The sequence below is a fragment of the Zingiber officinale genome, chromosome 2B, assembly GCF_018446385.1.
Source record: "Zingiber officinale cultivar Zhangliang chromosome 2B, Zo_v1.1, whole genome shotgun sequence".
Classification (NCBI taxonomy): Eukaryota; Viridiplantae; Streptophyta; class Magnoliopsida; order Zingiberales; family Zingiberaceae; genus Zingiber; species Zingiber officinale.
This window is the reverse complement of record NC_055989.1, coordinates 24,660,848-24,805,026: the sequence shown is the minus strand read 5'-3', so window position 1 is coordinate 24,805,026 and position 144,179 is coordinate 24,660,848. Positions and strand designations below refer to the sequence as shown.

Below are 144,179 nucleotides of genomic sequence, written 5' to 3'. Positions count from 1 at the left end.
GATGCTCTGAATGCTGAGGCCAGAAATAGCACTTAACGTGAGTAGTGGAACTCACCGACCACAGACTGGTGAAGAGCTGGTCAGCAGAGCATTAGTCGCTGAGCACTATCTGAATAGCATCAAGACACAACAAACGTAACTCAAGCCAGTCAATATAGAGGACATGACAGCAGGGAGTCAGAAACCCCAGGCAAGCAAGCAGAACTGGAAGGGCAAAGATAACAAAAGGAAACGATGGAATACGGGAGGCAACCAAAAGGGAGGTTCAACAAACAAGCAGGCCAAGTTCCCTCCCTGTCATAAATGTGGAAGAGTACATCCAGGAGCCTGTCTTTTGGGTATGACTGGATGTTATTCGTGTGGTCAAGAAAGACATCTGGCTAAGGCATGTCCTAACAAGCTCAAAGCACCTCAGCAATAGACAGCGCAATATGGGAACAAGCCTCAGTTACGCTACATGCCTACAACTCTGGACGAACCTCAGCTCAGTCAAGGAATGTTGGAGGCTCCACCAGTTTCAGCTAGTGCTAGAGTATTCTCCCTCACTAAAAAGGAAGCTGCTAGTGCCTCCACGGTCGTAACAAGTCAAGTAGTTATTTTTTAGCATGTAGCTACTGTACTATTTGATACTAGGGCGACCCATTCTTTTGTATCAGTACCCTTTGCCAAGGAATTTCAGGTGCCTACAGAGAGCATGAACTCCAAGTTCTTGACAACCCTACCTTCCGGGGAAGTCATGGAGTCCAACCAGTGGCTTCGGGCTGTGCCAGTCAAAATTTCAGGCCGAAAGCTATATGTTAATTTAGTAGTCCTTGCGATGCAAGATTTCGATGTTATTCTGGGTATGGATTTCCTCAGTAAGTACAGCGCTTCGGTGGACTACCGCAGAAGGAAAGTGATTTTCAGCCCAGAAGGTGAACCATCCTTTGAGTTTACGGGAGTGCCGAAGAGGAAGACCCAGAAATTCCTCTCTTCCCTAATAGCTCAACAAATGTTAGCTAAATGGTGTGCTGGTTTTCTTGCGTACATTGTGAATACAGAAGAACAAAAAGGACCCAAGCAGGAAGACGTTCGGGTAGTCTGTGAGTATCCAGAGGTATTTCCAGAAGAGCTACCTAGACTACCTCCCAACCGAGAAGTGGAGTTTGAAATTGAGTTGGTTCCTGGCACCAATCCAATTTCCAAAGCTCTGTACCGGATGCCTCCAGCAGAGCTGAAAGAGCTACAAGAACAACTCCAGGAGCTGCTTGACAAAGATTTCATTCACCCTAGTCATTCACAATGGGGAGCTCCAGTGTTGTTTGTTAAGAAGAAAGATGGATCTATGCGGATGTGCATAGATTATAGAGCGCTGAACAAAGTGACAATTAAGAACAAGTACCCTCTTCCCAGAATAGATGATCTATTTGATCAGTTAAAGGGGGCAACAATGTTGTCTAAGATAGACCTGCGCTCTGGGTACCATCAGTTGAAAGTGAAAGAAAGTGATATACCCAGAACAGCTTTCAAGACCAGATATGGACACTACGAGTTTATAGTCATGCCTTTTGGAGTGACTAATGCACCTGCGGTCTTCATGGACTTAATGAACAGAGTGTTCAGAGAATACCTTGACAAGTTTGTCATCATGTTCATCGATGACATTCTGATCTATTCAAAAACCCCAGAGGAGCATGACACGCACTTGAGAATAGTACTGTAGACCCTTCAGCAAAAGCAGCTTTATGCCAAATTCTCAAAGTGCGAGTTCTGGTTAGAGCAGGTGGAGTTTCTAAGTCACATCATCTCTAAAGAAGATATCCAGGTGGATCCTGCCAAAATAGAAGTTGTCAACAACTGGTGTAGACCCAAGAATGCCAGGGAGATCAGAAGCTTCCTTGGTTTAGCTGGGTATTATAGGAAATTCGTGGAAGACTTTTCCAAGATAGCCTCTCCACTAACAGCCCTAACTAGGAAGAATAAGAAGTTTGAATGGTCAGACAAATATGAGCAAAGTTTCCAGGCATTGAAGAAAAGACTGATCAGTGCTCCCGTTCTGACTGTTCCAGAGAGTGACAAAAGTTTTGACATCTACAGTGATGCTTCCAAGATGGGTCTTGGAGCTGTTCTTATGCAAGAGGAGAAGGTTATAGCTTATGCTTCCAGACAACTCAAAGACTATGAGAAAAATTACCCCACTCATGATCTTGAGTTGGCAGCTGTGGTCTTTGCACTAAAACTCTGGCGACATTATTTGTATGGAGTCGAGTGCCGAATCTTCACAGACCATCACAGCTTAAAGTATTTCTTTACCTAGAAAGATTTAAACATGAGACAACGCAGGTGGCTAAAGTTGGTTAAAGATTATGACTGTGAAATCCTCTACCACTCAGGTAAAGCTAACAAAGTGGCGGATGCACTGAGCCGAAAGTCCAGTGCAACTCTGATGCACTTGTCATCATTAGCACTGCCACTGCAGAAGGAATTGTCAGACTTTGGAGTTGAAATTATTTATGGGTAACTCTCTGCATTGACCTTAGAGTCAACCCTGCTTGAGGATATACAGAGAAAGCAAAGTGAAGATCCAGATGTCCAGAAGATCAAGCAAGGGATGCAAAAAGAAGAAAATTCAGAGTTTCGGGTGTTAGACAGTGGAATTCTCTATCAGGGGAGCCGCCTTTGTGTCCCCAATGATAAGGAACTGAGAAAGAAGATTCTGGAAGAAGCTCATAGTACACCATACTCCATGGATCCTGGTTCCACCAAGATGTATCAAGATTTGAAACAAAGATTCTGGTGGTCTGGACTCAAAAGAGATGTTGCAAAATATGTCAGTACCTGCCTGATATGTCAGAGAGTCAAAGCAGAGCACCAGAGACTAGGAGGAGTTCTACAGCCTCTCCCAATACCAGAGTGGAAGTGGGAAGAAATATCCATGGACTTTATAACATGTCTTCCAAGAACTACTAATGGATATGATGCGATATGGGTGATAGTGGACAGATTGACTAAGTCTGCCCATTTTCTAGCCATCAAGGTGTCCCACTCAATAGAGCAGTTGACACAGCTATATGTTAAGGAAGTGATCAGACTTCATGGAGTCCCAAAGTCTATCGTTTCTGACAGAGATGGGTGCTTCACCTCTCATTTTTGGGGGTGTGTTCAGAATGCACTAGGCACCAAACTCAAGTTCAGCACAACCTTTCATTCCCAGACTGATGGACAGACAGAACGAGTAAATCAGATTTTGGAAGACATGCTCAGGGCTTGTGCATTGGATTTTAAGGGTAGTTGGTGCAAGTATCTGTATTTAGCAGAATTCGCCTACAACAATAGCTACCAGGCCACTATCAAGATGGCACCTTACGAGGCATTGCATGGTCGGAAGTGCAGATCACCCATATGTTGGCTGGAGACTGGAGAAAGAAAAGAGATGGAAGCAGAACTAGGCAGACAGACTGAAATGATAGATGAAACCACTCAGACTATTCAGAAGATCAGACAGAGAATTGAGACTGCCTAGAGTAGGCAGAAAAGTAATGCTGACACACATCGTAGGCCACTTGAATTCCAAGTGGGGGATTCAGTCTTTCTCAAAGTTGCACCTATGAAGGGAGAGATGAGATTTGGCAAAAAGGGTAAGTTAAGTCCTCGCTACGTAGGACCCTACCCGATCACAGAGAGGATTGGGAAAGTAGCTTACAAGCTGGACTTACCACAAGACATGTCAGCAATACATAATGTATTTCATGTCTCCATGCTAAAGAAGTGCCTCCACGACCCTAGCCAATTAATTCAGCCTCAATCAGTGCAGATCTAGGAGGATCTTAGCTATGAGAGCAAACCTATACGAATAGTGGACAGAGAAGTTAAGAGACTAAGGAACAAAGAAGTACCACTAGTGAAGGTCATCTGGCAGAACCAGAAGCAAGAGGAAGTTACTTGGGAGCGTGAGGACAACATGAGACAGAAATATTCAGAATTATTCTAAGTTCGAGGATGAACTTTTTATAAGGTATGGGGAATTGTAACAACCTAAATTTCCTCATTCGAGTCCTAATAGTAATTAAAAATATTTAGAAATGTTTTAGAAATATTCTAGAGTTTTTAGGAATTTTTAGAGTATTTTTATGTAATTTTCGGAGTTCGTTTGATATTTTTACCAAAAGAAACAAGTTAGAGGCAAAAAGAGGTCGGGCCGAGGTTCGAATCCGAGACCCTTGGTTAAGCAAAGCCTTAAGTTGTTTCGGATGACCAGGAACCCAGCAGGGTCGTGCTGATTAAAGAAAGAGCGTAAGTAATTTAAGTAGTAGTTGATAACAGAAATGTTTAAGTATTAAAAGGGATAAGTTAAGAGAAGAACTTAGGGTTATTTCCGTGACCTAAACTCTTCTTCTCTTCTCCCAACGACGCGCTGTTCTCTGTTGGGCGAAAACCAAAGAGAAGCTAGGGCTTCTCTCCGGCGACCGGCCTAGGGTGATCTCCGAGGGGTTTCTCCACCATCGTGATCACCTTGTCGAGGAGAACAAGTGGATGTGAAGAAGTTGCCGAGAGCTTGAGTTTCTCCGAAGTCCTAGAAGTTTCTTCTCAGTTGTGAATCCAAGAACCAAGGTAAGTGCTTCTCACCTGCAGTAGGAGTAGTTTCTGGACCTTGTTCCTTCTTGATTTCGAAACATGTGCTAAAGATTGTTGATTTTGTGCTTGCTGCCGTGAACCCCAAAGAAAGAAGGAGGATGAATGGTATAGGTTAAGCATGTGGATTGTTTACCCCAGGCTTTGTGGTTGGAAATTCGGATTTTGTTACTGCTAGGCAATGAACAAGAAAGAGTTTAGTTTTTTTTAAAAGCATGTGGGTTTGTTTTTTTTTTGTGGATTACTACAGAATGGTTATGCTTTGGTTTTCCTTGCCGTGGCACTGGGCATGCAGAATAGTTGTGTTTTGGTTTCCTTGCCGTGCCATTGGACAGGAGGAATGGTTGTGGTTTCGGTTTGTTTTTGAAGCTTACTGCCATGAAACTTAATTCGGATTGTTTAGATTTGGAAATGAACAAATTGTTTAGTTTTGAATGCATGTGTGATTGATTGCAGCAAGTGCTATAATCTGAACCCTAGTTTTCAGTTTGTGCTTATGGCTTTAGTATTTCAATTTATATCTTGTTATTTATTTTCAAGCATACAGATTTAAGTTTCCTTGTCACCTCAATATGCATGAACGGTTTTATTTATAAGCATGCAGTTTTTGATACCTCAGTTGTAGGCTTCAGTTGTTCATTTCTTGTATCTAGAGTCAATTGTTATAAGAATAGCTTCTTATCTTGCTCCGAATTTTTGTACACATACATCTATGAGTAATTATAGGTAAAGGAAGACCAAGGTCTTAATTTTGATCCCAAATTCCAGCATTTGAGGATCAGCAACACGCTTAGTGCTTAAAGGAAATGCTGAGGCATTATATACTAGAAGTAATAAAAGATAATAGGTATTTTATTTGAAAAGGCTAGTACCCGACTTTCGAGGTTGTCGTTAAACAAATCCAGGTAATCAATTCCGAGGTCTTGGCCCTGGTAAGACCAAGGTCTTTGCCCTTGTAGGACTGCTGGCTCGCTACCTCAGTTTCTATTAGGGAGCGCGCATTGGTACTAAGCCTGGGCCCAAGAGATTATTATTATTTTAAAGTATAAAAGTATAAGTTTTGAACAAGTGAAATAAGTTTCACATAAGTTTAAAGATCAGCAAGTTTAGTTTCCTTTTATACTAGCATGTTGTTAAGATTTTTCTTACTGTTATTTGCTATTAGTTGAGCAGCTTTACATGTTTAGCATTTCAGTATGTTTGATTCCTTTGTTATTAGATGAGCATGAGTAGTATTTCTTTTAAAGTATTCAATTTTTAGATTTTTTTCTGTTCACATGCTTATCCGAGTTTTGTGAGTTAGATAGCACTTACTAAGCATTCGCTTATAGTTGCATTTCCTCTTACTGCAGATAGAGGGAAAGGAAAGGTACAGTGAAGGAAGGTGACAAGGATGTGTGGATGGATGTGTGATGTCTGGACTATGGAAGCCTTGAGATTTTGCGTAAAAATTCATTGGGATTTTGTATTTAGAATGTTGGAACTATTCTTTCATGTTGTTGGATTTGCTCATTGAATATTTTATGTTTTAGAATTCTTCCTTTTAATTGTTGTGTACATCAGTTCTATAAATTGAGTGGTATCACTGTGGCATGCATATACAGACTGATATATTTTAGTTGTAAGCATATGCTTGGGTAGTATGTTGAGATGAGTCATGTATGGTTGTAGCTGCTACTAATTGCATCCTTTGAGTTTTTGAGAGTTTTAAGTATTGATATTTACATGTGAGCAACTCTAATTAAGAAAAGTTAATAGTCAAGTAACGTCCCACCCTCGCAGACTAGTAGTGAGGAGGGTGGGGTTGTCACATCAGTGAAATATACATTTGTACAATTTGATTAGCAGATGTGACAGATTCGCTTATCAAATTTTGGCACCGTTGCCGGGGATATACGGTGTTTTTAGGATTGTTCATTATTTTTGAAAACTTAAAAAAATTTCTTGTTTGATTGCTTTCATGATTATATATCCATGTGTTTGTTTTTATTTGTTCCTGAGTCTTCTGATTTTATTTGCTAGTGTTTCAGTGTAAGAACAGGAAATTTATGTGACCATGGATCCATATTATCAACATTTTGAAGATTGGAGTCAGAGTTATTATTATCAGCCTCAAACTAGGATTTATGCGCTTGAATATCAGTATGGGGATGTACAAGAACGATTTACAGAGTCAATTTGGAAATTCAATGAGGTTATGCAACAAATGAGAGAGCATCAAGAGCAACAATTCTCTAGGATACAGAATATTCAGAGTCAGTTAGATCAGATTGCATCATCCATCAATCAGTTACAAGCACAGAACGCCAGTGAGGAGATAGAAAGTAGTGATTCTGTCAGGCCTGACCCTACTTCCATTTATTCACAAGATTTATCTAGTTTCATTTGTGATGATGATGTAGTTGTTCAAATTTATGATTCTACTAATGATGTTACTTTAGATGTTGTGAATGATGTAGGAATTGAAAATTTAATTGTTGAAGATGATTTAAGTGTAGGGGAGTGCTTACTGGAAGCATTACCTCAAGAATCATCAAGAATTGAAGATGTAAGTGTAGGGACTTGTGCTATGGAGCCAAGCACCCAAGAATCACTACATGAAGTTGAACCTTCACCAGAACAAGAGGTTGAGTCGTTATTTGATGATAAGGAGGTAACAATCACCACTTCAGGTACCTTTCGGCATAACAAGGTGAGTATTTTTTGTGATACATTAGAGTGGTACAATTTATTGATTTTATTAGATGTGATGCATTTCTTGATATATGTTTTACCCACACTAATATTCTCCTATTTTCTTTTAATCCCACATGTGTGTGGGAGGTGTTTTCTTTTATTGATTGTGTAGGCGAACATAAACTTCCGGAGTGGGTGCTTAAACTGAACCGCCTCAGACCTCCAGAAAAAATTTTGAATGGAAAAATGAGTAATAAGAAGAATTTGAGTGGAACCATGATTATTCCACTTCCGGGGTGGCTACTTCTTCTAAACCTTCTTCAACCACCAGAAAATGAAAGGGGAGTTGGTTCTAATTTCGCTTGCTTTTGCATTTTAACTCTTGCTTTGTGTTTAATTTTTCTCTAATAAAATCTTTATACGTTTCTTTAGTTTAGTACTTTTCATTTGCATTTTGCAATTTTACTTTCATACTTTGCATTTTGTTTGGTATACATAGCATGTCATTTGAATAAAATTCTCCATGAATTTTTCTAGTGATACTTTTAAGATGGTAAAAGTCTCTTAAATTTGATCATTAATTTTAGGTCATTTGACATGATTGGATGCTTTTCTTACATGATATTGGTTAAATTGGTGGTGAATTCTATTTTGATTGATTGAGCTTGATTGCATGAAAATACCTAGAGAGGACCACTATAAGCATATACTCTATTTCATTTTTGTGTGACATGCACTTACAATAATTGAAACTCTAGAACTTGCTTTGCTTCTTTTCAAAGTCACAATAGCATTTGTGTGCATGGAAATTAAGGATTTTGTTAATTTTTTTTCCCTTCATACTTTCCAATTTCTTTCCCAAAATTGTCTTTATACATTCCCATCAAGAATTCGAATTCTTTATTATCTTTGCTTGTCATTATTTCATTGAGAGTATTGGTTGAATTCTTGATGAGTTGGATTGATAAGATGGACAAAGATTTAAGTGTGGGGGAAGATACATATGTTATGAGTTCATGAAGGTTTCTACTTAATTGATTCCCAATTCATTGATCCCTGAATTGAAGCTAGTATTATTCTGAATTAGGATGCTGTTGAGGGAAAGGAATTGCTAATCTGATAGCTTGGCAAATTAAGGATGCTTGGATATGAGATAGTGTTGTTGCTTGATCAGAGAATGAAATGCAAGTGATAACAACTAATATGAAATATGGACAGAAATGAAACTGTGTTTACAAATTTGTGCAGGACAGATTTGTTGGTGCAACATCCCTCAGGTCAAGGTTGACCTGGTTGACCAAGCTGAGTCTTGGTTTGAGTTTAGATGTTTGACAATAAGAATTTGATTGAGGAAGAGTCAAGTAGGTCAAGGTTGACCGGATGCTTGACTGGGAAGTCCTAACTGGGATGTTAGGTAGAATGGAAGTCCTGGTGAGTGAAGCCAGGCAGAAGGAAAGTCCTAGTGAGTGAAGCTAGGCAGATGGAAAACCCTAGTGAGTGAAGCTAGGTGAAAGTCCTGGTGAGTGAAGCCAGGTGAAAGACCTAGTGAGTGAAGCTAGGCAGATGGAAAACCCTAGTGAGTGAAGCTAGGTGAAAGTCCTGGTGAGTGAAGATAGGCAAGGGAAATCCAGATGGGTCAAGGTTGACCAGACATCTGGTGGAAGTCCAAGTAGGTCAAAGGGATTGACTGGATACTTGGCACAGGGAAATCCAGATAGATCAAGGTTGACCAGACATCTGGTGGAAGTCCAAATAAGTCAAAGGGATTGACCGGATACTTGGCACGAGGAGAAAAGTCCAAGTGGGTCAAAGGAATTGACCGGACACTTGGTGAGGGAGTCCTAGCAGGTCAAGGGAGACCAGATGCTAGGCATGATGTACCAACAGGTCAAGGTTGATCGGATATTGGTTTGGGGGGCTTGGGACTTGGTTTTGGGCAAAACCAGCAGCTGGATCGATCAGCCGATCGATTGGCTGGAGCCCAATCGATCGGCCGATCAATTGGCTGGATGTCCCAATCGATCGGTGGATCGATCGGGACGATGCTTTTCGCGCGATAAGCGCTGGATCGATCCGTGGATCGATCCAGCGCTTTCGCACGAAGCGCCGGATCGATCCGTGGATCGATCCAAAGCCTCCCCGATCGATTGGGAACATTCGAATCGATCGGGATCCAACCGTTGGCGTCGATAAAGGCCGCAGGCGCATGATTCCTTCGGCAACCTCTTCTCCGATTCACTCCAGATCTCTCGCCAGCTCCTCCACAGCACTCACAAAGCTCAGATCGCCAGTTCTTGAAGGATCTTGGAAGTTCTCCAAGTCAAGAGGCGGATCAAAGCCAAGAAGAGAAGCTAGGGTTAGGGTTTATACTCATTGTAAGCTTGTATTTCTTGTATCCTTTCCCTCTCTTCTTGTATTGAGTCTTGTAGGGCTTCTCCGCCCTTGGTAGTTACCATAAAGGAGAGTTTTATTTAGTGGAGGGTGTGTGTGTTGGTGTGGATCCTTGGATTAGTCACCTCTTGTAAGGTGGATACCAAGTAAACCAACCGTGTTAGCGTTGTGTGATTGTTTCTTTGTATTTCCGCTGCACATCTTTGAAGAAACAAGCAACGCCGAGCAACGAGCGAACGCGACAAGCTATTCACCCCCCCCCCCTCTAGCTACTTTTGGTCCTAACAAGATTGAGTGCCAAATGTTAATGTTCTTTCTAATCAGCAACAATATGAATTTCAACTTCTATCCATTCAGTGACAGATGCAACTTTCTTTGAAGTTGAGTCCTGGAAGATTTGAGCTGGAATTGCATCAACTTTTGCCTCCTGAAACTTAAGTCTAAGAGTCTTTGAAATAAAAAAAAATGGTGAAAAAGATGAGAGCAATTAGAGTTCAAAATCTGAGCTAAAGTCTTTACACCTGAGCTTAATTACATTGAATTCCAGAGATGCAATATCTATGAGACTAAGTTGTAGAAATGATCTTGAAATGTTGAAATGAAGACCTTTATTCCTCATTGACAAATGGTATTAAAGTTTCAATAGCTGGAAATCTGGAATTTTACAGAATTGCAGACTGAGATCATGAATGCAGATTTGTGGAGCTATTAACTGTTATCAAGGAATTTGGAGTTTCAAGAAATTGGTGCTAACCTTTTAATCCATTTGCTGGTTAGAAACGAAATTGTAGTCTGTGATTGAGCTGCTAAAAGTGAACAAAATTATGGAGTTGATTCTTTAAGCAGAAATGCATAAGTGGAATTTGGAAACCAGAACTTAGTCTGAACACTTGTGGCAGGTTTCCTAAGCTTGATTTCTGAATATCTAAGAACTTTCAATAGCTTTAAATCCCAAGAGCTCTTTCTGAATATGGTAATTGAATTCATAAGTAGCAGAGCTTTAAATCTATTTCATTGCAAATCTCTGGTCATTGAAGAGCTTAAGTGCAGATGAAGAAGGGAATGGAACAAAAGTATATAAGTCTTTGACCTCCTTTTGAGTAGAATGGTGATTTATTCTTAAATAAATCAAGGAAGAATCTGCTAGGAACTGTAGTGCAGAAATCAAGAAGCTGAACTTTAGAATATACATATTTTCAGAAATTGAAAATCAGGAATCAGAGCCTAGCAGTATGTTCAAGTTGAAATGTTGATTATTGCAAGTAAGAAAGATTTAGAATTGAAGAGTAGAACATAATTTTGATCTGAAATGCAGCATTCAGTTGCCAATTTTGTGTAAACAGAACTCTGTTCTGTGCCAACTCTTCATGCTGTTGCTGAACAACAACATTTAAAATTCAAGCTTCTATCAATTTAGTGCTGAATAATTCCTTTTGGTAAGCTTAGTTCTACATGATTTAAGCCAAAAAGTTCTAGGATTCTAATTTTTGAAACTAAGGCAAGAAATAAAAAAAAACAGAACTGAAATAGTGAGCTCCTTGTAGCTACTGGAATCTGATTTTGGTGCAATAATTCTGATTATTTGAAGAAGTTACAATCCAGAAACCCTTTTGAACAATTTCAGAAATGAATTGTTGAATCTAGGCATTGCTGAATTTGGGCAGTAGGTAAACTCTGAGAAATTGAGAGTGCAAATTTTCAGAATTGAATCAAGAATCTGAATTCATGAGTTTAATCTCCTACTACTTTGATTCTTGAAATTGCCTAACTAGATTAGTATAGCCAATAATCTGTACTTGATGTATCAACTTTGACGTGTGGCGTGCCAAGTTTTTGTGCCAAGTTCTTGTGGCAAGATTCTGATAAGTGGAAAGACCAACTCTGCAGGAAATTAAAGATTGCTGAAGTTGACTCTACAAAGAACTGAATTAATCAAGCTGTGAAAGAATGCATCAATTTAAGTCTTTAATGTGTCAAGTTTTGTGTTTCTTTTGTGTGCAAAACTTTGAGGCTGCAAGAAATGAAAGTGCTTATACTAAACCTGGAAGGCAGTCTGCTGAAATTATTTTCTGAATCTGGAAAATGAGTCCACACACTACAAGAAAATTAGCCTATCATGACACACATAAATGTCCTTATTACATATTTATGGTGACACTAACGTTTTGCTGACATCTATCAAAAACGCCCTATAAAGTGATGTCGTCTTAGACCCTCCTTAATTTCCTGACATTTTATAATGTTGTTATACAATATCAATGCTAACATAAAAAGTGTCCTAATTTAAAGACATAACGACACTTTAAAATGTCAAGACAAGTCTTTTTTATGGACATTTATATATGTCGTGTTATCAGCATAACAATGATAAATCTAAATGTCACCAAAACTCATTTATTATGGTATTTATATTTTTTATAAGGACAATAAAAAATGTCAGTATAGATAATTTATAGAATCATTTTAAATGTCACCTTAACTAATCTATTATGACAATAGCAAATGTCATTATAATAATTTATAAATATATTTAAAATGATCATTAATATTTATATAGAATATATAACATGAATTCAATATTTGCACATCATCACAATCCATCCACCATTTAGAATAGGAAAAAATTATAAAATATTATTTAAAGTGCAAATAGATAATCTAAATTCATCCAACAAATATTTGAGTCAAAGTTACAAATGCAAACTAACGACAAGTTCTTTACATCCAAAACTAACAACACACTGCACTCAAAATATTAAGTTTTAGAACAGAGTTTTATAAAATAAAAACTAACTAGGCAGACCATCTTCAACCGTCGTATAGCTTCACAAAAATCCAAGTACCTATCACCTACAAATACAATGAATAAATCTGTATTAGTGAAATAAAACAATGAAGACAAAAGTTAATAAAAATAATGATAAAAATTAAATATCATACCAAACGAGAAAATGTAAAGTATCATTTCATATTCACCTAATAGTAATCTTCGTTTACTGTTAACAGCAAATGCATTTCATATTTATTTAAAATTATAATTACATGATAAATATAAAAAATTAATAATATTTCAATGAAAAGTAGAAAATATACCAGATGATAAGGCCAAGATATCATTCCTCCAAGTGCATCCTCAAACTTTTGTAAAAGATCATAAGGTCTAATTAAACTCTCTTCTGGTTCCAGGACAACTTGTATTCTTACTTCACACCAATTTGGTCCTAGTGCTTGTCTCCCTACTATAGTATTTGGATCCATGCTATGGAGCACTCCTTTTGCCACAATTTTCGTTGAATCAAATAAACTTTTGATCAAAATAGAGCATCTAATCTACATAAAAGTGTAAATGAGTTAAAACTTTAAAGAGTTTGAAGATGTGTGAAATGCATAATAAAAATGAAATTAAATAAAACTTACTCGTAAAGATGGATGATGAGGAACAGACATTTGTGGATTACTATTTGGTGATGTGTGTTGATTACTATTGCAATTTGAAAAATGACTCTGGTTTGATTGATCAGAAATTTTAGCTTCTAACATTGCAATATGTTGGCCTTGCTTTTTAATTTGCTCATCCATTTTTTTTCTAATTTTGTCTGTTGTTCCATCACTAGTCGATTGCATGTGCCACGACTAGGAACTTCTCCCCATAAATCAGATGGACTAACACCATCACCAAGCATACGTACTCGACCAGGTCTATCTGGTCCCATGATTTGAGCAAATATATCATTCTGATTCACTAGATCATTGGAATCTTCAGGAAGTTGATTTGTTAATTCATTCATTGCGGCCTTTATCAAAACATAACATGTTGATACATATTAAATATATAATGATAATTAAAATAAATCATTTTTTTGCTACAACATAGTTGAAGAGTATAAACTAGCTTACCAATCTTTCTGCTACAATATTACTTGAAGGACTTCCATTGGCATGAGTAAAGCAAGCCTGGAATAATTCAACTCGTGATGGAGGGTGACCCTTTTCTTTTTCCTGCAAATATTCAAGTTCATCCTAATTTAAATGGCATGTTTTCCACCTTCAGTTACTTCAATAACACTACTCAACAAAATATAATAAAGCTAATCAATATGCAGAAATATGCAGAACATCAATATACAGAAATATTATATTATCTTAACTAATCAACAGAATCAAATAAAGCAAAAAAAAAATGCACAAAAAAAAAATGCACGGGCAGATGGCATCTAGGCAGATGGGAGCACGGGCAGACATACTACAAGTCAAATGTGAGTTTCAAACATGTCAAACTTATTAGATGGGGGAAGCAGCAGCTAAAAAAAAAAGCAAAAATTATATATAAGTTTCAGCAGCAGCAGTAAATGCACGGGCAGACATCCGTAGCTGATCAGATGCTTTGCTACCATTCAGAGACATTATATATGAGTTTCAAAGTCTGAAGTGCATGTAGGTACTTTATGACTTCAAACTATCATAAACTACCTTGCTACTAAGGTCGAACACTCATAATATACAGACAAAAGCATATATAGTAAATTATTCTCTAAATCAATTTAAGTTTGGGGATACTAAAACTCGTATAGAATTATAATATGAATAAGAAGAATTACCAATTTGTGTTGCACTTGAGCAAAAGATGTCCTTCCAGTGGTTTGATGCATTATCTTGTGCTTTCTGGCAGCTTTATTTTTTTTCGCACATTTCCTAATATATCAAAATAAAAATCTACATACGATTAGAATCAAATTATATTCTAAATAAAAAAATATTGTCTACCTTTGATTTTTCTTTGTTCCAAAAAGTAATTAGTCTCATATACTGTTCGACATGAGCTCTTTCATCTCTCTGTTCTAAAAGGACTTGAATTGATAATTCAGGATTATAGTACTTCTTTTTAAGTGCTGACTTCCAGTTTCTCCATTTTTTTGCTATTGAGCGTAGTGTCCAATTTTCTGTCCCCGGAGGAAGATCATACTTTTCCTACCAAAAATATTTAGATAAATTATCATTGCATAAATTAAAAGTCTTAAACACTAAAATAATGCAAAAGTGTTTTGGTTACCTTTATAACATTTAACATGTCTTTCTTTTTTTCCGTTGGCATTTTATGCCAATTTTCCACATCAATTGGACAATACTTACCATTTCTTGCCAAAGACCCTAAGAAATCAGTAAATTTATTTCTTTTTGTTCCTATAGGACGTCCCATATCATCACATGTAATCTCAATGCGTGGTAATGTGCTAGGTCGACCCCAAATTTCTTTCATGAACGTAGGACCTCTTTTTTTCCTATTAGTATTACGAAGTACATCATCACTATCTGTGCACACAATAAAAAAAAAATTTAAGACAGCATATAAATAATAAAATAAATTATTATAATTTTCATATATGTTACCTTCATTAGATTTGTCGTTCATATCATCATTTTGGTCTGGAACTGCAGAATTATTTTCAACATGTGGGATATGATCTTGTACATCAACATGGAATTGATTTGAAGCTGCATCTCTATGGTTATTCAAGGTACCTTGCATATTTTCACCATACATAAAAGTATTGATTCAAGTAAAAAAATACAAATAAAAATTTTATATGCGTAATTTTAGATAATACCTTGTTCAATTGAATGTCGATCTGTGTGATTTGTACACATAGCTGATGGTTGCATATCAATCTCAGTTTGAAGTTTAAAGCGAGATTTCCTTTTAGTTCGACGCTTAGGAGCCATTCCAACTACAAATAATAGTTAGTTACAAATTATAGATAATACAGAATCATTATAAACCTTCTAATATCAATTATAAATGAAGAACCTCTTTTTTTCCTATTAGTATTACGAAGTACATCATCACTATCTGTGCACAAAATAAAAAAAAAGATATTTAAGACAGCATATAAATAATAAAATACATTATTATAATTTTCATATATGTTACCTCCATTAGATTGTTCGGTCATATCATCATTTTGGTCTGGAACTAAAGAATTATTTTCAACATGTGGGATATGATTTTGTACATCAACATGGAATTGATTTGAAGCTGCATCTCTTTGGTTATTCAAGGTAGCTTGCATATTTTCACCATATATAAAAGTATTGATTCAAGTAAAAAAATGCAAATAAGAATTGTATATGCATAATTTTATATAATACCTTGTTCAATTGAATGTCGATCTGTGTGATTTATACACATAGCTGATGGTTGCATATCAATCTCAGTTTGAAGTTTGAAGCGAGATTTCCTTTTAGTTTGACGCTTAGGAGCCATTCCAACTACAAATAATAGTTAGTTACAAATTATAGATTATAGTTAGTTAAACATGAAAAAGAAGTACATAACACCATTTATCATTAATAAACATAATTAAATCACAATGATAATTAAATAATGACATGCCAATCACACATTAATGATAATCATTCAATCATCATATAAAAATCCATATTTTATTGTTATTACAATGATAATTAAATAAACATAAATGCATGAACCAGATAAATTTTCATCACAAATCGGTATCAATTTCCACTCCTGCAACATCATCTCGAATCCAAACCACTTCTTCATGTTCATTGTAGTCTTCATAATTACAAATATTACTTTGAAGATATGTATCAACATCTGCCATAGGCTGCATTTTATGCTTTGCTCGTGCATCAGTGGTGATAATGACATGCCAATCACAATCAATTGGATCTTCCACATAAAATACTTGCATAGCCTGAGATGCTAAAATATAAGGCTCGTTATGACGCCTAACATTTTTAAAATTTGCTAACACAAAACCATCCTCATCCAATTTTAGCCGTTTGCCTTTGGAGACCCACTCACACTCAAATAACACAACTTTTCGACCTCCTCCATAGTTTAACTCAATCACATTTTGTAAAATCCCATAGTAATCAAGTTCACTTAATACTGGATTATGATCTCTTATACTTGAATAACTTGAAGTAGTTGCCCTAACAGTTACACCACAATTTTGAGTCTTTCTCTTACGTTCCACTTCCTTTGTATGAAACCTAAATCCATTTGAAATAAATTTCTCATATCGTATGCCAATGGCATCCGGGCCTCTGGCAATTAATCTCAAATCACTTGACACTGGATCATCTGCTGGAAGAGTTGTATCTTCAATCTATCATATAACAAGTAATTAATCAATCATATTTGAAAATAATTATAACATATAGTTTTAATAACTATTACAACATAACTTACATGACTGGCAAACCAGGAGGAAAATGTTTCACTATGTAAACGCTCAATTTGGTGTGGTGGAATATGAGAATGACTTTGATTCAGAATTCTTCGATGTTCACTTAAAAAAAGAATAATAAATTTATAAATAAAGATGACTAAAATAGTTATATATTTAAACACATGATTTATATATAAAAAAACACATACTCTATAAAAGATTGGACGTGATGACAATTGAATAATACATATTGATGTGCCTTCTTTAATATCTCAATGTCAAACTTAGTTGCAATGACCTTTCCAAGTGCATGACCTGAGTAGTTGAACACATCTAATGCAAATGTAAAGTCAATATTTATATCATCATTTCTTGATGATTGATTAAATCTTGTCTCTACATAATCTGCTAAATATAAAGAGCAGAATGTCAAACATTCCTCAGCTAAATACCCTTCAGCAATAGATCCTTCTGGTCTACTTCTATTTCGAACATAAGACTTTAATGTTCCCAAGTACCTTGTGTCAAAACACAAAATTTGTATTATTTATCTAACAAACTATTTTTTAAAAAATATCAATAAGATTTGTATAATACCTTTCAATTGGATACATCCAACGATAGTGAACTGGGCCAGCAAGCTGTACTTCAGTTGCCAAATGAATAGTTAGATGAACCATTATGTCAAAAAATGATGGAGGAAAAATCTTTTCCAATTCACATAGGATCACTGCAATATCTCTCTTTAAACGAACCAAATCTGTAGGAGAAATTACTTTAGAACATAACTCTTGAAAATATCTGCTTAATCTAATCAAAGGAATCCGAATAGATTTTGATAAAGTTTTGCGTAGTGCTACTGGCAATAATTGCTGCATCAAGATGTGATTGTCATGACTTTTTAGACCACTTAATTTTGGTGGTTTCATTTGAACACATCGTGATATATTGGATGCATAGCCATCTGGAACTTTGATTTTTTTTAAGACCTTGCAAAATATATCCTTCTCTTTTTTCCCCATTGAAAAAGATGCAGGAGGTAAATACACTTTATTTGATCCTTTCTCAATAGGATGAAGTGATGATCTTATCCCCATTTCTTGCAAATCAAGTCGTGATTTGAGATTATCTTTCGATTTTCCTTCTATATTCAGCAATGTCCCACAAATAGATTCACATACATTCTTTTCAATATGCATAAGGTCAAGATTGTGACGTATTACGTTATCTTTCCAATATGGTAAATCAAAAAATATACTCAATTTTTTCCAATTGAATGGTAGAGCTGAATTATCATTAACTGTTTTTCCAAAAGTAAATTTCAAATATTTCAACTCATTTATCACCATGTCTCCTGATAGTATAGGCGGTGGTCTTCCATGCTCTTCTGTGCCATCAAAAAATTGAGCATTTTTTCGAAATACATGATCACTATTTAAAAACCTCCGATGACCCATATAACAAAATTTTCCACCGTGTTTTAACCACTGCGAATGTGTAAATTGATGACACACTGGGCATGCAAGTTTTCCTTTAGTACTCCATCCGGATAAGTTTGCATATCCAGGGAAATCACTTATTGTCCATAGTAATGCAGCATGCAATTGAAAATTCTGTTTAGTTGATGCATCATATGTTTGAACTCCTATCTCCCATAAATCCTTCAAATCTGTAATAAGAGGTTGCAAGTAGATGTTGATGTTATTCCCTGGAGCAGATGGGCCAGGTATCAATAGTGACAACATAAAGTATGGTTGCTTCATACACATCCATGGTGGAAGATTATATGGCATTAAAATAACTGGCCACGTACTATGTGTCACACTCATATTTTTGAATGGATTAAATCCATCTGATGCTAAACCAAGCCTTATGTTCCTAGGATCCTTTGCAAATTCTGGGTGCTTATGGTCAAATGTTTGCCAAGATGGAGAGTCTGCCGGATGCCGCATGTAACCATCCTTTGTACGAGATTCAGAATGCCATCTCATATGGGATGCTGTTTTGGATGACATGAACAAACGTTGTAATCTAGGCTTTATTGGAAAATACCATAAACCTTACGTGCGATTTTTCTCTTCTCACCAGTAGGATCATTTTCAGATGTTTCCCATCTAAGCTCACTACATATTTTGCATTGAATTCTATCTTTATCCATGTAACGACCCAATTTTCCCTATTTTGAATTCTAAATATCTTTAAAAATATTTGAAAATGCTTTTAAAATATTCTAGAGATTTTTAGAAATTTTTAGAGTATTTTTATGCAATTTTTGGAGTCCGTTTGGTATTTTTACCAAGTGGAGAAAGTTTTAAAAAAAGGGAAATAACCAAGTGCAGGAGCTGGGATTCGAACCCAGTTCCTTTGGAACAAGCAGCAAACGGCCAACCAACCGAGCTGAGCTCGGGTTGTTAATCAATTATGTAACGAGATATATTTAAGTTATTGTTAAGGGCAGAGATAAAACCTAGGCTATAAAGGGATAAGTGTTTTTACCGTGACCAAAACCTAAGTTTTTCCCCTCCTTTTCTCTCCCGACGACGCCGTCTTCTCCTCTCGGGCGAAAACGCAGCACCTCCTAGGGCTCCATTTCCGGCGGCCGGCGAGGATTTCTTTTCGGAAGTTGTCCACAGATTCGTGGTCTCCTCGTCAAGGAGAACACGCGGATAGGAAGGGATCGCCGAGACCTTCACTTCATCCAAACCCTAGAGCACTTCCCCTCCGGTTGTAAGTTCAAGAACCCAAGGTGAGTTGCTTCTCACCTGCAGTAGGAGTAGTTCCGATTCGTTTATGTTTTTCTGGTTGTTTGAGTTTCCTGTGAAGCATGCTAGGGTTTATGTTTTTTTGCTGTCGTGTACCCTAAGAAGTTAGACAAAATCCTTCTGTGAAGTTTGATCTGTAAAGAATCCTTTGATTAGACTTAACAAAGGTTTAAAACAAGATTTTTGATCTCTAAGCTATGAAGAACCAATTATAGTTTCTGTGGTTTCGGGTTTGCTTAATGGTTGCTGCCATAATTGTTAAATCCGAATATGCTAGGTGGGTTATGGGGTCATTTTATGGTTGAGTAAGTTAGATTTGGGTTTGTGCCATGCAATGGGTTGTAGATCAACCTTATTTGAGAGTCCTGTTGTTTCTTTTAATGGCTTAACTCCTTCCTTAGGTTTAGAACAGCAGCAGATTAGTTGAAGCTAAAAGAGTAGTAAAGGAATTATCTTGCAATGAGCTAGGTTTCAGTTTCTTATATGCCTAATGTTCATGCATAAATGTATGGTAGCAGAAACATATTTTTTAGTTGATAACAACCTTAAAGCTTTAAACAGAATTTAAAGAGGCTGTTGAATAGTGATGCCGTACTCAGAATGCTTGTATTCCCTTTATAAGTTTAATTAGTTTTAGCTTGGTTTTAACAAGTAATGAATATAAGATAGTTTGATTAAATTCTGAGCATGTAATTAGTTTTCTTTATTGCTGTTAGAAAATTATAGAAAAAGAGACCAAAGTCTTAACAGGATCCCTAATCTTTTAAGAATTGGGATCAGTAGCATATTAAGTGCTAAAGGAAATGCCAAAGCATTTTATTAGAAGGAGTATTTAAAGAAAGATATTAAGAAAAGTATTTTACTTTTAAAAAGGGCATGTACCGGACACAAGGTCCAAGGGATGGGCTCCAAGTTGCCCCTAGACATAAAGTCTAGAAGTGTCTTAATGGTTTTGGGATTAGCTACCTCAATTCTCATTAAGAAAGGCGCGCAAAGTGGTACAATGTCGGGCCCAAGTAAAGTTGAGTATTATTTTAAAGTATAAAAGTATTAAATTTGGAAACAAATAGAACAAGTTTCTTTTATCTAAATTGAAAAATTCTAACAAGTTAAATTGTTGTTTCCTTTAGAGATGCATGATGTAGTTTCATTTCTATTTCATGTTGAGCATGTACCTCCTGCTTCTTTTATGTATATGCATTTCTTATCGGATTTTGTGAGTAGAAAGCACTCACTAAGCTTTTAGCTTATAGATGCTACTTTTCCTCCTACTGCAGATATAGATAAAAATAAAGGAAAGGCTAAAATGGCGTAGAAGAAGGCGACAAGGAGACACTGGTGATGTGTGTGTGGATGGCGGATATGGAAGCTTGGGACCTTGCTAGAAGAATTTAGAAATCGTACCTGTTGGTGTTTTTGTTATTGCTAGAGTAGAATTTATCTTGCATTATTAAGTTCGTTATCTTCCTGTCATTTAATTGGATTAACTATTTATGCTGGGAACATGTCCTTTTCCTTATTTCTGGATTAGTTTTCAAGTTTTGTGAAGTGAATTCTGCTTCAATAAGAATCTGCCGTACGATTCATTTTAACCCTTTCTGCTGTAGAGATAGATTCATTTGCTGTATTTGGTTTGTTTTAATGATTCTTTTGTTATGGTTAAGTGCTGCTTGGAATTTCTGCAGTAAGATTCGTTTCATTGATCAGCAGGTTGTATTTCAGTAACTTGATTGGTTACCTTGTATTGCTGAAACGTTTCTTAGTACTATTTCATTTTAATTCGGATTGGTAATTGCTGAAGTTGAGTCTCTTTGAAATCTGTTATAAATGCATGCGAATTTTGTATAGCAGAAATCTGATGCGTAACCAGTAGTATGCAAGTAGGAAATTTGAAAGTTGCTGGAATTTTCTTCCCATTACAATTGCAGCATGCAATATAGAATTTTCCTTGTCATGTTGTTGCCTTGAAATTTAAGTACCGTAGTTTTAAAATCTCAGAATGAACCACTACATTCTTTAATAGACATGGAAGCATGTTCTACATATGATCAGTAGTCAAGTAGCTATGCTTATTTAGGTACAGTAGGCATGTTTCATTTGATTGGGCAGTAGAAGTATATAAGCTATATATGTCCGTATGCTATGCTTACTTGTGGTCTTATTTAATTGCATGTTTGATCCTGTGAAAAGATAAACGAGAAAAAAAAAAGTATCAAGGAATTTTATGCTGCTATTTAGAGGCATGTTCTGATATATGATATGTTTTCCAATAGTTTAAAATATCTCTAGTCTTTAAGTAAGTAGTACAGTAGTTAGTAGAATCAGTAGCGGTCACTCTCAGAGTAGTAGTAAGGAGGGTGGTTGTTACAGTTGGTATCAGAGCAGGTCCATTTTCCCGCAACACACACACATCAGCATCATCCTTGTCGTCTTCAAGTAAGAAAGTATTTAAGTTCTTTCTTTATTGCTTTCCTTTATTATTATTTGCAGTATAGAGTGATTGCTTATAAGTGCTAAAGTAAGATGAAAGTTTTTGCAGTTTTCTTTGTTCATATACATATGTGTATGATTAGAAAAGATAGAGAAAATATCAAATCTTCTTATTTGTTTAACTAGATGTCAAGAAGAGGACGTCCCCGTACCGCTCGTACTGTGGACCGAGCACAGGAGAATGAAGAGCCCAGAGTAGCTGAACCGAATCTCTCTGAAGTTGTTGCTCAACTTCAGAGACAGGTGGCAGAGCAGCAGCAAGTGATCGTCAATCTGATGGCGAATCAGCAGCCAGTTCCTCCCACTCCTCCAACAGTAACTGTGGAGACTCCAGTGGTAACTGAGGTTCCACCAGCTGCCCAGGGAGTCGTCACAGCATCCCAGAGACAAGAAGCCTACCTCATACAGTGGCTGAAACTGAAACCAGAGAGCTTCTCAGGCACGACTGAGCCCTGGGATGCCCAGGCTTGGTTCAAAACACTGGAGAGCACCATGGAGCTTCTTGACTGGCCAGAAGTCGAGAAGGTCAAGTGTGCCTCCTTTTGCCTGACTGGAGACGCACGCATGTGGTGGGAGAGAGTCAAGAGCAAGAGGGCAGTCAATCAGATGAGATGGATTGATTTTGAGACAGAGTTCTACGACGAGTTCTTCCGCCAAAGGATCACCAATAAGCACTACGAGGAGTTTATGGAGTTCAGACAGGGTGATCTGACAGTGGAGGAAGCAGTTAAAAGATTCAACAGGCTAGCTCGTCTCTGCCCAGAACTAGTAAGTACAGAGAAAGAGCGAGTCAGACTAATGCTCAGGATGCTGAAGCATGTGATATCACTTAATGTGAGCAGTGGAACTCATCAACCCCTGACTGGAGAAGAGTTGGTCAGTAGAGCCTTAGTAGCTGAGCACTATCTGAACAGCATGAAGGCACAAAGAGAGCAGCACAAGCCAATCAAGATGGAGACCAAGACTGGGGGAAATCAGAAACCCCAGTCAAATAATCAGAACTGGAAAGGCAAGGGCACTAAAAGAAAGCAGTGGAATTCAGGAAGTAACCAGAAGGGAGGACCAGAAACCAAACAGACTAAGCTCCTTCCCTGTTCTAAATGTGGGAGAACACATCCAGGAGCCTGCCTCTTGGGTAAGACTGGATGTTATTCTTGTGGTCAAGAAGGACACATGGCCAAACAGTGTCCTAACAAGTTCAAAGCACCCCAGCCACAGCCAATACAATATGGAGCCAAGCCTCAACTACATTATATGCCTGCAACTCTGGAAGGACCTCAGATCAGTCAAGGAAGGTTGGAAGCTCCACCAGTTCCAGCCTTTGACAATGCCAGAGTATTCTCCCTTACCAAAGAGGAAGCTGCTAGTGCCTCCACGGTCGTAACAGGTCAAGTAGTTATTTTTCAGCATATAGCTACTGCACTATTTGATACTGGGGCGACCCATTCTTTTGTATCGATACCTTTTGCCAAAGAATTACAGGTACCTACAGAATTCCAAGTTCCTGACAACCCTACCTTCTGGGGAAGTCATGGAATCTAGTCAGTGGCTTCGGTCTGTACCAGTCAGAATTTCAGACCGAGAGCTATGTGTTAATCTGGTAGTCCTCGCTATGCAGGATTTCGATATCATTTTGGGTATGGATTTCCTCAGCAAGTACAGTGCTTCAGTGGACTGCCGCAGAAGAAAAGTGATCTTTAGTCCAGAAGGTGAACCATCCTTTGAATTTACAGGAGTACCAAAGAGGAAGACCCAGAAATTCCTCTCTTCTCTCACAACTCACCAGATGTTAGCTAAAGGGTGTGCTGGTTTTCTTGCATTCATTGTGAGTACAGAGGAAGAAGAAAGACCTAAGCAGGAGGAAGTTCGGGTAGTCTGTGAGTATCCAGAGGTGTTCCCAGAAGAGCTACCTGGACTACCTCCCAATAGAGAGGTGGAGTTTGAGATTGAACTGGTTCCTAGTACCGGTCCAATTTCAAAAGCTCCATACCGCATGTCCCCAGCAGAGTTGAAAGAGCTACAAGAACAACTTCAGGAGCTGCTTGACAAGGGTTTCATTCGCCCTAGTCACTCACCATGGGGAGCTCCTGTGTTGTTTGTCAAGAAGAAGGATGGATCTATGCGGATGTGCATAGATTATAGAGCTCTGAATCAAGTGACCATCAAGAACAGGTATCCACTGCCCAGGATCGATGATTTATTTGATCAATTGAAAGGGGCAACAGTGTTCTCTAAGATAGATCTGCGCTCTGGGTACCATCAGTTAAAAGTAAAGGAGAGTGATATACCCAGAACTGCTTTCAGGACCAGATATGGACACTATGAATTCGTGGTTATGCCTTTTGGTGTGACTAATGCACCTGCAGTCTTCATGGACTTGATGAATAGAGTGTTCAGTGAATACCTTGACAAGTTTGTCATTATGTTCATCGACGACATTCTAATCTATTCCAGAACCCCAGAGGAGCATGATGCGCATTTGAGAATAGTCCTACAGACTCTTCAGCAGAGACAGCTCTATGCTAAATTCTCAAAGTGCGAATTTTGGTTGGAGCAGGTGGCATTTCTAGGTCACATTGTTTCAAAAGAAGGCATTCAAGTGGATCCAGCCAAAGTAGAAGCGGTCAGCAACTGGAAGAGACCCAAGAATGCCAGGGAGATCAGAAGCTTCCTTGGTTTAGCTGGGTACTACAGGAAATTTGTGGAGGACTTTTCCAGGATAGCCTCTCCACTTACAGCCCTCACCAGGAAAGATAAGAAGTTTGAATGGTCAGATAAATGTGAGCAGAGTTTTCAAGAACTCAAGAAGAGACTGACCAGTGCTCCTATACTGACTGTTCCAGAGGGCGACAAGAGTTTCGACATTTATAGTGATGCTTCCAAGATGGGATTAGGAGCTGTACTCATGCAGGAAGGAAAAGTTATAGCTTATGCTTCCAGACAACTCAAAGACTACGAGAAGAATTACCCCACTCATGATCTAGAGCTGGCAGCTGTAGTCTTTGCACTGAAACTCTGGCGACACTACTTGTATGGAGTCCAGTGCAGAATCTTCACAGACCATCAGAGTCTTAAGTACTTCTTCACTCAGAAGGACTTAAACATGAGACAGCGCAGGTGGTTGGAGTTGGTCAAAGATTATGACTGTGAAATCCTCTACCACCCAGGTAAAGCTAATAAAGTGGCAGATGCATTAAGCAGAAAGTCCAGTGCATCCTTGATGTCCTTATCACCGTTAGCCCTGCCACTACAGAAGGAATTGTCAGATTTCGGACTTGAAATTATTTATGGGCAACTTTCTGCATTGACCCTAGAGTCAACCCTGCTTGAGGATATACAGAAAAAGCAAAGTGAAGATCCAGATATCCAAAAGATCAAGCAAGGAATACAAGAAGAAGGAAATTCAGAATTTCAAGTATCAGACAGTGGAATTCTTTATCAGGGAAATCGTCTTTGTGTTCCCAATGATGAAGAGCTGAGAAGGAGAATTTTAGAAGAGGCCCATAGTACGCCATACTCTATGCATCCTGGTTCTACCAAGATGTACCAAGACGTGAAACAGAAGTTCTGGTGGTATGGACTCAAAAGAGATGTAGCTAAATATGTCAGTACCTGCCTGTCATGTCAGAGAGTCAAAGCAGAACACCAGAGACCAGGAGAAGTTTTACAACCTCTTCCAATACCAGAGTGGAAGTGGGAGGACATATCCATGGACTTCATAACAGGTCTCCCAAGAACCACAAATGGATATGATGCGATATGGGTGATAGTAGACAGATTGACCAAGTCTGCTCATTTTCTAGCCATCAAAGTGTCTCACTCTATAGAGCAGTTAGCACAGCTGTATGTTAAAGAGGTGATCAGACTTCACGGAGTTCCCAAATCTATTATTTCTGATAGAGATGGGCGCTTCACCTCTCACTTTTGGGAGTGTGTACAGACTGCACTAGGCACCAAGCTCAAGTTCAGCACAGCCTTCCATCCTCAGACTGATGGACAGACAGAGCGAGTAAATCAGATCCTAGAAGATATGCTTAGGGCTTGTGCATTAGATTTTAAAGGCAGTTGGTGCAAGTATCTGTGTTTAGCTGAGTTTGCCTACAACAACAGCTACCAAGCCACCATCAGGATGGCACCATATGAAGCATTGTATGGCAGAAAGTGCAGATCACCTATATGCTGGCAAGAAGCTGGAGAAAGAAGAGAAATGGAAGTAGAGCTGGGCATTCAGACTGAGATGATAGAAGAAACCACTCAGGTTATTCAGAAGATCAGATAGAGGATTGAGACTGCCCAGAGTAGACAGAAAAGCTATGCTGACACACGCCGTAGGCCACTGGAATTCCAAGTAGGAGACCCAGTCTTTCTCAAGGTTGCTCCTATGAAGGGAGTGATGAGATTTGGCAAGAAGGGCAAATTAAGTCCTCGCTATGTAGGACCTTATCAGATTTCAGAAAGGATTGGTAAGGTAGCTTATAAGCTGGAATTACCACAGGACATGTCAGCAGTACACAATGTGTTTCATGTCTCCATGTTAAAGAAGTGTCTTCATGACCCTAGCCAAGTGATTGAACCTCAGTCAGTGCAGATCCAAGAGGATCTTAGTTATGAGAGTAGACCTACACAGATAGTGGACAGAGCAGTCAAGAGACTAAGGAACAAAGAAGTGCCACTAGTGAAGGTCGTATGGCAGAACCAGAAGCACGAGGAAGTCACTTGGGAACGAGAGGATAGCATGAGGCAAAAATATCCAGAATTATTCTAAGTTCGTGGACGAACTTTTTATAAGGTATGGGGAATTGTAACGACCCAATTTTCCCTATTTTGAATTCTGAATATCTTTAAAAATATTTGAAAATGCTTTTAAAATATTCTAGAGATTTTTAGAAATTTTTAGAGTATTTTTATGTAATTTTTGGAGTCCGTTTGGTATTTTTACCGAGTGGAGAAAGTTTTAAAAAAAGGGAAATAACCAAGTGCAGGAGCTGGGATTCGAACCCAGTTCCTTTGGAACAAGCAGCAAACGGCCAACCAACCGAGCTGAGCTCGGGTTGTTAATCAATTATGTAACGAGATATATTTAAGTTATTGTTAAGGGCAGAGATAAAACCTAGGCTATAAAGGGATAAGTGTTTTTACCGTGACCAAAACCTAAGTTTTTCCCCTCCTTTTCTCTCCCGACGACGCCGTCTTCTCCTCTCGGGCGAAAACGCAGCACCTCCTAGGGCTCCATTTCCGGCGGCCGGCGAGGATTTCTTTTCGGAAGTTGTCCACAGATTCGTGGTCTCCTCGTCAAGGAGAACACGCGGATAGGAAGGGATCGCCGAGACCTTCACTTCATCCAAACCCTAGAGCACTTCCCCTCCGGTTGTAAGTTCAAGAACCCAAGGTGAGTTGCTTCTCACCTGCAGTAGGAGTAGTTCCGATTCGTTTATGTTTTTCTGGTTGTTTGAGTTTCCTGTGAAGCATGCTAGGGTTTATGTTTTTTTGCTGTCGTGTACCCTAAGAAGTTAGACAAAATCCTTCTGTGAAGTTTGATCTGTAAAGAATCCTTTGATTAGACTTAACAAAGGTTTAAAACAAGATTTTTGATCTCTAAGCTATGAAGAACCAATTATAGTTTCTGTGGTTTCGGGTTTGCTTAATGGTTGCTGCCATAATTGTTAAATCCGAATATGCTAGGTGGGTTATGGGGTCATTTTATGGTTGAGTAAGTCAGATTTGGGTTTGTGCCATGCAATGGGTTGTAGATCAACCTTATTTGAGAGTCCTGTTGTTTCTTTTAATGGCTTAACTCCTTCCTTAGGTTTAGAACAGCAGCAGATTAGTTGAAGCTAAAAGAGTAGTAAAGGAATTATCTTGCAATGAGCTAGGTTTCAGTTTCTTATATGCCTAATGTTCATGCATAAATGTATGGTAGCAGAAACATATTTTTTTTTAGTTGATAACAACCTTAAAGCTTTAAACAGAATTTAAAGAGGCTGTTGAATAGTGATGCCGTACTCAGAATGCTTGTATTCCCTTTATAAGTTTAATTAGTTTTAGCTTGGTTTTAACAAGTAATGAATATAAGATAGTTTGATTAAATTCTGAGCATGTAATTAGTTTTCTTTATTGCTGTTAGAAAATTATAGAAAAAGAGACCAAAGTCTTAACAGGATCCCTAATCTTTTTAAGAATTGGGATCAGTAGCATATTAAGTGCTAAAGGAAATGCCAAAGCATTTTATTAGAAGGAGTATTTAAAGAAAGATATTAAGAAAAGTATTTTACTTTTAAAAAGGGCATGTACCGGACACAAGGTCCAAGGGATGAGCTCCAAGTTGCCCCTAGACATAAAGTCTAGAAGTGTCTTAATGGTTTTGGGATTAGCTACCTCAATTCTCATTAAGAAAGGCGCGCAAAGTGGTACAATGCCGGGCCCAAGTAAAGTTGAGTATTATTTTAAAGTATAAAAGTATTAAATTTGGAAACAAATAGAACAAGTTTCTTTTATCTAAATTGAAAAATTCTAACAAGTTAAATTGTTGTTTCCTTTAGAGATGCATGATGTAGTTTCATTTCTATTTCATGTTGAGCATGTACCTCCTGCTTCTTTTATGTATATGCATTTCTTATCGGATTTTGTGAGTAGAAAGCACTCACTAAGCTTTTAGCTTATAGATGCTACTTTTCCTCCTACTGCAGATATAGATAAAAATAAAGGAAAGGCTAAAATGGCGTAGAAGAAGACGGCAAGGAGACACTGGTGATGTGTGTGTGGATGGCGGATATGGAAGCTTGGGACCTTGCTAGAAGAATTTAGAAATCGTACCTGTTGGTGTTTTTGTTATTGCTAGAGTAGAATTTATCTTGCATTATTAAGTTCGTTATCTTCCTGTCATTTAATTGGATTAACTGTTTATGCTGGGAACATGTCCTTTTCCTTATTTCTGGATTAGTTTTCAAGTTTTGTGAAGTGAATTCTGCTTCAATAAGAATCTGCCGTACGATTCATTTTAACCCTTTCTGCTGTAGAGATAGATTCATTTGCTGTATTTGGTTTGTTTTAATGATTCTTTTGTTATGGTTAAGTGCTGCTTGGAATTTCTGCAGTAAGATTCGTTTCATTGATCAGCAGGTTGTATTTCAGTAACTTGATTGGTTACCTTGTATTGCTGAAACGTTTCTTAGTACTGTTTCATTTTAATTCGGATTGGTAATTGCTGAAGTTGAGTCTCTTTGAAATCTGTTATAAATGCATGCGAATTTTGTATAGCAGAAATCTGATGCGTAACCAGTAGTATGCAAGTAGGAAATTTGAAAGTTGCTGGAATTTTCTTCCCATTACAATTGCAGCATGCAATATAGAATTTTCCTTGTCATGTTGTTGCCTTGAAATTTAAGTACCGTAGTTTTAAAATCTCAGAATGAACCACTACATTCTTTAATAGACATGGAAGCATGTTCTACATATGATCAGTAGTCAAGTAGCTATGCTTATTTAGGTACAATAGGCATGTTTCATTTGATTGGGCAGTAGAAGTATATAAGCTATATATGTCCGTATGCTATGCTTACTTGTGGTCTTATTTAATTGCATGTTTGATCCTGTGAAAAGATAAACGAGAAAAAAAAAAAAGTATCAAGGAATTTTATGCTGCTATTTAGAGGCATGTTCTGATATATGATATGTTTTCCAATAGTTTAAAATATCTCTAGTCTTTAAGTAAGTAGTACAGTAGTTAGTAGAATCAGTAGCGGTCACTCTCAGAGTAGTAGTAAGGAGGGTGGTTGTTACAATCCAACCTCCAAAACAAAGTGCAATCATTAGGACAAGCATCAAACTTTTCGTAACCAAGTCCTAATTACTTCATCAATTTTTCTGCTTCATAGTACGACTTAGGCAAATCATCCATTGCATTTGGAAATGCTTCTCTCAATAAATTTAAAAGCATATCAAAAATCTTGTTGGTCATTTTCCCTAGACACTTCAAGTGAAGCAAACGAATAATAAATGCAAGTTTTGAGAATTTCTTACAACCTGGATATAATTCTTTTTGTGAATCATCAATTAATTTATAGAATTTCTCTACCTCTCTAGTTGGAATCTCCTTATCATTTTCAAATGCTGATGTGCTGATAATACTATCATTATGCTCTGGAATCCCTAATGCCTCGTAAACTAATCCTTGCATATCATCTGCATCCTTTCGAGATTGGACAAAATCAGAGTTTGTAGATGCACTATATGCTATTTCTCCATGAGCTACCCAGTGAGTATATCCTTTGATAAATCCATCAACCGTCAAATGATCATAAGCAATCTCTCTTGAAACAAATATACCAATCTTACACCGCACACAAGGGCATAAAATCATTCCATTTATGTTAGCATTAGAAAATGCAAATTGTAAGAAACACTCAACTCCATTTCTATACTCCTCAGTTTGTCTCGGTAAAACCATCCAACTCTTATCCATAACAATTCTAAAAAAAAAAATATTCAAATAAGTTTAACATTATATAAATTGAAATAATTTTATCATGATAGAGGTAATGCAAGTGAAATGACAATAAAACAGAATAATAAAATTCAAGATTAAAATTGAAGAACTCAAGAGTAATGATAGAGGTAATGCTCAATAGGAAGAATTCAAGATGAAGTAAAATTGAAGAACCATAAATTTTAAAAAATATAATACATTTCCTAATATAATTACCACAACCAAATGAATCAAAATTAAAACATATTAAGCCAACTTGATCACTGATATTACTCAAGCACATTATTAATAAAGTGATATTTTGCTATTTAATGGTATAAGCACAATAAAACAAAAAAAAAAGACATAGAAAACCTAAAAATCTATCAAAGAATTCTTATCCTAATTGTTAGAAAGAGAGGGAGAAACAAGAAAGGATTAGTAATAAATCAATTAATGATTTCATCAAAGGATCCATATAATTTGTCCTTGATATCCATAATGCTCAATAGCCAAGAACAAGAGAATAGAATAATGATCTAAATATAGCAAACAGATTCAAACAAAAAACATAAATTTGACTTCCGATTGGGTAACAAAGATATCCGAAATACAACAAAAGAAATTATTGTCATAGACACAGGAAGATACCATTCATAGAGATAGTAGGCAAAAGGTCAAAACCAACACAAATCAATGCATTAGAGAAAAACAAAACACAATTAAATCAAGATGTTTATATGCACGAATGCAGGTTAGTTAGAACCAAATTCAAAAGATAATAACATTATGATGGTGGATTTAGAATTCTCCTAAAACAAATGAAAAATAGGAGGCCAAGTCATTGAACATGTTTACCAGAACAGCAGAATGCACAAAGGAAGTAGTAAGAAACATAATCCATCCTAAAGTAATGCACTTCATCTGCCACCGAGGGACGAACAGGTTGGTCTTTCACTTTGTTCTTTAGATGTCAATTGTTTAATGGTATGCATTTTATTCTTGCATCTTTTGACTAAAAATAAGTATTAACTATGCAAGTGGTGGTTGAAGACCATAATCATATAAGAATTATTGACCATCGTGCAAATCATCCATTAACAAAAAATTGGTCTTTCTTTGTTGCTTGATCAAAAGTGAGAACTGAAAGATTCAGATCTTTACTCTACTTAACCATAAAAGTAACATTAAGCAAAACAAAACCAAAAAAAATCTGCAAAACCTAGAAACAAAAGAGGATTAGCACATATAAACAAACCTAAGAAGATGAAGGCTGGATTCGGCGTGTTCCTGGAAAATGCAGCAGATTTTGATTGCGGCGGATTGCGGTGTGAGAAAGAAATCCGGCTGCCTGTAAAAACTAGAAATATTGTGCGTCGTGACCGAGAGGTGTGGCGTAGGGAAAAGAGGAAATCTAAGGACAATGAGGTGGTGTGCAAAAAGCAAAACCTGGCTGTGTGCAGTGTGAGGAAGAAGTCCGACGCAGGATAAAGAGGGTTGTGCGATTGGCGATTTGCGACGTGCGGCGTAGGGAGAGGAGATCGATCGAAGGAGAGCTCGATCGACTTGATCTGGTCGTGTGCGCGTAACAGAGGCGATCTGTGCGAAAACCTAGCGGCGTGAGAGAAAAGTTCGGCGCAGGAGGAAAACGATGGAGAAGGTTTAAGAAAATATCGGCACAGGGCTTTAAGTAATATACGTTAACATAACATATACTTATAAAATAAACTAATTATTTGTATATTAATAATGACACTTATTTAAAATGTCATAAGAAAGGGTCTAATTTGTTATTAATTTTTTTTTTTTTGGTTTTTTTATAAATGTCACTATAAGGTATTTATTATGATACTAATAAATAAATGTCATTAAGATAATGTCACAATAGGCTAATTTTCTTGTAGTGACAGTTCTTGATCTAATTCTGAATCCTACATAAATCAACTTTGATTTTCAGGAAATGCATCTTGAAGTACAAGTTTTTAGATGGCTTTGCAGAAGCTGAAACAGATTTAGAAGGCTACTGGATTTAAGCTACATATTGTTACAGCATGAAATTTAGGAACATTTTGTTTGGATGTTGATTGTGATCAGTGAGGATTTTAAGTTGACCTCCTTATAATTTAGAAACTCAAGCCTTAATTCTGGAAATTAGCTGCGGAAACTATACCTTGCTGATACTGAATCTGGAATTTGAATTTTTTTTTTAGAACACCTGCTAAAAACAAATTTCTAAAGCTGATGTTAAATGCAGAGATGCAGAAATTCTAAGAGCTAGAAACAAAGTTGGAAACTGCAAAGAAGATTCTGAATTTAGAATATCAATTGTGTGCCAAACTCTTCTTATAACCTTCTGAAAATGAGAATTAAGAGTGGAACTTCAAAAGAAATCAGAAATAGAATGCAGAAATTGTGCAAATCTGTAAAAAAGGAGAGTTGGCCAGTATACTTGAAATGTATTCCTTTTTACATGAAGATTAAGTGTAAGGAAATGGAATGGGATAAGTGAGATCAAATTGGAGAGGCAATGTTATGAATTTCGAGTTAGAAGAAAATACAGGAATGCAGAAATGATGAAGCTGCAACTAATTTACAGCAAGGTTCAATTCTGAAAACTAAGTGTCAAATTTGTACATTGCTGAAAATTCTGGATTGCAGGAATATGTAAATGAAGAGCTTAGTGTCAAATGTTGTTACCAAGTCAATTCTACTTCACTATCAGTTTGAGTTGCTGAAACTGGATTTCTATAAGGCTGAGGATCTTTGCGGTACAGTCTGAATGTATCTTAAAAATAGACAAGAAATCAGCCCTGTTTTGTGCCCATTTATCATGTTACTCCTGATAAGGAAAAGAACTGAAACGAAGCTTGAGTTTAGAAGGAAGTTAGCAGCAACTTTGATGCAGGAATTATAGACATAGAAGAGTTCAGGAAGTGGACATTGAAGCTGATTTGCAGGATCAATGTTGGAACTTGAAGTCAATGGTGAAGCTAATTGTATAGATAAAGGAATAATGGGCTCATGATTTGATGAGTCAAGAAAATGATTCTAGCTTCTGATTTCTGATTCAGCAACAGATTTGACACAAAATCTGTTCAACTTACAATACTAGAGATTGGTTTAACTGCTGTAGGTGATTAATGAAGCTTGATTTCATTTTCCACCAATGCAATAGAGATCAGATTAATAGGAATTGTGTGCTAGAATTCTCTATTAATTTCAATCAGCCAGTTTTGTTGCTGAATTTAAATCAAGTCCTGATTAAGAATGGAAGGTTGATATCCTGTAAATTTTAAGATGTTGAAACTGAAAAGTTTAGGAAACTTAAATGGCAATCTGCCGACACTACGAAGATAGTGTAATGCATCAGTATCATGTGGGAGATCAAATACTATGTTGTCATGAGCAGATTCACAATTTGCTGTAAAAATAGAAATGCATAAGTGGAATCTGAAATGGATTTTGAAATGCTACAATTATTCTAAAATTTTATCCATGAGTTCTTCATGTCTCAGGCCAAATTCTTTTCAATTCAAAATTTTGAATTTCAATTCTAGCATTTGGAGGCTCAAATAATCTCATTTTGCTTGGTTACTTGAGTTCCAAAAGAATAGTACCAGTCTAGTAAAACTAGAAACTTGCAGACCTGGAATTAAATTTCTGAAAATTAGTTAGAAATCTTGAGCAAGGACTGAAAGAAAGGAAGATACAGTGGGTAGAGATGCATCAAAGTTGTTGGATGCATGATATGTTTTAATTGTCCAAGACGACCAACATTTTAAGTGTGGGGGAGGGATTCCTTATTCATAAATTGATCTGAGATTATTTGGGTTTTCAAGTGTAGAATTGAAGTGAAAAAAAAAACAGTAAAAAAAATTTGGTATCAAATGTGGAGGTAGAGTGTCAAAAATTTTGAATTGCTATCAAATTGAAGGAGAGGTTAGCTTGATACTTTGAATTGGTAATGACAAATGGTATTCATCTCTTTTTACATCAAAATGGTCAACTCATCAAGTATATTTCTCCAATACTCTTATTCTCTCATTTACTTCATTGAATTCTTTTTCTTTTGCATGTTTCATTCACTTTAATTGTTCTTTTTTATTCCATTTCAATTCTTGTTGATAAATCCTTTTGATTCATGTATGCTATGTTTATAGTGGTGGAGAATTAGAAAATAAGCAATCTTATGGTAGTGAAATGTTGTGAGTTGCATTGAGTGAGCTCCACTTATACACATGCTTGAGTGTGAGAGCTAGAATAGGTAAATTCCTTGTGAAATGCAACTTGCTTAATTTTTCAATTGGATTGAAACTACCATACCTACTGATTATTGTTTGGATTGTATTCATGATTGTTAGTGATCTTTAGATGATCTTAGTTAAATTCTTTTTACTATCTTTTAGGTATTGCTAGGGAATTTTCCGTGGAGATGATTTTTAGTTTTCTTTACTTTCACGGGACGTTCAAGATTAAGTGTGGGGGATTTGATAACCATGATTTTATTGTATTATTTTGATTCATATAAGCATGGTTTGATGTTGATTTCATAGGTTTAAATCATGGTTATATCATATTTCATGCATTGTATAGATTTTGAGCTTAATTGCAAATTATCTTATTTTTGGTGTTATTTGATGCTAATATTTGATTCTTATTTTGTAGGCATCGAAGGATCTTGGATTTGGATCTATTCGAACCGAAATTGGGCTCGAATCGGAGTTTAAACGAGAATATCAAGCTTTGGGTCGATTTGGACCGTTCGTTAAAGATTGGAGAGATCTGAGCCATCCGTTGAGAATCTGGTCCATCCGACCTAATGAGGAGCAGATCTGAGTCATTGATGAAGATTTGGAAGTTTTGATCCAGATCTGAGTTCATCCAGCCGTTGATCCAGCCTGAAACATTTTGGACCGTTTATCGAAGATTGGACATATTTGGACCATCTAGTGAATATCTGGTCGATTCGACTTAAGGTAGAGTAGATCCAGACCCTAGATCAAGATCAACACCTCCGGATCGGCTTTTAGGCGAACTTTCACCGTTGATCAAGCTCCAAATCGCTCCTAGTCGTCTGTTCAGATCTAGATCTGATTCAAAACAGAAGCTACAGTGTTCTTTCTACTTGGTCGACTCCTCCACAGCGCAGCTTCGTTCCGCGGCGTCTTCTCCGGATTTCGGCCCCTTTCCTTTCTCCGATCATTCTCTCAAGCTTCAACCTTGGTGGAGAGCTTCTCGGCAGCATCATCCCGATCAACTGGAGCCATCGGCGGGTGTTCTCTCCGGCGGAATTCTCATCTCGGCAAGCCTCTGTTCCTGCCAGATTTGGAGGTGTTCCTCTAAATCTGAGCTCCGATTCCCATCAGAAACGTTCGGTGGTGGTCCTCCGACGTTACTGAGCTTCATCCGACCATAATCCGCAATCCGTAGCTTCCATTCAGATTCAGAGGTCCCTGGTTGTAGATTTCCAGCATTTTCGGCCATGTATGGGGTTTTGGGTGTTTCCAACGTGTCGGGGGTGGTCCGTCGGCGTTGCTGAGCATACCTGGAGCTGATATGCCACTGATACTCTTCATTGAGGTCTGGAGTTGGGTGTTCTCGACTTCGACATTCTTGTGTGATGACAAGAGTGTGAAACTTTGTTAGATTGGTTGAGAGATTGGATCGGTTAGGGTTTATTTCATTTTGTTACTGTTTTTATTATCTTAGAACAGATTCATTTGAAGGTTGTTATGTTTTTAGCAAGTCATTTAGTATTTCATTACCTTGTTGTAGTTTAATTTGAGTTTAATTTATTCTTGGTTAATTGTTAGGTTGTTAAGTTTAAGCTAGGGTTTTAATTGGTGCTGTAGATAAGGTTTAATTGCGTTTCGTTATTTCATATTTAGTTTAAGTATGTTGATGATTTAATTATAATGTAGGGTGACAATGCATTATGGTTTGATCATTGGCACATAGTTAGGTTTCATTTATGCATTAGATAATTTCGTATTCGCTATGCTTTTCATTTATTCAGTTTAGATTCAAAGCATCAACCCCCTATTTTCATATTAAAACCCCCAAAAATAGGAATAAAATACGATCCTAAGATTACATCCTACCGTTTGTTCCACGAGAGATCGATCCTGGGCTCGTTACTACAACATTATTGTGAAATTAAGGGGTTCAGTGAAATATACATTTGTACAATTTGATTAGCAGATGTGACAGATTCGCTTATCATGCATCGCTTGTGTCTTCATACAGTTCGATTAATTTGTCTCAAAGTTCCTTGGAGTTTTCGAATGGGCTGACGCGGTTCAGTTCTTCCTTGGTCAGTCCGCATTGGATGGTGTTCGTTGCCTTTAAGTCGATCTGACATTTTTCTTGTCTTCTTGAGTCCATCTTTCTTGGTCAATTAATACTTTTGTTGCTTCGTCCATCAACTCCCGGTTGTTAGTGCGATTAGCACTAATGATCTAACTCAGATTTTGATGAATGACAAATCAGGTTAAGTTAGGTTTGTCGCTATCTAACACTTTGATCGAGTGTACAGACTAAGTCCAGACAGGTCGATGGGCTGACCAGATGTCTGGCACAAAGTCCAAGCGGGTCGACGGGCTGACGGGACACTTGGCACGAAGTCCAAATGGGTCGACGGGCTGATCGAACATTTGGCACGAAGTCCAAATGGGTCGAAGGGTTGACCAGACATTTGGCACGAAGTCCAGCTAGGTCGACGGGTTGACCGGATAGCTGGCGAGAAGTCCAGACGGGTTGAAGGGCTGACCGGACGTCTGGCAGGTGAGTAAAGGTAAGTCACTAGAAGGGAGTGACTGTGAGGACGCGTTCCCGGGAAGGGAACATTAGGCGTCGATCCGGCTTAGATCCATTTCGGATATCTAAGTCAAGATCGTGACTAGATTCCGGTCTCGGAAAGACGGAATCTAAGTCATACTCTTGATATTGAATTTATAAACTGTGCTAACACTTTATTTTGCAGGATACATATTATATATTTGCCTCGGACTAACCTTGTCTTGCAGGAGAAGGAATTTCTGGAGAAAAGTGGTCCGGGCGCCCGGAGGGGATATGGGCGCCCGAAGGTCCGAGCGCCCGGAAGGCAATTTCTATTCTGATAACGTCGTCACCACATGGAGCACGCTTGTTGGACCTGCTACATCACACCAGGGCGCCCGGAAGGGATCCGGGGCGCCCCGACCATCCTATAAAAGGAGGGTTAGAGGTGGAGCCTAAGAACAACTGACAAGAAGATCTTCTACTGCTTGCTCTGCTGCTTTGCGCTCCTGTGACGCTAACGAAGCTCCGACAATGCACTTTTTCCTTTTCGATTTATTCTTTTGTCGGTATTGCTTTTATTTTCATCAGCATTTCAACACTTAGTTTGTAATAATTTTCGAATTGCTAGTGATTGCCCACCGAAAGCACTCAACGAGTGCGGACCTTGGAGTAGGAGTAGACACAGGCTCCGAACCAAGTAAAATTGGTCTGTGTTAGCATTGCTTACTTTTTCCGCTGCGCTTAACTCTTTTCGAAAGAATTTTAGTAATCGATATTCACCCCCCCCCCCCTCTATCAAAATATCACGATCCAACAAGTGGTATCAGAGCAGGTACCGCTCTGATTTGGTGCAACCACTAATCAGACAGGGGGAGAAACATTTCCTTTAATTTTTTTTTTTGGCTTTGAGTTTTTCGCATAACTCCAAACTGGTATTATTACATTTTTGGAATTTTTTTCGTTGTAATTAAAACTAAATTGGTGCAACACCAATTTAGCTCTTTTTCATTATTCTTAATTCTTCTCGCACTACTAATCCAAGACCAAGTCTTGGGATATCTTGTCTATTTGTTGATTTGTGTGCAGGGAAATTATGTCTCAATTGGAAGGCTTCAGCATAGTACGTCCTCCTCTATTCAACGGGGATGACTTTTCATACTGGAAGAAAAGAATGGAAGTTTACCTGAAGACAGACTACGATCAATGGTTCAGCGTCACAAAAGCCTACTGAGCGCCAGTCGACAACTCCGGAAATCCACTAGACCCAGAGCAATGGACTCCGGACATGAGGAAGAAAGCATCAACGGAGAACAAGGCGATTAACACGCTACACTGCGGACTAACAAGGGAAGAGCTGAACCGGGTTGGACCACACCAGAATGCGAAAGAACTATGGGACAAATTGATCGAGCTACACGAAGGAACCAGCGACGCTAAGGTAACAAAATGAGACTTGCTTATAAATAGAATATTTAACATAAAATGCAGGAAGGAGAAACGACCAGCCAACTCCACACAAGAATCAAAGATATTCTCAACGGACTCCACGCAATAGGACACCAAATGGAGAACCAGGACTTAATAAGGTATGCCTTAAACGCTTTTCCACGCAACAGCTTGTGGGCATCTATCATAGATGCCTACAAGATCTCTAAAAATCTATCAAAATTAAAACAACATGAGCTTTTCTGTGAATTAGAACTGCATGAGCAAACTAACGCCGGGGTCGAGAAAGGTGTAGCTTTATTTGTAGGTTCTTCAAAAGAAAAGAAGAACAAGTCTGAACCTGAAGAAGATTCTGACCAGAACTCTGAAGATGAAGAACACTTGGTGAACCTGGTAAGGAAAATGTTCACCAGGAGGAAAAGAAGCTTCAGCAAGAAGGACCTTCAAAAGATCAATTCTCTAACCGAATCAAGGAGTGTGATGTGCTTTGGATGCAACAAGAAGGGCCACTACAAGAACGAGTGCTCGAGATTGAAGAACGACAAACCGAAGACGACCAAAAAGAAGGCCCTCAAAGCGACGTGGGACGACTCCTCCTCGGACGAATCAGAAGCAGAAGATCAGAAGCACCAGAGCCACCTCGCGCTGATGGCCCTCGAAGCAGAGTCGGAAGATGAATCGGAAGACGGATCCGAACCCGAATCGAGCCATGAGTCCGTACTCGTTTCCGAAGGTTCCGAAGAGGTATTCCTAACCTTAAACCGAAAGTTCTTTAAAATTATTTCTTGTTTAAATAATAAGTTAGTTAAATTAGAAAATGAAAAAAATTGCTCCTCGAGGAAAATCAAATCCTCAAGGAACAAGTTGTAAATAATAAACCAACTCAAGATCTAACACTTGAGGCGGAGAATTCATCATTAAAATTAGAAATTAATAATTTAAAAAATATGTTAGAAAAATTTACTACCAGATCTAGGGGTGGGCATCGGCCGGTTTGGTTCGGTTTTACCCTACTACGGCTTTATTTTTTCGATTTCGGTTTTAAAGATTTTTGATCCAAAACCAAACCATTTTATTACGGTTCGGTTCGGTTTTTATTGTAATACGGTTCGGTTTATACGGTCGGTTATATACGGTTTATACGATGAATTAAATTGATTTTGTGCTACTACAAATATTAGTTTAGAGACAAAGAAAAAGTATCAATTTATTAAAATAATTATGAATTTAAAGTAATACTAAAATTTTGTTATCCGGTAACAATAAGTAAATATAAATATATAATTTGATTATGCTATTATATTATAAATGATTAAAACTAATCCACTTGTATGATCCAATATCCATAAAAATAATGTTTTAAGTATAATACGGCCGGTTCGGTTTTTTCGGTTATTTGAGAGTCAAAACCGGAAACCAAACCGAATAATCGAATCTTAAAAAACTTAAACCGAAACCGGCCGAAACACCGAAAAAACTGAATAAAAAAAACCGAAATTTTGCAGTTCGGTCGATTTTTCCGGTTCGAACCGAATTATGCCCACCCCTAACCAGATCAAAAAATTTAGACTTAATCCTAAACAATCAAAAAACATGTTATAATAAAAACAGACTCGGATATAAGTCAAACTCAAATAAAACTTTTAAATCATTAATAACCGAATACAAACCAACGAATAAAACCTGGGTTCTGAAAGCGTGTTTGACCATTCAAATAGGACCTAACCGATATTATATCCCTAAAGATAAAATATATTACGTAAAGTCAAATAAACCAAATCAAAAACCAGAATACAAACCTAAACAAAAAAACTTAAAATCTAAAAATGTTAGAACTCACCAAAATTTAAACTATCACCAAGTAAAATATAATTATAAAAGGAATAGACATAAACCTAGAACTAAAAATTAAATCAATGACCAATAATTCAGGGGGAGGCTCTAGAATAGCTGGCACCTCCAAAACTAACCTACCCGGCAGAGTAACTCTAACCAACCTACCTGACAGGGTAATTAGGACCAGTAAAAAAGGGTTCAAGTTTAACTTGAAAAATGGTACTGGTAAAATTTTGGATGATAGTACATTAGGGAAGCTTAGTCTATGCATGTCTAGGAAGATATGGCTTCGACCTGGTGCATTTGGCTAAGTGGAACTGACCGAAGCTACCCTTTATGGATCGTAACCAGTTAGATCAAGGTTTTGTACTAAGTCCAGTGGATAGGACTATTTGAAAAACCTCGAAGGCATGATTACTCTAATGATGTCCAAGTGACTCACCATAGCCCAGAAGTTTATCCAGAGAACGCCTATTTGTTGAACCCAAAACTAAACCTAAATCTAACACAAGTTAAAAACAAACCCTAAAATTGAACTTAATTCATCTCACAAAATTATAGGATTCCCTGATTGAAAACATATATCGGGTGAGATGACTAATGACTTTAACTTTTAAATTAAAATTAAAATTAAAATTAAATTAAATTAAATTAAAATTAAATTAAAAGTAAATTAAATTTAAATTAAACTAAAATTAAATTAGATTTAAATTAAATTAAAATTAAAATTAAAATTAAAATTAAAATTAAATTTAAATTTAAATTTAAATTAAAATTAAAATTAAAATTAAATTAAAATTAAATTAAAATTAAAATTAAAATTAAATTAAAATTAAATTAAATTAAATTAAATTAGATTAAATTAAAATTAAACTAAAATTAAATTAAAATTAAACTAAAATTAAATTAGAATTAAATTAAATTAAACCTTAATTTAATTTTAATACTTAAAAATTTATTTTAAAAATTAAAACTTAAATTTTTTTAACCTAAAAATTTATTTTAAAAATTAAAACTTAAATTTTTTTTATTAAAAATTTATTTTAAAAATTAAAACTTAATTTTTTTTTAACCTAAAAATTTATTTTAAAAATTAAAACTTAAATTTTTTTTAACTTAAAAATTCTTTTTATTAAACCTAAAAATTCACTTAACAATTTTTTTCCTTTATAACTTAAATAACTTTAATTTAAAAAAAATTAACTTAAATGATGTTTGCTTGAGAATTAACTTAAAATAACCTTAAAAGACTAAAATTAGACTAACGTTAATTCCTACTTATTATAGGAAACAAAGTGGATTTTGGACAATGGTTGCTCCAAACATATGACTGGAGATCACACAAAGTTCACTCAACTTACTTACAAAAGCTTAGGGATAGTTGCCTTTGGAAACAATGACAAACTCAAGGTAATTGGTATAGGTAATATTGAATTAAAAATAGATTTTATAATTACAAATGTTTTACTAGTTGAAAATTTTAAATATAATCTTTTAAGTATAAGTCAACTGTGTGACACTGGGTATAAGGTCAAATTCGTATCTACAGAATGCTTAATCAAACATCTAGATAACTCTAAAATAAGTCTAAAAGGGTTTAGAAAAGACAACATCTATGCGATTAACTTAACCACTTCTTCAATTAAGTGTTATTTAACACAAAAAGAAGAAACCTGGTTATGACATAGAAGAATGTCACACACAAATTTCAGAAATATAAGCAAACTAAATGGACTAGTTAGAGGACTACCAAAATTACCTAACTTTGATTCAACCATATGCAATGCTTGTCAACAAGGTAAGCAAACAAAATCTACCCACAAACCAACTAATGAATCACAAACCAACTCAATATTAGAACTTCTACACCTAGACCTATTTGACTCCCATGGAGTCAAATCAATAAATGGAAGCTTATATTGTCTAGTAATAATAGATGACTACTCTAGGTTCACCTGGGTAAAATTCTTAAAAAATAAGGATGAAACTTTTGAAATTTTTACAAACTTTTGTAAAAAAGTTGAAAATGAAAAGGACCTTAAAATTAAAAGAATTAGAAGTGATAATGGAGGAGAATTTAAAAATCATAATTTTAACAAATTCTGTCTTGCAAATGACTACCATCACGAATTTTCGTGCCCTAAAATCCCCCAACAAAATGGGATTATAGAAAGAAAAAATAGAACCTTACTTGAAGTCTCTAGAACGATGTTAAATAAATACAACTTACCTAAATATTTTTGGGCAGAAGCTGTTAGTACAGCTTGCTATGTACAAAACAGAACAACACTAAATAAAACCCATAACAAAACATTTTTCGAAGTTTATTATAATAAACAACCCAATATAAAATATTTTAAAGTATTTGGGTGCCCAGCCTTCATCTTAAACACAAGAGAACACTTAGGAAAATTCACCTCTAAAGTTGAAAATGGAATTTTTTTAGGCTACTCCCTAAATAGTAGAGGCTACAGGGTTTATAATAAGGTTACCTTAAGAATTGAAGAAACTACTAATGTGAAATTTGAAGAATCCACACAAAACCTAGAACAAACACAACTTCAACCAATTGAATTTGTTCAAGAAAATAATAATTCTGAAGGAACCAACCAAATTCTAAGTCATGAAGAAGAACAACAACCTCAGGAGAGTCAACCCCCTAGAACTATAAGAGTCAACACAAATCACCCAACTGATCAAATAATTGGTGACCCAGATCTTAGGGTTCAAACTATATCATCCTTTAGAAATCTAAGTCAAATATCTTTAATATAAAAAATTGAACCCAAAACCATAGCTGAATCCCTACTTGACCCAGACTGGGTTATAGCTATGCAAGAAGAATTAGCTCAATTTGAGCGTAATGAAGTTTGGGACTTGGTACCACCACCCAAGAATAAGAAAATAATAGAAACAAAATGGGTATTTAGAAACAAATTAAGTGAAACTAGAGAAATTACTAGAAATAAGGCCAGGCTAGTTACTAAGGGGTTTAGTCAAGTAGAAGGACTTGACTATGATGAAACATATGCCCCAGTGGCTAGACTAGAGTCCATTAGGATATTACTAAGTTATGCAGCACACAAAGGGTTTAGACTATACCAAATGGATGTTAAGTCAGCATTCCTAAATGAATTAATAAAAGAAGAAGTCTACATAGGACAACCACCTGAGTTTGAGAGTCTAGAACACTCTGATTATGTCTATAAATTGAAAAAAACCTTATATGGACTTAAGCAAGCACTTAGGGCATGGTTTGAAAGACTAACTTCTTACCTAATCTCTAAAAGGTTTAACCAAGGTCAAATTGACCCAACCTTATTTGTCAAATTAATAAAAGAAGATATTTTTATAGCATAAATTTACGTAGATGATATAATCTTTGGTTCAACAAATTCAGAATTTTTAGATGAATTTACAAGTTTAATGGAACATGAGTTTGAAATGAGTCTGGTAGGCAAATTAACCTATTTTTTAGGATTACAAATCAAACAGATAAATGAAGGTAACTACATTTATCAACAAAAATATACTAAGGAATTACTTAAAAAATTTGGAATGGAAAGCACCAAAGAGATAAAAACACCTATGGCAGTAAACACAATCCTAGATGATGACCCCAATGGAAAACCAGTTGATTTAAAATACTATAGGAGTGTCATAGGTAGCCTACTATACTTAACTGCAAGTCGACTAGATATCTTATTTGCAGTTAGTATGTGTGCTAGATACCAAACCCGTGCTAAAGAATCTCATTTGACTCAAGTCAAAAGAATCTTTAGATACCTTAAAGGAACAACAAATGTAGGTATTTGGTATCCCAGGACTAATAATTTTGAATTAATAGGGTACTCTGACTCAGATTATACTGGATGCAAATTAGACCGCAAAAGCACAAGTGGCGGATGTCAATTACTGGGTCCATCACTTGTCAGCTGGTTTAGTAGAAAGCAACACTGTGTTGCCCTATCCACAACTGAGTCAGAATATATAGCTATAGGAGAGTCGTTGCACAATTATTATGGATGATGCACACCCTAAAAGATTTTAACTTGAACCTTACAAATGTAAAAGTCTTAATTGATAACATTAGCTCAATTAACCTAACAAAAAATCCAATGCATCATTTCAGAACTAAACACATTGAAATTAGGCATCACTTTATTAGGGATCATATTACTAAAGGTGACATTGAACTCAAATACATTGAGTCCAAGTCCAATTTAGCTGACATATTTACAAAACCACTCCCTGAAAGTGAATTTAGCAATCTACGTAGAAAACTAGGGATGTGTTTAATAGACTAGGATTTTCAAAATTCAAAACTATTTTAAAAATGACTGTTTTAAATTCTATGTTAAAATTGTTTTCAAAACTTTTCTAGTTTTAGAACTTCAAAATGATTTTAGCCTTAGACTAGAAAAATTCCTTAGAAATCATGCTCCCCTAGGACTAGCATTTGAGCATCTCACCAACACCCTAGGCTTACCTTGCTTGTGATTGACGAACAATAGAAAGGGGTGAGATGCATAGACCAGTTGCCTGGACTTAAGATGCTTATGTCAGTGTATCAATATAAGTATGGGCGTTAAATACAAAACATACATTGATCAAGCTAAGTTATTCAGTCTAGTCAAACACTGACTAATTACAATAAACTTAACTTGACTAACCAAGTGAAAGCTACTATCTTCTGATAGTTAGTAAGTACCTAATTGGTTAGACAACTATTTTGAAAGTCAGGTTTAGGGGGAAGATTAATTATTTTTATTTTTCCTTTACTAAAAATATTTTGAAATTAGTTTTTGAAAAATGCTTCTTAAATTTTTTTTTAAAAAAATAATAAATCTGATCTTTGGAAATCTAACTTGATAAATCTATTTTTGAAAATTAGCTTTTACAAACTAAACTTATAAATTGGATTTTATAAACTAAGTTTTTGAAAATTAAATCTTTTACAAACTTAGTTTTGAAAAATAAATTTTAATTAGCTTTGAAAAGTAGATTTTTCATACTTGATTTTGAAATTTTGATTTTGAAAACTCATGTTTGTAAAGTGTTTCAAAGTTAAAATTTATTTTGAAAATTTTAAATTTTTTTTTTGAAATTTGGAACTTAAACACTTATTTTTGAAAATTAGACTATCTAAACTTAGCTTTCCTAAACTTATACTCAAAAATTAACTTTTAATTTTTTTTTTAGAAAATTCTCTTTGAGTTTGCAAATTCATTTAATTTTACAAAAATTATCTTTAAAAATTACTCAAAATGTACTAAGTTATGTTGCTAAACTAGCTATTTTTCAAAACTTAGTTATTTTACAAAAGTTAAGAAATAAAAGCTAAATTACTATTTAAACTTCCCCAAGTCAACTTGACATCATTTTTTGTAAATTTCATTTTTTTTGTAATATTGACTAATGTCCTTATTTGATGAATGCCAAAGGGGGAGGGATAGATGGTTAAACTAGAGCAACTAAATGTCAAATTTAAAAAACTAAACCTTAAAAACCACCGTGCTTGTTTTTTTTACTTGCATATCTTTTCACTAACTTAACCAGGTTGTCATTCCATAAAAAAGGGGGAGATTGTTGGTGCGGTTAGCACTAACGATCTAACTCAGGTTTTGATGAATGACAAATCAGGTTAAGTTAGGTTTGTCGCTATCTAACACTCTGATCGAGTGTACATGCTAAGTCCAGCAGGTCGACGGGCTGACCGGATGTCTAGCACGAAGTCCAAGCGAGTCGACGGGTTGACCAGACACTTGGCACGAAGTCCAAATGGGTCGACGGGCTGACTGGGCATTTGACACAAAGTCCAAATGGGTCGAAGGGCTGACCAGACATTTGGCACGAAGTCCAGCTAGGTCGACGGGTTGACCAGATAGCTGGCGAGAAGTCCAGATGGGTCGAAGGACTGACTGGACGTCTGACAGATGAGTAAAGGTAAGTCACTAGAAGAGAGTGACTATGAGGACGCGTTCCCGAGAAGGGAACATTAGGCGTCAATCCGGCTTAGATCCATTTCGGATATCTAAGTCGAGATCATGACTAGATTCCAGTCTCAGAAAGACGGAATCTAAGTCATACTCTTGATATTGAATTTATAAACTGTGCTAATACTTTGTTTTGCAGGATACATATTATATATTTGCCTCGGACTAACCTTGTCTTGCAGGAGAAGGAATTTCTGGAGAAAAGTGGTCCGGGCACCCGGAAGGCAATTTCTATCCTGATCGCGTTGTCACCACGTGGAGCACGCTGGTTGGACCTGCTACGTCACACCAGGGCGCCCGGAAGGGATCCGGGGCACCCCGACCGTCCTATAAAAGGAGGGTTAGAGGTGGAGCCTAAGAACAACTGACAAGAAGATCTTCTACTGCTTGCTCTGCTGCTCTGCGCTCCTGCGACGCTAACGAAGATCCGACAACGCACTTTTTCCTTTTCGATTTATTCCTTTGTCGATATTGCTTTTATTTTCATCAGCATTTCAGCACTTAGTTTGTAATAATTTTCGAACTGCTAGTAATTGCCCACCGAAAGCATTCAACGAATGCGGGCCTTGGAGTAGGAGTCGATACAGGCTCTGAACCAATTAAAATTGGTCTGTGTTAGCATTGCTTACTTTTTCCGCTGCGCTTAACTCTTTTCGAAAGAATTTTCGTAATCGATATTCACCCCCCTATCGAAACATCACGATCCAACATCGGTATCCTCATTGGATGGTGAACGATTGATCGATATCGGTCTTCAGGTACACCTCCATTCACCTTTTCTAATACAGGAAATCGTCCATGTTGAAGAGGGGAGGACGGACAATGTTGTATCCATCATTTTAGGCCATTTAAGGAACCTTGCACACAAAGAGACAGAAAAAGATGCCCCAAGACTAGGTCTTGGATTAACCGTGTGAGAGAAAAAAAATAAAGATATTAAAACTTGATTAGTGTTATACCAATTCAAAGTAGTTTGCAATGAAAAAAATTTATCCAAAGAGGTAATTATACCAATTTGGATTATATCGAAAAAGTCTAAAATCTGAAAAAGAAATAAAAAACTTTAAAAGTCACCCCTTGCCTGATTGGTGATTGCACCAATTCAGAGCAGTACCCGCTCTGATACTACTTATAGGATCAGAAATACTAATTTGGATTATATCGAAAAAGTCTAAAATCTGAAAAAGAAATAAAAAACTTTAAAAGTCACCCCTTGCCTGATCAGTGATTGCACCAATTCAGAGCAGTACCTGCTTTGATACGACTTGTAGGATCAGAAAGAAGCTAGAGGGGGGGTGAATAACGATCGTCGAAGAATTACGAGCAAATTAAATCAAAGTACACAGCAGAAGAATAAAAAAATAATGCTAACAAACCAAGTTTTACTTAATTCGGAACCTTTGACGACTCCTATTCCAAGGCTCACACTCGTTGAGTGCTTTCGTTGGGCAATTCACTAATAGCTTGAATAATTATACACGTTAAGTACAAGAACTAAAAGGAGTATTATCGACAACAAAGAAAATAAGAATGTCTTGATCGTCGATTGTCGGAAAAGCTTCGCAGCGTCGTAGGAGCTTTTTTAGAGTACCACGCAAGAGTTAAAGTCATAGTAGTTGATATCTTGAAGCTCCTGGTCAAAGGCCTTTATATAGACCCATTCCGAGCGCTTGGAACCGCTCCGAGCACCTAGACCACGTGGCTCGGTCAGTTGATGTGCTCCACCTCAGCTTGTGGATGAATTTTCAGGTCGGGGCTCCTGCACCGACTCGGGGCGCCCGGATTGCCCGGGTGCCGCGGTACCCGCCAGGGCGAGGTGGTCAAGGTGCCCGAATTAGCTCCGGGCGCCCGGACTCCCCTTTTCTTCAACAATCTCTTCCTTGCAAAAAGGGTTAGTCTAAGCAATAAAAAATATATTTACCTTGTAAAATATAGTTAACACAAGATAATAAAATATGAGTAGTAATTAGATCCTGTCTCCTCGAGATTAGGATCTAGTCAAAGTCTCAGCTTAGGTTTTCCAAATGGACCTAAGTTAGACCGACACCTATAGTTCCTTCAACGAGGAACGTGTTCTCACTGAATTTCTTCTCCAGTTGCTTACCTTCACTTACCACTTGCAGTCGCTTGACTTGCCTTTGACCCACTAGATTTTCCTGTCAGTTGTCAGGTCCATAAACCCAACTGGAGTTCGGCCGATTGTCAGGTCCCGTGGACCTATCTGGACTTTCCACCAGCTATCGGGTCTCATGGATCTACCTCGATTTCAACTTAGTGTCAGGTCCTTCAGATCATTCAACTCCTGCACATTTGGTAGAAGGGTTAGACAAACAACACAATTAATTTTAACCTATTTGTCATACATTAAAACCAGATTATTAATGCACCTGTACTAATATGGAGGACCTGATATCGAGGGGAAGTCCTGTAGAGCCAATCCGATGCTGAGCTAAAGTCCAAACATGTTTGAAGGACCTGATATTTGACAAGTAGGTTAAGGTAAGCAACCGGAGTGAAGCGACGGGGAGGCCGTGTCCCAAAAAGGGACAAACCCTAGGTCGCTGGTCCAATTGAAGAAATTGGGAGGTTTGTTAGTTGAGATCAAGATAAATTTTACTGTCTTTTCTTACTTGTGTAGTATTATACTATTATGCTAACTTTGTGTTATAGAGATATTTTTTATACTATAGAATTAATTTTATTTTGCAGAAGTCGAAGGGATCGATCAATTGAACAAGAGATTCAGTCGATCGAACTAAGATGATCTAATAGGATTCTTATCGAGCAGAGCAAAAGTTTAAAAGTCGGGTGAATTGATCGATCGATCTTAGGGATAATTGATAAAGGCATTAACGACGAATAAGTATGCGAAAAAAGACGAGGTGCAAAACAAGACAAGGATACGTGATTTTGAAATTTCCAACGTTAGATACGTGATTTTAGTATTATGAAAGGTTTTCAACGTGATTTAGTAAGATTCCGTATAAATTTTATATAATTGTAATAGAAAAGATATTTTGAGAAAGAAGTTTTTTCTTTGATAAATATGGAAAATATGATACATCCTTTTGGAAATTCATAAATTTAAGTGGGCTCTCTGGAAAATGTCATGAGATATCAAAACTCTAGAGGACATATTTAAAAAATAAAATAAATTCCGGAGTAAAATGAAAATATTACCAAGTATATGATAATGAGAAGGGAGGAAAAAAAAAAAAAAACTCACGAAAAATTCTCTCCCATTTCACGTTTCCTCTTGTTCACCGGCTTCCGTTGGATATGGATCTCCTCTCTCTTGTCTCTAACAACAGAGCATCCTAAATTACAGAGATCGGAAGAAGAAGAAGAAGAAGCAGCAGCATCCATGGCCAACCCATATGAATATCCCCCTCCTACTCTTCCTCCTCCTCCTCCTCCACCGCCGGCGCCGGCGCCACCGCCAGTCTACACCTACCCCATTCCCTATCCTCTGCCTTCCAATATCCCCTCTCCCTATCAACCCGTCTTCCCGTCTCCTCCCCAACTCTACCCTCCCTTTCCACAGCCGGCCTTCCAATTCAATCTCTCCGCACAACCGGTGGCGTTCTATCCGTCGCCGCCGCCGAACTACCATTACGGTACCTTCTTATTACCTCAGCCCCAGCCCCAGACCTACGCCTATCTCCGTCCTTTTCCCTATGATCCTTTTTCCGCTACTGATCCGGTCCACTCTGTTGGAAATGAAGGGCTCCTTCCAGCACAAACCTCCTCCTCCACCTCCTCGTTGTCGATCCAGCCGGTTAACCATCTCCTTCACAACATTCGCTTCTCTGATCCTCCCTCGCTCGCGCCATCTCCCCCATCCCATCGCCGGAACAATAGTTACGACTACCACTACCAGCCTTCCTCGGATAAGCCGGCCGGTTCCCCTCCGCCAGAGAACCCCTCCGGCGAGGAAGCGATCGTGCCGTTCGCTGGGTCCGGGGCCATCGTGCCGTTCGCTGGGCCCGGAGCCATCGTGCCGTTCGCTGGGCCCGGGGCCATCGTGCCGTTCGCTGGGGCCGGGGCCATCGTGCCGTTCGCTGGGCCCGGGGCAATCGTGCCGTTCGCTGGACCGGAGGCGATCGTGCCCTTCTCTGCGTCGGGCAGCGAGCCGGAGAGCGGAGCGATCGTACCGTATGAAGGAAAGCCGAAGGGCAAGACGTCGCTTAAGGTGCTACTGCTCCACGGGAGCCTCGACATATGGGTGCACGAGGCCATGAACCTCCCCAACATGGACTTATTCCACAAGACGTTGGGGGACATGCTTGGGGCGAGGATTACCAATAGCATAACTGGCAAGGTGGATCAGGCGCCCATAACCAGCGACCCTTATGTGTCAATAATGTTGTGCGATGCAGCGATTGGCCGAACCTATGTGGTGAGCAATAGCGAGAACCCTGCCTGGATGCAACATTTCAACGTTCCAGTGGCTCACCACGCCGCGGAGATCGAGTTCGTCGTCAAAGACAGCGACGTTGTCGGAGCGCAGCTTATAGGCTCTGTTTACGTCCCAACTGAGCAAATTTACTCCGGCGAGAAGGTGGAAGGGGCTTTCCCTATTCTTGGTACCAACGGGAAGCAATGCAAACCTGGCGCTTTTCTGAGACTGTCAATCCAGTACATTCCGATGAATAGACTTAGCATTTATCATCATGGAGGGGGTACTGACCCCGAGTACAGGGGGGTGCCGAATACCTACTTCCCTCTCAGAAAAGGGGGAAACGTCACACTTTATCAAGATGCTCATGTTCCTGATGGTTGCCTCCCGGACCTTCGGATGGGAAATGGGATGCAGTACCAGCATGGGAAGTGTTGGTATGACATTTTTGATGCAATAAGCAATGCTCGCCGTTTGATTTACATTGGCGGTTGGTCAGTTTACCATACTGTTCGTCTAGTAAGAGATTCTGGCAATTCACCGTCTCCTATATTGGGGGATTTATTGAAGTTAAAATCACAGGAAGGGGTAAGAGTTCTGCTTCTCGTATGGGACGATCCAACATCCAGAAGCATCTTGGGTTATCGAACGGTAAATTTCTCCTTTGGTTTTCCCCTTTGCTGCTTATACAAAGTCGTATGCTTTTGATACTTCTGCTTGATAAAGCCTGTTGAATTTTCTGCATATTCTATTGCAATGGAACTTAACTGTAACAAATCCAATACAAATGTGTAGTTTGTCAAACTTATTCAGTTAATTCTCTTATTTCAGTGTATATACATACGTACGTACATACATACATGTGTATGCATATAGCTATTCTGTTTGCATTTTCCTTGAGAAATTTTTCCACAAATTGGATGATTTTGGTATCAAATGCCATTGCATGCACTTAGATGCTTCTGAAGGATTTGATTCTGGAGAGTTTAGGCTCCTTGATGCATCGACCGACCAAAAATATCACATAAGTCAGGATTATTGACGAATTGTTAAACACTAACCCAATGAAGCACTATTGTTAGCGAGTTACTATCTTATAATACAAATTAAAAGAGTATCCTATTATTTATAAGGAAAATTATATTCTGTAGGCTTGTCCTATGTTTCTTACTCTAAAATGTTTAGGAAACTCATGCATTTTGATAACTTTCCCATATGTGCAAACCTACTTTTTCGTTGACTTTATGGAATCAAAAAATGCAATATGCTTCCAGCCCCCACTTCCCACATTCATGGAAGATTATGATAATTCTTATGTGTCAGGTTATCAAACATGTTATTATTACTTATCTAAGTTGGCATGCCTGCAAAACTTCTTTCAAAATAGAATATTCTGTTATAAATAGTTGACCTGTGTGCCATCCAAGATTTAGAATACCATACAATGAGTTTTTCAGTACATTTTTATTCCTATATGAGCAGAAAAGTTTTCTGACATGCACTTGTAAGAATTAAAAATATATATTGTGAAAAAAATTTTCATGCTACTGCGAGGCCAAAGTGTTATGCACTGGGGATAAGATTTTGCATCTTGTTTCAAAATAAGCTGTGAGGAATCCCAACCTTTTGTCTCTCTTTCAATTGGAGATACCCACTTCACTTAGTAATTGTTCTTGATGCAAAACACAATACTCAAGAAGTGCTAATGATATAGGTATATTAGAAACATTTTCAATTCCTACTTGTTTGTTGGTTGACATTTTGAAACATATAATCTCTCTCAGCATGCAAACCATCATGGTGAAGCTTCTGTCCTTTCTACAAGCATTTGATCATTTCAATTAATACATTTATGAATCAATATGTAAATGCAGGATGGGGTAATGGGAACTCGTGACGAAGAGACTCGCCGCTTTTTCAAGCACTCTACGGTGCAAGTTTTGCTTTGTCCTCGTTCAGCTGGAAAAAAACACAGCTTTGTGAAACAACATGTTAGTACTGTTCATGGACATATTGTGTTTGTCATTGCATGAATTACTCATCATCAGGTCTACTCTCCTCAAATTCTGCATATGTTATTTCAGCATCTCAATGTTGACTTATAGTCACAAAAGTTAAATATGTTAAGCATTGAAATTCTTATTTTAGTCAAGGGATAATCAGTTTTTTATGGATAATCCATTTTAGCATGACATGTCCAACAGGCTTTGCTAGTTTGTTTTCCTTATGATTCTCAACATGAGCCAAAGTTTGGTTTGCTCATTTAGCACAGTATGACAGGACAAGGCAATATCTAACATGACTCAGTTATATCTGCTACAAATATTTGGATTTTGGATACAGTTCAGACTAAAAAATATTTGAATACAGTTCAGTATGAATTGTGTGAAGAATATCATTCTAGGTAGTGGTCTCTATGCAGTATATTATTGTTTTACTTTTCTGGTATCAGGAAACAGGAACTATCTATACCCATCATCAAAAACAAGTTGTTGTAGATGCTGATGCTGGTAATAACAGAAGAAAAATAGTAGCTTTTATTGGAGGCCTTGACTTATGTGGTGGCCGTTATGACACACCTGAGCATCCCATCTTTAGGACGCTGCAAACACTGCATAAGGATGACTATCACAATCCTAATTTTGTGGTAAATATTTAATGTACCTAATTTTGATAGTCTCAATCATTTTTCTGCTGAGATTCTGTTCTTGTTGCCTTATGTTTCATTCTTTTTGTATTATTTTTCTCCTATTGAGTATATATACATCTCAAGATGTGACATATAATGATGTGACAAAAATAGTATGCTTATTTTTACTAAGGTTTGGGAACATAGGAACATATAAAAGATGTGGTTAATTGATTGGTTGATATTTGGAAAGCCAGAACTGAAATGATTAATTGATATTGATAATTCATTTCACAAGTAGTTGAATAGAAATATAATGATTTTTGGATTTCTCACACCTCAAGGTTTCCTAGCAAAATATTCAAGACAGATCAACCAATCTTATGTATGTTTCTTGCCCTTGTATTAATTTAAATCTATTAGATTGTTGTGTGTTTATTGTCCATTCAAAGCCAGTAAAGAAGAACCAACAATCTTCATAATTAAGTTTTTCCTTGAATTTTTATGAGTTTTCAATTTTGATAAATCTGAAGCAAATGAGCTAGCTTGATCTTTAAGCATTATTTTGCGATAATATAGATAACCTTTGTTCTGGTTGTATGGTAACTTGAAACTGCCACACATTATACTAATGGCAAATGGTCTCTCTGATTACATTTTGATGAAGAATAACCTTCTTATATAAATAATTAATCTATTGTTTTTCTTGCTTAGAAAGTTTCACAAAGGTATCTGTTAAACACTATCAGATAGTTATGATAAACAATTATTATTGACATACAGAATTAATGGTTTGTTGGATTACCATTAGAAATTTTGAAATTACTAAAGCATCCTAATCTTAATTTTATATTCTAAAACTCCCCCATCTTTGTTAACTATACTTGATTGACCAAATCCAACACATTGAAGGTAATATTTCTGTTACTGAAAGATTAAGGTCAATTCCCCAAGGTAGTCCATTCTACCTATGTATATTATTGACCATCATAAATATTATTAGTAGGTCCCTACAATTAGTAGCATTTACATTTGGATCTATAACACTCCCTCAAGAAGGATCAAATATATTGTGGAAAACCAATGCGCTATAGATATATTCAATTATGAGACTCTTAAGGATTTAATAAATCTATTGGCTGATAATTGGAGATGACAAATGGGTACTGATTTTATTTAATTGCACTTTTTCACTAATGAAGTGACAATCAATCTCTATGTAGTGATTTATTTTCAAACATAAGATTAGAGTCTATGTGAATGATAGCTTGATTGTTGCAATAAAGCTTTGTTGGTGCTACACGAGCATGTCTCAATTTGGTTATCAACTGGTTGGTTGACTCAGATTCAAAAAAAGCCCTTTGCATATTGCTTTAATTGATACAATGATTTCTTCATCTTGTATACTAGGTTAATCTTCCCCTTGTAACAAATGTTGGAGGTTGCTTTGTATAAACCTTCTCATCAAGATACCTTGAAGAAAGTTATTTTTGTTGTCAAGCTAATGAAGGGGCCAACAAAGCATAGATATTAGGGGAACAAGGACAAATAAGTGATCTTAGTGATGATAGTGCAATTGTTAGTCACCAAGTGAGCTTTTAGTTGGCCTATAGTGCCATTAGGTGGCCATTTCATAGTGAAAAACCACTTGCATCCCACTAAAGAAAGTATCAAGCTAGTTGCTCTATAAATTTAAATGTAACCTTAGCTACCAAGTGAACTTTTTAAAGGTGGCGTTTGGTTAAATGATGGGAATGACTATGAGTATGGGTTTGATAGTAAGGTGGAATGAGAATGGAAATGGAAATGAAACCCATCTAGTTATATGGGTTTTATTGATTCCCATAAATCTAGAAATCATTCCCAAATTGTTATTCCCAAACTCACAATCCAAACACTATCTTTTACTATCATTCCATTCCCTCATTCCCAAACCCATCAACCAAACACCCCCTAACTATCTTATGGTGTCATCAGAAGAGCATTTCATACTGAAAATCCACTTACATACCATTGAAGTCTTCCTTATAAGGTGAAGAACAGACTCAAAGCATAGTTATAGTGGTGAAGCTTCATCTCATCATTTGTAGTTTGCCGTCACAAGCGGAGCCTTGGTGTAACAGTAAAATTATTGTCGTGTGACCTTGTGGTTATGGTTCAAGTCTCAAAAATAGCCTCTTGCAAAGCAGGGTAAGGTTACGTACAATAGACCCTTCCCCGGGACCATGCATTGACGGTAGTTTCGTGCACTACGTTGCCCTTTCTTATTTAGCTTGTCGTCAATTGAGATTTAAAAGTCTCTTAGATATTTCTTTGAAGAAGATAAAAATGAAAAATATTCAAGTCATAGAGGAGCATAGGATAAATAAACGAGAAGAACAATGGGATTCCAAACAGAGGTAGAATCCAAAAGATGGTATTGATAGGCGATGTAGAGACAAAGTGTGCCTAAAATGTGTCAAAGCTTGCTCATATCTCTATCTTTAATTATACATTTGATTGTCTCAAATGGAGAGGGTGAAGAGTTGATGAATGAACTCAATTTAACGAGCACGACGTGTCTCGAGAGAGTACTATGGTAGCTCTTCCAAAGATGAGAGTATCCAAGAAAGACACCCTTGTTAATTGCATGGATTACTTATTTCATCCAAGAGGCTAGAAAGAAAAATAAACATGTATATCTAAAAGTATAATATAAGCAATCACAACTAGTGTTTGTAATGCCAACCCATGTAAGTTGGCATGAACAAAATTTATCATTCCTTCGCTAATTGGCATATAGAAGCTCAACATTGGCATCAAAAGTGAAAGTTGGGAAGGAAAGATAGGAGAGGGGAAAAAGAAGTAAAGAAGAAAGATCAAAGGAGACGAGGAGAAGTGGTGAGAAAAAATACCGAAGAGAGAGAGGTCACGATTGCCAAGTGTTGCTATTGCAGGTGGTGGGCGCAAAAAGGGATTTGGGCCGTGGGCAATTGTGGTGGTTGTGGATTGTGGGAAAAGTGGGTGGCTATGGGACAAATCAAGTTGCAAGGGATTGGATGACGCTAGGCTACTAGGTGAATTGAGAGGAAGAAAGAAAAATAACTAATTACATAACTAAATAATTTCTAACCTTATTAAAAATCTTTTTTTAAAATTTTGACCCATGCCGTAGTTTTGTTTTGTTTTTGACTAGAATGATATGATTTTAGTACCCTATCATGCAAATATGGTTTCGATTTTTTTTAAATATAAAAAATTCAAATGTTTTTAAAAATAAAATATTAACTTAAATATTTAAAAATAAAAATACAAAATATAAAATAAAATATATTTTTTTAAAAAGAATGAAAACACGACCCGTGGGATTGCGGCGCCCCTTCGATCTCGCGGAAGTCACCGCGATCCCTTGGTGCCCTTGCAACCCGCAAGGATTGCAACACCCCTGCGACGCGCAGGATCATAGCGGCCCCGCGACCCTACGGAGGTTGTTGTGATCCCGTGGTGACCTCCACAACCCCGTAGAGGTCGTTTGATATTGTCGTGCCCCTACGATCATGTGGAGGTTGTTGCAGGATTGCGTCGCTTCCATGATCGCCTTTGGATAGCAGTGCCTCCATGACCGTTACGGGATCACAGAGTGGTGCTGGTGTCAAGTGGCGAGCGTGTCGTCCATTATGGTACGAGATTTTAAACCTCAATAAAAATACAATTATCCTAATTAAATATCTATTCTACATATAAAGTTGGTTTAGTTTTAAATAGATCAGAATAAATCCAAATTGAGTCTGGTTTGAGCCTATTCGATCTTAATCGCTATATCTAATTGATAAGTTTTTTTCGCCCTAAACTAACTTTCACTCGATTATAAAATTAAAAATATTAATTTCATTTAGTTTAATTATTATCTAAAACATTAAAGATAATAAAATTAATTATATTATTATTAATTTAATTGATTAAGTTCAAATGATATGGTACTAAAACTATATTATGTTCAAAAATTGTAACTCTAGCACCCGTCGATATTTTAAACCTTAGGCTCAACTAAACATTGATTCTTCCTTTCTACTATACCATATGTTGATGAGAGTGTGGAGATGATAAGAAGGTTGGTAGAGCATACTAACATAAGAAAGAAATGATTAAAAGGTATAGCAGAAGTACACTAGTATTATCTCTAAATAAAATTTAATAGGCATATCGAATTAGGTTTTGATTTCATCATAGAGAAAAAAGTTGAGAAAAATTCAGAATATTTTCATTAAGAAAAACCATCATTTAAGTATATATTACAAAATATTTGAGCTCAAGAGTAGAATTGGCACGAGATGGACACCAAACATTTAAATGAACCTATGTAGATGTGAACAGGTACACTTATGACAATATTAGAGAATGACAACCAACTATATTTCCCTAATTAATATGACACACATAAGTGATTAAAGACTAAATAAACTAGAAATCATTTATTTTAGATATTAAAGACTAGGATGACCTAGATAAATGTGTATTTAAGGGGGTCATAGAGTTGCCAAAAGAATACAAGATGATGAAGGTACATCTAATTGGTATAGTATAGTATGTGAGACTCATGTTGCAAATTAATCAGCTTGTTTGTCTTCAAAACAAGAGTGAAAATAAAGGCAATATTAAATGTCATAAAATAGCTTAGAGATTTAGTAAACTTATTAATAGAATAACAAATTCAATAAAAATTCAAGATATAAGATACAAAAGATGAAACCAAGAAAGATACATTTCCATTGCCCTTAACCTATGAATGAAACTGATTGACTGTTGTGACATTGAATGGACATGGTGGTGGTGTTAGAGCTGAGAGTCATGGGATTTGTCAGAAATGTGCGTTAGAGGCTTCCAAATCTAGAATCTAGGATAATCCAAATATAGGGGATAAACAATAGAACATATACCTCCATGGCTAGAGAGGTGATTGAATGAGAAAGGACACTAACTAGAACCTATAATTAGAGTATGTGCAAATACTTTTTGGTAGGAACTACGATAGTGGAAATAAACCAAGTTGATGGACTCTCTTGAAAAGTTGTATTTGACTAGGCCACACAAGTTGCTTGAAAAGGGTGGTTAGGTCGATAGCTATGGAAGAGAAGCATATCCCTAACATCATAGTTATTTCAGGCGTGAGGCGCCCAAAAACGCATAGGGGCCGAGGAGCTAGGCGCAAGGTGAGGCGTACAACACTTTGGGTATACATTTTTACAATTCAAATATATATAGGAAATTTTTGCTAAAATATTTCACTAACAAAATTCAAATATTTCACAAACTATTAAACAATAATGTAAATATAAAATTCACTAACATTTAAATATTGAAATAGTTTATTTTCGTAATCAAAATCAAACTTCAAATTAAAGAAAAATCAAAATGAATGAAAATTCTAAGCTAATTTATAATTTGAATTTGTGAGGAACGAGAAAATAGAATCATTAGAATGTAAATTCTAAACTAATTTATAATTTGATTATGTAAGAGAAAAAACATAACCGATAAGAAAACATATGAACTTAAAGCTGTGAGGAAAAAAAACTTACCGTTATGAGTAAGCAAAAGGAGAAAAATAAGAAATCGTAGTCAAAGCTAAAAGACCGATGTTGATGTTGTAGGCGAGAGAAGAGTTACCTCCTTTGAGAAGGGAGTGGAGGGGAGGGGAGGTTGGTGTTGATTTTTTAGGGGAGACGAAGAGTCATGCAAGAAAAATCAGTGAAATAATTTTGCAAGGGACTAAGGGAGGTTGATGTTCATTTTCTAGGGGAGAGGAAGAGTCAAACAAGAAAAATATGGCGCATGCATGTAAAGTTAATGCAACCTAATTAATTTAAAAGGTATGAGTTGTACTTTTAAAAAATTAAAACTTCAATAAACAGAGAAAAATCATACCTTAAGCGTGCCTTAACCTCTGAAAAGGTGCGCACTGAATTGTGCTTCATTCATGTACTACGCTTGAGTCACTATCGAAGCGCAAATGGCGCACCTGGCTGCGCCTAGGTGCAACCAGGAGCGCGCTTTTAACAACTATGCCTAACATGCCAAAGTTTTACACAATCAAAAAATGACTTTCCTTACCCACTAGCACAATTGCCACAACCTTGTTGTTAGCGGCCTAAATTACCATGTTAACATCTAAATAATGGTTGACATAAATCAATTGACCGTAGGATTAAATGATGGTGGGATGGTCGTAGAAGTTCATAAAATTTGCATGTACATGTCCAATAGATGTGAAATTGAAGAGTATGCCAAAATATGAGTCTTCATCATATCTAACTTAGAATGGACGATGTAAAAGAACATAAAGATGGATAGCTTATTCTAGTGATCCTACATAACTTTGACATCTAAAGCAATCTTGATGATATTTTTAAAGTTAGCCGCAAAAGCTTAAAATTGATAGATGCAAGTGGTCATCTCAATGTTTTATGGGCACAATTGGAAGAGATTATGAATAATATCATTTCCTTGTATACAAGTCTTCATCTTGTGTCCAAGGCCCATAGCAGGAAAAAAAACATTTGAAAATGCTTAGTAGGCTACAACCAATGAACTATTAAATAAGGGCAAGTATTTAGGTATCAATTCACTCTTATATAGCTCTAGTGGACTCTGGAATCTCAGTAGCTAAAATGGTGAGATTTCCTAGTTGACTGTGACCCACTAACCAAACTCTAATCATTGCCCTTAAAGCATATCCATTCCAATTTAGTTTTTTAGCTATAATAATCAATTAACTAAAACTACTAAAAACCTAGATGGTAGAGGTATTTCATGTCGGGCTAGATAGTAATTATTCTGCGGGCTAAAGAGGAGGAGGATTTGTGGAGAGAACAAGAAGAGAAATAGTAAAAAATAAAGAGAAACCCCACCGTTCTCTAGGTTTTTTTAAAAAAAGAAACTTTATTCAATCATAGAGGATGATCCCTCAAATAGCTAGACAGACACTTACATACAAACCCTAACTCATAATAGGCAAAATTGCCAAAAATACTGTAAATACAAAAAAAATAGAAATTACCAAAAATAGTAAAATAGATATTTGGAGGCTTTGAAAAGGCTCTAAATGTTGTTTTTTAATCCGAAATTTGGGGGTTACGGGTTCCGCCAGTAACAAATCTAGGTCTCTGAACAAGCTTCGTTTCAAGCCAAACTATGCCTTGTTTTGATACCCGAGTCAAAAGTTATGACCCTTTAAAGTTTGGGAGGTCTTCGGGAGGTCTTCTTGGGTCAATCCTATATCAATATTGGGGATATAGTTGAGGAATCAAATGAAATAAATACAACATTGAATATTTTTTTAATTTCTTCTACAATAACACTCTACTTCTAAAGTAATTGAAGATCATATGAATAGCTTACGTCACATAGCGTAGTGAAACACTCCTATTGTCTTGGAGATTTTCTTCTTGACCTTAGTCGCTTTGCCAAAGAGCTAAAGTTAAGCCAAATAAGAGAAAGATGAAGGAGAAATGAGCTCTTATGAAGTAGGAACTCAGAATTGAGCTTGCTATTTTGGCATTCTTGCTAAAGGACAACAGTTATGGTTTCTTTAGTATTGAAGTAGGTGCGATCAATGAGATTATCATAGCCTAGCTAAAAGATCATGGATTTTTGATCCTATTTGTACTTGAGTTTGATGTTCTTAGTAGGCAAGCTGGGTGGCATGATTAACAAAAGTCAATGGTAGTTTTCAATTAAAAAAGAAAGGAGAGGAGAGAAGAGCAAGTTGATGTTGTGCACTTTGTAATAGAAGGGAGAGGAGCAGGTGCAATTTTGTCGAGCTGTGTCATTGTCAATGTTTTAATTGGCCATTTCTTATAAGATGCAGTTTGGAGGTAATCGGAGTTAGATGATGTGAAGATGCTATGCAGTGAGGTCTTGTTGATGCTCAACCTTAGGCAAGATCTCGTGAGGAATTAGGCATAGTACTGATTCCATTGGATTTTGTTGACAACTTAGCTCTTATACCCTTTTATGGGAAGATTAGGGTTAATTACTCTAGGTAATCCTAACCTTAGTCCTCACTACCTATGTATATTATTAATCAACATATGAGTTACAATAATTGCCTACAACTTAGAGTGTTTACATTTGCATAACATAACAATTTCTAATTACTGTCACATGATGCAAGCACACACTAGTTCATCATTATCCACAATAAACTCTTAAGAAGCAATTTGATTGACATTTTTGTATACATAATATAGCATTAAAAAAGGAAGAAAACCGAATATGTATGACATACATGATTCTTTATGATGAGGCATGAGAGGGATATTGCACATGAATTGGTATGAACCTTTGTCACCGGTGGTGGAGCCCGGAATCATAATCTAGGAGTTGCGTACAAAAAAAAGTTCCCCGGCTGATTGCAGAATTTGATTTGGGATTTAGGATTGATCGGATGAACAATTGCATATATATAATAAAAAAATAAAAAGGTCCTGTTGCTAAAGCCTGGGCTAACACCCCCTTCCGCCACTGTTTGTCACCAAGGTGAAAAGATGTCTTTTTGCCAAAGCTTGCCTCCTCGTTAGCAGGCAAATCATATCATGAACTATGACATTTATTATGGATTTTGATGAACCTTGTATGTCCTTGTTTTCATTATATATGATTTCTCCATATGATATTATTTGTCCTTGTCCTTCTTTTTATAAATACTGAAAAATTATACTTCCATTTTTTCCTGTGTTTAACTCATCACATTTTTTTCTTCAAAAAATGAATCTGACAAATTGTACCAAGCAAACTAGTTTCCCTATCCTTTTAACTGGAGTCTAGCTTGTTTGCATAATTATTTGAAAATAAGCTTCTGTTCTAACAAAAATTATTTGTAGAACTATGATGAGAGTGGTCCTAGAGAACCATGGCATGATATGCACTGTAGAATTGATGGTCCAGCAGCTTTTGATGTTCTGCAAAATTTTGAAGAGCGTTGGTTAAAAGCTGCAAAGCATCATGGGATCAAAAAGTTAAAGAAATCAGATGACTCATTGCTCAGTATTGACAGAATTCCAGATATTATAGGGATTGATGATACAATATACAGGAATGATAATGATCCTGAGACTTGGCATGTTCAGGTAGAATTATCTTTAGAACTTTTAATTCTTGACATATTGATGTGTCATAACTTTTAGAGCTACATTGCTAAAAAATTCCAGATTTTCCGGTCAATTGATTCAAATTCAGCAAAAGGTTTCCCAAAAGATCCAAGCGATGCTTCCAATAAGGTATACATCCACATATGTCTTATTATTGCAATTTTAATAGTTAAAAAAGTTCTTATTGTAAGTTAAAGTAAACCTGAAAACTTCCATTTTCAGAACCTTGTTTGTGGGAAAAATGTATTAATTGATATGAGTATACATCAAGCTTATATTCATGCCATCCGAGCTGCACAACACTTCATTTACATTGAGAATCAGTATTTTCTGGGTTCTTCATTTGGCTGGGATTCAAATAAGAACTTAGGTGAGCATGAACCTTTTTTTATTATAGTATAGTTATTGGCAATTTGCCCTTGACATTTGTTGTATTAAGGGAAATTTGCTTCTCTGTTGAGATGCTTATGGGTATTGTTTATTTTTTTTTTCCTATTATCATAATTATCTTCATGCAAGAATTGTTGTTACATTGAGGTTCTTCAAGGTATCAGTTTTACCTCAACAATCTACTAATTAGTTACAAATTTCCGAGATATGAAATGATGGGAAAATTTTTTACTACACCAATTATTTGTTCCCTAGCTTTCTAGTGATAATTTTTTCCTTAAATTGTTTAGTCCTCTTCAGTCTTCCCAATGAATTCTATCTATCTTCGATTCTGGTATAACAAGTTCTTCAACTACTTTGTCGTTCTTCTATTCTAGAACTTTGAATGTTTTGAACTCCATAATCTTAACCTAGACAAATTATACGAAGAGAATTATACCTTTGGCTGGTGTTGTTATAGTTCATGTGTCAAGGTCCATTTGAACACATAATCCTAGGAGCATGCTCCTAAATAAACTAAACTCTTCATTTTTTTTTAATTAGAAAAATTAAGGGAAAAAGATAACAAATTTGAGTAAATGGTTGAATGCCTTCCTCTTGAGGATCCTTTCCATTAATAGAAATTGTTGAACAAACTATTTTGAGTAAGAAAATATATACAACTAATATATTAATTACAGATAATCTATTTTAGGTAATAATATATACACAACTAATAGTATAATATTGGTAAAATAAATTCCACAATCTCTGCCATTGATATCTCCCTCAAATTGTTGTTGGGTGATCAACAAGCATCAATTTGTCAACAAGAAGAGAGTAGTAAACACATTAGCAGTCTGGAGTTTAGTGGTGATATATAGAAGAGTGATGATGTGGGCATCATATGCTTCACGAATAGAGTGACAATCCACTTCAAGGTGCTTGGTGTTGTAGGATCGATGTCGTGAGGAGGGGGTGAATCATGTATATTTAAAAACTTTTCTTTTTCAGTTTTGGAAACCGTGAGTATTTACGGAAAAGACAGAAAAATGAACACATAAGTATTTACTTGGTTTGGAGTCTTTGACGACTCTTACTCCAAGACCTAGGCCCTTTGGACCTTTCCTGATGGGTAATCCACTAAAATTCTCTACCGGTAAACTTTCGGTAGAGCAATCGAGTACAAAAAAGAAAGGAAGTGTAATAAACCTACACTTCCTCATGCAATTATTAACTTAACTTAAAAGTGTTACCTAACATGAAGACGGAGAAATGATTGAGCTCAAGTGTTGGTATTGGTCTGTCTACAGTAGTTGGGCGTAGCAGCGTCGTAGGACAGCAGTAACACGAAGGCGGAGCAGCAAGATGATTGAGGAAGCGCGTAGTTTAAGGTGTTGGCTGAAACTACCTTATATAGGTCATTGGAGGTGCCTTTAATGCCATGAGGCGCCTCCAATGTCGCTGATCCGATTCGAAATCTTCGACCTCTATCCACTTGAAGGCGCCTTCATCAGCTTCAACATGCCTCCATTCAGCGAAACTTCAGCCTCGAATTCTATCTGCGCGAGCCTGCCTCCAATCTGCTCTGGGCATCTCCATCACCGTAGCTGAGGCGCCTATAAGCACTTGAGGCGTCTCAAGCATTGTTCATTCGAGGATGATTTTTTTCACTTAACTCTTGTAAAAACATATCAGTCCAATAACAAAAAAATAACCTACAAAATAGAGTTAGCACATAACAAGATAAAATTTATGAATTATATACTATCTTACGAAGACCAGCATCTAGTCTTGGTCTCAACTTGGACTTCCAAAATAGATCTAAGTTTGACCAACACCTTCAGCCCCACTGGGCTTGTCCTCACTAGATCTCTCTCCTTCGGTGCTTACCTCACTTACCATTTGCAGACTTACTTGACTCTGATCTTATTGACCCATCAGGTGTTTCTGCCAGATGTCTCATCTGGACTTCAGCCGATTGTCAGATCCTGCAGATGCAAGCTATTAACCTATCTGAGCTTCCTACTAATTATCAGGTCTTCTAAACCTAATTGGACTTCAACCAATGTCAAGTCCCATCAAGTCTTTTAGTCCTGCACACTTAGTAAACAACTTGGAACACACAACATCTAACTTTAACCTTTTGTCATACATTAAAACTTGAGTTTGATTATCAGTACTGATTGCACCAATAGGTGCACTAGTGAAATGCTGGATTAGCAGCAATTTAAATAGCACTAGTATTATCCGCATGGAGCGGAGTAGGCTCAATTTGGGGAAATCCAAGCTCACCCAGCCATCCCTGAAGCTAAACTATTTCATAATAGGCAGAGGACATAACGCGATACTCTGACTCTGTGGAAGACTTAGACACTCGATCTTGGTTCTTACTTTTCCAAGCAATGAGAGCGATGTAGTGGATAACTATCGAATCTGTTGATTTGCACATAAATACCGGAAACGACTATCGATTTCGTTGATTTGCGCACGAATACTGAAAGCGACCTACTAAACCTATTGATTCAAAAGAATACCAGGAAATAGGCATCTAAAAATTACTCAAAGCTTTGGGGAAAAGAACGGTATGGCCAAATTAGTATTTATCAAAAACTATCTTTAACATCAACTAAACATACCTTTATCTAGACCCAAAAGTCTAAGACATAAAGAAAAGAAAGAGATCTTGACCAAAAAGAAAAATTCTAACCATACTAAAAATCTAAAAATAGAAATTAACAAAAATACCTTAAATACCAAACTTAAAAATTAACAAAAATATCTTAAATACCTAACTCAATAAAAATAATAAAATTGCTTTCTCGATTTGCTCTTATGTCCGCATCATTCTCCCCATGGTGGAGAAAATTCACCTTCGAATTTAGAATAGTATCAGGTGGTAGCCCAGGAGCAAGATCATCTGGTATCAACTCGGTAAAATCTAAATTGTTGGATTTTGAAAATCCTTGTCGATCTGTCGATGAGCATGACATCGTGGACGCTGCTCTTGTCCTCGAATTCATCTTCTGCCAATTGGTTGTTTGAGCCCCAATTCGCACGGGGTGATGAAGTTCGAGTGATTTCGTCGATGAGCTTCTGTTGATATCCTTCTAATCCAAATAAATCTAGGTCGAAATCCATGTCTCTGGTACTCAGGGAAGACTTCAGCCTTGCTCAAATGGCTCAAATTGACTCCCTTGCAATGTGCACATCAACATTCACACAATTCAGTCACAATCTCTTAAGTGTTGCTCTCATTTGCAATGACAGCCAACATCTCAAGTTTAAGTTTTTTAATATATGATGAACCACTAAATTGGCAATAAACATGTTTGTAGTCAAAAGAGAAGAGCATAGGAGAACGCATCACCAACCGATGCAAGTGACTCAGAACTGCGTAGGATTGCTCAAAACTTCCTGATCCCACTAAAGTGAGCAAAGGAGCTTTAAGGCGATCATAGACCTGCTGATAAACATTGGTTATTGACATTGTCAGATGCAAAAACACTTTTATTGTAGCTAAGATAACAACTCCATTTGCATGCTGAAGTTGGTGCTCAAGTAGATTCATTATGCCAAATACATCATTTCTATCAGAAGGTACATAGTTATAGATTAGTTTAAGGATAGGGCATTGTGCCCATTCATTGAATTATTTAATCTGATTCAAAAGGTAGTATATGGTCTGCTTGTTAAGAAGAGTCTCTCTTCCCCTATTGTCTTCCTCTAAATTATTGGCCTCCAAGTTCCATATCTCTTGCAATCCAAATACGCAATTTGCAACCACCTGGGCATCCGGTGAGCATAAGGTTCTTGAGCGAAGCTGGAAAATTAGAGTCGAAACATGTAGTAGCGGAGATGTGATATAGCTTGAGGACACCAAGGACCGCAACCACCGAACATAGGGGTTGTCTTCCTCGAGCCCATTAGTGAGGGGGGAAACAAGGTACTCAACGAGGTTGAGGAAGTAGAGGCTACGGAGGGCGAGGCCACGGATCATAGAGTCCACATTATGACAATCCTTCTACAGGAAGTTAATAGTGAGGGCATGGTCCGGGTGGCAACGTGCATAGTTTCTGATATAGAGATTGCACATCTTCTTGAGGACGATGTCGGAAGTTGCAAAACACATGACCATCTCGCTGAAGGTGGCGGAGATGTCGATCCCCACCGTCATGTAGGAGATCACGCGTTTGAAGAGATCCTGCTTGGAGTCATCAGCACCAGGCGTATGGCTACAATTTAGCAGGGGACTTAAGATCAGAGACCTCGCTCTTCTCGGAAGGCTGAGACGGAGAGGACTTCAATAGGGGGCGAAGCCCTGGATGGATCCTGTCGCAGATGCTGAAAGATGGATGCGACTGCTATCGTGCTTCTGAAAGAAAAAGGCAAAAGGATGAAAACAACTTCTTCTATGATGTTTCTTGGACAACGCTACCCAACACAGATAGTGCTCCTCGAGCTTTTGTTATATATAGCAGAGCACAAATTTCAATAATTGATTCCTTTTTTTTTTCAAAGTCCGTATCCTTATCAACTTCGTCATTTTATAAACGGGCTTGCTAGTTGACTCGATCCTATCTTCATCGTAAATTGGATCTCCAATTATTTTGATTTTGTCGTTCATATCTTTCTTATACACAAAAACTCCTTCCTCCTATGAACATCTTCATAAACATCCATCTCTCGAAATTACTGCTCCATATCACGATCAAAAGCATAGCCAACTCGTTGCTATCTTCTCAGCGACATGCTTCCACAAGAATGAATTGACTTCGATTCCAAATCGACGCAGCGGATAACTATCGAATCCGTTAATTTGCGCACAAATATCAGAAACGACTATCGATTTCATTGATTCATGTACGAATACCGGAAGCGACCTACTAAAGCTATTGATTCAAAAGAATACCAGGAAATAGGTATCCAAAAACTACTCGAAGCTTTGGGGAAAAGAACGGCGTGGTCGAATTAGTATTGATCAAAAACTATCTTTAACATCAACTAAACATACCTATATAGACTCAAAACCCTAAGACACAAAGAAAGGAAAGAGAGCTTGATAGAAAGAAAATATTCTAAACATACTAAAAATTCAAAAATATAAAAAATTAAAATTAACAAATACCATAAATACCAATTTTAGAAGTTAACAAAAATATCCTAAATACCAAACTTGATAAAAATAATAAAAATATTAAAATTGCTTTCTCGATTTGCTCTTTTGTCCGCATCAGAGAGGTATAAGAAATATGCACCAACCTATAATTGAACGTCGAGTATCAGAGCAATCAGTCCAATTAGCATCATTATATGCAATCAAACGAATAGGAGAACCACAAAAAAGAAGAGACCCAGACAAAAGTTTATAAATTAACTAATTTATTGAACAACAAAGGAAATATCAGGCCAAGTGATAGTCAGATAGTTCAAGCTCTCCACTAGTTGTCTATATAAAGAGGGATCAGAGAAAAAATCACCTTCATCATGGCGATATTTAACATTTACTTCTAAAGGGGTATTAACAGGATCACCATCTTGCAGACCAACTAAAGCGACTATCTCTTGGAGGTATTTATATTAGTGTAAGAAAATTCCAACTGAGGTAGAATGCACCTCAAGGCCTAAAAAATAGTATAGATGAACCCAGAAGAGGCTCTTAAAGTTGAGTAATCAAGGCAGAGTCAGTCCTGTAATAACAATATCATCAACATATACAAGAAGCAAGACAATTTCGTTAGTAGGTTTGCAAAGAAACAAAGAGGAATTATATTAACTTTGGACAAAGGAGAAGTTAATAAGTGTAGAGTGGAACTTATCATACCAAGCACATGGAGCCTGCTTCAAACCATAGAGTGAACATTTCATCTTGCAAACATCGTAAAAGAGTGTAGAAAATAACCCAGCGGAGTCATATAAATCTCTTCTTGAAGATCTCCGTGCAAAAAAGCATTTTTTACATCCATTTGTTGTAATAATCAACCCTTGAATCAGCAATAGCTAGAACAAGTCTCATTGTCATCATCTTGGCTACTGGAACAAATGTCTCCTCATAATCTACTCTATACTCCTATCGATTGCCGAGTGCCACCAACCTTTGTTTATATCTGTCACGTGAGTCATCAAACCGCAGCTCAATGGAATATACCCATTAACAACCAATGAGCTTAACACCAGTAAGACAAGGAACAATATCCCAAGTGTGATGCTCCTGAAGAGCTTGAAGTTTTTCTTGTATAGCTTTTACCCAACATGCATGTTTAGTTGTCTGAGAATAAGAGGTAGGTATTTGTTAAAGTGGCAAAGAAACCATATCTATCAAGAGGATAACGAATGCGAGAGGATTTCCAAAGAGCCACCGGCAATTGGATTAGGTCGGAAGGATTTTGTGACGATAGGAGTTGTCATCGTTGATAGACAATTATAGGTTTAAATTGCTCAATTGGTGGAGAGATATCATCAAAGCTAGGAAGAACATTTTTGGAAGGAGAAACATGTTACGGAAAATAGTACTCATGTTCAAAGACAATCACATTTATGGAAATATAGCAACAACATCATACACAAAAACCTCTTTTAAGCATTATTGTAACCTACAAAAGCACATCTTACGGACTGAGTTGTAAGCTTGTGACACTCATGAGAAGGCAAGTGAACAAAGCAAAAACATCCAAATATGTGTAGCATGTGATAATTAGGATGCATGCTGATAGTAAGGAGAATCAAAGTTCAATTGTTGAGAAGGCAATGATTAATCAAATAAACAACAGTAGACAAAACTTCCACCCAAAATTTTGGTGGAACTGAAGATTCCAAGAGTAATGTGCGAAACATATCCAACAAGCGACAGTGTTTACGTTCAACCACCTTATTTTGCTAGGGAGTACAAGGACATGATCGTTGAGATATAATACCTTTCTGATGCAAAAGGGCTTGAAAGTCATGTGATTGATATTCGCCACCATTATCAAACTGTAAAACCTTAATACAAGTGAAGAATTGTGTCTCAATATAAGCTAATTTCTTTTTAAAAATAGTGACCACCCTCGACTACACCATTATCAAACTGTAAATGAATGTCATAAAATATTTATACTGTGCATGGGAAATGATAGGAGCAATGACCCAAACATCACTATCTGTTATCTCAAAGCATGTGTTAGCACGACCATCATAAGTATGAAAAGGTAAAATTTTACTTTTCCCCAGTTTACAAGTAGAGTAAGCAAGAGGCTATCGATGATTAAAAGACTGATGATTGTTACCAAGAAAACCATACTTCATTAAATTAGACAACATCACATTATTTAGATGACCCAATCGTTTATGCCAAACATCAGCATTATTTACAACAATAATAGAAGAGAAGGAAAAATTTCTAGATCAAGAAATTGCAACGGAAATAATTTTCCCACTTTAGGCCCCTTACGATCACCTTCCTCTACACACGATCCTGCATAATACAACCACCACGAGAGAAATGTACATCACAGTTGTTATCCACAATTTGACCAATGAAAATTAAACTTGTAGACAACCCATGAGAGACAAATATATGATGAAAAGACGATCCTAGATCACCAATGGTTGTAATTGAAGATTACTGTCATTAGCAATTTGAATATTTTGTGTACCAATATATTGCCGTAGATTATGCAACAAATCAGGTGACCCAGTCATGCTCTAGAGTCAACAAACCATGGAGAATAAGTAGTCTTACCTTAGCCCTGAAGCGTACGAGTGGAAAAAGATGCGAGAATCATCTGTTGGACCATTTTTGGAGTAAGAATTGACTGATTGGTGCTAGTGACTATAGAAATAAGACCAATAATATTAAGGTAACAGCTTGAAAAGCTTAGGCTACTGATTTTTTGGACATGTAGAACACTCCTTGATAATGTGTCCATGCACTTACAGTAATTGCAGACTTTCTTACCATAATTGCAAGCAATATGCCTAGACTCTTTGCAGCTGTAGCACTGCATTTGACCCTTTCCACGGTTCCTCCCTTGAGCAACATAAGAAACATTGATAATATTTCTCCTATATACACCTATAATAGCTTGTGTAGCCAGTCTGTTCGTCACACAACAATTCCCTAAGATATACATCCAAAGAAGGAACCGAATTTTATTCAGCAATCCAACTGAGCAACTTAAAAATCTGGTCTCACTGTCATCAAAAACTGATCACGCCTACTATCTTCATGAACGCTTGAATACTGGCTAAGGCCTCTTTTGGTACCTTTGAATAGATAATACCAAAATATTCGCTCCAAAGATTAAGAAATCTAGAATAATATTGCTCAATAGAGAGATCATCTTGACTGAAGTTACTAATCTCAAGATCTAGTTGAAATTGTCTTGTAGTGTTATCTTGATGGTAGATTCGCTTCAGATAATCCCGCATCTCCTTAGCTGTACCAAAGGGGCTTAAATTGTTCACCATATAAGCTTCAATAGATCTTAAAAGCCAAGAGATAATTCGAGTATCCTTTGTCTCCCATTGGCTAAGTTCCTTAGCATCTTCAGGAGCCATAGAAGACCCATCAATGTGACTCCAAAACTTTCCCTTTTAGAAATATTTTGAATTGAAATTCCCATGTTGCATAATTCTTTCCAGTAAATTTGATAGCCAAGGTCTCTATAGGTATTCTTCCCAAAAAAATTCTCAATAGCCATTTGAAAAAAATCTGAATCAAAATTCTCAATGCAATACTCTCAATCACAAGTTGATTGACTAAAAAAATCCAGAAAGAAGTTGTTGATAAGAAATTAATCAACCTAAAAAAATAACAAGACACACCATAAAACTTTGAAGGATAGAAGCAAAATTGACAAAATCCAAAGATTCATATACGAATTTGAGAGGTAGGCTCTAATACCATAGTCTAAAGTGCCGTGTCGAGACGGGCGAAATGGGCGAAACATCTCGTTCTGCTCGGCAATTGGCACCGACACAACCCGACACCAGACCCACGATAGGTGCGACGTGTTACGCGACCACGTGGTCACGGCGGAGGGGTCGCTTGACCCTGCAACAATAGTGGAGGGGTCGCATAACCCTTCCTCTACTGCCACAGAGGCATCGTGCGACCCTGCGGTCGCTGTAGAGGGGTCACATGACCAACGCGGTCGTGCCGAAGGAGTCAGGTAATCCCCGTGGCCATGGCTTGGCGCGCAACCCCGTGATAGCGCCGAAGTCGTGCGGGCTCGCGAGTGGTGTCGGATTTCATTTTTTTTAATTAAACTTAGGTTAATTATTTTAATCAACTCTTAGTTATGATGAAGATAATCTAAAGAGACTTTATTAAATCCTAATAAAATTATCTAATTAATTTCATATTTTATTTATTTTAATTTAAAAATTATAATAAAATTTTTATTTATTTATTTGTCTATTTTCATATATTTTCCTTTTTTAAAGATTATTTTTATATTGTTTATTTTTTAAAAATATTTATGTTAAATATTTTAGTTTTTAATTAATATATTTTTTATTTAAAAAATACCGAAACTATATCGGTACGGCATGATACGATCCCGAAACCGTATCGTTCCAGTCCAAGACCGAAACCTCGGCACGGGTCGAAATTTTAAACCTTGTCTAATACCATGACAAAACTCATTGATGGACATAGGGACTTTGGATTTTTGAAAAGTTGACATGTAATGAAAGATAGTATAGTGAAAGTATTTATGGTGTTCATGTCTTATTCTGGCATCCTTACGATAAGTTATGTGTATGTACCAATTGCCTTAAAGTCATAAACTTTGAAAATCTTTTAATGACTTCAAGTTGATATCTTTGAGCACCTATAGACTCTAGAGCACTTCAAAAACCTATATCACTTGGAATGAGTTCTATCAAAGCTCTCTAAGTCCATGAGTTTTGATCGAAACTCATTGATGGACCTGAAAAGGCTTTAAATGATATTTTTTGGGCTCAAAATTGGATTTTTGTGGGTTTTATCCAGTAGCAAATGTAGATCTCTAAATGAACTTCGATTTGGCGCGTAGAATGTCTCACTTTGATAACCGAGTATTATGGCCTTTAGAAGTAGACAATTGACACATACACATAACTTATCGTAGAAATGTCAAAACCAGGCAGTACCTTCACTGCACTACCCTCTTCCATTACATGTCAACTTTTGAAAAATCCAAATATCCTCCATCAATGGGTTTCAGTTAAAACGGAGCTAGAGAACTTCGATTGGACCCATTCCAACTCCTATAGATTTTTGTAGTGCTTTAGAGTCCAAATATGCCCTTTATTATTTTTAAAAAATTAACATCACAACAGTGTTAGCGTTTAAGTTGTATTGGTTTTAAAACATAAGCACCACAACGATGCTAGTCTGTTAAGCTGTCGTACTGGTTATTTTTTTATTCTTTTATAATTAGATATTAACAAATAAAAATATTTTTATTATTTTATTAATCATTTTTTATATTTATTAATTTTTTATTAAAGTTTTAAAATAAAAAATAAATAAATTTAGTGATTATTTATTAAATTTTAATTTAATTTAATTTAATTTAATAGGAAAGAGAAGAGAGGAAAAATGTTACATACAAAGGAGAGAGAAAAGTGGAGAAAAAGTCAACTTTAGCAGATGGGTAAAACGAAAAAGAGTTATGCCTTTTGGACATTCTAAAATCTCGATGTGCCTTTTGGGCAATCCCAAACCTAGGGTGCACCCTTCGGGAAATTATCGTATTCTTTTAAGAAAGGTGCGATTGAACCTTAGACCCCTACTTTATTACCACACTAAAGTTGATTGGCTAACTAATTCCAAATGCTCAAGCAAGCTATCAAGAGAGACAACAATTTATGGTTGTATAATGGACCACTACACTTGTCCATATGAGACTTGGAGCTTTTTAGATTCAACAAAAAGAAACCAAGAAGTGTCAATAAAATAACAAATTATTTTTAGAACCTTTGGCACTAAATGCTAGGCACTCAATTCGTTATTATTTATTTATTTATTCTTGCCATGGGTTTAGGTGTAAATTTATATAATATTAATAAATAAGATTGCTACTCTACTTAATAAGTGTTTATTAATGTTCATTCAATATTAAAAATATATAATACAATAAACAAACTTGATTGCTAGTGAGCTTTGCTTGTGAACATCACGAGTAATACTCATGATATTACATGAACAACGTTGTCTGCAAAATTATCTAAGAATCAATTATGCCCTTATTTGTTTAGTTTTTAGTTCGAACATGTAAAGATTAAACTTGATTGCTAGTGAGCTATGCTTTTCAAGATTCATGAACAATACTCATGAATAGTACATTAACAATGCTGTGTACCAAGTCATCTAAGAATCAATTATGACCATATTTGTTTAGTTTTAGAACATATAAAGATTAAAGTGTAAGTACACATGCATATTTATAGTATTACTTCTCTATTATTTTGATATCATTCAAATTTTAGAGTTTGAAAGTATCTATTTTATATTAAAAATGAATAACAAGATAAATTTTATTTACTAGATCAATCAACTATTTGACTATATTACAAGGACAACTACGAAATTAGTTGAGCTCTATAAAACTTGAACTTGGCTCAAACTTGAAAAGTTTTCTGATAGGCAAGCTTGATAAGATAAACAAACAAGCTTCATCATCAAGCTTGGCTTAGCTGGCTCATTTGCAGACTTTACAACTCGGAAGGTAGTACAAGGATTTGATTTATCTCTTTAACTATGAGTAGATGACCTTAGAATTTCTCTATATGTTCTAAGGCTCATTTACATATAGAGTTTTCTATTCATTTGTCTTGATTTCTCTATGAACAAATATCATAATTTTGAGATTTGATGTTTTTATTTAATGTCTCCGGCTCTAGTATCCTTAGATACTTGCAACATTACATTTTCCAAACTGATTTAATAACATGATTATACATAAGTTGAGTTTTACCAATCCATTTACAAGACCATTTCATTCTCTTGAATTCGGTATGCCATAGGTATGCCATAGTTTCTATTTAATTTTTGAAAAAAAATAATTTAATTTGTATGCTTTGTCTTGTGCTAAATCTTAGAAGAATTAGTTTTTATCATGACTTGTCTACTTATTCTAATAATAGAAATAGTGCAATAGCATGTTCTTTTTTTTTCTTGTAATGACATTAGTTGATTAGTTGAATATTCTTAAACAGATTGACCCTATTTGCATTATCTTTTTGATTTGTTTGTCTTACAATTTTAAAAATGGTTATTTTCTTCTTGTAGGTGCCAATAATCTTATACCCATTGAAATTGCTTTTAAAATTGCTAGTAAAATAAGAGCAAACGAGAGGTTTACTGCATACATTGTTATTCCCATGTGGCCAGAGGGTAATCCAACTGGTGCTCCTACACAAAGGATTCTATTCTGGCAGGTTATCTCCTTTTATACCAAGTGATAATTACATAGTTTCCTTCTCTGTGTTCTTGGATTATATGAACCTTAACTTTTTTGTTTATAGAGCAAGATTCAATTAATTATTCAAGTGTATTCTGGTATCCACTTGTTTCGCTTGTAGGATATTTGATTGAGGCATACAATCATTTGTGAAATTACTAAGGCCTAAATTATTTTGTATAGTGTGAAGTGGTATAAGAGAAGAAATTTGTTCTTTTGCATACTGGTCCTATTTAGTCTTTATCCATCAACTCCCTCCCTTGTTTAAACCCCATCTTGTCCTTGTCACTCTAATCTCACCAACTTTCCCTTGGTAAGCCAACTATCATGTTTAACTTATTTGTTGTTAGATCCTAACCATCATAGAGTTGTATTGCAATCCTCTTTTGAGAAGAAAAACTGAAGGAACCCATTACGCCAAATTGTCAAAGAGAGAAGATACTGGATTAGAGTTTCATGTAAAATTACACAAATTGATCGAAATCCATAATTTATATGCTCAACTTCAACATAAAATTTGCTCACAGATTGCAACTCCAGTGTTGCACATGTCAAATGATTAATGCCACCAAGCAAAGTGTTAGTCTTCACACACCACCATCTCATTCCTATGAACACTATGAAATTTAATACTTTTCTTTAAAATTGTATAGGATTTGTCAAGGTCATGATTTCCATTTTGATGGCGGCAAACATGCTCACCAAAATGACACTGGTTTTAAAAAAAGTAAAACGAAAGATGTATCATTCATTATCAATTTGTTTTTAAGAAAATTATTAGGTTGCATGCATTACCATAGTCCATCATGTCAAACAAGGATAAATTTTAAATTATTGTAGTAAAAAGTGATTACGCTCACCCTAGGTGCCCCTTAGAGCTCGCCCCCAGTTTATGTGAAGGGAGGTAAATCAATGAGTCAACTTATAGCCGACCACAAAGTGGCTAGGCGGCGGGAAGAGTTTTTTCCCCGAGGGCATGTGTCTGCTAAGAAATGATCCCTGCCCCATTGTAGCAAATCTACCCTCCTCTAGTCAACTAGGCACCCCGTGGGGATGGTAATTTTTAAATTATGTTTCACATAGAAAATGTTTGACAACTAAATTAATTTCCCATTTGCATTTCACCTATAAATTGATTGTTAAATTAGGATTGAATACTCTAACCTAGGTACTTTTCTCTTGTAGATCATTGGTTCATAGTTTGAAGTGCTCACCCGTGCCGTCCAAAATGGGTGGTACTTACCGTTGTGACATGAGACCGTCACCAATACCCTATCAACACCATGACCATGAGACCATTGCAACCTCGCGGAGGGTTTTGCTACCTCGTGATAGCCCTCTATGGGGTCGCTGATAGTGTTGCAACTATGCGAAGACATTCCGTGGGGGCGCGGAGGGTGTCACGGTCCTCTGCGGAAGCGCCAATGAGTGTCACGAGCGGAGGCTGCCATGACCCTCAATGCCCTCAGCGAGGTCAAGGCACTTGTGGCTATTGCTGCAATTTTTTTAAAGGTTATTTTTTTAAATGTATTTTTTTATTATAAAATAAACTATTAATTATTATATAACTGTTAATTATATATAATAGTTATAAATCTAATATATTATTAATAATTGTTATAAAATATTAAGATTTTTTTTTTAAAAAAATAATTTTAAAAGATAACAAAATAATTTAATACTTTAAATATATGTTGAAATTGAATGTGAATTTAAAATAATATATTTTTTAATAATATAATTCTTAAACATTTCAAATAAGTTTTAAAAAATTAAAAATTTGTATATACATTCAAAAAATAATCTAAGACATTCAAATAATTTTATAATTTTCTTTGAGTCTTTCAAATAATTTTATAATTTTATATTTAATTTTAAATTTTAAGAATTACTTACTTTTTAAAATATTTTTTACAAAAATTTAATAGACATTATCTTATGAGAAAATATTGAAATATGAACTCGATACCTCAAAATATAACATCGATAGTGAGCATTTTGATAGTCAAATATTAATAAAATTAATTTAAATTAATATACACTTATATTTAAAAATTAACATAATAATTAGGTATGATTAAGATCGAAACTATATTATTCTGTTCATACGAACTAAAGATCGAAATGACAAACCCTTTATGAGAAATTAATTTGATATTTGTGATTTTATCTTGTCGATTACCAAATTTTCTTATAATAGCTCTATTAATTTATCTACTAAATATTCATTTTATGCTATCTTTTGATACTCAATGTTGTGTTGGGGTTTCTCTTAATTATTAAGATTAGTTCAACAAGTTGGGTTTGCTTAGTCAACTCTGACAAGTCAATAACTTGAAGTGGTACTTCGGTATGGTGATATGGATAAAATCTTCTTTTAATTCTTGATACACTCCTTCGGCTATCGAAGCACCCCTTTCAGGTGGTAGATGCATCCCTTCTAGTAGCTTTGTCACTATTAATGTCAGTTGTCAAAACATCACTATGGATGTCGACACACCCTTTTGGGTTGGTTTGTCCTTCAGATAAGAGAATTAAGGTTGAGGCAAAGGCAAACCTTCTTTCTTTAAGATGATATTAGCATGTTCAACTGCTTAAGGTTTATTAGTAATTGCCTCTTGGGATATAATGATTTAAGATTCGAAATAAGAGCACTCCAAATTTGGTGTCCCGATAAACTTTTGAAGCCTTAGAACTCTTTAGAGAGGAGAAAGAGAAAACTTTAGAGGAGAACTTACAACTTGAGAATTAAGTGATTTGAGAAGAGAGTCTTGAGGCCTTTATATAGTGATGGAGAGGTAGTGTAAACAAGTATCTGAATATAATGTTTCCATTAATGGGAGATAAGATAAAATCATTCTTCTCTCTTCTCAACCAAGGAGCATTCGTTTGGACATTGTCAGACAATATGATTCCCACATGCCATTTGACATCGTGTGAGTGTCAACTAGTGATTCTTTCATACATAATTAATGCATATCATAGGAATTCCTTGATTTTAATCCTATACAAGGTAACATTCATGCATACTTGAGTTAGCATTTATGTATCCACGTCCTTAAACTATGCTCATGTATGAACTTATGCCCTCATTTGATCAAGCCACACCAAACTGATAATATCACAATTTACTCCATCGCTCTAATAATTTGGATTTTAATTTCTCATTCACCAAGAAATTAGTTTACAATAGTCTACTCATAAAATAGTTGTCCATAACCTCATTTAATCAATTGATTTCAAAAATCAATTTCCAACAATACCTACACATGAAGGAAAAGTATGGATAAGTTTCAAGAAGTCTCAAATAAAAATTACTATTGCATCAGGAGTGATACCTTGTAGTTTTGAATCTTTTATAATGCAATATGATTGGATTTACTTGTTGCCTAGTGAAGTATGTCTTGAATTGTTCAAATGTAAACTCAGACAATCATACCCATACAATAACCCCTAGGCTTCTACTAATTCTTTGAAGTGTATGTTTCTAGCATGGACTCTTGGGAATTCATAAGTGCTTATAATTAGTGGTCGTCACTTAGCACTTATATAGGTGATCTCTTATCTAGAGTATCTTGCAATATTCTATTGTATCCTTTATGATATAATATAATAATCATTAAAAGCTTCTTGCTCATCTTTATCCATTTATAGGTCGCACTATCTATCCTCTTAAATGAGTTGAAATAATTACTCCTACATGCCTTGAATCGTGTAGCTTAGTTATCTTTTTTGAATCATGATCTTGGGAACTCTAGTTAGTATGGTTGTGTTACCAATACTTCACATGTTGGGTTTTCAATCCATTCCCCTAATTATACATTATACTTCATGTCTGAGTATGGCCTTTTTTTAGTTAGTCGATCAGCAGTACAATTTACTCAATGAAAATGCCAACTAAAGATCTACTACTTAAATGCTATTAAGTGTTTTGATGAACATATCAAAACTTATCATTTCATAGTTGTGCCCTTCTCCTAGCTTCTTGTCTACCATAGTATATTATAACCGTTAGCACATATTGATGTATATCTATTGAATATGCAATCAACTCTTGTAGCCCTAATTTAGGCACTTGAAACCTTAGCTAAACACCCCATATTTCCTGGCTTTGTAGGATGGTGTATGACCTTTCTATGACTCATAAGAATTTCATCTATATCTCAAAGGGGTTAGTGGTTTGTCGAGAGGATAACTTCTCTCACAAGTTCAGGGATTATCTCAAACTTATTAACATAGCATTTATCATCTCCTTGATACGCAGTTCTCAAATTCTGCAATATCGTTGGATTGAGGTCAGTCGAATATAGTTGATTCATGAATGTTGCTCATTTCAAAGAAACATTCCTCAACTAAAACCTTTTATTCTCTTACTTGATCACTGTAGATGATTTTGCTTTGGTTGATTTTTTCAACCACATTTCTAGTGTTTTAAACACTTCAGGGCCTTGATCTTGCTTCTCAGCAAGTCTCTATATCTCATACAATTGTATGGGTTCCTTAAAGATGGCAAGACAATAAGATTGTGATACTTTGGTAAAGTTTCCAAAGTCGCATTTTTAGTTTAGAACTACTCATCCTCATTTGACCTTTTAATAGTGCAAACTAAAGTGTGTTGACCAAGATTGCGTTTGGAGTTTCTTGGTCTAGAGAGCATGCATTCCTTGGTCTTATAATTTCGCTAAGCCAAAGGTACGATCATTTAATTAGAGTGTTGACTAGGATTGTGCTTGTTCTTAAGAGTCACTCATGCATTCCTTAGTCTTTCGATTTCATCTAGCTAAAACTTCAGTCCTCCAATTCGAGTGTTGATCAGGATTGCACTTGTTCTCCAGAAACACTCATGCATCCTTTGTCTTTCAATTTCAGTGAGCCAAAGCTATGGTGTTCCAATCCAAGTGCTGACCTAGATTCCTCTTCTTCTCAAGATACACTCATGCACCCTTTGCCTTCTAATGTCATTGAGCCAAAGCTATAGTAGTCTAATGCGAGTGTTGACTAATGGTGCATTTATTCATTGAGAGACACTCAACTTAGGAAGCATGCATCCTTTAGTCTTCATATTGTGCCTAGCCAAATTAGCGACCACCTAATCAGAGTGTTGACTAGAGGTGGATGAAGCTCATATCTCTTGGTCTTCACATCGTGCCAAGCCAAAGTTGTCGTTTCATTAGAGTGCTGACTAGGGTGCCTTTTAATCTTGAAAACCATCCTTAATTGTTCAATCAAATAGGGTCACGTCTAATCGATGAGTATTATTTGTGCTAGGGAAGTATCTCAAAATGTTGACTAGGGCCACGTCCAATCACCATTTATCATGAGACTTGAAAGGATTTTATCACATGCTGAGCTTGTAAACCAAAGTGAGTCCATTGCCTGTTAAGCGTGGAACTAAAGTTAAGGACGTGTCCTTTGGTTGCGGTCGAAGAGTCGTAAGTAGGAACCCTTTTAGTTTCGTCGTAATAGGGGTGAGACCCGCTTCTTGGTTAATTGCAACATGTGTAATACAATCCTAACTCATCAAACATCCATTTTAACCTTCACATAGATCTCATCTTTTGGCTCAAGCTTAGCTTTTGGTTAAGTGGGTAGGAGCTTCTATTGAAGCCTTCTGTTGGGCCACTTTTTTGGTTACTTTATAAGTCGTCATTCTCCACTTATTAGTTGTAGTCTAACGCCACTTAGAAAGCCTTGGCCATTATGATTGCACTATAATCATTGTATAGTTTATTCTCTAGCCCTTTGATGGCATGGTTCTTATATAGAAAACTCTATTTTTCCATGTGATTAACTCTTCCTTTACTTGAGGCTTATCTTAAGATGCTAGGGGCATCTTCTAATTATAACCCCGTGAGGTATATTATCTTCTAAATAAACAACATCCTTGGATGCTACTACTTGAAGTCCAGAGACTTTATATGGTTTCTCTCTAGTGGGAGCAAGATTCATAATTGACATTGATGGTTTGAATGCGGAAGCACAGAATCACTATAGGGAGAGGGGTTGAATAGCGTAGCTGCCATTTTAATGCGAAAGCACAGGATCACAAAAGCGGGAGGAGTTGAATAGCATACCTACCATTAAAAACTTTTCCATCTCTTGCTACTTAGCAAGGCCACACACACATATTAGAAGAATAAATAAAACGTACAAAAAGAAAGGACACGAAATTTTATTTGGTTCACAACTCTTATGTCCAAGGCTTATGCACAGAACGTTGTCCACTATCTTTCTCTTCTTCAATAAAAGGTCAGAGGCAAACCTCTTATACAATATTAGAGTAATAAGAAGTGGCTTTTTGCAATGAAGTCAATAGTTATTAACATATGTATTCAAAGTGTGGTTGTTTATTTTCGAGCTACTAATATCCTTTTATAGCCTCTGCCCGATCTGGTTAAAGTGCAAACATGGTATATTTGGTTAACCAAAAAAAACCTAATTTGATTGATCAAAAAATGTTGACTCGACTTCCTGCCTCATCTACGAACAAGTCGTCTGTCCTTGCTTCTACTAATGTAGCGACATTTTTGATTGAGAGAACCTTTTCTGATCACCTGATCCCTATCAAATTGGATCTTCAAGTTAGATCATGTTCCACATGGCTTTCTAGTTGCCTGATCTTGATTTCTGATCGTTTGATCCAAAGAGGTCACTTGATCTCACTATTAACCTGTTCAAATAGTAAAAAGGATAAAACACTGTGCATCAGCTGACCAAGACCATGTTTCGGTCGCCTAAACCTCCTGACTCAATTGCACTGCAACTGAGTATGCCTAGGTCTCTACCCTCGTCTCGAGTATAGTTTACTTAACTTAGCCCACTAACTTACCTTGAGCAGACTTTTGCAGGCTTCTTATCCTTCAAATGCACCGAACCCTTTTGGCCTACTCCCCATGTGCCCTTCTCGCTCACTGACATACTCTTCCGCCAAGATTTTCATACCTTGGATGCATCGAGCTCGTCGGCTCCATTGCTTGCGTCTTTTACCTCAAGTCTCGTGGTCACCTATACTCCTTGTCCTTTTCTATCTCTCGGGTGTCCCATACCACTCTTTAACGTACTCCATCGGATATTGAGTCATCAGATTCTCCTTGTGTGTTTACCTAAATCCCTATACACTTAGATATACATGTTAAAAACATAGCAAGGCCTAACTTAAATTTACTTCACCAAACATCAAAATTGTGGTACATATTACTCGGGGTCCTAGCAATCTTCCCCTCAACCATTCAGGTTACTAACAAACATAATTGTAAATATTGTCTCTAGATTGTTGTGTTGGAGTTTCTCTCAATTATTGAGTTTGGTCCAACATGTTGGGCCTGGTAAGTGAGTTCATTAACAAGTCAACAACATAACAAGTCAATAGCTCGAACCAGTGGGATTTTGGTATGGTGATGTGGATCATGCCTTCTTAAGATTCTCAACGCACCTTTTCTACTATTAGGGTACCTTTTTCGATTGTAGATGCACCCCTTTGGAAGATAGATGGATCCCTTCTGGTAGCATCATCACCAATTTACTAATGTCAGTCACTGACTTAATAATGTCAGTTGTCAAGTAATCTCTATGGATGCCAACACATACTTTTGGGTCATTTTATCCCTTTAGATAAGAGAATTAAGGTTGAGATGATGCCAAGCCTTCTTTCCTTAAGATGATATTGCCTAACCTAGTTGCTTACGGTTTATTAACAATTGCCTCAAAAATATAATGGTCTACTATTCAAAATAAGAGCACTCTAAATTTTGGGTTCCTTTCGGAGCAATGAACCTCTTTAGAAAGTAGAGGAAGAGAGAAGAACTCAAGAGAAAAATTTACAACTTAAAAATTTCGTGATTTGATGAAGAGGTAAACAAGTGTGAACGAGTAATATGAATGACATATTTCCATTAATAGGAGAGAAGACAAATCTTTCTTCTTATATGTCTCCTCGATGAAAGGGGACTCAGCTAGACATGTTGAAGAGTATGATTCTCACATGTCATTTAGCACGTGCAAATAAGTGTCGATCAATGCTGCCATTCTTTCGTGCACAATTAATGCACGTCTTAGGAATCTCTTGATTTTAGTCTCTATAAACTAACATCCAAACATACTTGAGTTAGTGTGTTCATGTTTCTATGTCCATGGACCATGCATGTGTATAAACTCATGCCCTTGTCAAAAAGTTTGACCAAACTAGTAATGTCACGATTTCCTCTATCACTTAGATAGTTTTGGGTATTAATTTTTCATTCATATGAGAAATTGATTTACGACGATCTACTCGTAAAATAGTCGTTCGTATTCTTATTCGACTAATTAGTTGCAAAATCTATTTCCAACACTCGACACATCAACCAATGGATATGTTTTCTTTGTTTATGCCTTCTTTCCCATGTGAGCTTGCATACTTATTCAAGAGAAGAATGATTAATTAAGAGAAAGATTGAATTGAGTAATAAAAACTAAAAAATAATATTACCAATGCACCATAATTGCGAAAATGGTTCGAAATCTTATATTGTGTCAAGCAACACGGTCAAAACATATCATTCCAATAAATTACCAAAACTCAATACTACTCAATAATCTATCATGCATTGTGTCAATCATTTTGTGTTGTTGCCTTAGTTATGTCGATGAGTATCATGTTATATTGTCATTCATCGCCCCTTGGCATGCTACAAAACACTTCAATATAAATTGTATTGCGTCATACTGTACCATTTCAGATGGGAAACATTCCGAAGCTACGCACATAGTTGTGTTCTAGCTCGGCAGACTGCTTACTTGTCTACGATGGGCTACTTACTTACTTTTCTATGGCAGGCTGGTTGACACATGCACATCTTAAGTGAATGAAGTGGGAGGTCCATTTTAGGCCAAGCTCCTCTGGCAGGGAAGCAGGCCTAGGCAAGGGTTTGATTCTCCACTCCGGGCTAGGAGAGAGGTGTGAATTATAAGCTCATAGCATGGGATTTGGGATCGGGAATGCGGCGTGGAAGGAGCCCACGTCTCAGATTGAGCAATGAATCTCATCCCCTCCTTTCTACAAGCATTTGATCATTTTCAATTAATACATTTATGAATCAATATGTAAATGCAGGATGGGGTAATGGGAACTCGTGACGAAGAGACTCGCCGCTTTTTCAAGCACTCTACGGTGCAAGTTTTGCTTTGTCCTCGTTCAGCTGGAAAAAAACACAGCTTTGTGAAACAACATGTTAGTACTGTTCATGGACATATTGTGTTTGTCATTGCATGAATTACTCATCATCAGGTCTACTCTCCTCAAATTCTGCATATGTTATTTCAGCATCTCAATGTTGACTTATAGTCACAAAAGTTAAATATGTTAAGCATTGAAATTCTTATTTTAGTCAAGGGATAATCAGTTTTTTATGGATAATCCATTTTAGCATGACATGTCCAACAGGCTTTGCTAGTTTGTTTTCCTTATGATTCTCAACATGAGCCAAAGTTTGGTTTGCTCATTTAGCACAGTATGACAGGACAAGGCAATATCTAACATGACTCAGTTATATCTGCTACAAATATTTGGATTTTGGATACAGTTCAGACTAAAAAATATTTGAATACAGTTCAGTATGAATTGTGTGAAGAATATCATTCTAGGTAGTGGTCTCTATGCAGTATATTATTGTTTTACTTTTCTGGTATCAGGAAACAGGAACTATCTATACCCATCATCAAAAACAAGTTGTTGTAGATGCTGATGCTGGTAATAACAGAAGAAAAATAGTAGCTTTTATTGGAGGCCTTGACTTATGTGGTGGCCGTTATGACACACCTGAGCATCCCATCTTTAGGACGCTGCAAACACTGCATAAGGATGACTATCACAATCCTAATTTTGTGGTAAATATTTAATGTACCTAATTTTGATAGTCTCAATCATTTTTCTGCTGAGATTCTGTTCTTGTTGCCTTATGTTTCATTCTTTTTGTATTATTTTTCTCCTATTGAGTATATATACATCTCAAGATGTGACATATAATGATGTGACAAAAATAGTATGCTTATTTTTACTAAGGTTTGGGAACATAGGAACATATAAAAGATGTGGTTAATTGATTGGTTGATATTTGGAAAGCCAGAACTGAAATGATTAATTGATATTGATAATTCATTTCACAAGTAGTTGAATAGAAATATAATGATTTTTGGATTTCTCACACCTCAAGGTTTCCTAGCAAAATATTCAAGACAGATCAACCAATCTTATGTATGTTTCTTGCCCTTGTATTAATTTAAATCTATTAGATTGTTGTGTGTTTATTGTCCATTCAAAGCCAGTAAAGAAGAACCAACAATCTTCATAATTAAGTTTTTCCTTGAATTTTTATGAGTTTTCAATTTTGATAAATCTGAAGCAAATGAGCTAGCTTGATCTTTAAGCATTATTTTGCGATAATATAGATAACCTTTGTTCTGGTTGTATGGTAACTTGAAACTGCCACACATTATACTAATGGCAAATGGTCTCTCTGATTACATTTTGATGAAGAATAACCTTCTTATATAAATAATTAATCTATTGTTTTTCTTGCTTAGAAAGTTTCACAAAGGTATCTGTTAAACACTATCAGATAGTTATGATAAACAATTATTATTGACATACAGAATTAATGGTTTGTTGGATTACCATTAGAAATTTTGAAATTACTAAAGCATCCTAATCTTAATTTTATATTCTAAAACTCCCCCATCTTTGTTAACTATACTTGATTGACCAAATCCAACACATTGAAGGTAATATTTCTGTTACTGAAAGATTAAGGTCAATTCCCCAAGGTAGTCCATTCTACCTATGTATATTATTGACCATCATAAATATTATTAGTAGGTCCCTACAATTAGTAGCATTTACATTTGGATCTATAACACTCCCTCAAGAAGGATCAAATATATTGTGGAAAACCAATGCGCTATAGATATATTCAATTATGAGACTCTTAAGGATTTAATAAATCTATTGGCTGATAATTGGAGATGACAAATGGGTACTGATTTTATTTAATTGCACTTTTTCACTAATGAAGTGACAATCAATCTCTATGTAGTGATTTATTTTCAAACATAAGATTAGAGTCTATGTGAATGATAGCTTGATTGTTGCAATAAAGCTTTGTTGGTGCTACATGAGCATGTCTCAATTTGGTTATCAACTGGTTGGTTGACTCAGATTCAAAAAAAGCCCTTTGCATATTGCTTTAATTGATACAATGATTTCTTCATCTTGTATACTAGGTTAATCTTCCCCTTGTAACAAATGTTGGAGGTTGCTTTGTATAAACCTTCTCATCAAGATACCTTGAAGAAAGTTATTTTTGTTGTCAAGCTAATGAAGGGGCCAACAAAGCATAGATATTAGGGGAACAAGGACAAATAAGTGATCTTAGTGATGATAGTGCAATTGTTAGTCACCAAGTGAGCTTTTAGTTGGCCTATAGTGCCATTAGGTGGCCATTTCATAGTGAAAAACCACTTGCATCCCACTAAAGAAAGTATCAAGCTAGTTGCTCTATAAATTTAAATGTAACCTTAGCTACCAAGTGAACTTTTTAAAGGTGGCGTTTGGTTAAATGATGGGAATGACTATGAGTATGGGTTTGATAGTAAGGTGGAATGAGAATGGAAATGGAAATGAAACCCATCTAGTTATATGGGTTTTATTGATTCCCATAAATCTAGAAATCATTCCCAAATTGTTATTCCCAAACTCACAATCCAAACACTATCTTTTACTATCATTCCATTCCCTCATTCCCAAACCCATCAACCAAACACCCCCTAACTATCTTATGGTGTCATCAGAAGAGCATTTCATACTGAAAATCCACTTACATACCATTGAAGTCTTCCTTATAAGGTGAAGAACAGACTCAAAGCATAGTTATAGTGGTGAAGCTTCATCTCATCATTTGTAGTTTGCCGTCACAAGCGGAGCCTTGGTGTAACAGTAAAATTATTGTCGTGTGACCTTGTGGTTATGGTTCAAGTCTCAAAAATAGCCTCTTGCAAAGCAGGGTAAGGTTACGTACAATAGACCCTTCCCCGGGACCATGCATTGACGGTAGTTTCGTGCACTACGTTGCCCTTTCTTATTTAGCTTGTCGTCAATTGAGATTTAAAAGTCTCTTAGATATTTCTTTGAAGAAGATAAAAATGAAAAATATTCAAGTCATAGAGGAGCATAGGATAAATAAACGAGAAGAACAATGGGATTCCAAACAGAGGTAGAATCCAAAAGATGGTATTGATAGGCGATGTAGAGACAAAGTGTGCCTAAAATGTGTCAAAGCTTGCTCATATCTCTATCTTTAATTATACATTTGATTGTCTCAAATGGAGAGGGTGAAGAGTTGATGAATGAACTCAATTTAACGAGCACGACGTGTCTCGAGAGAGTACTATGGTAGCTCTTCCAAAGATGAGAGTATCCAAGAAAGACACCCTTGTTAATTGCATGGATTACTTATTTCATCCAAGAGGCTAGAAAGAAAAATAAACATGTATATCTAAAAGTATAATATAAGCAATCACAACTAGTGTTTGTAATGCCAACCCATGTAAGTTGGCATGAACAAAATTTATCATTCCTTCGCTAATTGGCATATAGAAGCTCAACATTGGCATCAAAAGTGAAAGTTGGGAAGGAAAGATAGGAGAGGGGAAAAAGAAGTAAAGAAGAAAGATCAAAGGAGACGAGGAGAAGTGGTGAGAAAAAATACCGAAGAGAGAGAGGTCACGATTGCCAAGTGTTGCTATTGCAGGTGGTGGGCGCAAAAAGGGATTTGGGCCGTGGGCAATTGTGGTGGTTGTGGATTGTGGGAAAAGTGGGTGGCTATGGGACAAATCAAGTTGCAAGGGATTGGATGACGCTAGGCTACTAGGTGAATTGAGAGGAAGAAAGAAAAATAACTAATTACATAACTAAATAATTTCTAACCTTATTAAAAATCTTTTTTTAAAATTTTGACCCATGCCGTAGTTTTGTTTTGTTTTTGACTAGAATGATATGATTTTAGTACCCTATCATGCAAATATGGTTTCGATTTTTTTTAAATATAAAAAATTCAAATGTTTTTAAAAATAAAATATTAACTTAAATATTTAAAAATAAAAATACAAAATATAAAATAAAATATATTTTTTTAAAAAGAATGAAAACACGAGCCGTGGGATTGCGGCGCCCCTTCGACCTCGCGGAAGTCACCGCGATCGCTGGGTGCCCTTGCAACCCGCAGGGATTGCAGCACCCCTGCGACGCGCAGGATCATAGCGGCCCCGCGACCCTACGGAGGTTGTTGTGATCCCGTGGTGACCTCCACAACCCCGTAGAGGTCGTTTGATATTGTCGTGCCCCTACGATCATGTGGAGGTTGTTGCAGGATTGCGTCGCTTCCATGATCGCCTTTGGATCGCAGTGCCTCCATGACCGTTACGGGATCACAGAGTGGTGCTGGTGTCAAGTGGCGAGCGTGTCGTCCATTATGATACGAGATTTTAAACCTCAATAAAAATACAATTATCCTAATTAAATATCTATTCTACATATAAAGTTGGTTTAGTTTTAAATAGATCAGAATAAATCCAAATTGAGTCTGGTTTGAGCCTATTCGATCTTAATCGCTATATCTAATTGATAAGTTTTTTTCGCCCTAAACTAACTTTCACTCGATTATAAAATTAAAAATATTAATTTCATTTAGTTTAATTATTATCTAAAACATTAAAGATAAAAAAATTAATTATATTATTATTAATTTAATTGATTAAGTTCAAATGATATGGTACTAAAACTATATTATGTTCAAAAATTGTAACTCTAGCACCCGTCGATATTTTAAACCTTAGGCTCAACTAAACATTGATTCTTCCTTTCTACTATACCATATGTTGATGAGAGTGTGGAGATGATAAGAAGGTTGGTAGAGCATACTAACATAAGAAAGAAATGATTAAAAGGTATAGCAGAAGTACACTAGTATTATCTCTAAATAAAATTTAATAGGCATATCGAATTAGGTTTTGATTTCATCATAGAGAAAAAAGTTGAGAAAAATTCAGAATATTTTCATTAAGAAAAACCATCATTTAAGTATATATTACAAAATATTTGAGCTCAAGAGTAGAATTGGCACGAGATGGACACCAAACATTTAAATGAACCTATGTAGATGTGAACAGGTACACTTATGACAATATTAGAGAATGACAACCAACTATATTTCCCTAATTAATATGACACACATAAGTGATTAAAGACTAAATAAACTAGAAATCATTTATTTTAGATATTAAAGACTAGGATGACCTAGATAAATGTGTATTTAAGGGGGTCATAGAGTTGCCAAAAGAATACAAGATGATGAAGGTACATCTAATTGGTATAGTATAGTATGTGAGACTCATGTTGCAAATTAATCAGCTTGTTTGTCTTCAAAACAAGAGTGAAAATAAAGGCAATATTAAATGTCATAAAATAGCTTAGAGATTTAGTAAACTTATTAATAGAATAACAAATTCAATAAAAATTCAAGATATAAGATACAAAAGATGAAACCAAGAAAGATACATTTCCATTGCCCTTAACCTATGAATGAAACTGATTGACTGTTGTGACATTGAATGGACATGGTGGTGGTGTTAGAGCTGAGAGTCATGGGATTTGTCAGAAATGTGCGTTAGAGGCTTCCAAATCTAGAATCTAGGATAATCCAAATATAGGGGATAAACAATAGAACATATACCTCCATGGCTAGAGAGGTGATTGAATGAGAAAGGACACTAACTAGAACCTATAATTAGAGTATGTGCAAATACTTTTTGGTAGGAACTACGATAGTGGAAATAAACCAAGTTGATGGACTCTCTTGAAAAGTTGTATTTGACTAGGCCACACAAGTTGCTTGAAAAGGGTGGTTAGGTCGATAGCTATGGAAGAGAAGCATATCCCTAACATCATAGTTATTTCAGGTGTGAGGCGCCCAAAAACGCATAGGGGCCGAGGAGCTAGGCGCAAGGTGAGGCGTACAACACTTTGGGTATACATTTTTACAATTCAAATATATATAGGAAATTTTTGCTAAAATATTTCACTAACAAAATTCAAATATTTCACAAACTATTAAACAATAATGTAAATATAAAATTCACTAACATTTAAATATTGAAATAGTTTATTTCGTAATCAAAATCAAACTTCAAATTAAAGAAAAATCAAAATGAATGAAAATTCTAAGCTAATTTATAATTTGAATTTGTGAGGAACGAGAAAATAGAATCATTAGAATGTAAATTCTAAACTAATTTATAATTTGATTATGTAAGAGAAAAAACATAACCGATAAGAAAACATATGAACTTAAAGCTGTGAGGAAAAAAAACTTACCGTTATGAGTAAGCAAAAGGAGAAAAATAAGAAATCGTAGTCAAAGCTAAAAGACCGATGTTGATGTTGTAGGCGAGAGAAGAGTTACCTCCTTTGAGAAGGGAGTGGAGGGGAGGGGAGGTTGGTGTTGATTTTTTAGGGGAGACGAAGAGTCATGCAAGAAAAATCAGTGAAATAATTTTGCAAGGGACTAAGGGAGGTTGATGTTCATTTTCTAGGGGAGAGGAAGAGTCAAACAAGAAAAATATGGCGCATGCATGTAAAGTTAATGCAACCTAATTAATTTAAAAGGTATGAGTTGTACTTTTAAAAAAAATTAAAACTTCAATAAACAGAGAAAAATCATACCTTAAGCGTGCCTTAACCTCTGAAAAGGTGCGCACTGAATTGTGCTTCATTCATGTACTACGCTTGAGTCACTATCGAAGCGCAAATGGCGCACCTGGCTGCGCCTAGGTGCAACCAGGAGCGCGCTTTTAACAACTATGCCTAACATGCCAAAGTTTTACACAATCAAAAAATGACTTTCCTTACCCACTAGCACAATTGCCACAACCTTGTTGTTAGCGGCCTAAATTACCATGTTAACATCTAAATAATGGTTGACATAAATCAATTGACCGTAGGATTAAATGATGGTGGGATGGTCGTAGAAGTTCATAAAATTTGCATGTACATGTCCAATAGATGTGAAATTGAAGAGTATGCCAAAATATGAGTCTTCATCATATCTAACTTAGAATGGACGATGTAAAAGAACATAAAGATGGATAGCTTATTCTAGTGATCCTACATAACTTTGACATCTAAAGCAATCTTGATGATATTTTTAAAGTTAGCCGCAAAAGCTTAAAATTGATAGATGCAAGTGGTCATCTCAATGTTTTATAGGCACAATTGGAAGAGATTATGAATAATATCATTTCCTTGTATACAAGTCTTCATCTTGTGTCCAAGGCCCATAGCAGGAAAAAAAACATTTGAAAATGCTTAGTAGGCTACAACCAATGAACTATTAAATAAGGGCAAGTATTTAGGTATCAATTCACTCTTATATAGCTCTAGTGGACTCTGGAATCTCAGTAGCTAAAATGGTGAGATTTCCTAGTTGACTGTGACCCACTAACCAAACTCTAATCATTGCCCTTAAAGCATATCCATTCCAATTTAGTTTTTTAGCTATAATAATCAATTAACTAAAACTACTAAAAACCTAGATGGTAGAGGTATTTCATGTCGGGCTAGATAGTAATTATTCTGCGGGCTAAAGAGGAGGAGGATTTGTGGAGAGAACAAGAAGAGAAATAGTAAAAAATAAAGAGAAACCCCACCGTTCTCTAGGTTTTTTTAAAAAAAGAAACTTTATTCAATCATAGAGGATGATCCCTCAAATAGCTAGACAGAACATACAAACCCTAACTCATAATAGGCAAAACTGCCAAAAATACCGTAAATACAAAAAAAATAGAAATTACCAAAAATAGTAAAATAGATATTTGGAGGCTTTGAAAAGGCTCTAAATGTTGTTTTTTAATCCGAAATTTGGGGGTTACGGGTTCCGCCAGTAACAAATCTAGGTCTCTGAACAAGCTTCGTTTCAAGCCAAACTATGCCTTGTTTTGATACCCGAGTCAAAAGTTATGACCCTTTAAAGTTTGGGAGGTCTTCGGGAGGTCTTCTTGGGTCAATCCTATATCAATATTGGGGATATAGTTGAGGAATCAAATGAAATAAATACAACATTGAATATTTTTTTAATTTCTTCTACAATAACACTCTACTTCTAAAGTAATTGAAGATCATATGAATAGCTTACGTCACATAGCGTAGTGAAACACTCCTATTGTCTTGGAGATTTTCTTCTTGACCTTAGTCGCTTTGCCAAAGAGCTAAAGTTAAGCCAAATAAGAGAAAGATGAAGGAGAAATGAGCTCTTATGAAGTAGGAACTCAGAATTGAGCTTGCTATTTTGGCATTCTTGCTAAAGGACAACAGTTATGGTTTCTTTAGTATTGAAGTAGGTGCGATCAATGAGATTATCATAGCCTAGCTAAAAGATCATGGATTTTTGATCCTATTTGTACTTGAGTTTGATGTTCTTAGTAGGCAAGCTGGGTGGCATGATTAACAAAAGTCAATGGTAGTTTTCAATTAAAAAAGAAAGGAGAGGAGAGAAGAGCAAGTTGATGTTGTGCACTTTGTAATAGAAGGGAGAGGAGCAGGTGCAATTTTGTCGAGCTGTGTCATTGTCAATGTTTTAATTGGCCATTTCTTATAAGATGCAGTTTGGAGGTAATCGGAGTTAGATGATGTGAAGATGCTATGCAGTGAGGTCTTGTTGATGCTCAACCTTAGGCAAGATCTCGTGAGGAATTAGGCATAGTACTGATTCCATTGGATTTTGTTGACAACTTAGCTCTTATACCCTTTTATGGGAAGATTAGGGTTAATTACTCTAGGTAATCCTAACCTTAGTCCTCACTACCTATGTATATTATTAATCAACATATGAGTTACAATAATTGCCTACAACTTAGAGTGTTTACATTTGCATAACATAACAATTTCTAATTACTGTCACATGATGCAAGCACACACTAGTTCATCATTATCCACAATAAACTCTTAAGAAGCAATTTGATTGACATTTTTGTATACATAATATAGCATTAAAAAAGGAAGAAAACCGAATATGTATGACATACATGATTCTTTATGATGAGGCATGAGAGGGATATTGCACATGAATTGGTATGAACCTTTGTCACCGGTGGTGGAGCCCGGAATCATAATCTAGGAGTTGCGTACAAAAAAAAGTTCCCCGGCTGATTGCAGAATTTGATTTGGGATTTAGGATTGATCGGATGAACAATTGCATATATATAATAAAAAAATAAAAAGGTCCTGTTGCTAAAGCCTGGGCTAACACCCCCTTCCGCCACTGTTTGTCACCAAGGTGAAAAGATGTCTTTTTGCCAAAGCTTGCCTCCTCGTTAGCAGGCAAATCATATCATGAACTATGACATTTATTATGGATTTTGATGAACCTTGTATGTCCTTGTTTTCATTATATATGATTTCTCCATATGATATTATTTGTCCTTGTCCTTCTTTTTATAAATACTGAAAAATTATACTTCCATTTTTTCCTGTGTTTAACTCATCACATTTTTTTCTTCAAAAAATGAATCTGACAAATTGTACCAAGCAAACTAGTTTCCCTATCCTTTTAACTGGAGTCTAGCTTGTTTGCATAATTATTTGAAAATAAGCTTCTGTTCTAACAAAAATTATTTGTAGAACTATGATGAGAGTGGTCCTAGAGAACCATGGCATGATATGCACTGTAGAATTGATGGTCCAGCAGCTTTTGATGTTCTGCAAAATTTTGAAGAGCGTTGGTTAAAAGCTGCAAAGCATCATGGGATCAAAAAGTTAAAGAAATCAGATGACTCATTGCTCAGTATTGACAGAATTCCAGATATTATAGGGATTGATGATACAATATACAGGAATGATAATGATCCTGAGACTTGGCATGTTCAGGTAGAATTATCTTTAGAACTTTTAATTCTTGACATATTGATGTGTCATAACTTTTAGAGCTACATTGCTAAAAAATTCCAGATTTTCCGGTCAATTGATTCAAATTCAGCAAAAGGTTTCCCAAAAGATCCAAGCGATGCTTCCAATAAGGTATACATCCACATATGTCTTATTATTGCAATTTTAATAGTTAAAAAAGTTCTTATTGTAAGTTAAAGTAAACCTGAAAACTTCCATTTTCAGAACCTTGTTTGTGGGAAAAATGTATTAATTGATATGAGTATACATCAAGCTTATATTCATGCCATCCGAGCTGCACAACACTTCATTTACATTGAGAATCAGTATTTTCTGGGTTCTTCATTTGGCTGGGATTCAAATAAGAACTTAGGTGAGCATGAACCTTTTTTTATTATAGTATAGTTATTGGCAATTTGCCCTTGACATTTGTTGTATTAAGGGAAATTTGCTTCTCTGTTGAGATGCTTATGGGTATTGTTTATTTTTTTTTTCCTATTATCATAATTATCTTCATGCAAGAATTGTTGTTACATTGAGGTTCTTCAAGGTATCAGTTTTACCTCAACAATCTACTAATTAGTTACAAATTTCCGAGATATGAAATGATGGGAAAATTTTTTACTACACCAATTATTTGTTCCCTAGCTTTCTAGTGATAATTTTTTCCTTAAATTGTTTAGTCCTCTTCAGTCTTCCCAATGAATTCTATCTATCTTCGATTCTGGTATAACAAGTTCTTCAACTACTTTGTCGTTCTTCTATTCTAGAACTTTGAATGTTTTGAACTCCATAATCTTAACCTAGACAAATTATACGAAGAGAATTATACCTTTGGCTGGTGTTGTTATAGTTCATGTGTCAAGGTCCATTTGAACACATAATCCTAGGAGCATGCTCCTAAATAAACTAAACTCTTCATTTTTTTTTAATTAGAAAAATTAAGGGAAAAAGATAACAAATTTGAGTAAATGGTTGAATGCCTTCCTCTTGAGGATCCTTTCCATTAATAGAAATTGTTGAACAAACTATTTTGAGTAAGAAAATATATACAACTAATATATTAATTACAGATAATCTATTTTAGGTAATAATATATACACAACTAATAGTATAATATTGGTAAAATAAATTCCACAATCTCTGCCATTGATATCTCCCTCAAATTGTTGTTGGGTGATCAACAAGCATCAATTTGTCAACAAGAAGAGAGTAGTAAACACATTAGCAGTCTGGAGTTTAGTGGTGATATATAGAAGAGTGATGATGTGGGCATCATATGCTTCACGAATAGAGTGACAATCCACTTCAAGGTGCTTGGTGTTGTAGGATCGATGTCGTGAGGAGGGGGTGAATCATGTATATTTAAAAACTTTTCTTTTTCAGTTTTGGAAACAGTGAGTATTTACGGAAAAGACAGAAAAATGAACACATAAGTATTTACTTGGTTTGGAGTCTTTGACGACTCTTACTCCAAGACCTAGGCCCTTTGGACCTTTCCTGATGGGTAATCCACTAAAATTCTCTACCGGTAAACTTTCGGTAGAGCAATCGAGTACAAAAAAGAAAGGAAGTGTAATAAACCTACACTTCCTCATGCAATTATTAACTTAACTTAAAAGTGTTACCTAACATGAAGACGGAGAAATGATTGAGCTCAAGTGTTGGTATTGGTCCGTCTACAGTAGTTGGGCGTAGCAGCGTCGTAGGACAGCAGTAACACGAAGGCGGAGCAGCAAGATGATTGAGGAAGCGCGTAGTTTAAGGTGTTGGCTGAAACTACCTTATATAGGTCATTGGAGGTGCCTTTAATGCCATGAGGCGCCTCCAATGTCGCTGATCCGATTCGAAATCTTCGACCTCTATCCACTTGAAGGCGCCTTCATCAGCTTCAACATGCCTCCATTCAGCGAAACTTCAGCCTCGAATTCTATCTGCGCGAGCCTGCCTCCAATCTGCTCTGGGCATCTCCATCACCGTAGCTGAGGCGCCTATAAGCACTTGAGGCGTCTCAAGCATTGTTCATTCGAGGATGATTTTTTTCACTTAACTCTTGTAAAAACATATCAGTCCAATAACAAAAAAATAACCTACAAAATAGAGTTAGCACATAACAAGATAAAATTTATGAATTATATACTATCTTACGAAGACCAGCATCTAGTCTTGGTCTCAACTTGGACTTCCAAAATAGATCTAAGTTTGACCAACACCTTCAGCCCCACTGGGCTTGTCCTCACTAGATCTCTCTCCTTCGGTGCTTACCTCACTTACCATTTGCAGACTTACTTGACTCTGATCTTATTGACCCATCAGGTGTTTCTGCCAGATGTCTCATCCGGACTTCAGCCGATTGTCAGATCCTGCAGATGCAAGCTATCAACCTATCTGAACTTCCTACTAATTATCAGGTCTTCTAAACCTAATTGGACTTCAACCAATGTCAAGTCCCATCAAGTCTTTTAGTCTTGCACACTTAATAAACAACTTGGAACACACAACATCTAACTTTAACCTTTTGTCATACATTAAAACCTGAGTTTGATTAGCAGTACTGATTGCACCAACAGGTGCACTAGTGAAATACTGGATTAGCAGCAATTTAAATAGCACTAGTATTATCCGCATGGAGCGGAGTAGGCTCAATTTGGGGAAATCCAAGCTCACCCAGCCATCCCTGAAGCTAAACTATTTCATAATAGGCAGAGGACATAACGCGATACTCTGACTCTGTGGAAGACTTAGACACTCGATCTTGGTTCTTACTTTTCCAAGCAATGAGAGCGATGTAGTGGATAACTATCGAATCTGTTGATTTGCACATAAATACCGGAAACGACTATCGATTTCGTTGATTTGCGCACGAATACTGAAAGCGACCTACTAAACCTATTGATTCAAAAGAATACCAGGAAATAGGCATCTAAAAATTACTCAAAGCTTTGGGGAAAAGAACGGTATGGCCAAATTAGTATTTATCAAAAACTATCTTTAACATCAACTAAACATACCTTTATCTAGACCCAAAAGTCTAAGACATAAAGAAAAGAAAGAGATCTTGACCAAAAAGAAAAATTCTAACCATACTAAAAATCTAAAAATAGAAATTAACAAAAATACCTTAAATACCAAACTTAAAAATTAACAAAAATATCTTAAATACCTAACTCAATAAAAATAATAAAATTGCTTTCTCGATTTGCTCTTATGTCCGCATCATTCTCCCCATGGTGGAGAAAATTCACCTTCGAATTTAGAATAGTATCAGGTGGTAGCCCAGGAGCAAGATCATCTGGTATCAACTCGGTAAAATCTAAATTGTTGGATTTTGAAAATCCTTGTCGATCTGTCGATGAGCATGACATCGTGGACGCTGCTCTTGTCCTCGAATTCATCTTCTGCCAATTGGTTGTTTGAGCCCCAATTCGCACGGGGTGATGAAGTTCGAGTGATTTCGTCGATGAGCTTCTGTTGATATCCTTCTAATCCAAATAAATCTAGGTCGAAATCCATGTCTCTGGTACTCAGGGAAGACTTCAGCCTTGCTCAAATGGCTCAAATTGACTCCCTTGCAATGTGCACATCAACATTCACACAATTCAGTCACAATCTCTTAAGTGTTGCTCTCATTTGCAATGACAGCCAACATCTCAAGTTTAAGTTTTTTAATATATGATGAACCACTAAATTGGCAATAAACATGTTTGTAGTCAAAAGAGAAGAGCATAGGAGAACGCATCACCAACCGATGCAAGTGACTCAGAACTGCGTAGGATTTCTCAAAACTTCCTGACCCCACTAAAGTGAGCAAAGGAGCTTTAAGGCGCTCATAGACCTGCTGATAAACATTGGTTATTGACATTGTCAGATGCAAAAACACTTTTATTGTAGCTAAGATAACAACTCCATTTGCATGCTGAAGTTGGTGCTCAAGTAGATTCATTATGCCAAATACATCATTTCTATCAGAAGGTACATAGTTATAGATTAGTTTAAGGATAGGGCATTGTGCCCATTCATTGAATTATTTAATCTGATTCAAAAGGTAGTATATGGTCTGCTTGTTAAGAAGAGTCTCTCTTCCCCTATTGTCTTCCTCTAAATTATTGGCCTCCAAGTTCCATATCTCTTGCAATCCAAATACGCAATTTGCAACCACCTGGGCATCCGGTGAGCATAAGGTTCTTGAGCGAAGCTGGAAAATTAGAGTCGAAACATGTAGTAGCGGAGATGTGATATAGCTTGAGGACACCAAGGACCGCAACCACCGAACATAGGGGTTGTCTTCCTCGAGCCCATTAGTGAGGGGGGAAACAAGGTACTCAACGAGGTTGAGGAAGTAGAGGCTACGGAGGGCGAGGCCACGGATCATAGAGTCCACATTATGACAATCCTTCTACAGGAAGTTAATAGTGAGGGCATGGTCCGGGTGGCAACGTGCATAGTTTCTGATATAGAGATTGCACATCTTCTTGAGGACGATGTCGGAAGTTGCAAAACACATGACCATCTCGCTGAAGGTGGCGGAGATGTCGATCCCCACCGTCATGTAGGAGATCACGCGTTTGAAGAGATCCTGCTTGGAGTCATCAGCACCAGGCGTATGGCTACAATTTAGCAGGGGACTTAAGATCAGAGACCTCGCTCTTCTCGGAAGGCTGAGACGGAGAGGACTTCAATAGGGGGCGAAGCCCTGGATGGATCCTGTCGCAGATGCTGAAAGATGGATGCGACTGCTATCGTGCTTCTGAAAGAAAAAGGCAAAAGGATGAAAACAACTTCTTCTATGATGTTTCTTGGACAACGCTACCCAACACAGATAGTGCTCCTCGAGCTTTTGTTATATATAGCAGAGCACAAATTTCAATAATTGATTCCTTTTTTTTTTCAAAGTCCGTATCCTTATCAACTTCGTCATTTTATAAACGGGCTTGCTAGTTGACTCGATCCTATCTTCATCGTAAATTGGATCTCCAATTATTTTGATTTTGTCGTTCATATCTTTCTTATACACAAAAACTCCTTCCTCCTATGAACATCTTCATAAACATCCATCTCTCGAAATTACTGCTCCATATCACGATCAAAAGCATAGCCGACTCGTTGCTGTCTTCTCAGCGACATGCTTCCACAAGAATGAATTGACTTCGATTCCAAATTGACGCAGCGGATAACTATCGAATCCGTTAATTTGCGCACAAATATCAGAAACGACTATCGATTTCATTGATTCATGTACGAATACCGGAAGCGACCTACTAAAGCTATTGATTCAAAAGAATACCAGGAAATAGGTATCCAAAAACTACTCGAAGCTTTGGGGAAAAGAACGGCGTGGTCGAATTAGTATTGATCAAAAACTATCTTTAACATCAACTAAACATACCTATATAGACTCAAAACCCTAAGACACAAAGAAAGGAAAGAGAGCTTGATAGAAAGAAAATATTCTAAACATACTAAAAATTCAAAAATATAAAAAATTAAAATTAACAAATACCATAAATACCAATTTTAGAAGTTAACAAAAATATCCTAAATACCAAACTTGATAAAAATAATAAAAATATTAAAATTGCTTTCTCGATTTGCTCTTTTGTCCGCATCAGAGAGGTATAAGAAATATGCACCAACCTATAATTGAACGTCGAGTATCAGAGCAATCAGTCCAATTAGCATCATTATATGCAATCAAACGAATAGGAGAACCACAAAAAAGAAGAGACCCAGACAAAAGTTTATAAATTAACTAATTTATTGAACAACAAAGGAAATATCAGGCCAAGTGATAGTCAGATAGTTCAAGCTCTCCACTAGTTGTCTATATAAAGAGGGATCAGAGAAAAAATCACCTTCATCATGGCGATATTTAACATTTACTTCTAAAGGGGTATTAACAGGATCACCATCTTGCAGACCAACTAAAGCGACTATCTCTTGGAGGTATTTATATTAGTGTAAGAAAATTCCAACTGAGGTAGAATGCACCTCAAGGCCTAAAAAATAGTATAGATGAACCCAGAAGAGGCTCTTAAAGTTGAGTAATCAAGGCAGAGTCAGTCCTGTAATAACAATATCATCAACATATACAAGAAGCAAGACAATTTCGTTAGTAGGTTTGCAAAGAAACAAAGAGGAATTATATTAACTTTGGACAAAGGAGAAGTTAATAAGTGTAGAGTGGAACTTATCATACCAAGCACATGGAGCCTGCTTCAAACCATAGAGTGAACATTTCATCTTGCAAACATCAGAAAAGAGTGTAGAAAATAACCCAGCGGAGTCATATAAATCTCTTCTTGAAGATCTCCGTGCAAAAAAGCATTTTTTACATCCATTTGTTGTAATAATCAACCCTTGAATCAGCAATAGCTAGAACAAGTCTCATTGTCATCATCTTGGCTACTGGAACAAATGTCTCCTCATAATCTACTCTATACTCCTATCGATTGCCGAGTGCCACCAACCTTTGTTTATATCTGTCACGTGAGTCATCAAACCGCAGCTCAATGGAATATACCCATTAACAACCAATGAGCTTAACACCAGTAAGACAAGGAACAATATCCCAAGTGTGATGCTCCTGAAGAGCTTGAAGTTTTTCTTGTATAGCTTTTACCCAACATGCATGTTTAGTTGTCTGAGAATAAGAGGTAGGTATTTGTTAAAGTGGCAAAGAAACCATATCTATCAAGAGGATAACGAATGCGAGAGGATTTCCAAAGAGCCACCGGCAATTGGATTAGGTCGGAAGGATTTTGTGACGATAGGAGTTGTCATCGTTGATAGACAATTATAGGTTTAAATTGCTCAATTGGTGGAGAGATATCATCAAAGCTAGGAAGAACATTTTTGGAAGGAGAAACATGTTACGGAAAATAGTACTCATGTTCAAAGACAATCACATTTATGGAAATATAGCAACAACATCATACACAAAAACCTCTTTTAAGCATTATTGTAACCTACAAAAGCACATCTTACGGACTGAGTTGTAAGCTTGTGACACTCATGAGAAGGCAAGTGAACAAAGCAAAAACATCCAAATATGTGTAGCATGTGATAATTAGGATGCATGCTGATAGTAAGGAGAATCAAAGTTCAATTGTTGAGAAGGCAATGATTAATCAAATAAACAACAGTAGACAAAACTTCCACCCAAAATTTTGGTGGAACTGAAGATTCCAAGAGTAATGTGCGAAACATATCCAACAAGCGACAGTGTTTACGTTCAACCACCTTATTTTGCTAGGGAGTACAAGGACATGATCGTTGAGATATAATACCTTTCTGATGCAAAAGGGCTTGAAAGTCATGTGATTGATATTCGCCACCATTATCAAACTGTAAAACCTTAATACAAGTGAAGAATTGTGTCTCAATATAAGCTAATTTCTTTTTAAAAATAGTGACCACCCTCGACTACACCATTATCAAACTGTAAATGAATGTCATAAAATATTTATACTGTGCATGGGAAATGATAGGAGCAATGACCCAAACATCACTATCTGTTATCTCAAAGCATGTGTTAGCACGACCATCATAAGTATGAAAAGGTAAAATTTTACTTTTCCCCAGTTTACAAGTAGAGTAAGCAAGAGGCTATCGATGATTAAAAGACTGATGATTGTTACCAAGAAAACCATACTTCATTAAATTAGACAACATCACATTATTTAGATGACCCAATCGTTTATGCCAAACATCAGCATTATTTACAACAATAATAGAAGAGAAGGAAAAATTTCTAGATCAGTAAATTGCAACGGAAATAATTTTCCCACTTTAGGCCCCCTTACGATCACCTTCCTCTACACCTGATCCTGTACAATACAACCACCACGAGAGAAATGTACATCACAGTTGTTATCCACAATTTGACCAATGAAAATTAAACTTGTAGACAACCTATGAGAGACAAATATATGATGAAAAGACGATCCTAGATCACCAATGGTTGTAATTAGAAGATTACTGTCATTAGCAATTTGAATATTTTGTGTACCAATATATTGCCGTAGATTATGCAACAAATCAGGTGACCCAGTCATGCTCTAGAGTCAACAAACCATGGAGAATAAGTAGTCTTACCTTAGCCCTGAAGCGTACGAGTGGAAAAAGATGCGAGAATCATCTGTTGGACCATTTTTGGAGTAAGAATTGACTGATTGGTGCTAGTGACTATAGAAATAAGACCAATAATATTAAGGTAACAGCTTGAAAAGCTTAGGCTACTGATTTTTTGGACATGTAGAACACTCCTTGATAATGTGTCCATGCACTTACAGTAATTGCAGACTTTCTTACCATAATTGCAAGCAATATGCCTAGACTCTTTGCAGCTGTAGCACTGCATTTGACCCTTTCCACGGTTCCTCCCTTGAGCAACATAAGAAACATTGATAATATTTCTCCTATATACACCTATAATAGCTTGTGTAGCCAGTCTGTTCGTCACACAACAATTCCCTAAGATATACATCCAAAGAAGGAACCGAATTTTTATTCAGCAATCCAACCTGAGCAACTTAAAAATCTGGTCTCACTGTCATCAAAAACTGATCACGCCTACTATCTTCATGAACGCTTGAATACTGGCTAAGGCCTCTTTTGGTACCTTTGAATAGATAATACCAAAATATTCGCTCCAAAGATTAAGAAATCTAGAATAATATTGCTCAATAGAGAGATCATCTTGACTGAAGTTACTAATCTCAAGATCTAGTTGAAATTGTCTTGTAGTGTTATCTTGATGGTAGATTCGCTTCAGATAATCCCGCATCTCCTTAGCTGTACCAAAGGGGCTTAAATTGTTCACCATATAAGCTTCAATAGATCTTAAAAGCCAAGAGATAATTCGAGTATCCTTTGTCTCCCATTGGCTAAGTTCCTTAGCATCTTCAGGAGCCATAGAAGACCCATCAATGTGACTCCAAAACTTTCCCTTTTAGAAATATTTTGAATTGAAATTCCCATGTTGCATAATTCTTTCCAGTAAATTTGATAGCCAAGGTCTCTATAGGTATTCTTCCCAAAAAAATTCTCAATAGCCATTTGAAAAAAATCTGAATCAGAACTCTCAATGCAATACTCTCAATCACAAGTTGATTGACTAAAAAAATCCAGAAAGAAGTTGTTGATAAGAAATTAATCAACCTAAAAAAATAACAAGACACACCATAAAACTTTGAAGGATAGAAGCAAAATTGACAAAATCCAAAGATTCATATACGAATTTGAGAGGTAGGCTCTAATACCATGGTCTAAAGTGCCGTGTCGAGACGGGCGAAATGGGCGAAACATCTCGTTCTGCTCGGCAATTGGCACCGACACAACCCAGCACCAGACCCACGATAGGTGCGACGTGTTACGCGACCCTGTGGTCACGGCGGAGGGGTCGCTTGACCCTGCAACAATAGTGGAGGGGTCGCATAACCCTTCCTCTACTGCCACAGAGGCATCGTGCGACCCTGCGGTCGCTGTAGAGGGGTCACATGACCAACGCGGTCGTGCCGAAGGAGTCAGGTAATCCCCGTGGCCATGGCTTGGCGCGCAACCCCGTGATAGCGCCGAAGTCGTGCGGGCTCGCGAGTGGTGTCGGATTTCATTTTTTTTAATTAAACTTAGGTTAATTATTTTAATCAACTCTTAGTTATGATGAAGATAATCTAAAGAGACTTTATTAAATCCTAATAAAATTATCTAATTAATTTCATATTTTATTTATTTTAATTTAAAAATTATAATAAAATTTTTATTTATTTATTTGTCTATTTTCATATATTTTCCTTTTTTAAAGATTATTTTTATATTGTTTATTTTTTAAAAATATTTATGTTAAATATTTTAGTTTTTAATTAATATATTTTTTATTTAAAAAATACCGAAACTATATCGATACGGCATGATACGATCCCGAAACCGTATCGTTCCAGTCCAAGACCGAAACCTCGGCACGGGTCGAAATTTTAAACCTTGTCTAATACCATGACAAAACTCATTGATGGACATAGGGACTTTGGATTTTTGAAAAGTTGACATGTAATGAAAGATAGTATAGTGAAAGTATTTATGGTGTTCATGTCTTATTCTGGCATCCTTACGATAAGTTATGTGTATGTACCAATTGCCTTAAAGTCATAAACTTTGAAAATCTTTTAATGACTTCAAGTTGATATCTTTGAGCACCTATAGACTCTAGAGCACTTCAAAAACCTATATCACTTGGAATGAGTTCTATCAAAGCTCTCTAAGTCCATGAGTTTTGATCGAAACTCATTGATGGACCTGAAAAGGCTTTAAATGATATTTTTTGGGCTCAAAATTGGATTTTTGTGGGTTTTATCCAGTAGCAAATGTAGATCTCTAAATGAACTTCGATTTGGCGCGTAGAATGTCTCACTTTGATAACCGAGTATTATGGCCTTTAGAAGTAGACAATTGACACATACACATAACTTATCGTAGAAATGTCAAAACCAGGCAGTACCTTCACTGCACTACCCTCTTCCATTACAAGTCAACTTTTGAAAAATCCAAATATCCTCCATCAATGGGTTTCAGTTAAAACGGAGCTAGAGAACTTCGATTGGACCCATTCCAACTCCTATAGATTTTTGTAGTGCTTTAGAGTCCAAATATGCCCTTTATTATTTTTAAAAAATTAACATCACAACAGTGTTAGCGTTTAAGTTGTTGTATTAGTTTTAAAACATAAGCACCACAGTGATGCTAGTCTGTTAAGCTGTGGTACTGGTTATTTTTTATTCTTTTATAATTAGATATTAACAAATAAAAATATTTTTATTATTTTATTAATCATTTTTTATATTTATTAATTTTTTATTAAAGTTTTAAAATAAAAAATAAATAAATTTAGTGATTATTTATTAAATTTTAATTTAATTTAATTTAATTTAATAGGAAAGAGAAGAGAGGAAAAATGTTACATACAAAGGAGAGAGAAAAGTGGAGAAAAAGTCAACTTTAGCAGATGGGTAAAACGAAAAAGAGTTATGCCTTTTGGACATTCTAAAATCTCGATGTGCCTTTTGGGCAATCCCAAACCTAGGGTGCACCCTTCGGGAAATTATCGTATTCTTTTAAGAAAGGTGCGATTGAACCTTAGACCCCTACTTTATTACCACACTAAAGTTGATTGGCTAACTAATTCCAAATGCTCAAGCAAGCTATCAAGAGAGACAACAATTTATGGTTGTATAATGGACCACTACACTTGTCCATATGAGACTTGGAGCTTTTTAGATTCAACAAAAAGAAACCAAGAAGTGTCAATAAAATAACAAATTATTTTTAGAACCTTTGGCACTAAATGCTAGGCACTCAATTCGTTATTATTTATTTATTTATTCTTGCCATGGGTTTAGGCGTGTAAATTTATATAATATTAATAAATAAGATTGCTACTCTACTTAATAAGTGTTTATTAATGTTCATTCAATATTAAAAATATATAATACAATAAACAAACTTGATTGCTAGTGAGCTTTGCTTGTGAACATCACGAGTAATACTCATGATATTACATGAACAACGTTGTCTGCAAAATTATCTAAGAATCAATTATGCCCTTATTTGTTTAGTTTTTAGTTCGAACATGTAAAGATTAAACTTGATTGCTAGTGAGCTATGCTTTTCAAGATTCATGAACAATACTCATGAATAGTACATTAACAATGCTGTGTACCAAGTCATCTAAGAATCAATTATGACCATATTTGTTTAGTTTTAGAACATATAAAGATTAAAGTGTAAGTACACATGCATATTTATAGTATTACTTCTCTATTATTTTGATATCATTCAAATTTTAGAGTTTGAAAGTATCTATTTTATATTAAAAATGAATAACAAGATAAATTTTATTTACTAGATCAATCAACTATTTGACTATATTACAAGGACAACTACGAAATTAGTTGAGCTCTATAAAACTTGAACTTGGCTCAAACTTGAAAAGTTTTCTGATAGGCAAGCTTGATAAGATAAACAAACAAGCTTCATCATCAAGCTTGGCTTAGCTGGCTCATTTGCAGCACTTTACAACTCAGAAGGTAGTACAAGGATTTGATTTATCTCTTTAACTATGAGTAGATGACCTTAGAATTTCTCTATATGTTCTAAGGCTCATTTACATATAGAGTTTTCTATTCATTTGTCTTGATTTCTCTATGAACAAATATCATAATTTTGAGATTTGATGTTTTTATTTAATGTCTCCGGCTCTAGTATCCTTAGATACTTGCAACATTACATTTTCCAAACTGATTTAATAACATGATTATACATAAGTTGAGTTTTACCAATCCATTTACAAGACCATTTCATTCTCTTGAATTCGGTATGCCATAGGTATGCCATAGTTTCTATTTAATTTTTGAAAAAAAATAATTTAATTTGTATGCTTTGTCTTGTGCTAAATCTTAGAAGAATTAGTTTTTATCATGACTTGTCTACTTATTCTAATAATAGAAATAGTGCAATAGCATGTTCTTTTTTTTTCTTGTAATGACATTAGTTGATTAGTTGAATATTCTTAAACAGATTGACCCTATTTGCATTATCTTTTTGATTTGTTTGTCTTACAATTTTAAAAATGGTTATTTTCTTCTTGTAGGTGCCAATAATCTTATACCCATTGAAATTGCTTTTAAAATTGCTAGTAAAATAAGAGCAAACGAGAGGTTTACTGCATACATTGTTATTCCCATGTGGCCAGAGGGTAATCCAACTGGTGCTCCTACACAAAGGATTCTATTCTGGCAGGTTATCTCCTTTTATACCAAGTGATAATTACATAGTTTCCTACTCTGTTCTTGGATTATATGAACCTTAACTTTTTTGTTTATAGAGCAAGATTCAATTAATTATTCAAGTGTATTCTGGTATCCACTTGTTTCGCTTGTAGGATATTTGATTGAGGCATACAATCATTTGTGAAATTACTAAGGCCTAAATTATTTTGTATAGTGTGAAGTGGTATAAGAGAAGAAATTTGTTCTTTTGCATACTGGTCCTATTTAGTCTTTATCCATCAACTCCCTCCCTTGTTTAAACCCCATCTTGTCCTTGTCACTCTAATCTCACCAACTTTCCCTTGGTAAGCCAACTATCATGTTTAACTTATTTGTTGTTAGATCCTAACCATCATAGAGTTGTATTGCAATCCTCTTTTGAGAAGAAAAACTGAAGGAACCCATTACGCCAAATTGTCAAAGAGAAAAGATACTGGATTAGAGTTTCATGTAAAATTACACAAATTGATCGAAATCCATAATTTATATGCTCAACTTCAACATAAAATTTGCTCACAGATTGCAACTCCAGTGTTGCACATGTCAAATGATTAATGCCACCAAGCAAAGTGTTAGTCTTCACACACCACCATCTCATTCCTATGAACACTATGAAATTTAATACTTTTCTTTAAAATTGTATAGGATTTGTCAAGGTCATGATTTCCATTTTGATGGCGGCAAACATGCTCACCAAAATGACACTGGTTTTAAAAAAAGTAAAACGAAAGATGTATCATTCATTATCAATTTGTTTTTAAGAAAATTATTAGGTTGCATGCATTACCATAGTCCATCATGTCAAACAAGGATAAATTTTAAATTATTGTAGTAAAAAGTGATTACGCTCACCCTAGGTGCCCCTTAGAGCTCGCCCCCAGTTTATGTGAAGGGAGGTAAATCAATGAGTCAACTTATAGCCGACCACAAAGTGGCTAGGCGGCGGGAAGAGTTTTTTCCCCGAGGGCATGTGTCTGCTAAGAAATGATCCCTGCCCCATTGTAGCAAATCTACCCTCCTCTAGCCAACTAGGCACCCCGTGGGGACGGTAATTTTTAAATTATGTTTCACATAGAAAATGTTTGACAACTAAATTAATTTCCCATTTGCATTTCACCTATAAATTGATTGTTAAATTAGGATTGAATACTCTAACCTAGGTACTTTTCTCTTGTAGATCATTGGTTCATAGTTTGAAGTGCTCACCCGTGCCGTCCAAAATGGGTGGTACTTACCGTTGTGACATGAGACCGTCACCAATACCCTATCAACACCATGACCATGAGACCATTGCAACTTCGCGGAGGGTTTTGTTACCTCGTGATAGCCCTCTATGGGGTCGCTGATAGTGTTGCAACTATGCGAAGACATTCCGTGGGGGCGCGGAGGGTGTCACGGTCCTCTGCGGAAGCGCCAATGAGTGTCACGAGCGGAGGCTGCCATGACCCTCAATGCCCTCAGCGAGGTCAAGGCACTTGTGGCTATTGCTGCAATTTTTTTAAAGGTTATTTTTTTAAATGTATTTTTTTATTATAAAATAAACTATTAATTATTATATAACTGTTAATTATATATAATAGTTATAAATCTAATATATTATTAATAATTGTTATAAAATATTAAGATTTTTTTTTTAAAAAAATAATTTTAAAAGATAACAAAATAATTTAATACTTTAAATATATGTTGAAATTGAATGTGAATTTAAAATAATATATTTTTTAATAATATAATTCTTAAACATTTCAAATAAGTTTTAAAAAATTAAAAATTTGTATATACATTCAAAAAATAATCTAAGACATTCAAATAATTTTATAATTTTCTTTGAGTCTTTCAAATAATTTTATAATTTTATATTTAATTTTAAATTTTAAGAATTACTTACTTTTTAAAATATTTTTTACAAAAATTTAATAGACATTATCTTATGAGAAAATATTGAAATATGAACTCAATACCTCAAAATATAACATCAATAGTGAGCATTTTGATAGTCAAATATTAATAAAATTAATTTTAAATTAATATACACTTATATTTAAAAAAATTACCAAAACTATATTAGCATGGTATAGTACGGTACTGAAACTATATTATTCTGGTCTAGGACAAACTTCAGCATGGAAAATTTTAAACCTTGCATTGGTGAGAAATTTGATATTTGTGATTTTATCTTGTCGATTACCAAATTTTCTTATAATAGCTCTATTAATTTATCTACTAAATATTCATTTTATGCTATCTTTTGATACTCAATGTTGTGTTGGGGTTTCTCTTAATTATTAAGATTAGTTCAACAAGTTGGGTCTGCTTAGTCAACTCTGACAAGTCAATAACTTGAAGTGGTACTTCGGTATGGTGATATGGATAAAATCTTCTTTTGATTCTTGATACACTCCTTCGGCTATCGAAGCACCCCTTTCAGGTGGTAGATGCATCCCTTCTAGTAGCTTTGTCACTATTAATGTCAGTTGTCAAAACATCACTATGGATGTCGACACACCCTTTTGGGTTGGTTTGTCCTTCAGATAAGAGAATTAAGGTTGAGGCAAAGGCAAACCTTCTTTCTTTAAGATGATATTAGCATGTTCAACTGCTTAAGGTTTATTAGTAATTGCCTCTTGGGATATAATGATTTAAGATTCGAAATAAGAGCACTCCAAATTTGGTGTCCCGATAAACTTTTGAAGCCTTAGAACTCTTTAGAGAGGAGAAAGAGAAAACTTTAGAGGAGAACTTACAACTTGAGAATTAAGTGATTTGAGAAGAGAGTCTTGAGGCCTTTATATAGTGATGGAGAGGTAGTGTAAACAAGTATCTGAATATAATGTTTCCATTAATGGGAGATAAGATAAAATCATTCTTCTCTCTTCTTAACCAAGGAGCATTCGTTTGGACATTGTCAGACAATATGATTCCCACATGCCATTTGACATCGTGTGAGTGTCAACTAGTGATTCTTTCATACATAATTAATGCATATCATAGGAATTCCTTGATTTTAATCCTATACAAGGTAACATTCATGCATACTTGAGTTAGCATTTATGTATCCACGTCCTTAAACTATGCTCATGTATGAACTTATGCCCTCATTTGATCAAGCCACACCAAACTGATAATATCACAATTTACTCCATCGCTCTAATAATTTGGATTTTAATTTCTCATTCACCAAGAAATTAGTTTACAATAGTCTACTCATAAAATAGTTGTCCATAACCTCATTTAATCAATTGATTTCAAAAATCAATTTCCAACAATACCTACACATGAAGGAAAAGTATGGATAAGTTTCAAGAAGTCTCAAATAAAAATTACTATTGCATCAGGAGTGATACCTTGTAGTTTTGAATCTTTTATAATGCAATATGATTGGATTTACTTGTTGCCTAGTGAAGTATGTCTTGAATTGTTCAAATGTAAACTCAGACAATCATACCCATACAATAACCCCTAGGCTTCTACTAATTCTTTGAAGTGTATGTTTCTAGCATGGACTCTTGGGAATTCATAAGTGCTTATAATTAGTGGTCGTCACTTAGCACTTATATAGGTGATCTCTTATCTAGAGTATCTTGCAATATTCTATTGTATCCTTTATGATATAATATACTAATCATTTAAACCTTCTTGCTCATCTTTATCCATTTATAGGTCGCACTATCTATCCTCTTAAATGAGTTGAAATAATTACTCCTACATGCCTTGAATCGTGTAGCTTAGTTATCTTTTTTGAATCATGATCTTGGGAACTCTAGTTAGTATGGTTGTGTTACCAATACTTCACATGTTGGGTTTTCAATCCATTCCCCTAATTATACATTATACTTCATGTCTGAGTAGGGCCTTTTTTTAGTTAGTCGATCAGCAGTACAATTTACTCAATGAAAATGCCAACTAAAGATCTACTACTTAAATGCTATTAAGTGTTTTGATGAACATATCAAAACTTATCATTTCATAGTTGTGCCCTTCTCCTAGCTTCTTGTCTACCATAGTATATTATAACCGTTAGCACATATTGATGTATATCTATTGAATATGCAATCAACTCTTGTAGCCCTAATTTAGGCACTTGAAACCTTAGCTAAACACCCCATATTTCCTGGCTTTGTAGGATGGTGTATGACCTTTCTATGACTCATAAGAATTTCATCTATATCTCAAAGGGGTTAGTGGTTTGTCGAGAGGATAACTTCTCTCACAAGTTCAGGGATTATCTCAAACTTATTAACAGAGCATTTATAATCTCCTTGATACGCAGTTCTCAAATTCTGCAATATCGTTGGATTGAGGTCAGTCGAATATAGTTGATTCATGAATGTTGCTCGTTTCAAAGAAACATTCCTCAACTAAAACCTTTCATTCTCTTACTTGATCACTGTAGATGATTTTGCTTTGGTTGATTTTTTCAACCACATTTCTAGTGTTTTAAACACTTCAAGGGCCTTGATCTTGCTTCTCAGCAAGTCTCTATATCTCATACAATTGTAAGGGTTCCTTAAAGATGGCAAGACAATAAGATTGTGATACTTTGGTAAAGTTTCCAAAGTCGCATTTTTAGTTTAGAACTACTCATCCTCATTTGACCTTTTAATAGTGCAAACTAAAGTGTGTTGACCAAGATTGCGTTTGGAGTTTCTTGGTCTAGAGAGCATGCATTCCTTGGTCTTATAATTTCGCTAAGCCAAAGGTACGATCATTTAATTAGAGTGTTGACTAGGATTGTGCTTGTTCTTAAGAGTCACTCATGCATTCCTTAGTCTTTCGATTTCATCTAGCTAAAACTTCAGTCCTCCAATTCGAGTGTTGATCAGGATTGCACTTGTTCTCCAGAAACACTCATGCATCCTTTGTCTTTCAATTTCAGTGAGCCAAAGCTATGGTGTTCCAATCCAAGTGCTGACCTAGATTCCTCTTCTTCTCAAGATACACTCATGCACCCTTTGTCTTCTAATGTCATTGAGCCAAAGCTATAGTAGTCTAATGCGAGTGTTGACTAATGGTGCATTTATTCATTGAGAGACACTCAACTTAGGAAGCATGCATCTTTTAGTCTTCATATTGTGCCTAGCCAAATTAACGACCACCTAATCAGAGTGTTGACTAGAGGTGGATGAAGCTCATATCTCTTGGTCTTCACATCGTGCCAAGCCAAAGTTGTCGTTTCATTAGAGTGCTGACTAGGGTGCCTTTTAATCTTGAAAACCATCCTTAATTGTTCAATCAAATAGGGTCACGTCTAATCGATGAGTATTATTTGTGCTAGGGAAGTATCTCAAAATGTTGACTAGGGCCACGTCCAATCACCATTTATCATGAGACTTGAAAGGATTTTATCACATGCTGAGCTTGTAAACCAAAGTGAGTCCATTGCCTGTTAAGCGTGGAACCAAAGTTAAGGACATGTCCTTTGGTTGCGGTCGAAGAGTCGTAAGTAGGAAACCCTTTTAGTTTCGTCGTAATAGGGGTGAGACTCGCTTCTTGGTTAATTGCAACATGTGTAATACAATCCTAACTCATCAAACATCCATTTTAACCTTCACATAGATCTCATCTTTTGGCTCAAGCTTAGCTTTTGGTTAAGTGGGTAGGAGCTTCTATTGAAGCCTTCTGTTGGGCCACTTTTTTGGTTACTTTATAAGTCGTCATTCTCCACTTATTAGTTGTAGTCTAACGCCACTTAGAAAGCCTTGGCCATTATGATTGCACTATAATCATTGTATAGTTTATTCTCTAGCCCTTTGATGGCATGGTACTTATATAGAAAACTCTATTTTTCCATGTGATTAACTCTTCCTTTACTTGAGGCTTATCTTAAGATGCTAGGGGCATCTTCTAATTATAACCCCGTGAGGTATATTATCTTCTAAATAAACAACATCCTTGGATGCTACTACTTGAAGTCCAGAGACTTTATATGGTTTCTCTCTAGTGGGAGCAAGATTCATAATCGACATTGATGGTTTGAATGCGGAAGCACACGTTAATGCGGAAGCATAGAATCACTAAAGGGAGAGGGGTTGAATAGCGTAGCTGCCATTTTAATGCGAAAGCACAGGATCACAAAAGCGGGAGGAGTTGAATAGCATACCTACCATTAAAAACTTTTCCATCTCTTGCTACTTAGCAAGGCCACACACACATATTAGAAGAATAAATAAAACGTACAAAAAGAAAGGACACGAAATTTTATTTGGTTCACAACTCTTATGTCCAAGGGTTATGCACAGAACGTTGTCCACTATCTTTCTCTTCTTCAATAAAAGGTCAGAGGCAAACCTCTTATACAATATTAGAGTAATAAGAAGTGGCTTTTTGCAATGAAGTCAACAGTTATTAACATATGTATTCAAAGTGTGGTTGTTTATTTTCGAGCTACTAATATCCTTTTATAGCCTCTGCTCGATCTGGTTATAAAGTGCAAACATGGTATATTTGGTTAACCAAAAAAAACCCGATTCGATTGATCAAAAAATGTTGACTCGACTTCCTGCCTCATCTACGAACAAGTCGTCTGTCCTTGCTTCTACTAATGTAGCGACATTTTTGATTGAGAGAACCTTTTCTGATCACCTGATCCCTATCAAATTGGATCTTCAAGTTAGATCATGTTCCACATGGCTTTCTAGTTGCCTGATCTTGATTTCTGATCGTTTGATCCAAAGAGGTCACTTGATCTCACTATTAACCTGTTCAAATAGTAAAAAGGATAAAACACTGTGCATCAGCTGACCAAGACCATGTTTCGGTCGCCTAAACCTCCTGACTCAATTGCACTGCAACTGAGTATGCCTAGGTCTCTACCCTCGTCTCGAGTATAGTTTACTTAACTTAGCCCACTAACTTACCTTGAGCAGACTTTTGCAGGCTTCTTATCCTTCAAATGCACCGAACCCTTTTGGCCTACTCCCCATGTGCCCTTCTCGCTCACTGACATACTCTTCCGCCAAGATTTTCATACCTTGGATGCATCGAGCTCGTCGGCTCCATTGCTTGCGTCTTTTACCTCAAGTCTCGTGGTCACCTATACTCCTTGTCCTTTTCTATCTCTCGGGTGTCCCATACCACTCTTTAACGTACTCCATCGGATATTGAGTCATCAGATTATCCTTGTGTGTTTACCTAAATCCCTATACACTTAGATATACATGTTAAAAACATAGCAAGGCCTAACTTAAATTTACTTCACCAAACATCAAAATTGTGGTACATATTACTCGGGGTCCTAGCAATCTTCCCCTCAACCATTCAGGTTACTAACAAACATAATTGTAAATATTGTCTCTAGATTGTTGTGTTGGAGTTTCTCTCAATTATTGAGTTTGGTCCAACATGTTGGGTCTGGTAAGTGAGTTCATTAACAAGTCAACAACATAACAAGTCAATAGCTCGAACCAGTGGGATTTTGGTATGGTGATGTGGATCATGCCTTCTTAAGATTCTCAACACACCTTTTCTACTATTAGGGTACCTTTTTCGATTGTAGATGCACCCCTTTGGAAGATAGATGGATCCCTTCTGGTAGCATCATCACCAATTTACTAATGTCGGTCACTGACATTAAATGTCAGTTGTCAAGTAATCTCTATGGATGCCAACACATACTTTTGGGTCATTTTATCCCTTTAGATAAGAGAATTAAGGTTGAGATGATGCCAAGCCTTCTTTCCTTAAGATGATATTGCCTAACCTAGTTGCTTACGGTCTATTAACAATTGCCTCAAAAATATAATGGTCTACTATTCAAAATAAGAGCACTCTAAATTTTGGGTTCCTTTCGGAGCAATGAACCTCTTTAGAAAGTAGAGGAAGAGAGAAGAACTCAAGAGAAAAATTTACAACTTAAAAATTTCGTGATTTGATGAAGAGGTAAACAAGTGTGAACGAGTAATATGAATGACATATTTCCATTAATAGGAGAGAAGACAAATCTTTCTTCTTATATGTCTCCTCGATGAAAGGGGACTCAGCTAGACATGTTGAAGAGTATGATTCTCACATGTCATTTAGCACGTGCAAATAAGTGTCGATCAATGCTGCCATTCTTTCGTGCACAATTAATGCACGTCTTAGGAATCTCTTGATTTTAGTCTCTATAAACTAACATCCAAACATACTTGAGTTAGTGTGTTCATGTTTCTATGTCCATGGACCATGCATGTGTATAAACTCATGCCCTTGTCAAAAAGTTTGACCAAACTAGTAATGTCACGATTTCCTCTATCACTTAGATAGTTTTGGGTATTAATTTTTCATTCATATGAGAAATTGATTTACGACGATCTACTCGTAAAATAGTCGTTCGTATTCTTATTCGACTAATTAGTTGCAAAATCTATTTCCAACACTCGACACATCAACCAATGGATATGTTTTCTTTGTTTATGCCTTCTTTCCCATGTGAGCTTGCATACTTATTCAAGAGAAGAATGATTAATTAAGAGAAAGATTGAATTGAGTAATAAAAACTAAAATACATACTAATGCACACCATAATTATGAGCATGGTTTGAAATCTTATTTTGTGCTAGATGAAACAATCAAAATGTATCATTCCATAAATTACCAAAACTCGATACCACTTTATACAAGTTGACACAAATAATGTCTCCTTCCTTCAACTTCCAAGCCATCACCGACACCCTGCATCAAAATATCATCACGATATTCAATTCAAATACCGATTGGTATGGACATTCTGGTATGATTTGAGATTTTGAACCTTTACAAGAGGAGTGTGATATTGAAGATTATGTTTTTATGCACTGATGCCATAAACACTTTTCGAGAAACCCCTTTAGGAAACTTCATGTTGCTTTATCAGTCCCTTTTGTGTGAGAAAAATTGGTCTAATGCTTATTTTATAACTTCTAATTGAATTAACACATTAGTCTTATTTTCATGTAGAAGCTTTGTCACTTATTCTAGGAATAGGGTCTTTGTTAGTTGATTTTCGTATAGATCAGGTTCTTAAATTTCAGTTCTTGTTGATGAGAAGGATTTATTGAATCTTATTTATTATTTTTAGTAAATTATTTTTTTTTATAATTTTTGGGGGTTTTTTTTAAAAAATTTTTAGGTATTTTTAGTAATTTCTATCCTTATGTATTTTTGGATTTTGAATCCATTTAGAAATTTTAAGATTATAAGTTTGTTAATAATGAAGGGGAGTCTTGGCGCAACGGTAGAGTTGTTGCTTTGTGACCAAAAGGTCACGGGTTCGAATCCTAGAAACAGCCTTTTGCAAAAAGCAGGGTAAGACTGCGTACAATGGATCCTTCCCCGAGACCCCGCATAGCGGGAGCTTCGTGCACCGACTGCCCTTATGAGTTTGTTAATAATTTTTTCTTTCTTTTATAATTTATTTCTTTTCTTTGCATCTTAGAAATTGAGGTCTATATGTTATAAATTCTATTCCTTTTTTCAGTTTTAAGATTTAGAGTCTATATAAACATGTGTTTAGCTGTTTGAGGGATTATTCTAGGTTATTAAATAAAATTTTATTTTTTCGAGAAAATCTGGAGGACAACGGTTACTCTTGTCTTCTCCTCAATTCTCCTTTCTCGTCAGCCTGTAGGATAATTACTATCCTGCTCGGAGTCAATTGGTATCAGAGCAGGCAAGTTCTGATTGAGGAAGTTGAGCATCAAATCTAATGGAAGGTCATTGTGGTCATGGTCGTACTAAGCAGGTTTCTGCTAAGGAAGCCTTGCACCGTGGTCCTAGCACCCAAGATGAGATTGAGGATATATAGAGGCAAGTCACAAATTTAACCCAGCGTCTAGCTGCACAATTCCTTGAAGATCATGGGGTACGTGGTCGAGGTTGTGAGAGATAGGTTTCGGTTAAGGAAGCCTTACACTGTGATCGTAGTGCCCGAGATCTTAAAGGTCGTTAGTTCTCTTATCTTACTTCTAGTTCTGCTTTCAAAAATCCACATCACAGTTGTACTTAGTTCTAGGAAAACCATGGTCGAGAGGAACGATATCGAGATATCGGGTTTCCAGTTGATTTTTCAGGGTTTTTTAGTACTCCATAGATGTAGGGATTCATTGATTGGCTTAACAAAGTGGAAAATATTTTTTTTTTATGAGGAAGTTCCTGGTCAGGTGAAAGTAAAATTAGTTGTCTTCAAACTTGGAGGCCTAACATCAACATCGTGGGATCACTTGCGATGCTAATGAGACCAACAAGGCAAAGCCAAGATTAGAGATTTAGAGAAGATGAAAAAAAAAATGAAAAGTCACTTTCTTCCTTTTGGATACACTTAAATTTCATTTCAGGGATGATTAGGTTTCACTATGGAGGACGATAGTTTCGATGTTCGAGATGATTTGGATGGATTCGAAGATGATTTGGAGGAGTAATTAACCTAGAAAAGTGCCAAGATGAGGAAGAGTTTGATGAAGAGGACCGGGATGAAGAAGATGGATTTTCGTTGGTTGGAGGTGGAATATGGTAGAATTCGAAAAATCTCGATCAAGATCTCCGCATCCTAGACTCTTCTAACTTCTCTTGGACTTTTTGTTGGTAGCAATGGCGAAGTCTTGTTCTCCACACCGCCGCCTCGCTCGCTCCTACCACCTCCTCTGCTAGTTTTCTCCGGCACGAAGGAGGACCTTGGCTCATTGAAGATGCTGAGTGCAGTGTCAAGAGGCTGAAGAGCCCCTAGGCCTTCTCTGCTCCATCCCTCTTCAAACCTCAAACAGACTCCGCCTCCTTCCTCCTCTCCGATTGGTTCCATGTGTCTGTCAGTACCGGCGCCATCTCTCTCTCCTCCGCAGAGCATCCCAAGTTCAGCGCCTTCCTCAGCAATGTGGGTCTTTCCCTAGTTTCTTGTTGTGACCTTGTCGGCCAATGCTTAGAGGCACTCTATGAGGATGCCCATGCGGACACCGATGCGCGCATCCACGATGCTCTCTTCTTCCGGTTGTCCAACTATGGGTTGAAGAAACCCAGGGACTCATCCTCATATATTGTTAACATAAAGGTGAACCTCCCCAACGGGACCATTGTCTTCCATTAGTCCTTGCTCACTCACGGCCTAGCCGCATCCAAGTTGGCAGAGGTGGTGCTGCTAACACCGTAACAGACTTTGCCAGCGAGGATAACACTCAGAGGTGCTAGGATCATCATAGACAAGTTCAAGTCCAAGGCGCTTTTGGAATTGGAGAACTAGTATCCATGGATGGTGAATCTCTCATGCTAGCTACAAGGCCTCCGTGGTCTCATCATGGACATCGCCCGTGAGATTTTCCTTGTTTGGCAGTCAAATGCCATAAGCTCACGAGCTTCTTCAACAAGCACCCGCAAGTGAGGAACATCTTCCACAAGTACCAGCTCCAGGAGCTGGACAGCGCGTGCCTCCTCCACGTGTTATTGTCCTATGACACAGCCGAAGGTGGTGCGCCGACGCTGTAAGTCTTCCCATGGTCGAGGACATCTTGGCCTCTGCTCATGCTATGCAATCCGTTGTGTTCAATGAATCTAGTAAATCAATTTGCTGTGATGATGTGCGGAACATGATGGACATGGTCTTGGAAACAGAGGTAAAGCGGCTGTTAGTGGGGCAATCCCTGTCCCTATGGTAGGAGCTGTGGTCCAAGGTCAGTGACTGGACCTCCAAGTATATCAAGCTCGCTCCTTTAGAGAAGGTGATCGACAAGAGGTTCAAGAAGCACTACCACCTGGCTTGTTCGATGGCGTTCGTCTTAGATCCATTGTAGTTGGTGAAGGACGTCAGTGGCAAATACCTTCCCCCATTCAAGTCTCTGAGCTCTCGCCGAGAGGACGTGGGCAAGCTGATCATCAGATTGATCTCGTGCGATGAAGCCCACATTGCTCTTATGAAGCAGGATGAAAGTGAGGTGAAAGTCCAACAACTACTAGTAAATTTTGTGATTTAGTGCCCGATGTTCTTTTTGAGCTAACACCTGGCACTATAAACTCGAGGACGAGTTATTTTTAACCCGAGGCGACTGATGTAGGAAGATTCATTGAATCTTTTTTATTATTTTTAGTTAATTATTATTTTTAGTAAATTATTATTTTTTGTATTTTTGTTATTTTAGGTATTTTTGGTATTTTTTATTTTTTTGTATTTTGATTTTGTTTAGGAATTTTAGGATTCTTTCTTTTAGAATTTCTTTTCTTTCTTTGCATCTTAAAAATTTAGGTCTATATGTTAGGATTTCTTTACTTTCTTTGAGTCTTAAGGTTTAAAGTCTATATAAATGTGTTTAGCTATTTGAGAGATTATCCTTAGTTATTAAATAATACTTTTTGGGGGAAAATCTGGAGGACAGTGGTTCCTTTTCTTAATTTCCCCTTCTCGTTTGTCCGTAGGATAATGGCTATCCTGCCTGGCGTCACTTGTATTCTATCTAACAATACTGAGTTGGTCATAATTGACACAATATGATAGTCTATTAGTGGTAGGTCACAATGAAACTTGCTTTGGTACCTTAGTTCTAAATGAGATTAAACTAGGCATAACTTTTGTTATTTTTTATTTTTTTTATTTTTTTATTTGCAGTTTAATTCAATTTTGTTTTAGAGGACTGAGTTATAATTGAATTCACAATATCGATAACTAAGTTTTGATGGGATTTTAGCTTGAACCGACTTCGATTTGATATCAAACTAGTTAGATTTATGTGGGTGATCATTTGAAGTAAATGAGATTAATTTGGATTTATTATAGGGAAGTATTAGATAAATCAGGTTTATCTTCCTCCTTTTCTCCTCCCATGTCCTTAGCAAGATCGCTTGCTTCCCTTCCTCGCAGCTTGCAGTGTAATTTAAAGAGAGGGACGATTCTTCTCTCTCACCAGATGTGGAAATCCCAGAGAAGATGGAGTATGATGGCTCAACTTTCTCTCTTTCCATTTTGATTATCACCATTCCTTTTCCCCTTGTTTGAACATGTTGCTCTCAATTGACTATGCACGTTTTGAGGTATGACCATCCTTTTAGTGTAAAGCTTGATATGTATCTGCCAGAGATTTCATATTTACGTGTGAAAGTGATTATTCTTTTTCTGCAGCAAATATTATGCAATTTTGGAACTTCTAAAATTGAGTTGTTTTTTTCCCATTTATTCTATACAGACATGAGTAGCAAATGCCCACATTTCATATTAACATAAGAACAACATTATATTGAAGTTGGGATGTTTTTGTTGTTTTCTGCAGCACAAAACTATGCAAATGATGTACGAGACAATCTATACAGCCTTGAAGGAAGTTGGTATTGAGAATACTTATGAGCCACAAGATTATTTGAACTTCTTTTGCTTGGGGAATCGTGAAGTTTCTGATCTTAATAATTCAAATCAGATTGCAGAAAATTCTCCTCAAGTAATCCCTACCTTTCTATAATGGACACTTATGTGTATATGTTTTAGACTTGTATAGTTTTGTTCACATCCACATTTTCTACTAATGTCTCTGCTGTCTTGGTTTTACTTGTTTTCATCACAATGAACTATTCACCAAAGGGAACTCCTTGCTGCCATCTTTCTTTTTGTTTTTGTACCTAGTACATAATTTTGAAATATTTGCTGAATTAAGAAGCTGACTTCTTTGGGGGCAAATTTACACATTATACTATTTTTTATTATATGATAAATTCAAAGTGGAGCTAAAATCGCAGACAAAGAGGTTATGCTACTTAGACTTACATACGAGGATGAGACAGTTTTCACGTACGAGGACATGTGACAGTATGATCTAAAATTAGACATTTGATTTTTCCAGAATGAGGAGATAGGATCTCATAGATACTGGAACCAAATTCAGGATAACAATATTAAAAATACAAATACGAATATTTATTTAATATAGCTAAAATTATTCTATTAGCTTATGATATAAATTAGGTTAGATAACTTATCATAACTAATAATAACTTATAATATAATTTAAGTTCCTAATCTATATAACTTTGGTATTAACTTCTAATAACTAATGGTATAACTTATAATGCAACTTGCATAAGTTATCTAAGCTATATTATAGTATGTTATATGGAAATACAATATAAATTGTAATATAGTTATAATATACTATTCATACAAGTTCCTGTGGCGTCTATGGAGTTCTCCAGTATTGTTGTGTAGAGTACATCTAGCATTCCCAATTTGGATCAGACATGTGTCATGGGATTTTGATAAAGCTCATGGGAGGATAGTTGTAATTTTGTTTCCTAGGAAATCATGGTGTATGGGTTTGAACTGGTTGTCATTGTTGGATCTAGACAATACATGTATCAAGATTGGAGGAAAGCGATAAGGTCCCTCCTTGGAATTATTCATGCAAGGAAACGGATGTGGACTCTCATCTCTCACTGTAAGACAACACCCTCCTCATCTCTCGTGATCACGTAAGGGTGTGTCGTTCCCCATGTTGGCCCCTAGCGGCCGGCGAGAAGAGGGTGAATTGTCCTACACAAAGAAAACAAATACCTTTCTCAATCCTATAGCTTGATTAAGACAAACACTTGTACAAAAGAATTAAGAAACTAATTAATTAAAGAGAGGAAATATTTACTTGGGTTGCAATCAGAGGATTGCTAATTCAAGGCAATTAAAGCTCACTAGAAATCTCCTTTAGACAGAGTAGCCTCTTACAATGTTGACAGCTCACAAACAAAGTAGTAGAACAAAAAGAGAATTGTTTACAAGTGTTGTTCTGAACTACTGAGATCAGGGTTGTATTTATAGCCCTGATCCGGGCGTCTGGAAGGGTTCCTGGTGCCTGGGCATGGATAAAACTTTATCCACATCGCAACGGATCACATCGCAATGGCTTTGGATAAACTCTTTGGTTTAAGCGGACCAGCTCCCGACGCCCAGACCCTTATAAATCTTATCCGCATCGCTGAGCACGTCGAGGTGCCCTTGGGTTGCATCGGGGGATCCAAGCGCCCGGACCAAGTATGGGCACTCGGACTGCAGTCAACTTCGAGTTGACTTTCAGTTCCGGTCTTCCACTCCGGCTCCGCTCGCTTGGGTGATTTCGGTCATCCGGAATAGGCCTCACCCGAACCCATTTTTCATCCTTCCGCTCCGACTTTTCGTCCCTCGGAAACGCCGCGCGCTCCCTTCTCGTCCGTCATCGTACTCTTACGTAGCACCTTGTCTCTCGAACACACCGAGCCCGTTGACTCTCTCCCGTGCCATCCTCGCTAGCTGTATCTTTCGCTCGAATTCTTGTGCTCCTAAGTTCCTGCACACTTAGATACAAGGCATCAAACCACAACAGGCCTAACTTAACTTGATTGATCATATCAAAACTACCACGGGGTACTTACAATCTCCTCCTTTTTTCCGTGAGCAAACCAAGTTAAGTTAGGATAAAAATAAAAACAAAAACAGTTTGGTAACAAGTATATAATTTGCAAAAAAAAAATGTGCAAAAATCAAAATGTACCCTCCCCCTAGATTTAACCTCTAATTCTCCCCCTTTAATCACATTAAAAATAAGGGTATGTTAGAAAATAACTTTAAGTAAATTCAAAATAGAGTCTAAGAGATAAAAATACAGTGACTATTATCTAGAAAATCATGAACTTTAAATTTTGAAAATCTGAATTTTTACAATTTATAAACTATTTTTGGAAAAAAGTAATTTGAAAAATATTTTTAATCGCGGAAAAATTATGAAAATTTTTATAATGGTTAAACAGCTATATCCAAACCAGATATCTATTGCATGCAACCATTCTTTGTTCTTCACGCAACAATTCTTCAAGACATCTATCCAAGGAAGGGACAAGATTTCTATTCAGTAATCCAGCCTGTGCCTCAGTTTCATCACAAATTGATCACGTCTACTATCTTGATGAATTGCTTGAAGGCTGGCTAAGGCCTCTTTAGGTACCTTTGAATAGATAAGACTAGAATATTTACTCCATAGATTAATAAATCCAGAATAATACTACTCAATAAGGAGATTACCTTGACTAAAATTACCAATCTCAAGTTCTAGTTGAAATCATCTTGTAGTGTTATCTTGATGATATATGCGTTGCTGATAATCCCACATCTCTTTTGCTGTACTAAAGGAACGTAAATTGTTCACCATATGAGGTTCAATAGAACCTAAAACCCAAGAGATGATTTGAGCATCCTTTGCCTCTCATTGACTAAGTTCTGTACCTTCTTTAGGAGCATGAGCAGACCCGTTAATGTGATAACAAAGCTTCTTCGCTTTCAGAAACATTATGAACTGAAATTTCGATGCTGCATAATTCTTTCCTGTAAATTTAATAGTCAAAGTTTGTGTATACATTTTTTCAAGAAAATTCTTAGCAGACATTCTTCTAAACAAAATGAAATCTCAAAGCCAAAGTTGTTGATCAGAAATTAATCAACTAAAAAAAATGAAAGCACACTAGAAAACTCTGTAAAACAGAAGCAAAATATACTGATAAAGATTTGAAGATTCAGTTACGAATTTTAGAAACTTGCTATGATACCATGACAAGATTTGATGAAATGGCTAAATGCCCTTTTCTTTGATGATCTTTCCTTTAAATAAGAATTGTTGTATAACCTATTTTAGACAAAAAAATTTATTTATAGCAATTACACTAATTACTGCTAATCTACTTTAGGTAAGAATATATACAGTAATTATTGCTAATTTGTTTTAGATAAGAATATATACAGCTAATATACAAATTATGGTAAATTAGATCTTGAAATCTCAGCCATAATTGCTGTCATAATTTTAGCAATTGATGGTCCACAATCTCTCCCATTGATAGAAGGAAGTGCATGATATCTCATAAAGAATCCAATGAATAGAAAATAATTAATGTTATCATTCTTCATTAATTTGTTAACATAATTTTTTTAAAAAAATTTCTCTTAGACTGTTTCATCATTTCTCGTGTTTGCTCTTTTACACTCTTTTATATATATATAAAGAGCAAATGACATGCAATTTGCCTAATGAAGAATGCCTCGTATATAGGGATGAATGACCTACAATCCATCTAGAATGAAATGCATCCTAAACATATATAAATATAGTAAAGATGTATCGTATATACATGGGATGAACGATCAACAATCCATCCAATACTAAATATATTATATATAAATGTAAGATAAGGATGAATGACCCATAATTCATTAAGAAGGATGCATTTTATACAGGGATGGATGATTTGTAATTCACTCATAACGAATTGCATTTTAAACATATATAGATATATATATAGCGTGAACGACTTGCAATCTATCTTAGGGATGGCAATGGGGAAGGGCAGGGGCGGGTTCCCCATCCCCGCCCCGGAATTTTATCCCCTCCCCCATCTAATCAGGGAATCCTCATTCTTGAACCCACGGGGATTAAATCTTCATCCCCACCCCCATCCCGCATTGACTTGGCAAAAAAAAAAAAAAAATTCAACACCTTTCATACAAATATTAATACAAAACTCCAATGCATATATAATAACATTAATAGTCTATGATTTAATAAATAGAAAAGATGAAACTCCATCATTATCATCACCATCATCATATTACTTTCTTCTCCATTATGTCGCCTCACCACATCCATCATTCTATGGAGTTTCTTCTATAGAGTTACTGTTAGTGCATGAGCATGACTCAGGCTCCTACAAAATAATAAGACATATAGAAAAAAGATTAATTAAATTTAAAACACTTTAATACAATAACAAATATATCTTATCTTTATATCAGAATTATTGTCAAACTTTTGATCATTGGACGTTGTAGAATCTAATAAGACAAAATAAATAACAAATATTATAATGAAAAACAATAAAGAAAGTATTAGAAATAATTTCATTTAAAAACTATTTAATATCTTGAATTTCACTTCTTAACCAATCTTAAGCACACATCAAAGCCTCCACAGTTTTAGGATGATGTCTACTATGGTGAGCACTTAAAACTCTCCCACTAGTATTAAATGTTGATTCGGAAGCAACGATCATTATAAGAACGGCCAACACATCCTTAGCAATATCATGCAAAATGGGATATTTGATCCTATTGGTCTTCCACCAACATAAGATATCAAGTTCACTTGTTCTTGGCAAAAGAGACTTTCTAAATAATAATCCAAGTCTGACTTCTCATGTTCAATACTAGTATTAGAATCCATGAACATCTTAAATTTATCAGCATAACTACCATGCTTAGGAAGTGGAGACCTTAAAGAAGAAGAAGATTGTGAATCTTTCACTTCTTGTGATTGTTTGGATTTCTTCTCGTACTCTTTAACCACGTCACACAACTTTTTCTTTAGTTTGTCAATCTCATATGAAGACATATCACCATAAATAAGAGGATAATAGAATTGAATTGTCTTCAGCTTGTACATAGGATCTAAAATACTCCCAATTGCCAATAAACAATTCATCACATCCCAATACTTGTCAAACTTTACTTTCATATTTTTTGCCATTGTTTTCACCACATTATCATCCGAGAGAAGTCAATCACCAATTGCCAACTTAATATCGCAAATAGTTGAGAAGAAAAGATTTATAGTGGGATACTTGGTCCCCAAAAACAACTATGTGGCATCGTCAAACATCTCCAATTTAGAAGAAATCTCTCTTACTTTTGACCAATCTTCTTGTGTGGGAACTCTTTTATATAAAGTCTCATGTTTTTTCAAACGAGCAAACACAACTTCATATTCCAATGCAGTGTTAAGCATTAAATATGTAGAGTTCCATTGTGTTTTGCAATCAAGTTCCAGTTTCTTTGTGCTTGGAACCTTTATTTGTCGAGCTGTTTCAATAAAATTTTCATCTCTCTTTGGCGTTGTTGTCTAAAATGCGACACTATAACGAATTGTTTCAATACTCACTAATTAATTCTAGTCCATCCCTCACAACCAAATTCAAAATATGGGCACAACACCACATGTGAAATAATTTTCCTTCTAAGATAAGTGAACTCGGAGGAAGCTTGTCTAGAATAAGCTCAATCATAACATCATTAATTGTGCAATTATCAACAGTTAAAATAGATAACTTAGGATCCAAGTTTCGATCCAAGTTCCAATCCAAGAGGCAATCAATAAGGGCATTTGGGAGGACCTCAACAATATATGGATACGACACATATATAAACCTAGTAAAAAAAGAAATATAATAAATTTAAATGATAATAGTAATATTAGTAATGGTAAATACAAGTATAAAATTAAAGAGAAAAAATTTTACCAGACAAGCTGACTTTGTAATTTCCATGAAACATCGATGAAGTGTGAAGTGATGGCCATGAATCCTCTTTTCTGATTACTTGATGTCCACATAACAGTTGTCAACACAATTCGACTAGCATTTGAGTCTAATAATTTCATTGTTTTATTTCTTTCATACTCGAATATCTCATGATGTCATTCTTGATTGTGTTTCGGGAAACAACTTTAAATATTGGTTGAAGGCATGAGAGTACCTTCTAAGCCCACATGATCAACCATAGATAACAGGTACTCATGCAATATAATCATATTTGCAAGCTTTGCTTCGCGTGATCTTGGTTAAAATGGTATGTCCCAAGCTGCGTTGTCCCATAATTTGGATTTTGTTGGGTGCAATAGTGATTGTTTTATGGTCTTCTATTTTTTGTGCAAGCATGTTTTTATGTGGTCAAGTAAATGCTTGGTACCATTCTTAGTTTCACCACATAAGGTCTTCTTGCAATAATTGCAGACCGTTTTCCATTTTCCTCCAATTAGCTTTTTCTCTAAAGGATCCCATGCAATAGATCTATATTTTTTTCTTTCCACCTTTTGTATCCACAATTTCAACATCTAAAGCCTTATTTAGAGTCAGAACACTCTCATTTTGCGAATGCGATGCTGTCGATGCAAGAACTTGACTTCCCACAGTTTGAGTAGTTTGCATAGCATCCTCATCCTCGTTATCATTAATTTCCATCTTAAAGATATATCATAATATCAAAAAATCATATTCTACTCATCCAAATATCCCCACATTAACAAGAACTTGTAAAGTAAAAAATTGACTTATTTTAAGGTAAGCCTGTGTTATGAGATATTAATAGTGTGTGAAAGCAAAATACGCAAACTCTATTGCATAAATGAAAACACAAGACCTATTGTCGTTTGCCACATTAAGTCTTGATTTCATATTGCTTGTCCAGGGGTGTTTGTTTATGGTCATGCTTCTCTTTTTCTTTTCAATTTTTTTCATATCTAATTTACCCACTTCTATATTTCTAAATCCTAAACTTCTTGGATATAACAGCTCTTAAGTAATTTTAAGGGAATGAACTAGGTCCGATAGAAATAGAAATATTAATTTAAGAAATTATTTGAGAAATTGGCACAAATAAAAACTTGAAATATGGCTCACTGACGAGAGCAACTGTTGAAATATTAAACAACGGTGGAAGCTAAGTGGAGATGTGACTGACGGTGGCAGGTACCAACAGGCAAGAGTCGATCTGCCGATGGGAGATGTAGATTGCTGATGGGGATAGGAGACGACAAACAAGAGATGCAAAGTCCAAAGATTGATGGCATACGAGGATGTGTAAGTTGACGGGAGACTAGAGAGGTGTAGGCAAAGATCGAAGGGAGTGACGTAGTGGAGATCAATGCAAGCAAAGGCTGAAGATCAAAGGGAGTGGTGCCGGGCCGACGTCGGTAAATATCGATGTGAGTGAAGACTGAAGATCGAAGGGAGCGCCACCGTCGGAGATCGATGCGATGCGAGCAAGGATGATTAGGGTATGGATTTATTATTATTATTATTATTATTATTATTATTATTATCAGAGCGGTTCGAGGCGGGGATGCTATTCCCATACCCGCTCCGATTTAAATGCGGAGATTTGAAAATTCCCGAACCCGAATCCATACCTGAAATAGCTCTTGGAACCTGCCCCCATTTCGAGTTTTCCCCACGGGGCCTCGAACCCGTGGAGAACATTGGCATCCTTAATCCATCCCGTTATGATGTATAGTATATACATGGGATGAATGACCAATAATCCATTCAATATGAAATGAATCATATATAAATGTAAGATGAGGGTGAACGCCCCATAATTCACCCAAGAAGGATACATCGTATATAAGAGTGAATAACCCGCAATTCACTCGTAGCTAAATGTTTCATGTGCATGCACATATACATACATATATAGGGTGAATAACTCGCAATTCATCCCGTGAGTAAAACATCTCATACAATTTGGATGAAGCCTAGGAATGCGCAAAAAGACTCAAAGAGTCTTTTTTTTAAGCTCAGAGCAAAGGCTCTATAATTATAAGATTTATCAAATTCTTATTCTGAGATAAATAGTCTTGCACTTTTTTTTTTGAAGTGTGGAGCCAAAGCTCCATGAGTCCTAAGTTACATTTATTTCGTTGTTAACTTGGTTAACTATATCACACAACTTCAAAACACAGAGTCGAAGTTCTTTCATATTATTTATTGGGCAAGTTTAGCATAATCAATTATTTAATTCAATTTTACTAAAATTCTCATAGTAGTTAAAGGGACTATTCTATGTTTCTATAAATTTTCTTTTAATTTAGAATTATTTGGTTATAGCCTAATTATTAAGTTTCGGAAAAAAGATAAAACAACTAAGTAACTAGGATACAAATATAACAAGCAATTTAGGGAAAGTTTCTTAAGCAACAAGAGTAATAATGATCACAACTAATTCCTTTTGCTAAATTAAAAATAATAGATAATTTATGACATCTATTTTATCTAATTAATCATGTATAAGGTAATTCAAAAGAATCGAGCACAAAAATCCACCTGAGTAAATCCAAGTCACTTTGGTTGAAGGGCTCTTAGTTAAGGTTCACTTTGCTAGAAGAATTTAGGCAAAGAGTGACACAGGTCGGCGGTGTTGTGGAATTGTAGCGTTGCGAGGATGTTGTGTTGCAGCGACGTTGTCGCGCGATGATGGAAATAGGTTGGCTAGCGAGAACAGTAGCTTGTGATGGTGCTGGCGGCTTGTGATGGGAGCGGCAACGCGTGTGATGGTGGTGGTGGCTTGCAATAGAATTGACAATGACTTTAACGTGCAATGACAATGGTGGCATTGGCGTGCGACAACAATGGCAACATGAGGAGAGAAATTTAAGGTTTGGGGGTAAGGAGAAAGATAGAGTTTGGAAGGAAAAAAAAAGGTGAACGCATGCACAGGAGTGAGGAGGAAAAGAGGATCTGGTTATTTAATGGCCGTTTTGCAAAAAGGTCCAAATATTTCCAAAAATTCCAGATAAGATCTTTGAAAGTTTCAATAGTATAACAATGACACCTCAAAAATTTTAAACATTTTATTTTTTGATCGAGGTTATCTTGAGATATTGATTATTTTATTGCAAACTGGGTGGACTCTCCTATAGATAGGCAATCACCACTTGGGTTATTGTATCCTCATAGCAGGGAATCTTATTTCTTGGCAAAGTTGTGGTAACGTCTAAATGTAGAGGCAGAATATGGGGTTACGTCCTTAACAATGTGCAAGCTTATTTGTGTTGAGCATTTTATGACCAAGCTAGGATACATCCCTGCAAAGCCAATGAAGATTTAATGTGAAAATTACACTCTACTACATATAGTCTCAAATCGAATCTAGTATTATATAAGAGGACAAAGCATGTAGAGATAAACTACACTTCATCAGAGAGAAGATTTTTGCTAATGAGACCATCATTTTCTTTGTCTATTCTAACAATTCGTTGGCAGATTCATTAACTAAATTTTTAAGAGGGTTATAGTTGAATATATCTATAGTTGCTATTCTATAAAATATTCAAATCAGCTTAAGATGGAGTTTTATGGTCCAATAATTATTATACTATGGGATTGTCGTCCTATCATATTTCATGTAACTAATAACATCCATATATAGGTAGTGGAGGGCTACCTACGGTTAATTAGAATTAGTCCCCTAAGCTAACAATATGCTTCTGCACTCAAAAAGAATTTGTAACTTTCACACATTTTTAAAATATGAACCTTCATTGCTTCCTTATATGTCTACTATGAAGCACCTGCGAGATCTCATGATCAACAGGAACTTGAAATGATACCCACACTTCCATATTAGTTAATGGTGTTAGCAATGCTTCAATAGCCTCAATATCAAGAGGAAAATATTTACCTGCACTACTTCATGATATGTTTACAATGAACCACTCATGATATCTTGTGATCCACAAGAACCTAAAATTATCCCCACACATCCAAATTTAAACTTAGTCATTAATAGATTTGGATCCATTAAATTCGTTGAACCATACTCATCATCATCAACATGCTATCATTTGTTGTCTTCCTCTTCCTCCCTCTCCCTCATCTCCACTAGATTAGTTGGTGATTGCCTTATTCTTTATTGTGCAAGACCATATCAAGTCCTACTATGATAATACTTACCTGTACTAGTTGAAAATGTGAAGATAGATATGAAATCATCTATATATATAGAATAAAGTGATGAGGGTGTTCAATCTCAAAGAATGGGTTTGAGACTTGAGAGCCTCCTAGTGTTGCGGAAATTCACCACCAGTTATCCTATATATGCCATTTATCTGCATTCTTTCCATTCTTCTTGTGTTAGATGAAGGGTCTTAAGCATGTCACTAATAGAGAAAATGCATACCAATTGACATTTTGAGTAGCCAATCAATTAAATGGCAAGATAGTATTGTTGAGAAAAATATCTTCCAAAGGTACACAATAATTGGGTTAAATAACACCACCTCCACTTAGTTAGAAAGGAATTTTCAATCAAAGTTAATTTTTCTAGCCCATCAGGAGCTTTTGTTCATTAAATAACACTTCATGTGGCTTATTCTTAATATTGGTTATCGGGCTGCTGCCTTCCCATAAGAAACTCCTATAGAATCTATCATATGCTTCATTCACTCACTTAGGAATTTAATAAACACCCATGTAGTTTGCCAGAATGGCTAAGAATGCACTTTTCTTGATCAGGACTTCACCCATAGAGGAGAGGAGCAAGTAGTCTAAATAGGGCTTTTTGCATTAACTTCATTGACGGTGGATACACAATCCTCGTGGCTTTTCACAGAACAAAAAACCAAATAGCCTTTAGGGAGTGATCTAAGTCACCTTCAGGTATCAAACCCATTGTTTATTAGATTGTCGATATGAAGTCAATGATTAATCTTGAAGTCATTTGAAAAAGGTGTAGTACCTTCATTATAGTGGCTTTTTGCTTCTCTATGTCAATCCAAACAATCTTTGTATCACAAGAAATTTACAAAGTTTCTTCCCATTGCAGTGATGGAAGGGTTATCCTCGGAGATTGTCTTTTGCAACTTCATTGGAGCAAACACTCATGTCTTTCGCAACTTCATGATTATATTGAGGGCTTCAATGTTAATTAAGTTGAGAAAGGTAGACAGTGAGTTCTATTTGAGCCACTGTTCTAATTGAACCCAATGGTTGACGCCCTATTTATTTATGAAATCCAACTTCCCAGTGCGTTTGACATTGAGTGGTGTATGTCAATTGACAATATTAAAAGCCTTGAAGAAGTGCAATTTGAGCGAGAAGACAGAGTGAAGTGAAGTGCGGAACTGGTGGAGCATGTGAGCATTCACAAAGGAATTTCTGGTCCATCAAACTTTGATCAAAGAAGATTGTTATTGGTTAATTAGGGCATTAGCAAGAGCACGAGTATAGACGATGATAATCTGTGAGCTCATATTTGAAGGTGTAAAAGTGCTTGACAAGTCGAACAATACATTTAATAGTGGTTTGCATGTGGTTCAGTCATGTTGAGGACTAGGCATTGTAGTGGTAGGTGGTTGAAGGATGCAAAGTTGTCATCAGAGATGGAAATCCTAGCTCATATCAGGAGGAAGATCATGCTGGAGACAGTCTGGCTCCCATAGTATGCTGGTATAGCTACAAATATTTGGAAACCCATAAAATTGATGTTTGAATCAACACCAAGCTTAGCCATCATCCAAACCAACATCAGTTTTGCTCTTTTCCCCTTTGCTAATATGCTTTGTGCAGAACCCCTTTGCTCTTCATCTTGTGTTTAACTATCATATATGTGCATGTATTGATAAAAGATGATGTTTGTTTCACTTAGAAGGACCGTAATTTATAACAAAACCTAATGATTCTTATTTCTTCAGGCACTTGCAAAGAAAAGCAGACGCTTCATGATATATGTGCACTCAAAGGGCATGATAGTGGATGATGAATATGTTATTATAGGATCAGCAAATATCAACCAGAGGTCCTTGGAAGGTACCAGGGATACAGAAATTGCAATGGGCGCATACCAACCAGAGCATACATGGGCAAGAAAACTCTCTGGTCCCCGGGGACAGGTAACTACTCTCAATTAATGTTATGTTTCTACAATGTTCATACAACTACTGCCCATCTTCATTCCTCTAATTTTGAGGGAAAATTTATCATCTAAACAAAGACTTCATGACAAATTTCTGTCATTTTGGCATTGACTTATAAGGAAACTATATATTTGTTTCCTTCTGCTAATATCTTTCTTGGGATATCCCCATTTGTACAAAGCTAATATAATGCATTGGTTTAATAAATCAGTTTGAGAGTTCACTATGCTTTGCTTTGAAGATCCTTTTTTAATATGTATGCGTGTCTGTGTATTTGAAGTATTCATCTTGATGTGTGTGTGTGTGTATTTGAAGCATTTGTCTTGATGTTAGGTATTCCATAGAGCATAAATTTTGGTTCCCCTTTGGCCATAAAAGTGTTTCAGGTAAATAAGTTTTCAATGTTTGAACCCCATGTACTAGGTTAAGGCTTCTTTTGTTCTTTAAAGAATGAAAAACTAGGCAGATAAATTTCTTTGAATGGAATTTGATTATTCTATCTGTTGCAATTTCTTTGTTTCTAATTTTGTTAGTTAATCAAACATGCAGATTTTCGGTTATAGATTGGCATTGTGGGCTGAGCACCTTGGAACCCTTGAGGAATGTTTTGCTTCACCTGAGAGCGTTGAATGTATGAGAAGGATTCGCAACCTTGGTCTACGGAATTGGAGACAATATGTGGCTGACGACATTACTGAAATGAAGGGCCACTTATTGAATTACCCAGTGGAAGTTGATAGGCAAGGCAAGGTGAAACCTATTCCTGGCTATGAAACTTTCCCAGACATTGGTGGCAATATCTGTGGATCATTTTTTGGCATTCAAGAGAACCTTACCATATGAGTTTTGTTCTTCACAATTGTATAGATCAATCCAAACAGTTGAGACTCAGTTTCGATCATTGTACCATTATATATGGATCAAACACTTCCAGAATGGCCTCCCTGTTCACTAGATTAAACCTGCTTCATTTTCAGCCATTTACATCTGCTGACTGAAGGTATCCATCAAGTCTAAAATTGTAGCGGAGCTTAAGCATTATTCATCTTCATGATCTCAAGTTTTTTGTCACCAAACGAGATTCTGCAAAAGAAAAATAAAAAGCTTTGCTGAGTGTAGGTTTTCAGCCTCCTTTGTGACTTCTTTATGTTGCAACTTCAGCAATGTAAAGCTATGGGCTTGTGTACTTAACTCAATCCCATTGCATCCTTTTTAGTGTTATGTGAATTTAGCTGTTAAATTAATGCCATACATTACTTTTAGTATTAAAGGTCTTTTGTATCCTGGAATTTTTGGGCACAATAAATTGCAAGGGAACTTTTGTCTTTACATAAGCAAAGCCCCTCGAAAGGGATCGTCGAACACTACATCCTAACTACATAACCAGGTGGAGTTTTACCATTGCCAAGGTGTGATCAGCCAAGGTGGATGATCCGTCGGACGGATAGACAGAAGAAACTTCCTGTGGCAATATGCAAATAGTTTTACTAATCATCAATTGTATAGGCACTAGCATTTGTTGTGAGGACCTATTTAGGACTTGCACTCATCAGAACATCTTGATTGTAATGAATAATTGTGAGCGTCGCCAAGAAACTAAGAGAATTAAGAGCTTCTACATTTAAGCTTTTCAAGTCGAAGATAAAGACATAGGCAGTGGAGTTCTTCTCCAAGTTCTACACCTTGATGAGGAGAAAAGTCCCCATCTTGATAAGATTCCATCAAGACCAAGGTGGAAGACACGCAAGGTCGGTCCTAACAATTTTTGGACCCAAGTCAAACTTTTAAAAAAGCCTCTAAATCATAATGTGTATTCATATTCTTTTAGTTTCATAACAACTTTTTCGAATTAAATCAATACATTAAAGAAAATATAAAAACTAAAAAAATACGCAATAGTCAAAATATTTCTATTATAATCGAATAATAAAATAAACATGTCAAAAAGAATCACTAAAATTAAGCCACCTACAATTTTAGAGCTAAAAAAATACTAATCAAGTATGTATAATTAAGTTGCTTAGTAATTTTTTTTTCAATTGATAACATAGTTAATTTATTCAATCTTTCTTGTGATATGTTTGATTGAAGAAAAGATTGATGAGCTTTAACTTTGAAAAACTTCGTTCAACACTTGCTATCATAACTGGGAGAGTCAATAAAATTTTATAAGCAGTGAACATTTGGGAACATCTACCTATTTTTTTCAAGTAATTTTATTTTGCTTCTCTTGGTAATGAGCACTTCAAGAATGTCAACTTGGAAAATAAATTATTCCCATTAACATTAAAATAGCCCCTATGAGTTAGAGAATTTTTAAGATTCTTGTAAGACCTCAACAAGACTTCATCATCTACACTTTGTGACCTCTCTAGATTGAAAAAAAATAAATATTTCTTCATATTTTTTAAATTGTTCAAATCAAGTTTTCATAGAAAAACAAGCTTGATTGATTATAAAGAGAAAGCAATTGAATCAAAAAGATTTTATAGCTGACTATGTCACTTCTTCACTATTACTTTTACCAAATTGTTTCTTTTTTTTCAAATAACATGTTTCTCTTGAAATATAATTTCAATGCCCATCTCACATGCCATTGATTTAGTTTCAACCATGGTCTTATCATATATTCTCTAAATTCTTCTAGAAATAAAATAATTCCCAATAAAAGTTTGATAGCAATATCAACATCCATATCTTCAAGTTGAAGAAATTTGCTCATAATGTTGATAGCATGCAACAATTTGTACCAAATTATCACACCAAGTAAGAATTTAAAATTCCCAAGTTTATATAACGCTAAGGACTCGACTTCACTCTTCATTTTGAGATCTTGGCTATCATTTGCCAAGTCACACAAAACATCTCTTATTTGTGCAATTCACTCTCAACATGACTTACCTAGCATGTTTGTGACAATGGATTAATTGTCAAACCGTTTACATGGTCTTTGAAAATCTTCCATCACTTGGTAGAAGAGAAGAACAATGTATAGATCTATTGTATCACATCAAAAAATGACATAACTTTAGGACAACAATTCTCTATATCACACAAAGCTAAATTATGACTATGACAACCACAAGGAGTATAAAAAGCTATGAGATTCATTTCAAGTAACATTTTCTATACACCTTTATGTCTCCATTTCATATTAGATCCATTTTCATATCCTTGACCTCTAATATCATTGATACAGATTATAGCAAGCAGATCTAGAAGATGACATGGTAGTTAAAGTCAAGGAGATGTGGCGGTTAAAGTCAGAATGGAGAAGCATTTCACACCTGGTTCTATTGATCGTCCAGCCTCAAAGTTCTCGGATCTTGCTCGCACGACCCTAAAGCAGGATGCTCGAATAAGGCTGACCGACTACAAACCAAGTCGAATCTAAGGACTCTAGGACTTTACTCTGAAACTAAAGAAATAATACGCTTGGTTAATAAATTTCAGTTGGGTTTAGCATCCTTAGCCTCATAAAACTCTTAATATATAATCGGTCAGATAAAGACTGGTCGAATATAAGACTTTCTGTGTATGCTCGACCGGGCAAAGGTCGGCTGAGCTTAGCACCCTTAGCCTTATAAAACTCTTAATATACGATTGGTCAGATAAAAGCTGGTCGAACATAAGGCTTTCTGTGTACGCCCGGCCGAGCAAAGGCCGGTTGGGCTTAACACCCTTGGCTTCATAAAACTCTTAATATATGATTGGTAGGATAAAGTCTGGTTGAACATAAGACATTCTATGTACTCCCAGTCAAGCAAAGGTCGGCCGGGCTTAGTGCCCTTAGCCTCGTAAAACTCTTACTATACGATCGGTCAGATAAAGGTTGGTCGAACATAAGGCTTTCTGTATACACCCGACCGAACAAAGGTCGACCGAGCTTAGTGTCCTTGGCCTCATAAAGTTCTTAATATACGACCGGACAGAAAAGGCTAGTCGAACATAAGGCTTTTTGTGTACCCTCGGCCGGGCAAAGGCTGTCTCGGCTCAAAGACACTCAGACTCATAAAGCTTGCAATATATGCTCAGGCAGGGAAAGGCTGGTCGGGCTTAAAAGCACTTATCCTTTAGAGGCTTGACATGAACAACCGGTCGGGTAAAGGTTGGTCGGATCTAAGATTACTTGATATCATATCATCTCTTAAATGTTGCTTTAATATACAATTGAACATATGACTCCTTAAATGGATTTTTGGCATACTGTGGGCACCATATCAGTCTATGAATAGATTTTTATAGTATTTGATGCATGAAAGAGTAGATTAACACAAAAGCATGTATAAATATGGTTGACCTTATGGACCGGCCGATATATACGTAGCAGACAACTTTTGACAATATTATAACAACTTACCAGAACTTGTCAGGGAATATTCATTTGAAGCCTTCTTCGAAGGTTATTATGTCTCTCATAAGCCAGCTAATCATGACAATATATTCCTTTAACTGCCTCAATAATGGTGTGAAGCATAAACAACAAAAAAGATACATTTGTGGGTAGAAAAAAATTCCTCGGACTATCATTGCGGAGCGCCCAAACTGTACTTTTCCATCACCTAACAAATTCTGACGCAAGGGGCCACCTTACAATCATGGAGGTTGTGAGAGGTATATAAAGGGGATCCTCTCCATTGTCATGGTACGCAATAGGTATCATCTAAACCTTTCTCTCAAACCCTACTATCCTTCTTCATCCACCTGTCGAAAAACGTATTGACTTTAGCTTCGAAGGATCTTGCTAGGGACCCCCTCCCTAATCTTTGGTCATTAACGCTTTATTGGATTGTCGGATTGTGTGCAGGATGGTTGAGGAGCATCATCACCGGTTAAAGAAGCCTTCCGTTGGTCAACAGACCATCCACGTGAGCCATTACGCCATCTCTCTAGCCTTTAGATAGGATCAAATTTGGTACTGTCTGTGGAGAAATTCACCTGAATCTGAAACTTCGAGATGGAAGAGGCTAGAAAACTCACTGTCGTTACTTTAACACAAGAAGATTTGGAGTTGCTCATCAACACTAGAGCATAAAAATTACTACAGCAACAACATCAAGCAAACACTGGTGCCATGTTGCCACCACCAAATCCGACAGCGTTCATAATAACTCATCAGAGGGAAAGGGGAGTTCAAGAGGAAGGCCTTAATCATTTGCTTTTGGCGCCTCTTTCACCAATCTAGCACCCTCGAGTACTCTTCCGCACACCGCCTGAGCAATTGGGCCAAGGAGAAGTACTCCAAGAATCTTTGGGAGAAGTGCCTGTCCGAGACAAGTGCAAAGGAAAAGTCGTAGCCAGTGATAGCTCTCCGGAGTGAATTGTCACCCTGTTTTCTTAACATTTTATTAGAGTCTGAACATAGGAAAGTATTCGGGAATAACCAACCCTGAGGATCATCTCCTCAAATTTGAGAATGCTGCCCTTCTTTAGCAATTTATAGATGGTGTGAAATGTCGAATGTTCCTCACCACATTCGACAGGGCTGCCTAGAGATGCTTTAAACGGCTGCCAGACAACTCCATTAGTCGTTTCAAGGACTTCCATAGGGTATTTCTCCACCACTTCTCCAATAACCAACGTTACCACAAAACCCCTTGGAGCCTCTTTTCACTCAAACAAGCGCCTAAAAAGACACTCTGAGCTTATATTAAGAGGTTCAATCAGGTGACTATAGATATCCCCACAGCAACCATGGAGATTTATTGAACGCCTTTTCTCAAGGGCTCACCGACAATGATTTTTTCCGTGATTTGGTTAGAAAACCTCCACCTAACTTTGACCTACTCATCAAACAGGCAACTGAATTCATCAATGTTGAAGAAGAAAAGAATATTGCCCAAAAGAAGAAGGGAACAACGCTCACTCTCTCTCTAGCCATTGAGAGCCTAGCGTTATCTGCCCCTCCACCAAAAGGATCCCGGGCCGGTCCTCAATATTTTCATCCAAAGTCGCAGCCTCAGGTCGTGCAATATGTCGATGCTCCTCGGGAAGCTCCACGAAGGTGGTGCACATACCATCGAGCATTCACTTATAACACTGAGGATTGTTACACTCTACGGAATCAATGAAACAATAACCTCAGATACCGCTGGCGTTCTGTCACGCCCCGAAGGAGTCCCTGTCCGAAGAAATTTCGACAGCATCTCCCCTGTACGGCGGACAATCTGAAACTTTCTACAAACACTATATACCTCAGCCACATGCTGCTGGAATAATAGCAATAATAAAACCATCATCACGCAGTTAATATCAATTTCAGCCTCTGGCTGATACAACCACGCAGTTTATATGATAAGTAAACGGAAGAATAATACTCTGACTCGAAATCAACCCTACTCCACTACACTCGTAAAGCTCAAATCCGATTTACTCACCTCTTCTGCCATCCAGGCAGGCATGTAGTAAAACATATCGAAATAAAATCCATCGACACATAAAATTCATACCAGATCCATAGTATCAAAAATTCATAGTATCAAAAATAGAATAAGTTTGAACATAGACTAATAAAGAAGAAAACCAAAAGATTACTAAGCCCTCGTGATCAACAGGGGACTAGCAACTGGAACTCTCTCCTGACAGCATCAACCTAAAAAATAACAACAATGGAGGCGGGGTGAGTCCAACACTCAGCAGGTACAACTGATATATAAAGTAAGGAAATAACACCTAGCACTAATCATGCGTACAGTCTCCTGATGTAATAAAGGTAAATGCAAACTGAAGTAAACAGGAGAATACTGTACTAACCAAGATCGGGGTATAAGGACAAACAGTCCGAGTGATATGGAAATCCTGTATGCATGTCAAACATAGGTATCCAAACAATATGCAGCATATAAATGCAGCAAACACAAACACAAGCAATAAATGCATCATGCATATGATGCCAATGATGCGTCCTGATCACCCCTGACGCCAGTCGATCATCTCACACAATAGTGAGGCCGAGTGGGTAGGGCTGTGGCAACCGTGCACTCTGTCGTCACTACTCCTGATGAGTGACCGAGTGGATGGGATGCTGTCGGAGTACATCTATCCTCCTACCCCAAATCATAAATGGGGGAGCGCAATGCTCTCAACTCCCGGTACACGATGACAGGGGGGAATCCCTGCCGGCTAACACGTTGCATCACGCTACCCATGAGCGGATCAACGGAGCTAAACAAAGTCCCTGCTGCAACACACTCTGCCTAAATCGACCACTAACCCATGAGTGGTGGTGTGTGCAGATCCATGTAACTGGCGATGTGCTCAACAATAATGGAGCGAACTATCGCACAGCATGCAATCATGTAAATGGTGCATGACACTAACCACAAAATATCCTGACCTAATCCATATATATATCAAAGTGCATCATAGGTCAACGAATCAAATCAAATCAAAGGTACACAGAAGGTATAAAACCTAGGTCCTGAACATGGTGAATCATGGTATATCACTACCCCTATAAGCATGTATCAACCGGTAAGGATTACATGAAATGCAAAACAAGTAATCAATCAATCATATAACAAGTATCGGGTAGTGATTAACTGGAACAAATAAGAACATAATTAATGCAACTTGTTAAAATCACTACTATGTATATCAAATGGCATAAGTCAAAAGTACCCGCCTCCAATAGGAATGTCCAAATCCGACATCGAGATACTCGTCTCGCGTCAAAGTCCTGTGATATCAAACATACATTTTTATTTAGCTACAAATTAAACGAATAGCTAAATAAAAATCCTTAAGAATAATTTAGGGAAAAACCCTAAACCATAATCTCGACCTTCCTAAATTAAATCCAACAATTAACTAGGGTTAATTTCCTTTAACCCTAATAATAACATTAGATTAAAAGTCTAAAGCTAATCCAATCTACCTATTCCCAACATAAACATAATCAATCCACACTAAACCCTTACCTTAATCCGAAACCTCCACAGGTGTTGCTCCGTAGGACAACTTGCTACCAACGAATTAATTGCTGCTGGAAATCCTCCCCACTGCCAGAATCACAATAAAACCCATAGCAACAATTAAATACCCTATACAACCAATTAGGGCAGTACCCTAACCTCTATGATCTGAGCCCCAAATCAACACCGTCGATGGCACAGCAACAAGTGAGTTGATCGGCAGTAAGAAGTAATGCACGAAAGTGGGCAGCGATCTGCCGAGGACAACTGTGAGGAAATCTACAGTGGACGAAGGCTAGGGCAACTGAAGAGGTAGTGGTCTGCACTGTTCCATCCGGCCTCAAGTGATGGCAGCGCCTGGTGCGGCTCGGGAAGGAGGAGAGACGAGGGAAATCGGGTTCGGCGATGTCCCGTGAGGCGACGGCGTCGGCTAGGGCACAAGGTGGCCGGTGGTGCTGAATGAGTCTAGGGCAGAGGATGGGTCGCCGGCACTGCTCGACGTCGGCGGAGATGCTAGGGCTCGGCGGCGGGCCGGCGCTAGGGCAAAGAGGGCTCGGTTCGGCTGTGCTCGCACGTCGCCGGCGCTTGGAGAAATAGTAAGAAGAAGGCGTTGGCTGCGGAGAGGGAGAAGAGAACACCAGCTTCTCTTGATCCCGGCCTTATGCATGCGAGGGAGAGGAGGAAAACCGCCGTGGGCGGTTAGGGCAGAAGGTTTGCGGGCACGAGGGGGGAGAAGGTCTCGGGGAAGAGGGAAACGGCGAGGAAAATAAAGTAAAGAAATAAAGAAAATAAAAGAAAAAGGAATTGTAAATATAAACATTTCCTTACTTAAATGGGGTAGCCTAAACAGGCTTTTTCCGGGTCCCGTTTTTTTCCCCGTTAACTCGTTCGTACGACCTCCGAAAAATTCCCGAAAAATTTTCAAAAATTTCGAAAAATTCCCTTATCAATATTTGCCTATTTTCGGTATTTTACACGTTCTCCCACTCCAAATTACCAACCATATCAGCGACAAAATAGCCCGCTCATGACTGAGTACCAAGCGGCCGAATTGCAGTAGAGAACACTTCAGCCCTAGGCTGAACAAGTTCCAACGCCTGCTCGAGTTCAATAGGAACAACCCTTAACATGGAAGGAGAAAAACTGCAGTAATGCTACCCGGGATAATATTAACATGATAGTTGGAGGATCAACCGATGGTGACTCCAACCAAGAGGGGAAGTTGTTGGGTTTTTCGGGCCGTAAAAACCGGTTTTTGCGTTGCGGAAACCCCGAAACCCCGCCACCGGATCCGTGCGAAGAAATAAAATTTACGTAAAACTTTGAGCACGAGTTTCTAGCCTAGATCTAAACTAGATCTACAAAGGAGAAGAGCTTTACCCTTGATGCGATGTCCTTTGATAATCCCGCTCGTCTAAGGTTCGTCGGATCTCGAGAGTATCAAGGTAGATACTCCTCTATGTGTATCCACACAAGCAAAATATGGAGAAACCAAACAAAAGGTGTGCTAGCACCTTTGAAAGGTTTGGCCAAGGTGGAGGAGAGGGAGAGAAAAGAGTTTGAGGAAGAAGATGAGAGTTACACAAAAGAAATGAAACTCACCCAATGAATGAGTGGCCGACCACATGAATAAGGTTAATAACCTCCATGGAATACCAAGAGTTACAACTCTTGGTAACTTTCATGAGGTGGCATCCTGCTTAAGCAATCATGATGATGTGGAGCATCATCATTGGCCCACTCTTTACCAACTCACCAATGAGGTGGCAAATGGTCAAGTCAAACTTGACCCTTCATCTTCCTCCCAAGTCAAGTCAAACTTGACCACTTCTCTCCCATGGTTGATCAAATCTAACCATTGGTTTAAGTCAATTTTAATATAATGAATCTCTATTCATTGAATTAAATTGACTCAATGAGTCTAAGTCCAAATTAGACTCATCTAACACATGAACCAAATTGAGTCCGACTCAATTAGCCTAATTTGGATTACTCTTAATCCAATTTGGTTCATCACATGGACCTAATCCTTTCGGTTCATCAAATGAACCTAATCTCCATCTAATTGCCCTTTGTGTGTGACCCTATAGGTTCTTATAGCATTGGCAATGCTCCTAAACCCATTTAGAAGCATAAGTAATGAGCGGTATCTAGCAACATATCATTACTACCCAAGTTATAAGAATGTTGAGATCTAACATCACCTTGCGACTACTAATTGTGACTCTTCACAATATATGACAAGTGTCCTTCTATCCTTGACATCTAGATTGATCAATGTGAGGCATAGACCATGTCATCCTCTAATCAATCTAAATCTTGAATCCCAAGTAGACTCACTCAATCAAATGAGCTCAACATCTCATATTGACTCATTTGGGCATGACCACGCACTTAGTGGTCTCACTCTATCAAGAATACCGATGTCTCTCCCGTCATATAGGAGGGATAGATCTCATCTACATCACTCACATCCCTCCGCATAATTTGTTACATACCCAGTAATCGCCTTTATAGTCCACCCAGTTACGGGTGACGTTTGACGAAATCAAGTACATAACTCCTTATGTAGGGAACCATGGTGACTTCAGGTCTAAGGACTAGTAGTCATACTAATAGCCATATGAGAAAGTATATGACACTCATATAACGATCCATGATACTTTCTCATGGCGGGTCATTCAGTATACATTTTCCAATGCATACACATGTATCAACTTGATATCTCCATATCCATGACTTGTGAGATCAAGTCATCGAGTTGACCTACATGCTAGTCTCGTTGCTTTAACATTGTCCTTGAATGCTAATACTTGACTAGGAATGATTAAGAGTAGTGTTCCCTATATCATCTCACTATCGATTCAACTAACCGATTGATATAGGTAAGAACCTTCTACTCAAGGAAGCTATTATACTTAGTTATTTGGTACCAATACAAGTAAGCATAATAACCATAAACAAATACCTTTATATATATATATATATATATATATAAGAATATGATACAACAAGTCCATACAACAATCATCAAATGATTGGCTTTAGGGCTCTAACTAGCAATCTCCCACTAGCACTAGTGCTAATCAATATAGGCTCTAAGGTCCAATGACCTAGTGTGACCATCATGCTTTCTCTGTGCCAAAACCTTGGTCAAGGGATCTACGATGTTAGCCTCAGTGGGTACTCTGCAAATCTTCACATCTCCTCTATCGATGATCTCTCGAATGAGATGGAAGCGCCGTAGTATGTGTTTGGTCCGCTGGTGTGAGCGAGGTTCCTTGGCCTGTGCTATTGCTCCATTGTTGTCACAATAGAGCTCTATGGGATCAGCTATGCTAGGAACCACCCCAAGCTCAGTAATGAAATTGCGGATCCAAACTGCCTCCTTTGTTGCTTCTGATGTAGCAATATACTCGACCTCTATTGTAGAATCAGCTACTGTGTCCTGCTTCGAACTCTTCCAGCTCACAGCACCAT

General features: G+C 36.4%; 4 protein-coding genes across 4 annotated transcripts; 2 read left to right on the top strand and 2 right to left on the bottom strand.

Moving 5' to 3' along the window:
* Positions 1 to 13,703: 13,703 nt before the first annotated feature.
* On the bottom strand, positions 13,704 to 15,940 carry LOC122048203. Its single transcript, XM_042609798.1, has 7 exons — positions 15,826 to 15,940; positions 15,485 to 15,526; positions 15,285 to 15,404; positions 15,067 to 15,198; positions 14,729 to 14,988; positions 14,486 to 14,646; positions 13,704 to 13,743 (listed from the first exon to the last, which is right to left on the bottom strand). The coding sequence occupies exons 1-7, from the start codon at positions 15,938 to 15,940 to the stop codon at positions 13,704 to 13,706; spliced, it is 870 nt and encodes a 289-aa protein (XP_042465732.1).
* A 238-nt stretch (positions 15,941 to 16,178) lies between these two features.
* LOC122048202 lies at positions 16,179 to 18,865 on the bottom strand. Its single transcript, XM_042609797.1, has 4 exons — positions 17,472 to 18,865; positions 17,084 to 17,392; positions 16,895 to 16,994; positions 16,179 to 16,811 (listed from the first exon to the last, which is right to left on the bottom strand). Exons 1-4 carry the CDS (start codon positions 18,863 to 18,865, stop codon positions 16,179 to 16,181), a joined length of 2,436 nt encoding a protein of 811 aa, XP_042465731.1.
* A 31,147-nt stretch (positions 18,866 to 50,012) lies between these two features.
* On the top strand, positions 50,013 to 76,167 carry LOC122048201 (phospholipase D beta 1-like). The gene is made up of 8 exons (XM_042609796.1): positions 50,013 to 51,698; positions 52,922 to 53,038; positions 53,500 to 53,694; positions 62,538 to 62,783; positions 62,865 to 62,933; positions 63,027 to 63,174; positions 75,433 to 75,581; positions 76,132 to 76,167. Exons 1-8 carry the CDS (start codon positions 50,013 to 50,015, stop codon positions 76,165 to 76,167), a joined length of 2,646 nt encoding a protein of 881 aa, XP_042465730.1.
* Positions 76,168 to 84,700: 8,533 nt separating this feature from the next.
* Positions 84,701 to 134,091, top strand: LOC122045499 (phospholipase D beta 1-like). Its single transcript, XM_042605742.1, has 9 exons — positions 84,701 to 84,812; positions 85,274 to 85,468; positions 94,308 to 94,553; positions 94,635 to 94,703; positions 94,797 to 94,944; positions 107,212 to 107,360; positions 120,592 to 120,756; positions 132,565 to 132,762; positions 133,336 to 134,091. The coding sequence occupies exons 1-9, from the start codon at positions 84,705 to 84,707 to the stop codon at positions 133,627 to 133,629; spliced, it is 1,572 nt and encodes a 523-aa protein (XP_042461676.1). The 5' UTR covers positions 84,701 to 84,704; the 3' UTR covers positions 133,630 to 134,091.
* Positions 134,092 to 144,179: the final 10,088 nt, after the last annotated feature.

What these genes read in the sequence shown, in the direction of transcription:
- LOC122045499 (XM_042605742.1), top strand. Translation starts at nt 84,705, where the DNA reads ATGGGAACTCGTGACGAAGAGACTCGCCGCTTTTTCAAGCACTCTACG. An exon ending in ACAGCTTTGTGAAACAACAT is followed by an intron (nt 84,813 to 85,273) that starts GTTAGTACTGTT and finishes TTCTGGTATCAG; the next exon opens with GAAACAGGAACTATCTATAC. An exon ending in GGATTCAAATAAGAACTTAG is followed by an intron (nt 94,945 to 107,211) that starts GTGAGCATGAAC and finishes TTCTTCTTGTAG; the next exon opens with GTGCCAATAATCTTATACCC.
- LOC122048201 (XM_042609796.1), top strand. Translation starts at nt 50,013, where the DNA reads ATGGCCAACCCATATGAATATCCCCCTCCTACTCTTCCTCCTCCTCCT. An exon ending in ACAGCTTTGTGAAACAACAT is followed by an intron (nt 53,039 to 53,499) that starts GTTAGTACTGTT and finishes TTCTGGTATCAG; the next exon opens with GAAACAGGAACTATCTATAC. An exon ending in GGATTCAAATAAGAACTTAG is followed by an intron (nt 63,175 to 75,432) that starts GTGAGCATGAAC and finishes TTCTTCTTGTAG; the next exon opens with GTGCCAATAATCTTATACCC.
- LOC122048202 (XM_042609797.1), bottom strand. Translation starts at nt 18,865, where the DNA reads ATGAGATGGCATTCTGAATCTCGTACAAAGGATGGTTACATGCGGCAT. An exon ending in TGGATGTATCCAATTGAAAG is followed by an intron (nt 17,393 to 17,471) that starts GTATTATACAAA and finishes TTTTGACACAAG; the next exon opens with GTACTTGGGAACATTAAAGT. An exon ending in CACGTCCAATCTTTTATAGA is followed by an intron (nt 16,995 to 17,083) that starts GTATGTGTTTTT and finishes TCTTTTTTTAAG; the next exon opens with TGAACATCGAAGAATTCTGA.
- LOC122048203 (XM_042609798.1), bottom strand. Translation starts at nt 15,940, where the DNA reads ATGGCTCCTAAGCGTCAAACTAAAAGGAAATCTCGCTTCAAACTTCAA. An exon ending in TCGACATTCAATTGAACAAG is followed by an intron (nt 15,527 to 15,825) that starts GTATTATATAAA and finishes TTTTGTGCACAG; the next exon opens with ATAGTGATGATGTACTTCGT. An exon ending in GAAAGAGCTCATGTCGAACA is followed by an intron (nt 13,744 to 14,485) that starts GTATATGAGACT and finishes TTTGTTGAGTAG; the next exon opens with TGTTATTGAAGTAACTGAAG.